This window comes from Lissotriton vulgaris, chromosome 2_1, assembly GCF_964263255.1.
Source record: "Lissotriton vulgaris chromosome 2_1, aLisVul1.2, whole genome shotgun sequence".
Taxonomy (NCBI): domain Eukaryota; kingdom Metazoa; phylum Chordata; class Amphibia; order Caudata; family Salamandridae; genus Lissotriton; species Lissotriton vulgaris.
The window spans coordinates 1,455,603,892-1,455,748,070 of record NC_141687.1 but is presented as its reverse complement, the minus strand read 5'-3'; positions in this window follow the sequence as shown (position 1 = coordinate 1,455,748,070).

Here is a 144,179-nt window from a genome sequence, read left to right as displayed (position 1 = left end):
TGGCGTAGTCTCTTTCGCCGTTTTGGCGCCATCCTTATGGTAGGCATATTTGTCCAATTTTGGGGTCTGTGCGTGCCCCCTCACCCCTCTGCCACTCATATAGCCCCCCTCCTGGGGCCGAAGCCTGGTGGTCACTTCTTTCGCCTCTGTACCCTGCCCTCTGTCCACCACTGACTGCCCGCTGAGCCTCCTGTGATTTTTCAGCGTGTCCCCACCGAGGGCTGTAGTGTTTGTCCCAAGTATGTAGTGCAGCTCACTAGAAGGCTCTTCGAGGTGATTGGTAGCAATGTTAGGATGGGGGCACCTTACTGTCTCTCAGCCCCGGTGTTAGTGTTCTCCCCGTGCCTGGATTCGGCCCTTCTTTTTTCCCCCTCTGACCTGCGCTGCTGTCAGGGGTACCTCCGTTGCATTAGCGCCGTGCCTTGGATGCCCAGAAGGTGCGGGTCCCTGTAGTGAGGCTCTCGGCCGTACCTGTATCGGGATGTGAGTCGCAGGGGTCCGTTTTCCGCCGGAGGTCCGCCTCTGGCTCTTGGAGCGGCTCCGTCTGCAGTGGCGCTGTTGCCCGGGTCCTGGGACTACTCGAGTCCCCGGCCGCAAATTTCTCCTCGACGGATCTCAGTCCGTGGTGGGTCGCTGAAGACCCACGTTAGCACATTGTGGAGCGGACGCGCTCCGGTTTCATGTTCTGCGCGGTAGGCGCCTGTGCAGGGCATGATTATTAGACGGATTTCGGCAGGAGGTTCTTAGGGTCGCGGAGCTCTCCTAAGCTGCGGCCATCTTGCCTGGTCGCTAGCCACGCCCTCCGAAAGTGCCATTATTGATTCTATCCTGACAAAGCTGTTGCAGAGCAAAAAATAACATTTTGTGCAGTGAACTTTTGCATTCATACAGAAGTTCAAGGTTCAGATATTATGCCTACGAAGATGTGTAAATGTAAGCAAAGTTATTTAATAGAACATCATCGCTACAAGCACCCAAGAAAATGTGTCAAATGTCAACGTTCACAAAAACAATGTAAAGTTTAAATGTGAACATGTAAAATGGGGGTGTTCCTGCCCAGGCCTAATTTGACCACATGACAACCACTCCTCGTATGTAAGGCAACTAAAAATCTTCCTAAAACCTATGCTAAAAATATTAATTTAATATAAAACTTAAAATCATAAAAAGCATTGTGCTTCTTTAATAATAAAGCATAGCGAAAGCCAAATCCTATAAAAAGTCAATTTAAAATCAAATTAAAAGAGACTGCATTTTAAAAGAAATTTAGGGAATAAAAACATAGCTAAATATTTTTTAAAATATATACCGCTCAAAACTGTCAGATTGTTTAAATGTTCAGAGGAGTAGACAAAACATTGCTGTTCCCAGCTTCCACAGATGGTTGCTCGGCTGGCACCCGTCTCACCAGCTCCAGGAAACAAACATGTTCAAATCCAAATCAGTCAGCAGCCGCTGAAGGAGTGACGGCCAGTAATGCATTATCAGCGGACGAGCCAGGATCCAGGTCACCAGTAGGCATCCCAGGAAGGCTTCTAATATAAAGCAACGGCAATCGCGCATGCATCTGTACAAATGAGTGTTTAGGGAACCAAAAAGCAGTGCAATGTCCGCAGATTGGACCGGTTGCATCCCTAAGCATATGTCCAGCGCACACTCGAAGGTGCACAGCTGACTGCAGAATATGGGATGCACGCATTGTACCCAGATCGGCCGAAAGGACATGAACCAGTTGTCATTCAGTTCTTGAAGCAAGGGTGAATGATCATAGTGTGCTGTAACTTTATACTGTGATAGAAGGAATCACTCCCGGCGCTTATATGAAGACTGTCTTTAAAACAGGAGGTACAGTACATGCAAACCTGGCACTGTCATTATTGTTCACTGAGTCGCAGGTAAGACATCCGAGAAATCGAAGAGACAGACAATAAATGCTATCCACAAATTTCCATTCATTTTAAAATGGCGCTATTTCTGTGTTGAGCAGTGTTCCCATTGGGTGTAATTAAATACTGCATGTGAGGTACTTGCTTTATGTGAGTAATGGTGATCATAATGGTGAAAACAACATTTCATCATAATAAGATGTACCATCATACATTTCTTCACTATTAAAACACGTGTAATGCTTGAAGTCAGCAAACATTTTTTGCATTGAGTTAATTTCCTATTAATCAGAGATAGTACCAGGAGTGATAACATCATTTAGGGATCCATGAAGCATATGAGACTTGTAGAGTTTCTGTCAGTCCAAATATATAATTGGATACCTTATCCCAAACAATTCCATCAGGAACTGGAACAGCAGAAATGCTCACCATGGAAAGGTCTCTTTGTATTTTCTGTGACAAAGAAAGGGGTTCAAAACCTCAATTACCAGTTCAACAGTAGAGCTTTCTGTGAGATAGTGTCTGTTTAGAAGCAAGAAAAGGACAGTCAAAAAATCAATCCAAATGAAGAGTAAAGGTAACAAAATTGTAATCCAAGTGTATATCCATGGAGGGAAATGGTATGTCTTTTTGAGCCAAATAAAAGGTTCATTTAGTCCCCTCAGTAGAGATGGGTCAGACGAATCCGAAGAGAATTCATCAAAGTCAACAAAATAGCCGGGTGCTGTTTGCACAAACGTGGCGGCTTGTGAAGCTGTATAGAACTGATATCTGAATCCAATGGCTAACTCTGTAAACACCATCATTGCTTGCAGAGTTGCAATCTGTGTATTTGACGATGTAAAGATGTACTGACACTTGGTTGTCAGCTGTCCTTAGCCGTGGAGAAGAAGCTTCAATGTTGGTCAAAGCTTGTAGTGGGACTTCCTGTAAGGTAGGCAGGTAACTACCCAGGAGGCTCCGGTGATACTTTGTAGAACTGGCCCCACCATGTAGTTTGATGAGATCAATTGACACAAATCGCTTTTGTTTGCTACCGGCAAGGGTCGGCAAAAGTGAAGTTCTGGTACCTTCAACAACCAGTACAAGTACAGGCTGATGGCCCAAATACCTTCTTGTCAATTATTTCCACCTGTACCTAGATCTCCGATCCATGAAATCCAATTAGCAGTTGCTGCTGCTTCCTTCACTTCACCAGTGGAGGAACATTTCTGCTGGACATTGCTAAGAGTGTCTCTGAAGTTGTGTAGGTCCTGTAAAACATTCAAACGTTCACTGATATCAAAAGGTGTTTCCGCTGCTGCTGTACTGGGGCTGTCAAGGTCTGGAACCCACATCTTTACACTAAACAGGACTTCAAAGGGAGTCCGACCACCCAAGGATTCTCTAGGCAGAGTGCTCAAGACTCTCTGGACCCCATACAGGTGGTGAACCAAACTATGACCTGAACCTAAGTCTGTAGTTGTTAAAGACTGCTTTAGGTCATTGTTTTCCTCTCCACTACCACATTTCTCTAGTCACACCAAATGTTTCCATGGTATCTCTAGTCTAACGCCTACCCTGGTCCGAATGAAATGTGGGTACGTGGGCTAATAAATACTTGCAAGTCCTTTAGGTGTCTGTGGTGGACAAACTGTGGTGGATACTTTGGCTTGTTTTTAAAGACCTGGCCACCAATAGCGTTGCTGCTGTATTTAAATTGTAGCCACTGTCCCTGTGTGAGCAGTTGTTACACCCTCTTTGGCTACTAGTATCAGTCCTAACCCGCGATCTGAATGTGGTATTACTCTATCCTCCACTCTGGGGAAAATGAGCAAATAGAATGTTCTGTGCATTTACCTTGTTGGAGTACTTTAGTGGAAAACTTTTTGGTAAGTGGGTGCCATTGTGCTCAGCATTTACAGCCAGCATGATGTCTCCATCTATCCTCATACTAGAACAAGTTATTGCAGCAACTTCAGCAGTTTGCACTGTTACTTTTGCTTCTTCGTCAGCCATTGAATTCCCTGTAAAGTGTATTCCTTCATGTTGGTGGCTCAGCATGTATATAACATGAGCCTGTGGCAAACTCGCTTTAAGTTTAGACACTTGTCCCCAAAGCATCTTATGCTTGATCGTGAACCATATGGAATCCCTTCTGGCTCCACTAGTGTAAACACTCATTGAAAAACTGGACACTATAACATGAATTGCATACTATAAGTGTGGCGAATTCAGGAGGTATCTGTATTCTCTAGTAGCAGAATTAGAGCTCTCAGTTCAGCAAGCTGTGCTGTGCAATTACCAAGTGACTTTGTGTATGTTTTAGGAGGCTGTAATTCTCCATTCCTCATTTTACCCTACTACAGGCTGGGCAGAACTATCAGTGTAGATTGTAAAATCAACAATATGAATGGTCTGGTTTCATTACTGAAAACAAGGGATTATTCATTGGTGAGGTGCAACTTTCTATTAGACACTGGTATTCAAGTTGTGTGAGTATATCTCTAACTTATTTTTAGCCTCATGTTTAATATTGATCTAGAGGCATTATTTCATTGGGCAGAGGATATATTCATGTTGGTGTTAAAGGAATGCTTGTGTTTGTAGTGTTTGGTCAACTATGTAATCTTCATGTGTTGCTGTGAGTGAGGTGACCCATAGTATCAATCTTGAATGTAAAACATTTGCGTTTGGTAGGCTGGCCTTTGTGACCGCTTTAACCCCTTCGCTACGGCGGCAATTCCGCCGCAGCGCTAGGGGGGGGGGCGAGCGGCGATCGCATGCTCGTGACGGAGCCGCTCCGTCACGAGCCGCGGTTGCGTGCTCATGACGGAGCGGTTCCGTCATGGCCCCCGCCCGCTTAATAGAATGCGCCGCGCAGGCGCGGCAGCAGGGCCATGACGGAACCGCTCCGTCATGAGCACAGCTCAGCCGATGCTCATGACGGAGCGGCTCCGTCATGAGCATGGGAGGGGTTAAGGCTGGAATGGGATCTTTCTTTCCCTAAAGCTGTCTGTACCGCCGTCAGGATCTTTTCTGTTGGTGCAAAACGTGTTTCTGCATGGATGTATAATTGTGATTTATATGCAATTGGTACCATGCCTCCTTCATTGAATGTGACATGTATCCTGATGTACCTGCAATTATACGAATCACCAAGTTTGTGGTGTTGACAAGTGTGGGCAAATGTTTTGAAGCTAACATGTCCGCTTGCACTGAACATAAAATCTGTGTGTTTAGATGTCCAATGCGTACTGGAAAATTCTAGATGAATCAAATTGCAAAATGGTTTTACCCATTGTACATAATCTGTTATGTAGGTTCTTCCAGCAATTAGAAAACCCAATATTAATTGGAGTTTTTTTCAATGTTTGGAGATAGTAGAAGTACACTTCTCTAAGAAATGTGTTGCAAGGCTTTTGCCTTCACTTGACACCTTGTATCCCAAGAGCAGGGCACTGAGATGAGCAATATTTGATTATTTTTTTTAAATGTGTTAAAATCCTCAAATTATGCGATCTATAGTGGTCAAGTGTGTTAAGTCAGGTTTTTGTCATCGACCTAGGACAATGCTTGGTCATCAACATTTTATACAAGTTCAGTTACACAAGCTGAGAACAGCCCGGGTTATTTTTATACCCTTGGGGCAATCAACAGAACAGTTTTTTAGAACCAAACGCACTGAATGCGGTCAAGTACCTGCTTTCAGGAGCTATGTTTTGGCAGTAAACCCCATTTCAAATGTCTAATGTAGTTTTGTAATTTTTGCGCACTATATTGTTCATTAATGTCGGCTATGCACGTTTTGTACAGCAAAGGGGCATGTAGCAGTTTTCAAGGCTCTGTAATGTCAGACTAAACTATATGAATGGTCTGGCTTCATTACTGGAAACAAGGGATTATTCATTGGGGAAATGCAACTATCTATTAGACCCTGGTATTACATTTGTTATGGGATATTGTCTTTGTGGTTATAGGCTGGACCTCACAGATACTATGTGGTAAGGAGATCCATCACCCATACCCATGTGGTCATGGTATAATGCCAGAGCTTGTGCTAAGGACTTCTCCTTGGTGTATATGTGTGTTTTCTATTTTTTATTTCTTTATTAACATTTCAAATGACCAACAACAGTGGACATAGTGTGACATGAGCACTGGTCTTTACATAGAGTCCAAGGATACAGCCCTCAGGCCCAAACTTTTACTTCTAGTGTGACACCCAACTTCTCCTCTTGAGGTAAGGCATCATAATCTACTAAACAGCCAGCATTTGTTACAGGTCTGTGCAGGCTCTTCTCAATAACCTGGAAGAAAATCAGCGTCCAGTCAGTGAGTCGTTTTACAGGCATTTGTGTTGGTCAGATTCTGACACAAGGCTAAAAGAAGATGGTGAAATTACTGTTTCTCCATGTGGACAATCCCTAACAAACTTTGGTGGCCAATCTTTTCCAGCCATGAGAATGTTGTATTCGAATGGCAAGTTCTCCCAAAAGGGAACATTGATAATATTTTGTATATCCCCCTCCATCTGGATTTGCAATTCATAACATTGACCAGGGACACTTAGTTTCTGGTCCTGTGTTTCCACCTGGACATAGTCACTTGTTGGTACAGCCGCTCCATAGGATCTGTGCGAACTATCAGGACTTCATCTTAAAAGGGGCTTACATCCCACCTTAACTTGTTATTTGTCCATGTGCTTGTCACTTGATGTTTCCTTTGTTTGGTTGTAGCGTTTTGTTTTCTCTTCTACCTTGTGTGTTTCTCTTATCAGTATCCCATGTCCCAGGTACAAAGTACCTCCACTTTGGTGGGTGGAACTTTTAATACATTGAGGCAGGACAGCATTTGCTGTTTATCTTTACTTTGGCTTCACGCACTTAAAGCGTCCATTTACAGCGTCTGGCTGCACATATTTCAAGCTTTATCGGCTGCATTTTTTTTTGTTTGCCCCACACTTTTTATTTGATCTCATGTTGCTTAGTTCTGATCTCATTTGCTCTGACTCTAGTACCACATACTTCTTTCTCCTCCTTCCTACTCCTCCACTCACGTTGAGCTAACAAGCAGAGGCTTTCTCTGTGACATTCCTAACAGCACAATATGTAACGCAGTGGTTCCTCATCTGTACCCTGTCAAAACTAGTCCGGATCGCCGTGTAGACAAATGTGCACACAGTTTGGAAACCCCTTATAAATAGTATATTGCAGTATGTCATCTGAATTATACACCACTCCATGTGGTCAGGCCTGCATGTTCGCCTTGTACCATAAAAGAGGAGCATAACCTCACTTCCAAGGTGTCTAGTAGCAAAACAGAAGGGAGACGAAGATGTTGCAGTGCAGTTACTTTTAGCGCAGTCCTGTGAGGTGAGCTCCACTGTCTGACCTGACCAGCAAAGACCTCGCTGGGTCTATTTGCACTCAGTAATGCTCTTTTACTTATGGTGGGAGTGTGCTGTCTTCATTGAGCTGCAGGCTAATGCATTTCACGCTCCCTTTACCAAAACAGAAAGTAGGTGTCCACAATCCAAGAGTTCTAAAGAGTCAGACCCTCCACAGCTTTGGTCCTGCTGTTAAGTGGCACTCATTAGGACTTTGTCTGTACCGCTTTCATTTCTTTTTTTTCTTTTCTTTTTTTTTTAAAGACCTTTATTTTTCCATTAAAAATTACACAGCTTCTGGCCTACAACCCCCGTGGCCGGCCGCAGCATTTTCTCATGTATGCAATAGTATCTAGATTACACAGCCCATGTGCCGACATCCCGTGGGTACGGCGGCGTTATAAACCAATGTGTGTTGTCCGTTCGCGTTTTGAGTGCAAATTCATGTAGGTCTGATTTTATGTTATATAATATTTAACAATACTAACAAGAAGTTACAACATTCGGTCATGGGTCATACAAGTAACAAGTGCATTTCCCCTATTCCGGCTAGCGATGTCCGAGCGTCTGATATATGAGAGTAGATCCGAGACCACTTAGTCTGCCGTTACCATAGTCCCTCATAGTTGGTTGCTTCCGTTTAGCGATCAGGTGTTGTAGGGTAAACCGCCCGCTTTCCCCTCCCCTTCCTACTTGTGCATCTGGTAATTCCCTGGTTCCTCACACCTTCCCCCACTATCCGGCCCCTTAGTCTTCATCCCCTTCCTCTTCTGATGTCAATGCCTCATCTTCCTCCAGAGGTTCACATATTTCCCCCCTATAAACGTTCCATGGGGTCCATAACTTGTTCCATTTGCGTGGACACGCTCTATTGGTGTATACTGTCCTCTCTATTATCATGACCCTGTATTTGTGCACCATTGTGTCAATGTGGGGGTATCTACTGCTCCCCATTTCTGTGCTATGTCACGTTTTGCTATTATCATGCCTATCATGGAACACTGCTGTCCGTGTCTGGAAAGGTCGTTAGGTCCCCATATGTTTAACAAGCATTTCCGTGGTTCAGGGACCAAGGATACCCCTAATGTTTGTGATATAGTACGCATTGTTTGTCTCCAGAACTCCTGAATGTGAGGGCATTCCCAAATAGTGTGAAACAGTGTTCCCTCCTCATCACAGCCACGAAGACAGTATGGGTGTTGTGCCCTCTGTATTGTGTGTAACATCTTCCTCGTGTAGTACGCCCTGTGTAAAACTTTAAGCTGCACAAGCCGAAATTTTGACGAAATGTCGTTCCATTCGGACTCGTCTATGTCCCCTATGTCCTCCACCCATTTGGCTCTCAGTTTTACCATCGGGTCCGCTAGATTGTTAATCAATTTACGATAGGTGAGTGACGTTGCCCTCTCCTGCATGTAATCTGTGAGTAAACGGTCCTCCAGGGGAGATGCCTCTGGGACCGTTGTGTCACGTGGGATGGCTGTTAGCAAAGCGTGCCGCACCTGTACATATCAAAACAATTCCGTGGGCCTCAGCTCATACCGCTGTTGCAGCTGGTCAAAGGGGATTACTGTGCCTTTTTCCCACAGATCTCCCACTGTGGATATACCTATTTTATCCCAGAGCGTGAATCCCTTACTGCGTCTCAAATTGCCCCGGGGCCCGTGTGTCCCACAATGGAGTGAGTTTAGTGAGTCTCCCATTCCATCCCAGTTTTGCCTGTGCCGTATGCCACAGTAATACGGTAAATTTCGTGGGTCCCATCAGTGTGTGTATTCTTCGCCGGTCATAAAGAGGCGCCATTATACTGTTAGTACCCAATTGCACCCTGTCTGCCCTGTATGCCGGGTGCTCCTGAGGTATATGCAGCCACTGGTTAATGGGCTTCAGTTGGGCGGCCCAGTAGTATAGCTGTAGATTCGGCAACGCAATCCCACCATCATACCACCCCCTGTGCAATTTCGCTTGTGCTATGCGTGCTGGGCGATTGTTCCACATGAGACCGGCAATCAACTCAGACACCCGTCTGAAATACCCCGGTGCCACAGGATATGGCGTATTCTCCAGGATATACAAAAATCGGGGCAGGGACATCATTTTATAAAGCGCTGCTCTACCCAACAATGTCAGCGGCAGCACTGCCAGGAATTTGACGTCTTGTTTCAGTCGATCCAGCGGTGGTGTTGGGTTCTTCTGAAAGAACTCAGTTGGGTCTTTAGTGACATGGACACCCAGGTATCGAAAAGAGGACCCTGCCATCTTTAGAGGGCAGTTGTCGCGTAATGTGGGAGCCGGGCCTTGTAGGACATACATTTCCGACTTTGCCCAGTTTAGAGTGTAGCCTGATACTCTTCCCTGTTCGTCGCACAGCACCAACAGTGCCGGTATACTGCGCTCCGGCTCCATCAGGTACACCAGCTTATCATCTGCGTACAGAGATAGGCGGTCTTCCCATCCCTCTGCCCAGGTGATCCCCTTAAGTAATGGGGTAGAACGTATCAGAGTCGCCAATGGTTCCAGTGCAATCGCGAAGAGCAGGGGCGACAGGGGACAGCCCTGACGGGTCACTCGCTCTAGCAGGAATGTTCGAGAAATGTGGCCGTTCGCCACCACCTGTGCTACGGGTTTGGCGTATAATAGCCAGACCCAAGCAACGAATTTAGGGCCAAATCCCATGTGCCCCAGGACCTCGAATAGATATTGCCACTCCACCATGTCGAACGCCATTTTTGCGTCAAGCGCCATTATAACCGCCGGTTCCGATAATGTGGTCGCTCTGGACAGCACACCATGCACCCTGCACAAGTTGAGAGCGGTGTTCCTATGCGGCATAAAGCCTGACTGGTTGGGGTGTATGAATTGTGGGAGGTGCGCTATCAACCGGGTTGCAAGGAGCTTAGCCAATATTTTAACCTCAACATTAAGAAGGGAGATAGGGCGACATGATTTGCACTCTTCCGGCGGCTTTCCGGGCTTGGGGATCGCGACGATAGTCGCCGTCCGTTGATCTAATGGAAGTTCGGCCCTCTCCAGACTGTCTACATACATAGCCAACAGGGGTCCACTGAGTCTCTCCGACGCGGCCTGATACAACTCTATCAGGATACCATTCGGTCCTGCTGCCTTACCAGTTTTTACTGCATGAATAGCCCTTTGTATTTCCTTCTCCATGATGTCTGTCTCCAATTCCTCGACCGCTTCCGGCATCAGTGTCTGAGTGGGGATGTGGCCTAGCGCCGCTCGGGCCATCTCTGCCGACACTTCAGTGGCCGGAGCATATACTTCCTCAAAATAATCAGCAAGGGTCTCCACTATCTCTTCAGGGCATGAGCGCTCTGTCCCCTGCCTGTCACAAATCCGCTGTATACCCCTGGCACTACCTCCTCTTTTGTCTAGCCAGGCCAACATTTTCCCTGCCTTATCACCTATGTCGTAGAATCTATGGGTCGTCTCCACTATCTGAGATACTGACTGCTGCTTAAAATGCTCCCTATATTGCTGTTGCATTAGGAGCATGTCGTGGGATGTGTCAGGCGTGGGACCCGCCTCATGTGCCATGGTTGCGTCATGCAGGGCCAGTTCCAGCTCGGACAACTCAAGCTGTCGCTCTCTTTTATGGCCCGTTATGGACGTTATTGCCTGTCCCCTTAATACCGTCTTGTTCGCCTCCCACAGGGTAGCGGGGGACTGTACTGACTCAGAATTTTCAGCAAAGTAATGCGATGTCGCCACTTTAAGTGCCTTTCGCACCTTGGGGACCTTAAGGTATGAGGCGTGTATTGGGTAAATTCTTCTACGTGATTTCTCCTGTGTGGACATTGTGAGTGTGACCGGGGAGTGGTCTGATATTCCTCTAGGGTGTATGTCAATAGTGTCTACGTGTTGCAACCCGCCTCCCAGTGCTAGGAAATAATCGATCTGTGACAGACTATTATGGACCGTGGAGTGGTACGTGTACTGCCTCGCAGAAGGGTGTGCGTGTCGCCATATGTCAACTAGGCCGATTGCGGTCAGGAATTTCTGAAATCGGTAAGGACCACCAGTCTGAGATACAGCTGGGAACCTATCCACCAGGGTATCTACCGTGGCATTGAAGTCCCCTCTGAGTATTATGTCCCCCTCGGGTAGGTCCAGTAGAAAATCACCCAGCGCTGGCATCGTGACCGAGTGTAGTGCTGGGGGAATGTATACCGACACCACATTCAGGAGCCTCCCTTCCCACCGCCCCTGGAGTGCTGCGAAGCATCCCTGTGTGTCTACCTTAGTGCTTAATGTGATGAACTGTGCCGATTTCTTAACTAATATTCCTGTGCCCTTTGAGCCCGTGGTGAACTCTGAGTGGACCGCCATCCTGTATCCCTTTCTATCAAGAGCCTTGGTTGCCTCCCCGGTAAGGTGTGTTTCCTGAAGAAGTACCAAAGCCGATCCCTGCCTCTTCACCGCATTTATCAACAACACCCTCTTTATCTTATCTCCCAACCCTCTCACATTCCACGACATGAGTCGGAGTGGCTCAACCCGTGATCTCAATAACCCCCCTTCAGGTGTGTGTGTGTGTGTGTGGTGCATGGTTGGACCTTTGCCTAAGGTAGTGGAGACCGGTTCTTACTCCCGGGGTGCACCCGGCATTTAGTATGTACCAGACAATACATTTTTGTAGCGCTGTCATTTTTTTAAACTTGTTTTTATTGCATCAATGAATGGATATTACATTACATGTCTATGGCATGATTTATGACACTGGCCTGTTTCAAGCACACATCGAAGAATGTGTTGCTTTTTGGAGGTACCATAGGGAGATGTGAAGTGAATTAGCCGGCTCCCTTGAGGGAATACCGAATTAGGTTTAGGTATAAAAACATATTTCTTCCTTGGTGACTTATCCCCAGGGAATTAAAATATGACAAAAATACAAACAAGGATCCTTTTTTGCGCACGTTTATAAATGGAGGAATGCAGAGCGATTTTTTGGTGTTCTGCCAGCCTAAGCTAGTGAATTGAGTGTATTTTGGCTTCTTGAAAATAAAACCGTCTGTTGGGCTGGTTTTTTTTGCAGTCTTTTGGAATACTATTGAGAAGCTCTTCTTGTAAATATGACTTGCAACTAGTATTACAAATGGTTTGGTTTAAGTACAGTCTGTGGGCTTTCCTTTGTTTCTGTCCTAAGTGTTGATCTGTGGGTTAATCATGTGTTTAAATGTCTATGTGGTTTTTGATTTCACATTAGTGAAACCTCTGTGAGTAAATAGCGATTGCGCTCTTTGTGTAAGGATTGCTAGCCTTAAGCGCGCTGTATTATGTGTCCTGAGTGTATGCCCCTTCTGTATATGTCTGGAATGAGCTCAATGTGTTTGTTTGTGTTTTCCTGCTGTCATCAGTCTGTTATGCAAAGTGTCATTTAATAAACATTAAATAAAAATCCAGAAATTAACCATATGATATGCTAAATAACTGTATGTTCCTATTAAATTGATAAGAGTAAGCAACTATGCACATGCACAAACTGCTAATGCTTAAAAGGTTAAATTAGAATTCACATCCAATAGGAATAAAATAGGCCAAAAAACGAAATTGTGTGTTTGTTTTGTAATAAATAAACAATTATACAACATTTTCCTTAGATACATTGTATTAGATATAAACAGGCAAACACATCATCTGATTAAATTGGATGTTGCTGAACTACACACATTTTAGAACTAGAACTGCCTCAGTTTTAAATAAACTGTCACAACAGCTGTGGTTTAACTGCTGAGCAGCAGCTGTTGTTTTGATTGTAGGCCACGGAGAGACGGGAATGTTGACTCAGCCAGGATTTTGTCACTACAGAACATGGTGTAAAATCCTGCATTTCAGAGTGCTGTTTTAAAAAGTTACAAAAATCAGGTTCATTATTTTAGATACCTGGAAAACATTTAAAGTAGGGATTTCCTTTCTTAAAGCCTTTTTACATAAGCACATTCTTGGTTCTGATGCTAAATAATGATTGTCCTTTAAAAAAAAAAAGTGGCGCAAAACTTTTCAGGTTTAAAGTTAGGCTTCTGTGCTTAGGCTTATGAATGAATGTGTCTAAATATGATGGGCAAGGAATGAAGCTTGCTTTACCTATGTGGAATTATCAAAATTATTGGTTTTATTATATCTTTTTTTATTAATTATGAAATAATCATTAAAAACAATAAGTGATTTTAAATTCATTTTTTAATATTTATAAAGCTTAATACTCATACTGTGACCTCCTAGCATTGAAATTAAATTTAAGTTGTGTTGTACCACATAATGAGCATATTTGCATATTTAATTTCACTCTGCGCAGGCGTAAAGAATATTCTGAGGATGGCTATTATGCAAATAAATGATAGGATATTCATTTTTAAGTGCCCCAAATATCAAGGTCAAAATTGGGCAAAATTCACTAATTTAAAAACTAATTTTGCATTCAAAGCAGCTTTTAACCTGCCTTAGGCTTCAGTAAATGCATACATTTAGGTATAATACAAACAGCTAACTTCTATATTGTTAAAATCAGCAGAAGTTATTAAACTGACAAACAGGGGAATGGGTCAGCTTTCTGTTTTCAGGGCGGCTTTGAATAGGGAAAGCTGCATGGAAAATTTGCACACAGATTCGGACAGCTGGGAAGAGTTAAAAGTCTGTTCTATATTTAGAAGCCTGGCTACCAGAGCAAGGTCTGCTTTGACATTTTGACATCTGAACCCTTTTAAAAGACAAGATGGCAGCTCAGGGAAAGAAGGAGGAGTTGTGCTTATATTTTGTTGGCAAAAGCAAGTTTTTATGCACTCATATGAATATACCACAATACAATTGTATATGTGAGCTTGGCCATATATACATCACTAATGCTTTTAGTTTGCTGCTTACTTGGGCTGAGCCAACGGGATTTAGTTTGAATTCATTCGCCCTCATGTTTCACTTGTACATTTGCTAAAAGGATTGGGGTGTGGGTATTCATGTTTTTTAGTTCTCTCAAATGTGCTATCTACCTCCTATAACTTTGTTTATGCCCAGTTGCTACAAATAGGGGTTGATAGTGTTGAAAAAAGGGAAACCTTTTTCAAGTTTCCTACTGTCAAAATGGGGGAAGGAGGCTAGCTCCTCTACAAATTAAGGCTAGGTAATATGTATGTTGCTCTCTCCTTTTCTCAAAATTTCTTTTATAGTCTGTCTAAATTGTCTGTGAAATAGCAATGAGACACCTAATTGGCTATTCAGTAATACTGTTTTAAACATTGTTAGCATTAATAAAATGAATAAAAATATATGTTATGTTACTGCCCATCCTGTTTGATGAAATTATGACAGGATCAGTAGTCTAGATTGTTGTTCCCTTATTTTGACCTTTAAGGGGAGCTAGATGTGGGTAGTTTTTGTTCTACAATTCTTAGGTGATAACACCATTATTGTATGTTATTCCATGCTACATAGTTTTGCAAGGGCATTGCTAGTTTTTTATTAACTAGTCTGTGTAAATAAACTGACAGTCCCTATTTGAGCTGATGTGATGTTGCATAGTTTGGATCATGAAAAGTAGAATGCAGGGAAGATGCCCATGTGATCCTTAGCAAAAATGGTTTGAAGGAAATGTTTTATAGATAAGAAACCCTGTTAAATTAGCAGTTTTAGATTTTCCTGCTGCTCCTATAACATAAGAGCATGGTCCTAAGCGTACAATGGAGGTGCTTTTATTAAGAAGAATCATTTTATAAGTGTCTGCAGTCCTGTACAAGTAATGTAAAATTTATGAGCAAAAGTGTAGAACATTTCCTTTTATTTTAGGGTTTTCAGATTAGCACACAGGAATACACCAATGTAAGGATTTAGAGTATGTCTGTGTTGTTTTTCTCTTTTTCCTCGGAGTTTAGCAAATTAATACAGACTTCCTTGGCTGCTTCGGATTGGGTGATGTATTAATCTTGTCAGTTCACCAAAGAGTTCCTTTTATACTTGCCAATAGGTCCAGGCTGTTGTTTTTTTACTCTCACATAGATAGATGGAAGTGGTTCTTGGGTGCCTTGCTAATATATGGGGCGTCCCAAGACTAGGAACTATTCTGACACTATCCTCTCTGTTGATAGACTGTTTCTGTGCCTTGTCTAAAGACTTTTTGTTCTGTCCACCAATAGATATTTGCTGCCTTACAACCATTGCCAGAGGGGCATGGACATCAGATTCAGCCTGGGGAGTCAGCGTCTGCACCAGTCCAGCCTGAAGCCAAAGTGAAGGTAACCAGCACAGGCATTGCTGGCAACTAGGACGTCCGTGAAGGCGGAAGCCCTGTGATCAAGTGTGTACCCCTGCCACTGTCTTGGGCGAAAGACGGGGTCACAAATTAGAAAGGAGAAATCGTGGATCATGCCCAGCTGAGAGTCTCAGACAGACCAGAATGGCGATGAAGCTTTGCTTGAGGTGACCCCTTTTGAAACAAGGGTTGCTTCAGAGATCCTAGCATCAGGCCTCTGAATCCTGGTCCCAAAGTGAATGCAAGTTTGCTCCTTTGTTTGTTGGTCACGAGATACCTGGGTACACTGGATGTAATGTGTGGCCCCAACGAATGAGCAGTGCGCCAGTAGAGCAATACAGGAGTTAGGGAAGGATTTGAGATTAGGGTACAGGTGCTGTGTCTCTGGTGCCTGTTAGATTGAAGTGAAGAAAACTGGTGCACTGCCTGAGACACTGAACAGGATCGCTGAGAGCATTTGCCTGGTGGGTGACTGCCCTATCCTGAAAGAAGAGACTTTTTTTCCTTGAAACTGGGCTGTGATTCTTGAGTTGCGAGTTGTGCAGCTCCACCGTGAAAACAACAAGAGCCTGCCTGTGAGGCTCAAATGGACACAGGGAGAAGACTCCCCTCTGGCTTGGTTGTACAGCGGCTTCAATTTCCCCAAGGACTTCTTCTTTTTGTCAATAATGTACCCCTTTGGATGTCCCGTTTGTAAGGAGGAGCAGCCCTTTGCAGCTGCTTCGTCCTAATTCCTATGGCCCTGTGTGGTCCTCCTGGTCCCAGATATGAATGATGTTCTAGCCCTCATAAAAGGAAAATGTAACAGTCAATTGGAAAAATGTTTTTATTAGATATGTGCTGTTGGCTATTCTGAAATTAAAATGAATATTCACTGAAATGCATAGGAGCCCTGAAAATGTTTACTAGATGATTTTAGGATTTGCTTTTGCTTAGGACTAAAAAAAGATAATTCTATTTGTAATAGTGGTCATTACTTTCTCCTGCTATCTGAATGTTAATTATGACCCAATGCTTTGTTCCCTTTGTATTCCTGCTTATACCTTATTGTACCCGCTTAATGAAATGTTTACAATGGAAAATGCCCACCTAGCAATGAATTAGGATATTGATAAATTCATGAAAATTAATGTGCAACTATTTTCTATGGTCCTACTGGATCATAGGAATGTCTTTAGCTCATGCTAAAAGGACTATCTGTTAAAGATTGGAAGGATTTGTTAGCATGAGCTGAAAGCTATTTTGTATTTCTGGCAGCAATCTTCTTTGCCATGTGCTGCCACATGCTCGCCATGTGCTCTGTCCTCCCTCAGTGTTGACTGCTCTTGTAATCTACCTAGAAACTAACTATATTTAGCATCTTCCACCTTCGCACATGCTCAGAAGGGCCTAGCTAGTAGAATGCCCCTGCTCATCTTGTAGAACTGTCAGGCTATTTTTGCTGCTGTATGGAGAAGTAACTCTCCTCCCACTTTGTTGAGCAAGCAGAACTTGCATGCCCATATTAGTTATTTTGCATGCTTACATGAGCCAGGACTGCCCCTTGGTCTTATGCTGATTATGTAACCCTAAGCATATATAAGGCCCCTGTTTTCTGTACTCCTTAGACTGCCTCATTCAGTTGCTAAGGCTTCTGTGTGACGTAGTGGTTAATAAATATGTTACTTTTATATTTCAGCTTCTGTGCCAATTTCTTCTTTGTTGGCTTAAAAGGACCAAGTATCAGTGGGACCCCTGAGAAGGTTTCTATGTTCTACAATGGTGAATTGTCGGGTGTGAGACTATCATTGATATATAATAGTAACTGCGCAAAGAATGTGAGGAGGGTCTGCCACGCTATTCCCCGATGTGCTCTATGACTATAGGTGGGGGTCAGGGGTTCCCGTCAGTCTCCTGAGTTTGTGTGGTGTTTGTAATGCTATGTGCCGGAGATGTGTTCCCCTCACTTTCACATTGACTCTCTGGTGTTTGCATTCTTTCAAGCATGTATCCCCTCTATTCCAGGTCTCTGTCTACATTTTCATCTGTGCGTACAGCTCGGAGGCGACACTCTTCAGCTACTCCCTATTCCCTCACAACTGCCTTCCATCTACTGAGCCGGGGGGAAGCACATGCATTCAATATATTGCAATGCAGCACTTGGCCTGGACTAGGCCCAAGAGGTCGAACCTGTGTGGTATGCCCGCACCCTTCTTCGGTGTCGGGAGTACCCCCCGAATGCATTGTTTGATTGACTCTTCAATTTGCACGGCCATGGCCCTCCAAAGTCCCTGTATTACTCTCTGTCAGTATGATCGCAATCTGGCGCATGTCCAGGTCATGTGTATAAATGTGGCTGTGTCTTCCCGCAGCCTGGTCATGTCACAGAGGCATTGCATGGCAGCCTGCTTGTCTCTGTGGCATTTAGTAGGTACAGTGCAGATAATAGAATTGGGTAAGCTTGAACCTCGGTTTGCTGGTCACCTTGCCTACTTGCTCAAATGCTCTCTTCCATTCACCATCAGTGAGGGGGAAGGGCAGGTCCGCCTCTTTCGGTCGTTGATTGTGGAGCCCGCAACTGTGCAGTATTCCATCAGAGCTTTGTATATCTATAAGATCAGTCCTATGGTGGACCCCAGGTCTAATTTCAACACTAATATGAGGCTTATCTTGGCAGGAAGGCCAAATCTTCCAGACTGAGCATGCTATTTTAGCATACTATAGAAAATGTCCTCCCAGTACCTGAAACCACTCCCCCAGCTTCTCTGAGAGTCCAGAAGGTCCCATTTATGAACTGGTCTCCCGCCGTCGTGCATCCCCCTTGTACCATTGGGTAATGTCCATAGCTGATTGGATTCGGTGGAATCCCTGCAACCATCAAAGTGGGTGTGCAGCGGCGTAAGGGGCCCTGCGGATAATCCATGTAACCGCCTGCTACCATACCTCTGTTACTTGTCTGATTATGTGCGGCCATTCCTTCAGAGCATGTGAGCCCATCATGAGCCATCACAGTAGTTCAGCTCCACTGCTCTGGTCCGCCAGCAGCACCTTTTCTATATTGTGGCCGTCTGCACAGCACTGCACTGCAAACTGTAGTAGCCCTGCATAGTAATAGAATCTGAAGTCTGGGAGTCCCAGTCCTCCCATCTCTGTGTCCTACTTCAGTAACTCGAGTTTTACTCTGTTTCATCCCCAGGCCCATACCAACAAAATTAGGAGACTATTCAGGGTATCAAATGTGGAGCCAAGGATCCTGCAAAAGAAGTTCTGCATGGAGTATAGGCATCAAGGGAGCATAACCATCCGGGCCATGGCTACCTGTCTGATAACCGAAAGGGGCAGGCAGTTCCAGAACTGGACCAATTACCTCTAGCTCGAAATCACCGCCCCAATGTTTAGAGTATACTGTACGTCTGGTGAGTGTGCTACCTGTATGCCATGGTCCCTGTCCCAACTGAGTTCCACGTAAGGAAGGTCTGTGTGGCTTCCCTCTGCCAACACGACCAGTGGGAATATGACCGATTTTTGATGATTTATGTGTAGGCTAGACACGGTCCCAAAAAAGCCTAATATATCGAGGAGTACCTGTATCGCCTCCTCCAGCTGATGGACATATAGGAAAGCATCGTCTGCATATAATGAAATTACATGTTATGTTATTGCTTTTGTATAGCGCTCGACTCGCCCGGGGGCATCTCGGCGCTGTCTAGCAATTTTCCTGCGACTGAAAGGGAGCAAATGAAATTAGAATAGCAAGGCTTTAAGCTGTTTCCTGAATGTGCTGTATGTGTCCATATTTCGAAGGAAATCTGGTAATTCGTTCCAGGACCTTGGAGCTAGGTATGAGAAGCATTTTCCTCCAGAACGACACAGCCTAATACGTGGAATTTGTAAGAGATCATGTGCCCCTGACCTCAGGTTTCTCTGAGGTACATATTTGTTAAGTCTCTTTTGAAGATAATTGGGGCCTCTTCCTTTGAGTGCTGTATACGTGAGACAGCAGATCTTAAAGTGTGATCTTTTTCTCACTGGAAGCCAGTGGAGTTCACGCAGTACTGGAGCCGAAGCAGTGCCTGCTGGGCGATTCAATACCATTCTAGCAGCAGTGTTTTGAATCACCTGCAGTCTGTTCAGCAGGGACTCTCCAACCCCTGCCAACAGAGCATTGCCATAGTCCAGACAGGTGATAACCATAGCCTGGACCAGGGTTTTACAATGGATATTTGGCATAAAGGGGAGGATTTTGCGCAACAAACGCAGGCTATAATAACATGCACTGGTTGTAGCGGCGATGTGGTCCTTCATAAATAAGGTCTGATCTAGTTTCAGCCCGAGGTTTTTAACACATTGGGTCGGGGCTGGGGCTGTTACCAATTGGGTAGGCCACCAGTCATCCGACCAACTAGCAGTGGCTTTGCCCAATAGCATTATCTCAGTTTTGCCAGGATTCAACTGGAGATTGCAAGCATGCCTTTTGCAAACCGTGCTTTCTCAGCCTCTATGTCCGTACCGATCGGGAACATGAGCTAAGTATCATCTGCATAAGAGATGATCTCAAAGCCCTGTTGTTCTGCAATCCTAGCTAGAGGAGACATATAAATGTTGAACAAGATAGGGCTTAGACAGGAGCCCTGAGGGACCCCTCTGTCCAAGCTACTTGGGTTTGACAGATAAGAGCCAAGCATGACTGTTTGTGTTCGGCCAGACATGAAATTTTGTAGCCATTTCAGAGCTGTTCCCTGGATTCCACAGGAGGCCTGTATCTCCGCTAGCATTTTATGTGAGATGGTATCAAATGCTGCGAAGAGATCTAGTAGCGCAGTATGGCCGATCCACCCTTGTCTGTTTCTAGTCTGAGTGAATCCGTGACTGCTGGTAAGGCAGTTTCTGTGCTAAAGCCTGGTCAGAATCCTGATTGTGAGGGGTCTTAAGATTTTGTTCTTCTCCAGGTAGTGGCTCAGTTGCTTGTAGGTCATGCTCTCCAGCATTTTAGCCAGTAGAGTTAGGAGCGAGATTATGCGATAGTTGCCCAATTCACGTGGATCTGCTGTTGGTTTTTTCAGGATAGGACGCACAAAAGCTTCCTTCCAGGTGCTTGGAATGACCCCAGTTGAGATGGAAGAAATAAATAGCTGAAGAATAGCTGGTGCACAACTGGAGGCTAAGAGAGCCATAGTGTTAGGTGGACAGAGATCAGTAGGTGAACCAGATTTAGCCACGGCCAGTGCTGTTAGGACATTTTCTAGTGTGATTGGGTCAAAACAGCCCAGGGTGTGTCCTATGCATATATCCGGCTCCCCCGACCCGCTTGTTCTATCCGATGCTTGGATGCTTTTCCCTGGGAAGTTCTCATAAATTCTGATAATTTTGTCTTGGAAGTAGCTAGCAAGCTTATTACAAACGTCTTGGGATTCTAAAGGGGATTGTCTGCACGCATGAGGAGACACAAAATCCTTTACAATGTTAAACAGGGCCTTGGGGGAATTGTCCGCACCTTCAAATAGGTTAAAAATAAATTGGCGTCTTGCCATTTTTAAGTTAGCGTGGTAGATGGTCAAAGCTTGCTTGAATTGTATCCTATCAGGTACTGCTTTACTAGTACGCCATGTTCTCTCCAGTCTTTTACATTTGGATTTTTTTGCCCTGAGTTCGCTGGTGTACCAGGGGGCCGATGGACGGTTATGTGCATGGGCCATCTTATTACTAAGGATCACTACATCCAATGCTGTTTCAAATGCCTTATTGAAGCCCTCCAGCGTTAGCTCATTGTCCCTACCTATGTTACTCAGTTCAAGTTGGAACACCTCCTCAAAGGCTTCGACTGAGAGAATGCGCTAGGGTCTGCGCATGATTCGCTTCTCACCCGAGGATGGTGGAGTGATCATGGGACAGGGCATTTTAATGGTAAAACCCACCAGCGCATGGTCAGACCAAGTCAGGGGCTCTAGGGGGTTACAGTTCAGATGGTCCATGTTGGAGAAAATAAGATCTAGCATGTGTCCCGCAGAGTGGGTAGAACCAATTACTCTTTGGGACAAGCCCAACAAATCAAGAGTGGACATGAGTTTATTCACCTCCGCACTCTTTAGATTTTCACAGTGGAAGTTAAAATCCCCCAATAGGAGGAATTTGTTGGCTGCAAGTACATGCATAGCAATTAATTCGGTCAATTTATCAGCAAAATCAGATTTCACGCCCGGTGGTCGGTATAATAGTGTACCATTCCAGCTGTCTGTGGGTGAGGTTGAAATCTTGAAAATTCCTACCTCCATGCTATCGTTTCTTAGTGTGGTGATCCAATTTATAGTGAGATAATTCTTAAAGGCATGCATGCTTCCATCAACAGTGATACCCCACCGATTCATGTCTCGCCTAAGTCAGATACCCAGTAGTTCCAATGCCAGGTCAGAGAAGCGGGGATAATGGGCCTCCTTGTCTTGTGCCCCCTTTGATGGGTGTAGTTCCCCATTCTAGTCTGCCGCTGCGGACAAGGGCACCGGGCTGGTAGTAGAGAAGCTGGACCCAGTTTATGTATTCTCTCATGAATCCCATTCTTTTTAGGACCTTCCACGGATATTCCCATCGCAGGGTGTCGAATGCCTTTTCGATATCTAGGGCAACTACAGCCACCCTGATATCTCTGCCTGCCACAGAGTGCATCAGGTGCAAGAGGCGGTGAAGATTCATCTGTGTTGCTCTTCCCGGTATAAAACCGCATTGGGCTTCATGCACTGACTGTGTTACCACCCTACTGACATGAATCGCTAGGACCATGGCTAGTATTTTTACGTCCACACCCAACATTGATAGGGGTCTCTAAGCCCCAGCGTTGCTTGTATCTTTGCCTGTTTTGGGAGCATGATAATTTGTGCCTCTCTCAATGACTGCGGTAGGACACCCAATCCCTTGGCTTCCTGCAAAGTTTCTAGTAGCCAGGGGAGCATCAAATCCATGTAGCTCTGATAGAACTCCACCTGTAGGCCCTCCGAGCTCGGGACTTATGACGAGCCATTCCCTGTACCACCTCTCGCAGTTCGTGCAGTTGTATCGTGGCTTCAAAATTCCATTGTGAGAGATGGGAGAGGTACCTTATTCAGGTACTCCGGAGTTTCGGTCCAGTCTGCCTCTGGGCCTTGCCAGTACACAGTTGATTAGTCGGCACGCAGTAAGGAATTAATCCCTTTTTGCATACTGAGAGTAGTGCCGTTGGGGTCTGGAGCGTCTATAAGCATATAGGTGGCAAGGGTCATTCCTGGTGTAGGAGCCAGAGCAGTAGCCTTCCCAATTTATCGCCCTCCCTGTGTAGGAGCTGGCGATATTCACGTCTGGTGAAGCAGTCCAGCCTATCCCACACCTCACCCTCTCTGCCTGCATAAGAGTCATTGTGCGACTCCTGCTCTTGTCCCTCTTGTTTCAGTCTGGTTAACTCTCCTTCTGCTTCGGTGAGGTCATGCTCTAACCTTGTGCCCCCTATTTTGGACAGACATTCTTCATGGGTGACCACTTTTAGCATGTCCCATTCCACCCAGCTATTTGCTGCGGATAACCAATTAGTGGCGAAAAAAACACTTATGGCCTCATTAATTTGTTTTCTGAATATCGCGTCTTGGAGAGAGATAAGAGGACTGGTGGATATGTGTATTAAAAAATATTGTGTTCACTCATCCTGGGCATTTGGCAGCACTGGTGGCTTGTCTGTGTATATTTTTATTATTATTTTTGTGGCTTTCTTATGTAAATCAATCCGATCCAACCAATATCCGTATAATGTATTTCTCATGGGCATTGATAACTTGATTTGATTCTTTTGTATATATCTTTCCAGGAAGTACAAGGGTGTAGAGAACATTGTGATAATCTGGCGGGTCCTGAGGAAGGTGGCTTTTACTGTTATCTACTACCACTGAAACGCGTCGCCCATGTCTTTATAATACCCTACATTTTGTAGTGACCCTGGTTTTGGGCCTTTATACTAGAACCAACGAAACGCGATAACTTGCACAGATAATTTGTGGTGTGAATGTGTGTGAAATATGTATGTATGGTTTGTGTGCTAGTTGTTCTCTACCTGGTCATATTGTGTTTATTACATGTATTTTTAAATCAATTCTCATGTTACATAAATTGTGTACATAGGCAATGTTTTTCTGTATTTTTTAATGTATTACAAAAAATCTAACAAAGCAAAGAGTAATTTAAATGAAAAATAAAAGAGAATGGAAATGAGTAATAGTTAATTTTGTGGTTTGTTATGCCCATAATTTTAGGTAAGAGGTCAAAACCCTTAAATAAATAGAGAGGTCATGAGGGAGTGTATGTTCTGAGTAGTTGTTACAGGTTTCCTTTTTTCCCCTCTTTTCCCTGACCTGTGAATTAGTATTTTAGATGGGGTCCCATTACTTTCATAGAGTATCGCGTCTTGGAGAGCCTTCGTTGTAGGCGCCACAGTGGTACTCTCGATCTCCTATGCTCCACCCCCATTCCAGCAATACTGGGGCTTGGTCCGATAGATAGCATCCCAGTAAACTGGTCTGTGCTGCCGCCAAGGAGGCCTCCTCAGAAAGCAGAAATCTATCAGGTCTACTAGAGACAGTTCGGGATGGTGTGTAGCAGGTATACCCTTGTGTATTTGGGTGTTGTTTGTGCCAGAGATCCACACAGTATAGACTTGCAATTACGCCGAGTAGAGCTGCTGACATTTTTAGTTCAGTGTTTAGTTTCAGGGGTGTCTATCTAGGGTACCATCTAACACACAATTAAAGTTCCCTTCCCATATTAATGAGTCTCCCCTTGTAGGGTATAAATAGTCTTTCTAGTTCCAGATCAAAATTGCCATCATCCACATTTGAAGCAAACCTCCATGCCATCCAACACACCATGCACCAATACATATCTTCCCCCTAGGTCTGCTTTGTAGCCATGGATCTGGAATGGGAATTGTGGGGCTACCCCATTGTACATAGAGTAAGTGGAGGAGAATAGCTGTCCTCTCCATTTCCTATGTAGCCATTGTGGAAAGTATTTCTGGCAGTTGCGTACTTCTAAAGGTTCACGCTTGAACAACCTACAGCCAGAGAATAGGGTTCCATACTTAGGCTTAGGAAGATTAGTCCCTAACACCACGGACGTCTCCGGTTAGTAGGTGAAGAGGAGCTTTGGCCACACAAATGAAAAACTACTCGGGAGACCCATTACATTAAATAAGTACCCAAGCTAGAACATTGGTGGCACAATGTCGTACAGTTGAAACTTCTCAGTAAAACTGCATTTGGTGATGGATAGAATCAGTTGGGTGTTGGCGTAGGAGAAAATATTGAGTCCGTAGTTCCTGACGATGGCCGCGAGTGGAGCCACGTAGACGTTAAAGAGGGTGAGGCTCAGGGAGGAGCCCTGGGGTACTGCGCAGGTGATATCTGTGGGTTCGTAGAGTAATGGACTGACTCTCTGTGTATGACTGGTGAGGAAAGCCTGGATCCAGTCCAGGGCCTTGTTGCTGATGCCGGTGTTGTGGAGTCTTGTGATTGGAGTGCGGTGGGAGATGGTGTCGAAAGCGGACAAGCTTTCCGAAAGGATGGGAGCTGCGGTTTCACCCCTGTCGAGGAGGGAGCAGATGTCAGTGGCGGCAAGTAGGTTTTGTTAGCAGAGGGTTGATCTCTGCGTGTTTCCAGTTGTCAGGGAAGCTGGCGGTCTCAATAGAGCAGTTGATGGTACAGCGAAGCTCGGGCGATAGCTACTCTATGGAAGATGTCCTGCGGGCATGGGTCTGAGGGGGCTCTGTATTGGATGTTTTTCATGGTTTTGAGGGTCGTCTATGGTGAGCGGGGTCCAGTTGAGCAGGATCTGTTAGGGTGCGGCGTGGTTGGGTGCGGTGGTGTCAGGCTTGGTTGTAGGGTCTTCGGTGTCGAAGCTGTTATAGATCTGCCTGATCTTCTGGTGGAAGAAGGCGGCAAGTTTGTTGCAGAAATCTTGGGAGGTTGGGACGTCCGTGGTCTTGCTGTTGGGCCTGGCAAACTCCTTAACAGGGGCAAAATGTTTCGTTTTATACAAAAGAAAGGGTTGAGGCAAAGAAAAGATGCACCTGCTTTAACCTGTGGCTTGAGAGTAGTGATGATGGTGCTTTTGAATCCAAGGAACACAACCCTGTCTGATCCTTCAAGGGTAAAACCCAAAACGCAATGAGAAATAAGGAATCAGCACCCATCCAAGAAGTATTTCATTCATTAATTTCAAAGGTCCATAATACGTATGAGAGTCCTGTGATAAATGAATCCGGAATTCAGTAAAATTTTTATTTTCCAAAGTTCTTTATTTTGACAATACAGGTCAGGAAAAAATCCAAGAACACAAATGGATTCCCTTCTTAGCCGACGCGTTTCGTCTCACACATTGAGACTTCTTCTGCGCTAAGGATGAAACATACAAAAGTTATACACTAATCCACATCTATATATATATAAAAGTTAAAAACATAGGATATACATTAAAATACCCAAGCATGTTATATTTACAAAAATACTCCAAGTTGGTCAATGCTTATATTAGAAAAGGATACCTGTCTGCATAATAAATTCTTGAGTGAATCAAAGAACAGAAGGAAGCACTGTTCTTCAAACACAAGGGTGGAAAAGAAAAATTTTACTGATTTCCGGATTCATTTATCACAGGACTCTCATACGTATTATGGACCTTTGAAATTAATGAATGAAATACTTCTTGGAGATGGCCGCGGACCGATCCGCTGAGTGAGAGGCTGGTTTCTCTCTCCCCTCCCTTGGAAGACATTAGGGATATGCAGATGCAGACGGAGAGTTTTTGAATTTTATATAGATGCTGATCAAGACAGGAAACAACGGAGCCACCACTGTAACCTTATTACAGTTGGGACAGACGATTTATGATCGAGTTGTCTTTGTAGAACGGTTGCTAAAGTTTATTACCATATACCTCAGGACCGAGGTGGTGGCAGAGGACATAAGGAAAACGCTATCCGGAGAACGTGAGCGTGAACAGAGTATGCCCTCGCAGATCACGACGAGAAAGCAAACTGCCAGAACCAAGAACCTGGACACAGACGCCGAGATGGACTCAGCCGCCAAGAAAAGGGAGCTGAGAAGGAGAGAAAAGGAACGTGAGGCTGAAATGAAAGCCGAGCAGAGAGCAGAGCGCCGGGCGATGGCAGCAGCAGCTAATGCAGGACGCGTGAGAAGAAAGCACTCAGAGCGGAGGCAGCGGCAAAAGAAACGGCAGCGAAGGAATCAACACCCAGAGCAGGAAGAGGGGGTCTGAGGCAGCCTACCTTGGTCGAATCTTTTGGCAGGGAGGTATCAACGTATAGAAACAGGACCCCAACCCCAGCTAAAGCGGAGGGCAACAAGACGCCATCACCACGAGATCCAGCTCCCGGGGAGGCGGTGAATGAAACGGCAGAGTCAGAACAAGTCGGGCCAGCGCAAGCACTGAGAGAAGCTGGGTTCTGCACGGACGAACAAAGGACGGAGGGCGTTACAGAGCCAGGCTCAGGAGCTCTGTTAAGTGTGCCTGGTATCCAGCCTGGAATCGAGCCTGGTAAGGACATGCCTGATTTTGCTGCCAATGCGGAGACAAGTGTGGAATTTGGAAAAGCAGGTCTGGAGGGGGGAAACCCGGCAATGGCATTGGTGAATACACTTATCAACTCAGGGCAAGAACTCAGGCGACTTAACTGGGGCGAGGGAGCCTGATGGCAACATGATTGGGCTTGATAATCAGATCAACAGCGGAATAGGAACAGGTCCTTTAGGAGAGATCACTCCTACTAATACTCCTACTAATATTAATAGTGCACCCCTGATAAACAATCTCGCTATTACCCCAGGGCTCAATCAAACCCTGGCAGCCGCAGTTAATTAAGCAGATCCCCATTCTTGTGTCATGCCCCAAGAGGACAAAGCAGATGAACAGAGGGGGGGTGTAGATAATGCTGCGGAATTCAGAAAGGGGGAGAACAAAGGACTTGAAGGAAGGGGTAAGGCACCAGAATTGACAGTGGGCACACTAGACCCAATGCCGAGTTTACTACCAGGGACTCCAGGAGATGACATTTTCTTCTCACTGAATGAGTAAACGGTTGAAATAGACAAAGTAACGGAAGCGCATAAAAATAAGGGGGATCTGCTTGACTCTGAAACAACTGATTTAGATGCAAGTATAGAAGAGACGGAAGTATCTACCTCAGAACAGGGATCCGAGACAGATACCGAGTCCGAGACAGGTCAGACAGGCCACACCCAATCCTCCACGGGCGATAGTGTTCAGAAACAAACAGTCGTAAGAAGGAAGCAAGAGAACATTAGGAGAACGCAAAGAAGGCTTAGTCCCAGACCTACCGAGAGGCCTAATCACTGATGTGGGACTACTCGGCTACCTTGAGGATGTATCAGGATGAAGGGGGAGCTAGGTCTCGGCATAATGGACCCTCAGGCTCTCAATCTCAATTTCAAGGTCAGGGCCCCACCATGGAGATGCTTTACGCCACCCTTAGGCAAATGCAGGAAGAGGTGAGGGCCGAAGCTAAGAGAGCAAAACGGACAAGTAAGAAAATTGAGGGGTCATTGTGTAAAGTAAACAAGTTATATGCAGAGATGGCTGGTAGAATGACAGAAGTGGGTGAGAGAACTGGCCAATTGGAGGATGAGGTCTCACAGTGGAAAGAGTTTAAGACGGCGCAGGAGAAATTCAATGAGGACCTACAATGGAAAGCAGAGGATGCGGAAAATAGGCAGAGGAGGAACAACATAAGACTTCTAGGGATTCCGGAGGGGGTAGAGGAACAGAATCCCAGGGCCTATGTGGTCACACTGTTAAGAGAATCATTTCCAGAGATTACTACTTGGAATTGGGACGTCGAGGTACAACGGGCGCATAGATTTCCGCTGACAATCAAGAAGTCCTACGGTGCCTCTCAGAGTGAGAGACCAAGAGCTATGTTGGTATACATAGGGAACTTTCTGGCAAGACAAGACATTATGGACAATGCTAGGCCACAAGATCGTCGGGTTTTCAAAGGAAACTCCTTCTTCGCTCGTCCGGATTTCTGTCATGCCACGGTGGAGAGGAGATGGAGATTGCGACAAATGATAGATCCATTCCAGAAAGCTGGATGTGAGGCATATCTCCTGTACCCCGCAAGGCTGAAAGTAATAATAGAGGGCCATACGAGAATGTTCTTCTCGGAAATTAAAGCACAGAGCTTCCTGACTGAGTTAAAAGAGAAAAGAAGAAAATAATTAATACAAAAAAAAGGGGGCTTACGGCTGTAACTGATATAGATTGTATACGGTCTGAATAGGTCCTGAGTAGGGTTAAAGAGAACCTAAAGAGGTGAAGGGCTAGATCACTTTGTATCACTTGGTACAGGCTCAGCAGGATTCAGCTTTGTGAGGCATACTGTTATGTTTTAAGTAAGGAGCTCTAGACAAAAACAAAACAGGAAAAGACAAAACATGCAATACAGATGGTACAAGTAGCACAGCAAGTTTATGTAGCACAGGCAGAAGGAGTAGAAGGAGTAAATACATACCAAATACAGTGGGAAGAGTTGAAACAAGTGAATATGCATAAAGACTCTAATATTCGCAAAGAAAATATAATAGGAGTAAGAGGTTGTAGGGAAAGTTTAAATAGTCCTCCATGAGCGGGAGCATTAAAACTATCACCATGAATGTGTGTGGGTTGAACGACAGATTAAAAAGGCAGCGACTGGCACAGCTGCTAAAGAATATTGGGGCTGATTTTGTCTGTCTACAAGAGACACACGTAGAAGGGAACAGGTCGTTCTTGCTGGAACAACTGGGTTTAAGGGTCTTAGCGCGTTCAAAACAAGGGGCAAGAATTAGAGGAGTGGCTGTACTAACCAAACATGCAGACATTAAAACGAGGAAGAAGTTCGAAGATGAGTGGGGGAGATGTGCCCTGATTGAGTGCTTTATAGGGGAAGAGTGGGTTACTATAGGCTCTGTTTACGGGTCAACCGAGGATGACCCAGAGTTGTTTCTTTTTTTGGATACTGAGTTGCCATCATGGGCGTCACGGGTTATCTTGGCAGGAGATTTTAATATTGACGGGGCCAAGGGGCTAGATATAGATACAACAGGGCAATACCAGGGAAGAAAGAAGAGAGTCTGCAGGGCAATACAGAGCATAGCAAGAAACAATGGAATGTACGATGTATGGGGGGCCAAGAAACCGTCAGATCCTGGATATACATTCTTCTCAGCGCCTCACCGCAAATGCGTTACGCTAGATTATTTTTTTATTTCCCGGGTATTATTAAACAATGCAGTAATTGAGAGATTACCGCGTATACTATCAGACCATAACCCTCTAAAATTAACAATAGAGGGAGAAGGGTTTAAGAAGGTAGCGGGATCATGGACGTTCGAAAGGGGCCTGTTGAAAGATGATGATTATATTACATATATGCATGCATGGATTAAACATTTCTGGGATATTAATAGAGGGAGCACCAACATCGGGAACGCTTGGGACGCATTCAAGGCCTGTGTTAGAGGGGAGACGCTTAGCTACTCAATTGCTAAACAGGAGGGAAAAAACAGAGAGAGATTGTCTGAACAACGCCCTGATTCTGGCAGAAACTCGCCTTGAACTAGCTACCATAGAACAGCAGGGACTCACTGAACGACTATTAGAAGTAGCAGCAGCTAGGGCAGCAGCTCTGGAAGAGGTGGCGATCAAAGCCGCCAGATTGTACGATGCGCAGAGAGAAAGGAGTTACGAATTCAGCGAAAGAATAGGACGCACGTTAGCTGCACGAACAAGACAAAGAGTAGCTAAAGGCGAAATCAAGGAAATTAAAGATGGAACAGGCCAGATAATCACTGATGATAAGGGAATCGCGGAGGTATTCAGAGTTTACTACAGCATGTTATATAAGGAGGAGTTAGATCGAGATAGGGGGGAAATAGAGCTTTATCTAGAGAACATCCCTGGTAAAGCACTTAGCGAAGAGGACAGAGAGTATCTGGATAACGACATAAGCGATGAGGAGATAAACGATGCTATATTGGGGTTACCAAATGGGAAAGCAGCTGGACCCGATCAGATTCCAGGAGAATTTTATAAAATATTCTTATCTTCAATATTCAAAGAAATAGCAAGAACCTTCAAAGGAGTACAGCAAGGGCAGGCAATCCCAGGCGTTGGGCGGGAGCAGACATAGTAATTTTACTAAAAAAAGGGAAGGACCCGACAGAACCCGGTTCTTACCGACCCATTACACTAATCAACGCTGATACAAAAATATTTTCAAAAATACAGGCAGTCAGATTCGCCAGGGTAATCACTCAATTGGTGAGTGTCAATCAACACGGGTTTATACCTCACAGAGATACCACAACACATGTAAGGAAAATGATAACACTGTTTGATATTCAGGAAGGGGAAGGGAACCCAATGGCCACCTTGTTACTCGACGCTGAGAAAGCATTTGACAGGGTGGCATGGGAGTACTTATGGGCTGTTTTGAGAAGAGGGGGAGTGGGTGAAACGTTTATTAAAGTAATACAAGCTCTTTATACAAACCCAACAGCATGTGTCAGGATAAATACAGGCCGCACGAAACCCTTCAACATTACCAGGGGCACAAGACAGGGGTGTCCCTGTTCACCATTGTTGCTTGCAATGTATATAGACCCATTGATACATAAGTTAGAACAAGACGCACAAATTGAACCACTAATTACTAAGAGGGGAGATATAAAGGTTCTAGCATATGCAGACGATATAGCGGTTATTACACCCAACCCAATGGATTCGATAAGGGAAATCGAATCAGAGGCAGAGCAGTTTGGGCGAATAGCGGGATATGCATTGAACAAAAATAAGACACAAATTATCAAAAATACACACACGGATTGCACAGACACACGGGTGGTTAACGAAGGGAAATATTTGGGTATTACTATTACATCAGATTTAGGAAAATTGGTGGAAATCAATATCATCCCTATTATTACAAAAACGAAAAAAGACCTGGACAGGATACACAATCTGCACATGACACTTGTCGGAAGGGTCAATTACGTGAAAATTAACCTGTTGCCCAAAATGCTATACTTGTTTAGAACAATTCCGCTGTTCTTTAGTTTGATCTGGTTTAAGAAATTAGAAAATATGGTAAATCGTTTCGTATGGGCGCAAGGGAAGACGAGAAGGGCACTGAAATATATGTCATTACCATACGACAAGGGAGGATGGACTCTACCAGACCTCAGGATGTATTATTGGGCTGCGGCTTTGCAGCAAATGACCTGCTTGCTGTGAGGGATGGAAGGAGAGGGGGAATTACATACAGGGTCTTTAGAAGTGTATGGTTTAATTTTGGGAGAAGAAACCAATAATGCTTTCCTAAGATACACGGAGCCAAGTTACTTCAATCGAACTAGGTTTAAGACATTAGAAGCCGCCGATAAAATCTGGAAGGCATGTAAGAAAAGTTTTGGTTTGGGGAGACTTCACGGACATACAAGACTAGCAGGGGACTTAACGTTACCTTCGGATATTTTCTCTGATGTAATTTTTAAAGAATGGGTCAGACAAGGTATCAGAAATATGGGAGACTTAATGGGGGAATCAGGGGTACGCCAATTCACAGAGCTTCAACAAGACTTCGGGGTCAGCAATAGGACTTTCTTTAAGTATCTACAAGTAAGAAGTTTTCTAGGTAATAAACGTGGAGGTCAGGCGGGATTTAAGGAGAACCCAATATTACAGATGATCGAAGCAGAGCGGCCATGTACAATTAAACGGCTGTACGCAGCATTGATAGAACATAGAGGGGACGATTTAGGGAATTATGAGACTAAATGGATGGAGGCATTAGGAATCTCAGAGGGGATATTTACAAAATCACTAACCTTTGGGCATGAGATCTTATGTCTGGCATCACTACAAGCACACCACTACAAAACTCTGTATAGACTTTACTATACCCCAGCTAGGATTGCTCAGTGGGGAGGAACACAGGGGGTAAGGTGCCCGAGATGTGACAGCTCGGAGGCGGACATAATTCATATGTTCGCAGGGTGCCCAATCCTTTCACCACTCCTAAATAGTATCGAAATGTTTTGTGATAAATCGCTGGCCCTCAAAGTGAAATTGACACCTGATGTAATAATACTAGGCCTAGAGGATTGTAATGCACAACAACACACTGCAGGTGGTTTCATATTTGTGGCAATGGCCGTATTACGTCTTTGCATAGCAGCTGCATGGAAAGATAAATTGGCTCCCCCTTTCCAGCAGTGGTTGGCTAGGCTATTGCATATGCATAACCTTGAGAAGGCTATCTACGCGAGAAAGGGGAAAAAAGGGAGAGCATTTGGGTTACAGCTGTGGAAGCCGATTGCCGACTGGAAAGATAGGATGTTAAATGTATAAGCGGGCAATGTAAGGTAGCAGGTCCTGAAGAAGTGCATATTGGTCCCCTTTTTTCTTCTTTTTCCTTGCTGGGCGGTCGAGGTCTTGGGTTTATGGACTGTCATACTTAATGTTAAGCCTAACGTTTCTCTTTTTTCCTTCTTCTTTAAATGCCTAATGTTTTAGTTGGTAGGTCCAGTCAGGATCCTTTTTTCGATTCTGTTATTTTATATCATATTTTGTAAGAAATGAAATTAATGCATTATGTACCATCTGTAAACGAGAAATGATAGTCTTTGTCTGGCGCGGGGTGGGGGGGTAAAATTGTTGTAAAATGTCAATAAAAATAATAATAAAAAAAAAAGGGAATCTGACATGGGGTGACCTCGACAGTGAAGGAGCGATGTTGTTTATATAATAGACTTAACCCATGTTGCCATGTCGAAGTCCCAGTCAGTCTGTCATTATTGATTCTATCCTGACAAAGCTGTAGCCGATTGAAAAATAACAAACAGCATTTTACGCAGGGAATTTTAGCTTTCTTACAGAATGTTCAATTCTCTGAGAATATGCCTATGAAGATGATTAAATGTAAGCAAAGTTATTTCATTCAACATTATCCATACAAGAAAATGTGGTCAGATGTCAACGTTGAAAAAAAGTAATCTTTAAATTTTCAAAATGTAACATGTAAAATGGTTGTGTTCCTGCCTGGACCTAATGTGACTACATGATACTTATCCTACCTCGCAATGAAAATCTGGAACATCCTCCCCCTTCATCTACAGACCTCATCCTCTTTCCTGGAATTTAGGAAAGGACTCAAGACCTGGCTGTTCAACTGAACCCAGCTGCAATAACCTCCGCACCAGGATACCCTCTGAGGTGAGTTGCTGTGCTTCAGGAATCTGACAATAAAAGCTATTTATCAGCAAACTATTAAAACAAATTGTAACATTGTGATGGTATTTCTATAATTCATTGCATCAAATGAATAAACCTGTCTTTGGTAACCAACTCCTCACTTCTAGCCCCTACCAACTTGTGACAAAAATACATTTCAGTGTTTCTTTAAATGACCTCCAGAATGCATACCATAGCAGAACCACTGACTAATTGTTTAATTGACTTCTGTTCTTGGAGAAGGGCACTCTGCCTCAGTTGCTGAGATGATAAAGACCTCCTGACTCCAAAGAGGCAGTGGCCTTCACTAGGGATATTCGCAGTTTAGCTTACACAAGTCTCCCAGGAGACTGAAGATTCTGCTCTTCCTAAATACGTGTCTGTACCAGGATTAAATGCACTTTCCTTATTACCTTGAAAAGAGCACACGTTGTCATGAATTATGTAAAATGCAGAAATTTGCATATAAATTCTATAGCACTTTCATTCAATTTACTTCGTTATAAATCACATTCATGTATATGATTAATTGAGGCACTATCAAATTAAAATAAAGCAAACATAATATGTTGTGTAAGTGCAGTCAAGAGTAAATGCAGCATGTGTCTACAAAACAAAAACTTGATGGCAAAAGTAAGAATGCACAAATATCTGGAGTTCAGTGAGGATGCATAAGTGGAAAACTTTGGAGACATATAGTATCAGTCTGTTTTTTAGGTCTTGTCTAAGCCATCCTGTAGGCGAGATTATAGTAAGGCTTTCGAAAAGTCTCCCCAAACTGCGGATTCGGTACAGTTCATGTGAGCTGGGCACGTGCACATCGCCAGCCAGCCTCGGCATCAGACTTCAAAGAAATCCGCTCCCCTGACCCCCCATCAGACTTCAAAGGATTCTGTGTTGCACTGTCTGTGCTCACCCATACACCTCCCACTCTGTTTATTCCGACCCCTCCCTGCATGCCTGCAACCCGACGCCGCAGCCAGGTGGGATATTTCAGCTCGGTTGCTGTCGCAGTGTGTTTTACATTTCGTAAACCGTGCATAATCATGGGGGTGGGTCTGCCTGGTGATTTGAGCTGGCTGTTGCACCAGTATTCCTTACGTCTCGCTCTCTGGTTAATGTGTTTAAGCTTTGGTGATGAAGAAGTTTGTAGGGCCGATGTTCTTTTTACATTTTGCCTAGTTTTTTCTTAATCTTCTGGTTACTTTTTGGCATTTTGTGTTAGTTGTGTTCCTTGGTCATTTCTGGTACTCTTAATGTTTGGCCTGGGGTTTTGCTTTATGCTCGCAGTTGTTTTTTTTAGCCTGTGCTTTGCAGTGGTACGTGCTGTTCCCAAAACCGAAATCAAAGATGAACTTGGGTTCCCCCAGGCCACTTTCTGCTGGTTGCGCAACCTTTATCCTTGTTGTTGAGGAAATCGTAGCTGCTACTTACTAGTTATCTGCTGCGATAAAACGTGTGCTTATTATAGTCCTAGTTGGCAGGCACCTGCTTTGGCATTGTAAGGGTCCTTAGGAAAACTTTAGACCTACTGCCACTGCCAGCCAGGAAAACCATGGTCCATGCCTTAATCACATCCAGGCTGGACTACGGGAATGTCCTGTATTTGGGGGCCAGTGCGAAGTGCATACAGAGGCTGCAGCACGCACAGAATGCGGCTGCCCGCCTGATCCTCATGCTGCCCAAGAGGGCCTCCTCTAAGAGAGCACTCAAAACACTGCACTGCTGCCTTTTAGGGAGCGTGTGACATTTAAAGCCCTTAGTGTAGGCCACCGTATCTTACAGGGGAAAGGACCCACATATCTCGACAAACTGTTGAATCCTTACCACCCTACCCGACAGCTGAGATCAAGCGGGACGGGGCAGGTTCAGATTCCTAAATTTAGCAGAGTGAGAATGGGAGGGCACTCCTTTCGTGTCATGGCAGCCCAACAGTGGAATAAACTCCCTCAGAAGCTCAGCATGGAAACGTCGGAATCGGTATTCCGCAAAGAGCTGAAAACCCACCTGTTTCCCAAAGACTAGGACCGGGCTCCCGCCTGACCAGCCGTGAAGAACAACACAGAATGAGTTGACTATGGCTTTTCTTTAGTGCGGGGATACACCAGCTAGTGTAACCAAGCGCTTTACACATTTATTAATAATAATAATAATAATGCACTTCAGCGGCTCTGGCCTATTCGTTTTCTCTAGCTCCATTGAGAGAGCAAGAGCTTCACCTAGCGACAGAAGCGCCAAACGGGTTCATATCGACAGTAAGTAGCTCAAGGAAGTACATACAAATGGGCATTTGCTGAGAATCATCGCACATCACCATTTGTCTGAGCCTCGGCATCAGACTTCAAAGGAATCCGATCCCCCGCCCCCCCACCCAATGCTGCTCCCCGACCCCCACCACGCAATGCTGAGAGCTTGTTAAGTAAAAGGGGGGTTTCCCTTTTGCCTCCCTCCTGATATTTTTTACATGCTTTTGATTACATCAAGTATTAAAGTGTTTCCATATACTGTCCTCCTTTGCTTACATCCATCAGACAGTGGATTCCCTATTTGAATCCTCTTGCTCTCAGATTTGGTATATTTTTGCAGTGGTATTGCCAGTTCCCAACCATCTAGAATGCACTCGGCTCGTGCGATCTGGGCACACATCTCCCCTGTTGTCAAGACTGGGTCCACAGACTGTATGCGAGACATGGTCTCGGAAAATCATGCTCTGGGCAAAATTATCTGCTCGTCCGTGCCAATAAGGTTGAGTTCACGTTCGAATTACAACGCCCTAATATAATTTCAAACCCAAATGCAGTATGTATGTATTGTTAAACTAGGATCTTGTCAATTTTTAAACGTACGCACTATTGTTATAAGTATCTTTAGGCTCAATGGTAAAAAATATTTTGGGGGCCCCAGTTTGGAACAACTTAACAATTTAGTACCCATTTTCTGCTAATTCGAGAGCCACGATGGTAGACTACATAGAATCATATGTTGAAGTTTGAGATGGACAAAGGGATAAAAGTTAATGTTCCCAGGGGCTCCTTGGGCAGTTGCCCACGCCTTAGCACGTCTCTGAACGTACGTATTTATCACAAATTGTAACATGCACACAGAAGGTAGTGGGTTTATATCTTTTGCTGCGTTTAGTGTTGACGTGTCCACATTACATTTATTTTATGTTACCTCGTTAACAGCTTCCATAGAAGGGTTAACATGTCACAGGTTTTTTACCTGCCTCCTTCCCATTTATGCAATAAAGCAAATTGTTCCTACCGCCTATACTGATATATGTATCAGTGGAACTGGTCTTCCTCTCTCAAAGATTGAACTTGTTGCTTCTATAAATATCCGTAACCTTGTCGAGCATCCATCCATGTGTAGCACATTCTTCCTGTCGGTGCTTGGCTGTTGAAGGAAGTGACTCTGCAGTGTGGTGCGGTGCACGTTTTGATTGTAAAGCAGATGTGCACGGCAGCTGCAACCTGAGGCCGTAGCCAGGTGGGAGATTTCAGCCCGGTTGCTGTTGCAGTGTGTTTTACATTTCGTAAACCGTGCATAATCATGGGGGCGGGTCTGCCTGGTGATTTGAGCTGGCTGTTGCACCAGGATTCCTTCCGTCTCGCTCTGTTCCTGCCCTCGGACATTAAACTGTGCTTCAAAGACGTGTTCATTGGCTCCATCTTAATTTATTTCCATAACCAAAAACATGGCATGCTCCGGAGCATATTTCCTTCTTGCAAATTGTAAAAATAGTTTACACTTTGCATAGTTCGGAAAAGCTGTATGCAGCTTAAATTCCTCTAGATATGTCACATTCCACCCCTGGGTGCGAGCAGGCTTGTGTGTGGATTCATAAAGCATTTCCGAGGCGTTTAACCGGGGTAAGCACTCGTAGCTGCACCTTTGTACAACGCATTTCATGACTGGGACGGCGCAAGCGCTCTGTGGTGCATGTTTCTAGCAGGAAGCGCTGTGTGCAGGAGCCAAGTTGAGTTCACGTAGGGTGCATTTCACTCGAGTGCGCACGGAGATTCCTGGCATGAAGACTGAGCCGAGCCCTGCCAAGCGTTTCCTATTCTTTCCATTCCGTGGCTTTCTGCTTTCATTCTCTCTCACCCGACAAAAACGACGCTTCCTTTTCTCTTTTTATTTATGCATATATTTAATTATGCAGCCTCATAGAGCTTTCTACCACTCCGGGTTGTGTAATTATTGCCTTCTAGTCTCCTCCTTTTTCCAGCGCACTCCTCAAAAAACTTGATTTCCGACACACTCTCGTGGTATGTCACTGTCGGTTTCTTTCCACAATTCTTTTCTCGCTCTTATATTTTCAGGTCGAGTCTACAGTCGGCGCACATGCGCTGCGAGGAACACTGTATTCAGTATAAGTTAGAAATAAGACTAGTTCCCTTGAGACATATACAGGATAAGCTAAAACTTAGCTTTAAAGTAACTAACGATAAAATCATGAACTACTACAATTCTAAACATAAAGTACACATCAATTTATTAAAGTAACAGAAATAAAAACAGTTTACATTTATACATCATACAATTGCTAAAAAACAATTAAAATTTCAACTAATAATACAATCTATTGTGACCTGCACAATGCAACAGACAGACAAAAATTTGTTGTAAAACGTAAAGAATTGTAAAATACAAGTGGTACATTCAATACTACAATTTCATCACTCCCTAGTTTTATGGCCACAAATTTGTATATCAACAGGGGAGGAGAGGACTTGAATTGTACAGAAGTTTGGCGTCGACGCGTTTCGGTGGTTCTGAAGCGAATATGTTCCACCTTTATCAAGACTAAAGTTCGATGTCTGTCTTGTTTCAGGGTCTGTACAATTCCCCGGTGTGTTTCTGTGCGATGTGATTAGCTGATGGGTCTGTTCTCTACCACGTTTTTAAGAAGTAAAATAGGATAGATTCCTGTATAATCTCTTCAGAATGTTGAATGATGTCACTTTATAGATTACGACGGTGTACAAATTACAATGGTTCCTGAAGGAGATCAACCAAGTTCCATCTCTAAAATCGAGTGGAGAATCTTCTCCAAACTGGAAAGAAGAACGTTTACGTTAGCGAGGTTTTGCTGGAAAATGATGAGCGCTTGACACGTTTTTCGCTGTCAGGTAAAGCTGATTTTTAAGGTGGAGCGCTCTAGCAGTTTCCTCGAGCGGGAATACAATCTCCCCTCCTAAAGCGGATCAATCACGCTGCTTCTGGGGGTTCTGGTTCGAACCAGAACCCCCAGAAGTGGTGGGGGTCGGGGAGCAGCAAAACCTCGCTAACGTAAACGTTCTTCTTTCCAGTTTGGAGAAGATTACCACCGAAACGCGTTGACGCCAAACTTCTGTACAATTCAAGTCCTCTCTTCCCCTGTTGATATACAAATTTGTGGCCATAAAACTAGGGAGTGATGAAATTGTAGTATTGAATGTACCACTTGTATTTTACAATTCTTTACGTTTTACAACGTCTGTTGCATTGTGCAGGTCACAATAGATTGTATTATTAGTTGAAATTTTAATTGTTTTTTAGCAATTGTATGATGTATAAATGTAAACTGTTTTTATTTCTGTTACTTTAGTAAATTGATGTGTACTTTATGTTTAGAATTGTAGTAGTTCATGATTTTATCGTTAGTTACTTTAAAGCTAAGTTTTAGCTTATCCTGTATATGTCTCAAGGGAACTAGTCTTATTTCTGGGTCCAACACCCCGCTTCCCTTGAGCAATTCAAGGGGTTCCTCTCTCTTCTTACAAAAAATTCAGTATAAGTTAGGCCACGCCCACCACTATTAATTGGTTCCTTCCTATGCTTTTCCAAATGCTTTTTTTTGTGTGGTGAAGGGTGCCATCTGTCCCTCCTTTGGGCGTTTTTGTCACGCCCATAGCAACAGACCCTCTTACTTGGGTCATTTCACCTCTGGCTAGGTCAAAGTTTACATAGGAAAATCATTTATAGTTTTCTTAATAAGTTTGGCGCCATTCAACAAAACTGCAGCAAAACTTTTTTTTAAAGTTCCTCACTTTGGGTTATTCTTGGCAAGTTTCGTGCTGAACTGGCAGTTCGGCACTGGCAGTTCGGGCTGGACTGTTCCCATGAGGCACGGGGTCAAGGCTGATTTGCATATGGCCATGTCTGAACTGGGGTGGTGTGGAGTGCAAAAAAACGATGGATTTAGGCCCAGATCTCTGTACTGGTGTAAATGTATGACATTGATCTGCATTCTTGCCATCAACTGTTGTTTTTGCATTTGTCACCCCGAGTGGGACGGGTATGCTCAGACGTGAGTCCCGTGCTCTCCACACCACTGGAGTCAAGCTATCCTGGCTGAAGATGGCTGATAGCCAGAAACCGGTCCTAGGATGCTTGATTCCGGTCCAGGGATGACATGGCTTGGCAGTTCAGGCTGGACTGTTCCCATGAGGCACAGGGTCAAGGCTGATTTGCATATGGCCATGTCTGAACTAGGGTGGTGTGGAGTGCAAAAAAACGATGGATTTAGGCCCAGATCTCTGTACTGGGGTGAATGTATGACATTGTTCTGCATTCTTTCCATCAATTGTTGTTTTTGAACTGGTAAGCAGTGGCAAAAAACATCTATCTGTCTATCTAACTATCTCCCTCACTCTATCTATCGCCCTCACTTTATCTATCGCCCTCCCTCTATCTATCTATCGCCCTCACTCTATCGTCCTCACTCTATCTCCCTCACTCTCTGTCTATCTATCACACTCACTCTATCTATCGCCATCACTCTATCAATCGATTGCCCTCACTCTATCTGTCTATCTAACTATCGCCCTCACTCTATCGCTCTATCTATCGCCCTCACTCTATCGCCCTCCCTCTATCTATCGCCCTTCCTCTATCTATCTATCGCCCTCACTCTATCTATCGTATCACCACAGCATCACTCAGCACCACCACAGAATCACTCAGGGGCACCACAACATCACTCAGGGGCTCCACAACATCACTGAATGCCACAGCATCACTTGTCACCACCACAACATCACTCAGTGCCACCACAGCATCAATCTGTGCAACCATTCAACAACAACTGGTTCAAATATGTTCTCTCAATGTTTCAAGCTTTATCACAAATGGCACAAAAATATGTTAATATTTCGCTTCTGTTCTTGGATTTTCGTCACAATAAAATACACTGAACATAATCTTCTCAAAAGTTATTTACAAAAGTTAAAGCTATTGCCATTATAACTTACAATAACTTTTATTTAAGTATTAATTATTTTAAAAAATTTAAAGCCATTGTTATGTGTAATATCAATACATCTAAGTCACGTAAATACAACACATATTGCATTACAAATGCTATAGGTGTCACATTTGCGAAAGTTAAAACTGTTGCCATTGTAAATGACAAAGCTATTAATTTCGCTATTTTCCAAACCAACACATAAATAAAATATTTGTCATTTACAATACCAATACCTCAAACTTTCCTAATGTGAGACCTATTGCATTGCAAATGCTTGTTGTATCTTTTATGAACTCGGATAAACACACTTTATAAATTATTGTCGGCTTTGCACAATAATTTCTTAGGCCAGCAATGTTTCTAATGTGATGATTTTACCCATTTCTATCATGTATGGTATTGTAGAATATTTTTATGGTTTCATATGTGAAAACCGAATAAAGTTTGTTTAATTGATGGCTTGACTATGCAACGTGGCAGAAAAACCAAAGAGGAATCCTAAAAGTTATAAAAAGAAAAAAAACTGGGTTAAGATGGCTTGAAGCAAAAAGTAGCAGCTTGTTATACTGAGTTCTTTTCATTCTGAAAAGAGATTGAAGCTTTAGTATCTACAGCAGTGTAGAGATAATCCGTAGATGGAGACGATGATCAAAAAGACTCACTTGCCTCCGAAAAGTTGGCGGTGTTAGAAGTGGTTGCAACAGTACTGGTATTCACAACTGTAAATGATGGTGAAGTCAGGATACAATCAGATTGATGGCATTTTCATCTGTGAGTTAAATAGCGTCAGAGGCGGAGTCCAAGATGCAGCAATTGGAGCACTTTGGGAAGTGACATTGAATGCATCCGAAAACAGTGAGATTGTCAGCCCCACGCAAGTCGGCACATGGTAGCATAAGTGAAGATTCATTGGTGTAGCAGCTTTGAAGATGGGCATTTTCATTTCATTGCAGACCGCCTGATGCTCTCAAGTCAATTTGCTGTAATAATCAACAGAAAGGACAGCATGATGTTCAACGGAATGTTCAAAATGACCTTTTGAAAAAGGTTCACACATTGAAGCATAGGTCTCACATGAGAAGGTTTAAATTTGCAACAACAAAGTCCAGAGTGTCTTAGTCGAAATCAAAGGCAATAGTTTTGCAACATTGATAGTCAATCAGATAGGGTGTACTACTGCTCATGTTGATCTTAATTGGGTCAGGAAAATCAAAGTGAAAATCGCTCACTTCTCGATGAGGATGTTTTTCGATATTCCATGAAACAGGCTTAAAAACAAAGAATAAGGGATGCCAGATCTGTTAGTTTTAAAAATATGTAATACTAATTGTGTTCGCTGCATAGAACACAGTTTGCAATAAATCAGACAAATGAGTACGGAACTGAATAAAATCAACTTTAAATTTGTCTGTTTTCAAAATTCATTGAATCTCAGAGGCAGAATGGACTATTTGAAAAGGGAAATGGCTCGGCTGTAGAGGTCAGTTGTTCCTCTATCTGGGCTAGAATTGCAATGTTCTTACTTAAATTATTTAAACTTGTTTTAATCATGTCCATTTTCTGCCCAAAACACTTCAAAGTTTTTCACTGAAGGAGGATAAAATGTGATTCCCTAATATTTCACCACTATTTGAACAGTTAGCAGATCCACAAACGTATGAGAATCAATTAAATTGCATAGTTACCGGTATTTAACAGTGTGATAAGAGAGAATGACAGGAGCAGGTGTCATGAAGAGTTTACAAGCAAGGCCAGGCTTTAGAGGGTTACACAAGCACCAAATAGTTATGACTTTGCAAAGGAGTGAGAGTCCTTAAGGAATAGTACAAGAGGGTGTGCTAATAAAGGCAGGTTTGCCATTCCTCAAGCAATGGAAAACTGCAAGCATGCTGTAGGGATGTATTATGCATGCATTCACACCATCCACAAGAGGTATATTTCTGAAAACGAAAAGTAGTGCTATGTAAAGAAATTACTTCATGTAACCGCCACACGATGTATGATCCTCAGCAATAGAAAATTGTGTGCTCTCTGACTGAGAAATGGCTATAGAATACCTCTTTTGACAGTCCTTTATCTGTTATGCAGTAAGAAACTGCTCTTTTGTTCATTTCTACGCGCTTTGGCTGTGTAATGCTCAGCTGTCATTGCACACATTTGAGCTTGCTCATGTTGCAAAGCATTTGACTTATTGTAATAGATTTAAGCCATAATAGTGGAGAAAGTATAGATGTGCTTAGATTGTTTGAAAACCGTTACCAATAACTTTGAAAATAATTTGCATTATTTCCCTGTCTGCTTCTCTAATTCTCTCTGTGGCTTCTCTCCGAGTATGCTAGCTCTTTATATTTTTATAGCTGTATATATTATCATATCTTCCTCATTGAGATATGTATCTTCATTCTCCAATGAAGCGTTTTATCTCGTATGAGTCATCAGTTGTTCAACAGCATTTATTTCCCATGACTTTGCCCAATGACCTGGAGTGATAATGTCATTGTTGGACCCGGCCTCGTGGCATGGTCCTCTCTGATCCCCCGCAACCCAAGGACTACCGGTGGGCCTGACCCCAGCCCGTCTAGAACTGTACACGACCCCGGACCTGAGCCGATCTCCAGACCGCGTGCCTGCAACCGTGCACGTGACCATCAGACTCCATGTTTGGCCACACCGGCCGGCCGCCTTCTTCCCTTTCGGCAGCTCGTGGCCGACCCTGGCCGCAGACAGGCGTGCGCGTCCGGCGCGCCCGGACCCGCTCGGGGGGCCCAAGGACCCCCCAAGTACCCGAAACCAAGACTTCAATCACACCTCCGGCCTCCTCCCGAGGAACTGGTTCCCCTCACACCTCTGAACTATCCCTGGCGGCTGGTTTCGATCACACCTTTGGCCTCCTAGCGAGCTGGCTCCAAACCTTGATGGGCGTCTGGGATCCCCTGGACGCACGGTCCAAAGCATCAAAGAACCAGCCGCCCAGACAATCGGCCGCCTGGCCCTCGGACCACCGGCCTCCTGCCTCTGAGGGTCCGGACATCAAAGGGCCCCTGAACTATAAGACAGCCTGCCTCCCATCCAGCCGGCAATTGTATCCTGAACAAGAAAGCCCTGCTGATCTGATCGCGGCTGACCTTGTGGAGAACAGACTCTGACCCGCCGAGCCCTGCTGACGCTGTCACGGCTCATCCTCGAAGCTACGGAACTGAACCACCGAGCCCTGCTGACGCGGCTCCCTCTCGAAGAGTAAGACTTGATCCATCGGAGCCCTGCTGACCTCGTCGCGGCCCACTCTTGAGAACGAGAGACCCTGGCTACCATCCTGAGCCCTGCTGACGCTGTCGCGGCTCCTCCTGAACTACGAGCACTATGGTGCACTCCGGATCGAGCCCTGCTGACCTCGTCGCGGCTGGAGGAGTCCCCTGGTCTGGCTGGACCATGAACGCTACCCTCACGACAACCTCGAACCGAAGTGAGTAGGACAGCAAGTACCATTGCCAGCCTCCGTACCCCCCAGTTCGAGGATTGAGAACTGTGCGCAGGGTACGCTACGTACTGGCCGGCCCTTTGAGACTGTCCCGCTTCCCCGTTCCCTTGTGTTACGAGACTTTCGCGATCCCTCGATCGCTGTATATTGCTACCCTTTTTACCTTGATAAAGTTCATACTTGATAAAGATTCATGGTGTGGTGTCCGTTCGTAAGTGTGGTGTGCCGACAGTGTGTACGATCAGTCCTCCCCGGCGGGGACCATCCCTCGATAAGACTCGGCAGGAATTGTGGGAGAGGAGGGTCTCGGGTGGTTAGGAGAGCAGTCTTGACCCCTGGGGTCACCCCCTTCCAACAGTCACCCAATGAGATTCTCAAAGCATAAGGAATTTGAATCATTTCTCTAGGGCCCAGAATGTGATAAGCACCTTTTCCCCCTTTAACAGGTTTACGGCATGGTAGTCCCTTTTAGCTCAGTGATAACAATGTGTCTGCAATTCACTAACCACAGACGGTAGCATTACACTTTCAAGAAGCTAGTGCCCATGCATCATCATACAAAAAATAATCAACATTGTAAACTACAGTAGGGAAAATGATATGCAACAAAGATCCAAATGCAGGACCATGGTGTTCAGATATTCCTGCCTGTCCCCAAAACATATAAGAATCCATCAGTAACCTGGATTGATTGCAGAAGTGGATGTATCTTGTGTTTCTTTGGGAGGCAAGGAAAAATGCTTCCGTTTTAGGAGCTAGCTTGGGCTCAATTCCAGATAGTGTAATATGACCTCCATAGCTTAAGCAACCTCTCGGTCTGATTTGATCTGCCCCTGCTGCTTATACCTAGGGGGTTCAATCTCAGCTGATGTTCTCACAAGAACCAACCCGCACAACACATCATGAGCTGACCAAGAGTTATAATCATTGGACACTATATAGCAGTCGTACTCGGGATCTAAAAAGGTCTAAAAGATACAAAATATCCCGAGCTCAGTTCTTTCTCTGTAGACATTAACATTCTGATCTAAATCCCTAAAATGTGTCACTGAGTTCCACCAGGCTCTTCATTTAGAGGATGCCGCTTGGCGCCAGAGCTTACAAATCTCCTACCTTGCCAAGAGGATCAGCTAGAACACCAATTTATTCTGCGTCCCTGAAAGCTTCATTGCCCCTTCGGGCATCAACACAGTGCCAAACAAGGTAACAGAAGGAATAACCTCCACCTCTGTGTCCTGGACTTCTGACAGAGTCTTACCCATGTTGCCCCAGAACTCTTTAATCAGGGGCAGAAGCAAACACATGGATATCATCCGCCTTCTGGGCACCACATCTCATACACTTTTGGAAAGTTTGAGTGGGGACCAGTATATCCTGTGGAGCGTAAAAAAGTGGTTTCTCCTTGGTGCAGCAGATTTAATCAATGGGTAAAGCATATCTAAAGATACTTGCAATACATTTTTCAGTTCCTTGCTCGGCAAGTACTTCTCCCAGACCAAGTACGGGTGTTCCAGCTTTCTATCAGCTGCAACAAAGAGATGATTATACCACTGTGCTACTTCCTTCCTTTTTGGGTTCTGAACTTGTTAACTATTCTTCCATAAAATTATCCTCCAAAAAATGCCAACGATGGCTCTTACACCATGATGAAATTTGATAGTACTTAAACCTAGAAAGTGCACCGCTAGTTAGATTCCTCCAAAAATCCCAGGGTAGGCATTTCTTACCGTCCACAGTGTCCTTCCAGTGTGCAACACCGCATCCTTTAACTGTTAGACTAGAGCGTCTAAAAGACACCCTGGTGTTTCTGGAGAGTCCCACACTGGGCCCCATTCACTGCATTAGGACAAACCCAAACAGACCCAACAGTCCGACCATAGCTCGGCCACTGCATGTAACACCTTCAGCCAAACTTTTTTTTTTCACAACAAGTTTTATTGATTGATCAGGGAAAAGCAGGTATACAGTTCTCCACAATCAGGAGGTCACTGTAAATCATCATCACATACGTATCATTGTATCCCAATCAATAAAAGGAAAACGTTTCGCCCTAACCCCCCCCCAACTCCCACAGCCACCCAAGAACCCCACTACCCGCCCCTTATCCCTCCCTAGCCCTGTACACGCGAACATGTCAATCTTTCTGTACGTGCAATCTGTAAGTCCGGTGCCATGCGCACTCTAGGCCCGGCCTCCATCACCCAAATCTAGATCATCGTCAGGCTCTGCCGGGGGATCAAGCGGCAAACCCTTGTAATCCGCCCACCGCTTCCAGATTTTATAATGCTTCCTGGGGCAACCTCTGGCCTCGAACACTGGGCGCTCCAACCCCATTAAATAATCCAGTCCAGCTTTCCACGCACTCAGGGGGGGGCTCGCTCATTCTTCCACGCACGAGCCAAGTCTCGCTTGGCCACCACTAGGTTCAACAGTAAGAGATGACGTTTGTAAATATTTCCACCTACCCCCTCCAACACATGAAGGAGACCTAGACGATGAGTGCGGGGGAGATCCCAGCCCAGCACCTCCGCCAAGCAACTCCAAACACCATTCCAGAACCTAGTCAAGCCAGCACACGACCACACAGTATGGATCAGGGTACCAATGTCAGCTCCACAACCCAGGCACTCCGGGGACCCGATCAGGTCCGCCCTCCACAATCGCTCTCGTGTATAGTAGGCCCTGTGCAAGTATTTAAATTGGATTAGTCGGAGTCGCACCGCGATAGCCATCCCACGTGGGGACTCCAGTGCCTCCCTCCAGTCATCCTCATCCAGGGGCCCCACGTCCTTTTCCCAAGCATCTTTCAGTGGAAGCAGGGAAGAGGAACAGTGAGTGACCAGTGTCTGATATATGCGGGACACCTATTTATCCCCCATATCGCCCATGAAAACCTTTGCTTCCACGGGGCTGAACTCCGGTAGCGACTCCAACCCAACCAGGCTAAGTGCCAGTGCGTGACGAAATTGTAGGTATCTGAAGAATTGAGTTTTAGGCATGTGGAACTCGTCCCGCAGGTCCTGAAATGACTTAAGAGTCACACCGGACATAACGTCTCCAAGCGAGGAAATCCCTATAGAGTCCCATCAGCCAAATCCCGTAAGCGAGGCCAGCGCAGGGAGTCGTCTATTCTGCCACAATGGGGTCTCTGCCGTCAACTTTCCCCACCAACCCATCCGACGCAGTGCCTGTCTCCAGACTGCAAATACCACTTGTGTGGCTGACGGCAGCCGCCTCCTAAGCCCAGCCGAGTATAGGATGGTATGCAATGTATTATTCCCCATCAGTGAGCGCTCCAGCGCATATGCTGGGTCTCCTCCATCCCCATACCACCCGTCGTTTAAGACCAACAGATGAGAGGCTTGGTAATACGAGAGGATATCCGACGTGGCTAAGCCACCACAATACATAGATAGAAAGCACGTGCGTAGCGCCACTCTAGCGGCTCCCCCTGCCCACAAGAAGCGGCCCAGGGCGGAATTGACCTGCCGGAACCACCGTGGTGCGATTGGGTGTGGATGGTTCTGTAATTGATATAGGAGGCGCGGAAGGGCAACCATTTTGAAAATCGCAGACCTGCCATAAATGGTATGGGGCATTCGAGACCAAGTTTTAATGTCCGTTTGAACCCTCTCCCATACCGGCAGCACGTTGCGCTCCCATGAGACTGTCGCGGACTCCGACAAGAACACTCCAAGGTACAATATGCCCCCGGCCGCAGCTCGCAAGGCTGATGCCCACGAGCCCGTGTCCGCCCTGTCACCCAGCACCCACAAAGTGGACTTACTCGGGTTAAGGTAGAGGCCCGATACCTCACCAAAGATACACATTATCTCCAGCACTCGGGCCCAGATCTATTCAAGTCGGTGAGGAAGAAGAGGACATCGTCTGCATAGAGGGCAACTCTATCGGTAAGGCCCCCTTCCCATACAAAGCCCCGCAGCTGCGCATCAATGCGCACCCAAGAGGCGAGAGGCTCCATTATCAAAGCAAATAAGTATGGGGACAGCAGGCAACCCCGATGGGTCCCCCGGCCGATGGCAAACCTCTCCGAGATCGCTCCAGAGACTCGCACAGACGCCGTGATGTCAGTATATAGACGTTTGATATATGATATAAACACCGGGCCCAAATTAAGATGAGGCAGAAGCGCGAATAAGTAGGTCCAACTCACCGAGTCGAAGGCTCTATCTATATCTGCCAAGAGCAGGGCCGCCTGCTCTCCCATGGCCCTCATCGCGTCTACGGCGGTCTGCGCCCTGCGAATATTGCGTCGCTCTACGTGGCATAAAGCCCGCCTGATCCGGGTGGACCAGATCGGCTACATACGGGAGGAGACGGTTCGCCAACGCCTTAGCCAACAGTTTAGCCTCGATGTTAAGCAATGATATAGGGCGGTACGAGTCATACCGATCAGGGGGCCTACCTGGTTTCTGAAACACCACCACCTCAGCATGGCGCCAGTCAGCTGGCAGTCTACCCACTTATCGCGCTGCCTCTAATGTGGTCCTATATTGGGACCCCAGTTGGAGATGGAACTTCTTATAAAATTCACACGGGAAACCGCTCGGCCCGGGCGCCTTCCCTGCGTTGAGCTGCCCCAGTGCGTCACCCAGTTTTTCCGCCATGAGGGGAAAGTCCAACGCCTTTCAAGTCTCAGTGGAGACTGCCCTCGGGGGCAGGTCGGTGATAAATTTGTCAATCGCCTCAGCCGAAAGGCAATCCTTCCGCGCATATTGCTCCACATAATAATTGGCGCCGCCAGCGCCGCCGGGTCCGTGACGGTGACCCCATCTCCATCTGTAATCCCGGGCAGGGCAAGCGGCTGCAGAGTGCGCTGGCACAGTTTGTGAAGCATAGTACAAGATTTGTCTCCACATTGATATACCCTACTCCGCGTGGCCAACCACGCCTGTCGAGCCTCGTCCAGCAACACCGACGCATAGGACTGCTGCGCCTGCAGAATCCGCCGCACCGCCTCTTCGTCCTCCTCCCCCTGGCATCGTTGCTCCAGAGTCTCCACCCGAGCCGCCGCCTCCACGATAGCTTCCCGACGCCTGCGACGGGCTGCCGCACACCACGCAATATCAATTCCCCTTAGGGTAGGTTTCATGGCTTCCCAGACGACCGTGAGTTCTGTGCCTTCCACCAGATTTTCTCGCCAGTAGGTAGCAATCGCACCACGCATGTGTTGCACATAGTCAGGTTGCTGAAGGTGCCATGAGGACATTCTCCACCGGAATGGCTGCCACCACGGCCACAGGGGAGTGGTCAGACAGTCCCCTAGGCAGGATAGCAGCCTCCCGCACTCTATCTAGGAATCCACAAGGCACAAATATATAATCCAGCCGGGAGAAGGAACCATGGACAGCAGAGACATATGTGTATTCGCGGGCCCTGACATGCATGTGGCGTCAAACATCCGCCCAGCCAAGCCCCTCCACCATGGCACATAGCCGAGTAGGGACGGCCGCAGCAAGCGTCCCCTGCATCCTCCTACGGTCCTCATGCATATCCATCACGTCATTCTAATCTCCCCCCAGTACTGCTAGGGAATCTGGAATGTCAGCCCATATCGCAAACAAACGCTCAGCCAGGGACCACTGCAGGGGGGGGGAAGCATAAACACAGCCAAACACAATCGATTCCGTGCCCACCATCCCCTGAACAAACACATAACGGCCCTGGGGGTCTATCCACTGTCTCTCATGCACGTAAGCCAGCCTCCGATGGATTAGGATAGCAACGCCCCTGAAGCCCCTGGAGAACCCTGCATGAAAGACTTGTTGGTATCCATACCTTTGTAAGCTTAGCACTTTCGTCCCCATCATGTGAGTTTCTTGTAACAACAAGACATCAGCTGCTTCCCTCTTACCCCACCGCAATATCGCCCCCCTCTTGATTTTGTCCAGCATCCCCCTAACATTCCAACTCACTATACGTAGTGACTCCCTGGGGAGCCCCGGGATGGAATCGTCAGCCATAGTCCCACGAGACCCAATACCAGAGCACCCCGCACCAGGCCCAGGCACACAGCACTTCACAGGACAAGGCATCAAAAGTCATGTGTACCCACAACCAACCCACCCCAACCCCACCCCCCACCTGCCCCCCAAACAAACCCCTCAACTCCCCATCCCCGGTTCTACACCCCCCACCCCAATACCTCATAGAACACTGAAGTATCTGTCGCGGCATGGGCAACCTCGGGCCCAAAACAGAGCGCCCAAGGCCAACCATACCAATGGATCCCAAGTACCCACTGAACTAAGAACTCCCCACTCTCTAATCAACTCCCACACACGTAGGAGGCAAGTAGCCCCTATATTGGAGCACCCCGAACGCTTTCCCACAGTCCCACCCAATGTTAGAAAAAAACAACTAATCGTGGCAATATACTCAGCGTTCAATCATCAGTACAGCAGAACACAGGTGAACAACTCCTCTCCGCTGGACCACATGGCATCTGTAGAAAGGCATAGTTTCCCACAGTCTCTCAGCTGCCCTTTCCGGAGTGGTCAGAGTCAGTAGGTGCAGCAGATTGGGTTCCACTGCGAGAGGGAGAGCGTTTCCGAGATCTAGACCTCCTGTTCCTTTTGCCTCGGGCATTCTGGTCCCCCCGGTCCTGCGATGGATCTCTCGAGTGTCCCGGGTCCAAGCCCGGTTGAGCATGGTGCCTGACTCTCACCGTTTCATCAGTCCATTTGAAAACGTCTTCCGACGTATCAAAAAAGTGAGTCCGGGATTGGACGACCACCCGTAGGCGGGCCGGGTAGAGCAAGGAGTATTGAATCTTCAGGCCTCGAAGCTTCGCCTTGGCGGCCATAAAGGAGTGCCGCTGTTGTTGTACAATTCTGGTGTAGTCGGGGAAGATCATGATCTTCTGGTTTTCAAAGAGAAGGGAGTCTTTGGCCCTCGCTTCCCGCAAGATAGTGTCCCTGTCATGAAAGTTCAGGATTCTAGCGATCACCGGCCTGGGCCGCTCTCCCACCGGCGCCTTCTGCGTCAGGGCCCGATGGTCGCGTTCAATCACAAAACAGCGGGACAGGACATCCGGGGGGAGCCAACTCTCCAGCCACTGGGACAAGAACTGTTCCATGTTGCCCTTCTCACAGCCCTCCGGAAAACCCACAAAGCGAAGGTTGTTTCTGCGCGCCCGCCCTTCAGCATCCTCCACACGAAGCGCCAGACCCTTTTGAATGTTTTCCATCGCCGCCGTTTTCTGCTTCAGGGTCCCTACATCATCCTCCACTACCGAAATCCTAGACTCGGCCTCCGTGATTCGCGCCACTGCGTTGCGTAGGTCCTGGTGCAGTAGGGTCACATCTGCTCCAAATGCCCCAATCTTGGCATCCAACATGTCTCTAGACTGGGTTATCGCCGCCATTAGTGCCGCGTTATCTGGCCCCGACCCCTGGCCACCTAGCGCTCCGGGACCCCCGCTCGGTCCCGTAAACTTGTTGATGGGCCCCTGCTTAGGCCTACTCCGGTGCCACTGCCCTCGGAGCGTTCACGGATCTTCTTGGCGGGGCAATCCGCACTTCAAACAACTGCCACGGGTATTGCACTGGCAAGATTCCCCCACCGCAGGCACACACCTCTTGTACACCGCCGCCGTCCGCTACCGGGGGGGGGGGGCACCCACAGGGTTCTTCAGGCCGAGCTTCTGCGCAACCAGGATCCACCAAGGCCACCTCTCCCTATGAGTTCCACTGCCCCAGTGTGTATGGGCCCGCCTCGTGGTCCTCCACGTCTGCCCAGGGATGCCTCAGACCTTTACTCCGCTCCAGTAGCTTGCCCAGGACCACGACCTGGGTTTAACCCGGTCGCGCCGGCCACCCTCGCCCATCGGTCAACCACACAATATGGGGGGGCCCGGGGGAGGCACTCACTGTTCGTCGTCTGCCGCTTCGAGGTCTGCCACAGGGCCGCGCCACGCACGGGCACGAGTCTCGCCGGCCCGTCCAGCCAGCCACCAGTCCACGGCCCAAGTGAGCACAGCAGTGGTATGCCCAGCTATCCGGTTGAGGCTACACACCAGGGGCCGCAGTTCCACAGGTCCCACTGTGTCTCCGGTCTGTCCGATATCAGAGTCCAGCACCGCCGGGCGGGAACCGCCAAACTAGGGGCTCCGGCTTCACCAAGTCCGGGCAGGCCGCCGTTCCTCACGGGCGTCCTCTGTGCACTGGTCTCCCCCGCCGCCTCAGCAGAGATGACCAAGGGCCCGCTCGTCGCTCCGCTGACCCCAAGAAGCTTCTGGCCCAGGCGCCAAAATTGAGGCCCCGGCTTTGCCGTCTGGGACTAGGCCGCAAGCCACTGCTGCCAGTTCAGCCGTTCTGGACGGTTTAGGAGCGCCGCTCTCAGCACTGGAGGACTCCTGACACCGTCTGCCACAATTGCCCCACAAGCGGTCTGCTGTTCGGGTCCGGGGGCCAGGATTAAAAGTCTGATAAATATCAGGCCGGCGGGAGCTCTAGAAAGCTACGTCCGCCATCAACGCCCGCTAAGCCACGCCGCCCCCAGCCAAACTTTTTTAAAGACTTTGGGAGCGCCAAATTTATACATAACACCATCCTCAGCGAAATACAACAACATAGCTTTAAACATGCTGCCAACCAGAGAACTATCTTGCCTGAGAAGTAACATCCTGGGATTATTTAATTGGTATGCCCAACAGTACAGCTGAAAATCCGGTAAGCCCATACCACCATGTGAAAGTTTACGCCTTGATTTCTTCCAGGTTAACCTGATCTCTTTACCTGCCCAAATAGAAGAAGAAATCTTGCCCTGTATGTTAAGTAAATGACCTTTGTCAAATTCCAAAGAGATGTTATTAAATAGATAGGCATATTTAGGAAGAACACACATTTTAATCAAGTTGACCCACCCAAAGTGAGATAGGGAAATGTTCTGCCACCTTTTCAGAATTACATCTACCTCCTTGGAGACTCTCTCCAAGCTTATTTTAGGAATATCTCTAAGGTCCTGGGTTATAGTTATTCCAAGATATCTTAACACCTTGGAAAGCTCCGCCCCTTGAGCTGCGATGTTCCAGGCCATGATTTTCGTCTTATCGTTATTAACTTCGTAGCCGGACAGTTTCCCAAACCCTTGAACTTCATTAAGTAGCTCGGTTAAAGTATGATTGACATTGGATGACAATAAAATCGTGTCGTCGTTGTACAAGTACAAGTCATTTACAGCAAAGGGGATGACAACTCTGGGCCACAGGCTCAATATACAAATCCAAGAGAATGGAGATAGCGGACACCCCTGTCTTGTACTGCGCTCAAATGCAACCGAAGCAGTGAGGCTACCATTGACCAGAATCTGAGCCCAGGGGGCTTTATATATTCTTCTAAGGCCCTCTCTAAAGATATCGCCAAAGCCAAATGCCTTCAAGACTCTACTCAGGTAGTGCAAGTTAACTCGATCAAAGGCTTTTGCTGCATTGATGCTGATAATTGAGAATGGTGCTTCCTGAGCTATTGCCAAATCAATCGAACCGATTAAAGTATAGTCCAGATCCAACATCTTCCTTCCGGGAAAAAAGCCCTTTTGATTTTCATGAATTATTGGGCCCACGATTTTACAAAGATGGGTATTCAGTATCCCAGCAAAGCTCTTATGATCGTAATTTAATAATGAAATTGGCCGATAGGACTGACACTGGGTTGGGTCCTTCCCGGGCTTCAGAATCAGTGAAATGACGGCCTCGCTCCACGAGTCAGGTAGAGGAGAGGAGCCTCTTAATATTTCATTAAATAATTTCAGCCAGAGAGGGATAATTTCATCTATCAGTAAGATGTAAAGCTCATTAGGAATCGCATACGGCCCTGCAGCGTTCCCTTTCTTAGCTTTATTAAGAGCAGCAAGAATTTCATTCCGTTATATCTTGAGTGAGAATTTTTTGGGCTGTCTGAGTTCAGCTTTGGAAGCTGTTTCCCTGCAAGCCATTGGTCTAAAGCTTCTTCCTCAACCAATAAATCCTCCCGATATAAATCCTGAAAAAAATTGGTAAATGCCTGCTCAATATCCCCTTTATCCTTCACAACTTGGCTACCCACTTTGATCTTACTAATGTAATTGCAAGATCTATCTATTCTGCTCTTCATGGCAAGGAGTAAACCACAATTCTCTCCCTAGTCGAAGTCCCTCATTTTACTTACTTCCCACTTCTGTAGTATGATCTCTTCAGTTTTAGGTCTAAACTTCAGCTGCAGATCTTTGACCTTACCTAGTAAACTTTTTTTCACAGCGCCAGAAGCCTGCCCAGTTTTTTAAGTTGCCCCAGCTGCCGCTAGTTGCCCCTCCAAATCAGCCATCTCCCTTTTTTCAGATCTAACCCTGCCAGCTGTGGAACCCTTTAAGATAGCTCTCTGCCAAGCCTTAAAGGCATCCTACACTATATATTGCGGGGCAGAATCCAAATTATGCTAAAAAAAAGCTGATTCCCTCTCTATCATGTCTGGGATAAGTGGTTGTAAGATAAGTCTCCTATTCAGGGTCCATCTCTTCAATGTAGCCTTTGAGGGAAGTTCTATGCTCAAGGGTATTGCCCTATGATCAGAGAGATGGATAGGTGGATATTCTATTACCCTTACTTTTTCTACTTCCAGGAGTTCTATAAAGATGTAATTAATCCTCGAGTAGTGGCCGTTTTCTTACTGTAGAACGAATAATCCCTGGAGTCACCCTTTTTCTTCCGCCAAACATCACAAAGGTTAAAACATGTTAATATTAGAGAGAGGAGCTTTAACCCATGGAGCCGCAATCTGGGTTCTAGGGGATGATCTATCTAACTTATTATTTAGAAGGACATTGAAGTCTCCACCAAGTATCAAGGGAGCTTCAAAATCAGCCAGGGAGAGGCAAAGATTATTTAAAGGGGTAGTATCTTCCTCGTTGGGGCCAAAGTAGTTGGCCGACGTGTAGGAGGCACTGTGATTCCTCACCTCTGCTATTACCCAGCGTCCTGTCTCATCCACCTGCAACTTGATAAGCGCCGTAGTTGCTCTTACTCCTTTCTTTGACGCCACTGCTGATTCCTGTAGTGGGTGTTGATCGCCGCTGACATCTGTTGTGGACCATCCACTCCACCGCTGGATCCCGCTCAATCACCCTGTGGAGGACCACAACATCCAGGGTGCAACACAAGCTTATCCAGGTGTTTCGGGTCTTGCTGATGAGGGGGAGGCTTCGGCCCATCTTCGCACATAAAGCGCAGCCTCTACCCCCACAACGTGGGTCCTGTCGTTGCTCTTACGCCTTTCTTTTCTTTACAGCCACTGCTGATTCCTGTTGTGATTCCTGTAGTGGGTGTTGATCGCCGCTGACATCTGTTGTGGACCATCCACTCCACCGCTGGATCCCGCTCAATCACCCTGTGGAGGACCACAACATCCAGGGTGCAACACAAGCTTATCCAGGTGTTTCCGGTCTTGCTGACTATGGGGAGGCGCACAGACCATCTTCGCACATAAAGCGCAGCCTCTACCCCCGCAGTTTGGGTCCTGTAGTTGCTCTTACTCCTTTCTTTGATGCCACTGCTGATTCTTGTTGTGGGTGTTGACCGCCGCTGACATCCGTTGTGGACCATCCACTCCGCCGCTGGATCCCGCTCAATCACCCTGTGGAAGACCACAACAACCAGGGTGCCCCACAAGCTTATCCAGGTGTTTCGGGTGTTTCTGACGAGGAGGAGGCACCGGACCATCTTCGCGCATAAAACGCAGGCTCTACCCCCGCAGTGCGGGACGTGCCGGCGAAGCCCGGGCCCAGGGCTGGCCCGTCTGAGCCGGTCGGAGACCGAAGGAGACTCGGCTGGGCCACCCCACTGACATTGTTCATACATCGTAAGCCAATTAACTTTCCCCGTGTAATCCTTTATTTGTACTTGTTTCCTGTTGCAAGTCCGGGGTTATGAGTAAGAACAAGCGCAAGGGGGAGGAGGGCCAGGAGTAAGGAGTACTCTGGATGCATTTCTGTCTCGGGCTGAGTCCATAATAAGACACGAGATTCAGCTCACAGAACGAAGACTTTCTTTAGAACCCAAACGACCCCCCACAGAAACGGTATCAACTCCTGTAATCAAACAACATTTATTAGCTGATTGTATTCCCCTACTAAACCACGGGGCATATTACCAAGCAATAGCGATAATTATCGCTATTGCTAGGTTAGAGACAAATATTTACCGCAGCGCTGCGGCGATTTTTACCGCAAATAAACCTTGGTATTACCAAGGTTAAACGCAAATGCGATAAAAATCACCGCAAAGCATGAATATCGCTGAAAAGTCAGCGATATTCATGCATTAGCGAGCTAATGCTCTTAGCCATGTTATCCACCTCCCATTGGATAACATGGCTAAGAACTGCTCAGGGCAGGTGTTAGCTTTTGGAGATATTCCCGCTTAGCGCGAATATCTCCAAAAGTTGGTAATAGGAGATAGCGATGTTAGCGACTGTTTTCAGTCTCTAACATCTTGGCACGCCCACTTTGCATCTCATTAGTGATAAATATCACTGACATGCAAAGTGGGGCCCAAGATGGTTGCTATCTCCTACTAGCTGTCGCTAACTGGTGTTAGCGGCAGCTAGGTAATAGGGAGATCATTTTATCTCCGCTTTCTTGCCTTTTAAAGCCAAAAAAGCAGAGATAAACCCCCTTGATAATATGCCCCCACATCTCTTCGGTGCATTTGCAAAATGGATCCTCCATGTTAGCCAGTCTAGATAATAGTACATCTACACCGCCTGCATCCCCTGCCATAGTATTAACTCGGTGGCAAAGGTCCACACTTGGTGGGGAACCCGTACAAAAAATGAGGAAAGCGCATGGCTTACCAAAAACAACACACCAGGCATCTAAAATGGTGAAACGAAAGATGGCAACACTTGATAGTGAGGGAGGCCCAAATGATGTATTTATACCTGCTAACTCGGTTACTGGTAACACTAATGATACTGTCACAAAGAAACAGCCATACAGTACCTTTGAGGCTGACCTTCTAATCTGTGTCGAAGAGAAGCTAGTAGCCGTGTTAGATCCCTTACTGTTGAAATTGTCAGAAATAGATAAGAGATTGGCCAAAATAGAGCGCCATATATTTTGTATCCCCCAACCTTCCTCTGGTACTGAAACCAGACAGGAAAGTAGCAATGACACCAGACTACCTATTAACGTAGATGCATACCTTCCCCCTACTGGGGTGAGGCTCATATGGCCAACTCTATGGTAATCACACTACCAAATGATACACCGACACACAGAGTAGGACCAGCGAGTCCACTGGTCCTGCTGCAGCTTCAGGGGGAGGTCGTGAGTACTAGCACGTCCTTCCACCTTCCACCCGAAGCAACCCCATACACAATTGTACTAGCAAATATACCAATGCTCCCAGCCGATACCCACGAACACTGGTCACATTAAATAACTAGGCATTACATTTGCTGAGCATTAGGGAAGGGGTTGGGAACCCTTTATTTTGTGAATTCAAAATGGTGCGAGGAATTCCTCGAGTTGGTAAATCCCAGAAGATTTTTGGTGAAGACTGTGTGAGTCTAAGTTTTAGGTCCCCCCGCCTGGTCCAGTTAATCCTGGATAGGGCAGGGTCTGGCCATTTAAGTTAGGATGATATCAATATACTGCCGCAGGGTTTCTTTTACCAAACATGGGATGATCACGCGAAGGGGAGTATTGAGGCAACCAGTCCCTGAAATGGGCCCCTATAACTATGCGGTCCCCACACGTAATAGATTTGAAGCCTTCACCACACTGGAGGAAATAGATTGACTTGGATTCAACACCAGGCTTGCTAGTTTTACTAGTCCACTCACATATGCAACTAAGGAGGTGTGTGTGGTTGATTTTGAAATAGACACCAATAATTAGGAGTATCACTATTAACATCACCAATCGCCCACAGGAGTGAAAGTAATATGTATGATATCACGGTGGGTGAAGATGGGGACTGCAGGCCCTTGCAAACCAGTGTCTCGCTAGTTGAGGGGGAATCTGGTCGTGACAATGCAAATCATAAACAACCCATAACGTGCAGCTTAAAAAAGTATCACCCAAAAGCAAATCTATTGCTAGTTTCCTGGAACGTAGCAGGGCTAATATCTACGACATCCTCAGCTTATTGGTCCACCTTTATTGAAGGCCATGATATTATGACTTTCCAGGAAACTTGGACCATGGATCATGTATAGCGACAGGGTTTTATAAACTTCTCTAAAAAAGCACAAAGGGGACAGAGGGGAAGACCTATGGGGGGGAGGCTTACAACATGGGTGAGGCAGTCAATGTTACAGGGTGGAGGAACTGCATTTTGCCAGCAGGGATATTTTAATAATTAAAATACAGATGGCAAATGTCCCTGATTTGCTGATTATTAATGTATACGCTATAGGGATGTCAGGTGGAAAAGCTTCTTGTACCGTAGCTCTCTTAGATATGTTTTTAAATGATTATAAAGGCGTAAGTAATTTGATAATTGCTGGAGACTTCAACTTCTCCTTCGAACCCTTAGATGATAATGATGTTAATTGTAGTTCTGAGGAGGATGCCCACTGGAATATACTGCTTTTGGACCTTCCACCAATTAACACCTTCGACGCTCATGACGAGCTGAGCTCGTCATGAGGTACACCTCTCGTACACTCATGCCGAGCTGAGCTCGTCATGATTAGTGGGAATTACAGATTTTCAGCGCAGGGGGGGAAAACCATAAGCGTTGATGGTGTTAAAAAGTGGACAGGGGCAGCATTGCAGCTAAGTGTTTGGTTTGGAACAGGGGGTTAGGGAAGTTTATGGGAGGACCATCTCCGATAGTCAGGGCTCCCAAATCTACAATAATGGGTTGCGAAGTAGTCGTGTAGACTTTTCCTTAATAAGGAACTTTGGACCTCCTTAATCGATGTGGAAGTTCGGGAGTGGACCGAAAGCTATCATAGCCCCTAGTACTTTCCATGCAGCTTAAAGGTATTCCGGTTGCCGTTAGTCAGACGCCTGGAAACACCTTTGTAGAAATTCAACTAACTAATGACACAAGGAGAGTTAAATGGACCAAAGTTATCAATAAAGCAGAACATTTAGAGCAGAAGAGTGAGTTGGTGGCTAGTACAACAGTTACCCTTCAAAACTGTGCAACCCAAAAGGAAGTCAACTTAAAGGTTTTACAGGTCCACAATGAATTGTTTTACAAGACTTTTTTATTACAACGGTTAAAAAAAACTCAGAAAAACTCTGCCCCAATGCTGCCGCTAGGTATGGCCAATCCTGTTGAGAGGCTTACAGAATCTTAGCAAGGGCAATTAGATCTAGGAACGTGGGAGACATAAGAAGGGCAAAGGCTGGATATAAGTTAGCCCAACAGAAAGCTAAAAGGGACCGGTACGAGCAACACTGAGATGAGCTGCTCAAGGCATGTACAGGGAGAAGCATGGCCAACTTCTGGCACCTTGTGAAATGGGGTAGGGGCGAAAACAGCCGAGTGCCAGTGAACCATGTAGCTCCCGAGCAGTGGGTATCTCATTACAAGGCCCAGTTCGCTACTGCGAACCACGGACTCAAACAAATTCGAATTGCCACCTCTCAATTCCACTCTTCACTTTACAAAGAAAGAGGTGGAAATAGCATTAAAATCCATTCCGAGAGGTAGAGCACCTGGGTTGGATTGTATCCCAGCTGACCTATTCTTTCATGATATACCAAACTGGGCATCTTATATCCAGCTCCTTGTTGAACGCTATTGGTAGCGGAGCTCGCCTGCCTGACACATGGTCAGGAGCAGAAATTCTCCCAATTTTTAAGAAAGTAGACCGCTCCAACCCAGGCAACTACAGGCCCATAAGCCTTATTGATTGTATACAGAAAATCACAGCTAGGATGGTATTGAGCCGAATCCAGGCCTGGATAGATGAATTTGACATTTTGTCTCCACTTCAGGTGGTTTTCCGTTTGTGTACCAGCATTATTGACCAGGTTTTTAGGTTTATTTTAATTTACTGGCGTGTGGTAATCATAGGGGGGACTACGATTTATGCAGCTTTTGTTGACCTTAAGTCTGCTTTTGATCTTGTCCCACGCACAAAAATGTGGAGCTCTTTCGTGGAACTGGGAATGCCACAGGAAATATTGACTTTTTTGGTTACTTTACATGACGCCAATTATGCGCAGGTACGTTGGGACACACAGGGGAATGTTACCCAAATGTATCCTATAGCAAAGGGAGTACGGCAGGGGTGCATTCTAGCACCAACCCTCTTTCCTTTGTATATTAACAGGGTAATGCAGTATTTTCAGAATGATCTCACGATGCTCCTACCCTAGCTGGTTTGAAGATTCCCTTGCTTATGTTTGCAGACGATACCCTGATACTTTCCAAGACACAAAAGGGATTACAGTCTGCCTTTGTGAGATTTGAGGATTTCTGTCAGGATCATGACCTGCTAGTGAATGTGGAGAAAAACAAATTCATGGTTCTACACAAACACAAGGTCATAAATGGCAGAGTTAAAATGAAGGAAGGTATTCTGGAACAGACTCAGATCTTTACTTATTTGGGGATCACTATTGGCAGCAAACTTAGCTGGAAGCCGCAGATTGACCTACTGGTCCTTAAACATGCCCAAAGGAGCAGCGTCTTTCACATACTAAACCCATTGCCCCAGCCCTAAAAATATATCATTCGAAAATTAGCACCGCAGTTTTATATGGGGCTGAATTGTGGGGCTTCGACAACCTTGTTCCTCTAGTTACAGCCCAAAATACATTTTTGAGGGCCCTAACAGGCCTTCCTCAGTCAACACCATTATTGCCCCTATTTTTTAATTTGGGTTGTTACTCTATCGAGGATACGGCGTAATTTAGACTAGTGGCGTACTGGAGAAGGCTCTAGCTTACACCAGAGCTGTTCCGGTACGCACAGGCTCTCTTGGAAGTTAGGGACGCAGACTGTATGTGTAAAATCCCTTGGTTGAGATGGGAAAAAAACTCTCTGTGCGAGATGGGGATGAGTAGACTGGGTAAATCCCATCGAAAACCCTTTTCCCGCAAAGAATGAATATAAGGCAGCATATTGGAACATGATTAAAATGAAGCGTTTCTCTGCCTTAACAAGACCATCATTACCTAGGATTATCTACAGCATAAGCATGCATTGGAGTATGAAAACTATTGGGATCTTATTACTTCTACTAAATATAGGAAACTTCAATTTAGGGTGGACTCACTCCCCATAAATTTGTTTGTTAGTAGATGGCATGCCCAGAACCACAGTAAATGCCCATTCTGCCCAACACAGAATGAATCACTGGCACATATTTTATTCGCTTGCCCTGCTCATGAAATTCCTAGGCATAGATGGCTCAAACCCATTTGCTCAAATCTGCGCACTAGGTTAAGCAGCGAAGCAATAAGGATTCTAAAAACAGCTACTAATGAAGCCATAGTAATTGGCGTTGCCAAATTTTTAAGTTGGATGTAGGTCATACGTGCAAAGGAGAGGAAGAAATGATAATTAGCTCCTCGTATTTTTGAAAGGGTGAAGCACATTTGCACTGTGTTGTTTTAGAATATAGAGCATCCAAACTGGTTACCCCTCATGTAGAATCTGTCACTATCTGTAGTGACTATAGTGGTAGTACTGCCAGAGATTTTAGTAGGTATAATTATTTATTATATATTTCATCATTGTGGATCCACTTTCTTCCTGTACACTATGATTTTAATGCTAAAATTTGTTCAAACAAATGATAATGAAATGCACTATTATGTTTTAAATGTAACTGTCTTTTATGAATTTTAATCGAAATAAAGACTTATTGACTTTGGACTTGATAAACTCTACTCCTGAATTTATTTTAAAGATTATTACCACTCCATTAGAGCAACATTGTTGCTCTTAGGCTATAATCTTATCCACCCATTGTGAGAAGTTGGCCTGGTATATGATGATCACTAAATTCTAGTGAGCACCTTGCACCAGTCCAAACGACCCTTATGATGATTGGTTGTAAGTCAACCTTATAAACCAGCTATCCTAGGGGTAGCATGGACAAAAGCAGTCTTAGGCTAAACTCAAGAGGGCATGTGAAGCCAGCTGTTTTACCATATGCAATCCTTTAAATACCAAATGAAAGGACACCACAAAAGTGATATATTACAAAATATATGTATTTATTTCTAGAATAATCCCCTATACTCTTTATGAGCACAGAAGCACAAGTGTTAAACAAAGAAATCAATATAACATACAATAAGCTGCACAATTATGGATAGGCCGGGTGGCCACTCAAACCATATATTAAAAAAGTGGTATAAGTACCACATCACGAACAATGATAAGGCCAAGGGCCTTGGGAATCGCTGGGCCTATACTGGACTAACGAAGGCTAGGACATAGGAGGCCCACAGGATGTGGGTGCAGTGTCGATAGGCAACCGAGTTTACCATACAAGTCAATGGTGCATAAAAATCTGAAAGTTATAGGTTTAGGAGACTTCTGACTGGACTAGAACTTAGCCACTTGAAACTAGGACACTAGGGATGTAAATCACTACAGGGGCACCGGAGTACCCTCGTTACCTCACCCACAGGAAGCGGGTGCATAGGTGCCAAAGTGCGTCGGGTTTCTTCGTGGAGATCTATGGAGCCTGGAGGAAAAGATGCTGCAAGCGACCAGGAGAGAAGAGTCCGGTTGGATTCAAGGGTGGATCGAAGATGTAGAGTACCTGAAAGCAGAGGGGACAGAGTCTAGGTCACTAGCCAGTGACCAGGATGGAACCAGAGCGGAACCAGGCAATGTCGGGTTGCGATCAGGTGCCGACGAGTAGTTTGTCTCTGCTGCCACGTGGACCAGGAAGGATCGAGGATGACCAGCTGGTGGACACGAGCTGTCCCACGAAGGCTCTTGCTGTCGGCGGTGTCGGTTCTCGAAGCCTTGGCAAATGCAACCCTTGAAGATGTCTTCAGGATCGGACCGTGAAGGTCAGATCGGTGGCTCCTTTTCAGGGGAGCTAGGGCCAGTCTGGAGCAACCAGACCAGCAGTGTAAATTCGAAGGATCGTCGTCACAGAGGCCACTAGCCAACGGGCAAGTGACTGGACAATGCGTCAAGCAGGAAAATGCAAAAGGGCCCCACGCAGCACTCGTGAGTGTGGAAAGGTGATCTTTGGTGCAAAAGCTGCTCGGGGCTGGGGCTTCTCAATCCCCAATGCACAGCTTCGAGGGGACCTCGGGAGCTGCACGGGAAGCACTTCTCTGGCTTTCCAAGATGGCCGGTCCCACGTCTCTCGTCGCCTTCACGGGTCTCAGCTTTGCTGAAACTGTGGATCGGGCTGTTGGAAGTCTGGGAGTCCAGGTCTTGTCGGTCTCTATTGTTCGAACTCCGGCGGGAGCAACAGCAAAGAAAACCTTTGAGCACTGATGGTGCCTGCTTGCACAGGGTGGCTCTCCTTGACCACAAGGGAGATTCTTCAGTCTTCTACGAGGTGTAGGATGTCGAAGGGTCCAGAGTTTTGTATCAAAGTTTCAGTCAGGATGATCTGATGTGCATTGGCACAGTTCCTACCTTTATTTCAAATCAAGGGGCTGGATCACCTGCTAGGTCCCTCCTATGGGTGGGACCCAGGAAGGGGGTGGTTACACCCCTTTCCCTTTGTCCAGTTTCGCGCCAGGGGCTGGAGTGCCCCAGCACTGGTTTGAACTGGGCTTTGCCTGGGTGCCCTTGTGCGCCCCAGGCAGTGTCTAGTTTCATTCAGCCCTCCCTGCCCCAATCCACTACCTCCTGTCTGGGGTTGTGTAACACCTCCCTGTGACAGGAAACCTTTTTTGTCCAGGCCTCCCCTGCCGGAGTTTGTCAGCAGCAGGAGGCCAGACTTGTGTCTGTGGCAGCAGCATCTATTTTGTGATGCTGAGGCTCTGGTTAGATTTAACCGCGTTTAAGGAAAGTAACATGTCTTCTCCCTCTAGAAGGGTGGAATGCTACCCCCGTCACCAGGACTGGCGAGGGGTTAGTATTCCAAAGCGTATGACACCTTACACAACATGTTTCAATAAAGCCAAACCAAAGTTAGCAAGTAACCGCAAGGATTATAATGCATTTAAGAGTATATGGTATGGCAATATCCCAGAACAGCTATAAGGACTTGGTTCCGAAAGCTGCAGAAAGGCTCAGCTCATGCTAGAGCACCATCTCACATAAAACCAAGCACTCTGCCTCCAGGATTGTTAAGGCCTGCCATAGGAGTTACTTATAGGTATATGTGTGTCCAGATATAGGTTTAGATATAGGTATACTATATCATAGCAAGGGGTGATTACACCACCTTGCCCCAGCTGAGTGATCAGCCAGTTGTGTCAATTTGGATGGCCAGCCAGGGGTGGCAAAAGATATGCTGCAGCCCCTGGTAGGCCTTGGATGCACCTTTGCCCTGGGTACCTATAGTACACACTACAGGGGCTCATAAGGTGACCCAATATCCAATTGGAGATGTACCGAAGGTACATGGAGTCCATTTTACAGAGAAAGCAGATAGCCTGGGGCCCTGATTAGCGGATCCCAGGTCAACTAAGTCAAAAACCAGCTAAACACTAGGCAAAAAATCTGGGGTAACCATAGTCCGGTATCCACCTTCCTACACCCATCTTTGCTGATCAAACAGTGCCTAACATTCTGATATTAACAGGTGGGCCTCTTGGAGCATGAGAATCCTGGCGGACTATCCTTCAGGTATTGCAGGACCAGACGCTGTCTTTTTTTTACTTTCAGGCCATTCACATTCCAACATAGAATTTCGATGCCAACACCTCCCCTAGGGGCGGATCTACCCCCCATCATCATCATGTTTCCATACCAGACTACATCTACAGGAAATAGTTGAGTCAAATGAGGACCCTATTACAGTTTTAGTTTTATTTTTGTCAATGCTTCCGACCCACACTTGTGCAACCCCCCCTCCCACCTCACCCATGAGAATCATCCCTGACTACCTATTGGCAATTGAGAATTGCCAATTCGAGCCGCAACCTGCTAACCCCAAGAAAACAAAATACTTTTCACACCACAAAAGCTGAACTCCCTACAAAACATTAAATACATGCCTCAACTAGCTGAAGGTTTATTATGTGCCTGAACACTGTCACTTCCTCAGGGAATCAGAGATTGTACATCTTGTTAGCCCACATCACTTTGAAGAAGGCAGGAAACCTTAACTGCACTTGCAATTCTTTCAGGTTGTCCATCAGCTTACCCAGCTCCCACCTCCTATCCTATGTTACACAAGAGATGCCTGACCTTATTCTGAAAGATGCATCTTGTACCTGAATACTCTTATGTTTAAGTGCTGCCCCAAGTAGTTATTACTTGAGAAGAAATTATTGAATATATACCAGGATTTTCCTGGGCTTCTTTCGGCCGGGTTAGGTTTGAATAGGTAGCTATGATCTCAGTTTCCCAAACAGACGCAGAAGCAACACGTGGGAAGGCTTTAGACAGAATATCTATGAGAGAGGTTTTAATATTGTCCCCTTCCAGTCCTTCTCTCAGATCGGGAATCCTGATATTATTTCTTCTAGAATTATTTTCAAGCCTCTCAAGTCTATCCGATAGGTCCCTTTCCTTCAGCCTGGCCACTTCCTGGGTATTACCTCTCACATCTAACCTCAACTCCCCCACTATGTTCACCAGTTCCTCCATGCAGTGTGCTAGTACTGACAGATTTTCCTCTAAACTAGTGCATGTATGTTGAATTTAAATTTCTGAAGTTGGAAAGCGTTCCTTAATCTCCAGTGACAACTGGCTCAACATCCCTTGTATTGGGTCCAAGCCTGGAGCAACCACGGGGCAATCCTACAGATGTGTTTCCTATCAGATCTCCTTCTTTCAATCCACTTCCTCCGGGTGACGGAGCCGGGTCCCTTAAGGCTAAGAATCTATTTGAAGTAGGAATGGGAGGGTTTAATGATGAAGAATCTGCTGGCAAATGGACTACCTGCTTTGTGGATTCCATACCACCCTGCGGGTTTAGTTTAAAATAAGATCTGAGAGAGTGGTTGACTGGGCTGGATATCTCGTTTGGGGGTAGGCTCTCTCCTGAGGAATGTACTAGATCTCAATTTGTACCTCTTACCTAATAGTGGTTCACTGTCAGGAGTGGAGATAGTGGGAAAGGAAGAGTGTGTTTTATGTTGTGCTGGATGTTAACTCCCCTTAAAGATCTGGTTTTACCCCCACAATGCTGAAATGCTAGCTCCATAAACCTGGAAACTTTAACATGCATTAAATCGTCCCCCTTTACCTAATTTGAGTCCGTAGCAGGGCAGGCTACTGAGAAGCATCCTTCCAGAACCACCAGAGGCAGAGGAGACAACTCCATTAGCGTCCAACCAGCACCCTGGGATGTCACCAGGAAGCAACGTGTCCTGGCTCTGCCCGAGCCAACCCAATGACAAGGGGTCAGCTCAGGGGATCGAGACAGGGTTTGGCAGGACTCACAGAGCGCGCCGGCAGCCCTGAGATCTGACCACATCCAGGTGAGCAGGAGACAAATGAGCAGTCCAGAAAGAGCGTAAGCGCCTGTGCGCTGCCTAAGATTAATACATTTCTCCTCCCTCCACCACAATGACGACTTCTCAACTGCGCCGTGTCGTTCCACTACAAACCCACAGCACTCAGGTGAACTGGAAACCCTAGGCTCGCAGGGCTGAGACGCGCTCGCAACGTGCCCCTCACAGCCTTGCCTCCCAGGAACAGAACCGGAAAGAAACAGAGGGACGCCACCGGCCGGGATCACAAACCAGATTAGGTCAGTCAAGATGCACGGAGCAATGCGCGCAGAAAGTGCACACCGCAGTGAAGAGGCGACCACAGTCACACTTAAACTGGCAGAAAAGACCTGGTATCAGCAGCACTTCAAAATCAGCGAGAGTCCATAACAGAAGAGGTTAGCAAAGCACAGCTTGCTACCGGCTTCCTAGCTGGCCCACACGTTCCCTCGTAATTTCTTGCTTTGGCATCATTTCAACTGATGTAGATCTTTTTGATAGTACACATAAGATTGCAGTTGTAGAAATCATAGCTGAAGTTGCCCCAGGTTCACTTGTTTAAAATCATGCTTGTACCAGTTAAGTACTTGGTAATGGGTGTAAACCTAGAGACAAAGCAGGCTCATCCGGATCAATGATTTCAAGTCAGTTGAACTCTTCTTGAGGTAACTCCATAAAAGGGAGAGATGTAGTGGCCTATTATGGAGACACGTTGGTGTCAGCAGTGGGCAACTAAACAGAATTGGCCACATAGTGCTTTTTGATGTTCTTGACCTTCCTTTCTTTACACCACAAAAAAGTGGCAGGATTACAATGTGTGCCTTCTATCTTGAAAACGGGAACAGGTGGTCTGTAGGTTGATCTGAAGACTTGCTTTCCAGGAATGCTTTCCTGAACTATCACGTCCACTTTGGAAGCCATCTGTTTACAACTTTATCCTCCGTGTAGCCTATTCCATTCCGTAAGGAACGAATATGCGAGTCTAATGCAGCTAAACCACTTCTTAAACCAAAGGCTCACCAAAGTCTCTCCCAAAGCGGATTTTCGACAGTTCACGAGAATCACGTGACCACAAGCTACTCGTGCACGAGCTCGCATTCCATCATCAAAGGCAGCCCAGCTAGCCCAGCCTCCCTCACACAAGCTTCTCCCAGCCATACGGTCGCTTGAGTTGCCCACCCCCTCCCTCTCCAGCGCCTGCCTTCTGTGACTCGCATTCGATCATCAGAGGCAGCCCAGCCCAGCAGGCAGCCCACCCCCTCCCTCTCCATATGGGGAGCCCACCCCCTCCCTCTCCAGCGCCTGTCTTCTCTCTCGCATCGCCTCACTGGCCCGTTTGTTACTTGGTGTGCCTTTGTTTGCTTGTTGTATATCTCAGCCTCCCACGCTATCAGGGTGTCTGAATCAGTTTCTTCTCTTCGCACATTGGTCTGTCTCTCTGTATTTTCTCTTTTTAAATGTATATGCCTCTCCTGCACCTCTCTCACTGTCATTGTTTGTCTGTGACTTCCTTCTCCATCTACTGTCTCGCTTTCTCTCTGCTCTTGCCCCCCCGGCCCCTCTTTCACTACCTCTTATTCTGTTTGCATCTCCGCATTCTCTTTCTTATCTAGTTCCCACCCTTATCTGAGTTCCGGTCTTCCTCTAATGTTTTCCTCGTTGTTCAGCTCTCCTGCTTGTTCATCAGCTGCCCAGATTTCTCTCCTCAGCTCTCGTTTACACGTCACACGTCTCCAGCCCAAAGATATGGCACGCATAATGGCTAATTAGTCATAATGGATCCGCAATGCAGAACAGAACTCTTGCAAAACTTGAAGCAACCACAAATGATATTCCCTCTCTCCTTTGAAACTCTGCCTTCCACCCCAGACATGTTTGTTTATTCATCTGCCGCTGGACGTTTTATTGTGCTCAAATTCTTCTGTTACCCAGGCCTTTGAATGAAGCTGAACACCATAGAAGTGGTAGCAGCTGCGAATTATCGGAATGTCCGTCAGGGCCACAGACTGGAGAGAGGTGCCCGGCCACATTTTTGTGGATAAAAACTGCGTAATATCACATGCCACAACACCTCATCCTTCACAGAGCTCTTAGTGTCGGGCCTGCCGGTGATGGCGAATACTTTCGTCCTTTCCTGTTATTTTGTACCCATCACCAGCCCAAGAGTCTAACTTCCTCTTCCTCCACAGACAGAGATTTATACATTTAGCAATGTTTCACTCTGTAGGAATGTCTGCAAACCCTGAAAATGATTGCCTTGGCCAAGGTTTCTTACTTTGGGAACTTCACCTTTTCTTCCCTCTAAATAAGACACATCACCCACCTTTTCAAGGCAAATCCAAGTTTATTACGAACGTCACCATATTCCTGGTGTCCCTCTTCCTTGTAAGACAATACTACACTAGTCCCGGCTAAACATGTACCTTTTCATTTCGTGAAACTCCCCAGGCTGCATTTCTCTACATTTCACTTCTCTCCGAGCTTCATTACAACGTTAGCCACTTGTTTAAAATTCTGGCTCACGTAAATCATTTTCATTTCGTGCACCAGCTCCCTTTAAGAAACATGATTTCCCCTATTCAAGCATGTTCCGTCCCTTATCGCCTTCCTTCACCAGCTGCTTCTAATCTTGCCGGTCTTTTCTCTTTTCTAGCTTCTATATTTCCCATCCCCTCTTGTTTTAATTGTTATCAATTCACGTCATTCAAACACACCCCACGGAGTGTTGACTAGGACTGAAGTTGGAAAACAATATGTGCCTTTTAAAAATAAAATGTACATTAGGGCCCAAACCCAAGGCAAGCATGGCAGAGTGCAACAACACAGATTGAGAAAGAGAAACAGTACAGCCGTGTATTAAACACCCAGTAATCCGTTTACTCCAAGGCATCAGGCAGGCGCATCAAAGGCATCAGCCTCCCTCCCTCCCTCCCTCCTAATTGCATTTTTTCACGGCCGCCAGGCCGTGACACCACATCAAAGGGCTTCTCCCAGCGTGCGCTCTGCGGCGTCTCCTCCCCTAATTATTCATGGCCGGCCGGCCGTGCTCTGCGGCTTCTCCTCCCAAAATTATTCATGGCCGGCCGGCCAGCCGTACTTTCAGTTTCCCGGCCGCCCACCACTTCCCATGCATGTCTTGTTGTGTGCGTGTTTAATTGAGGCTCATTTAATTAAGGCTCGGCGTGGAAACGGTGCCAGGAACCCTGTAACATTGCTCAGCCAAGGGTCGCCCTGCATACAAGAGTGAAAGGGAGCCGACACACACCGCTTCTGCAATCCATTGGCATGCGCGGCCCGAGGCTTTGGTTCTTTGACACCACGCTTGTCACCTTGGAGCCATGCCATGTGTGATCTCTGCTTCTTCAATGTTGTGGTGTCCGCTACTTGCTTTACGTCCGCATACTGATTTATGCAGCAGGAACATTGATTAACCCACTTAGGTATGTATGGAGAAATGCACGAGTGAGCGACACGCCTCTTGCAAATGAGTGCACACCACTGGTCTACATTAGTGACGTTTATTGTCCATATGAGTAACATGACATCATGGTCTAAAAACACTGTTCGAAATGAGTGGCGTTGGCGTCCAGATGAGTGACATCAGCTGAGTAGCTATGATCAAAATAACGGGCTTCCTATATTCAATGAGTGACATCTGTCCAGAGGAATCTGGTATCAGAGGCCTACATTACGAGATTGCTATTCAGAGAGTTACAGTCCATGTGACAAACTTACGTCATGATAACAGACCAACACAAAGCAAGTAACATTAGAAATGTCGAGGTAGCTGGGTGGGTTTATCTTAGCTTCTCAAAAAGCTGGAACTGTTGCAGGTGTACGTGTATCCAGTCCTGGACGGTCATTTAATGACCCGGTGAATTATGTGAGGTGCAGTCTTATTTTACATCAGTGGAAAGGAAAATCCAGGTCTGAGAGCGAAGTGTATGAGGCAATGCTGCTAAATATGCTTTCAAAGACCAATATTGGGAGCAAAAAGGTGGCAGGGTGGTTAGTGAGTTATACACTCGTTGCAGCTGCTGACGTTTGCGCGTGATCTGCCGGTTGCATGCTAAAGTTTAGGCGGGGCCAACAAAACCTTTCATTCTTCTAATGTTAGTTTAATGAATGCCATGAACTTAGTTTGTTTAGATTCTAATAACGAAGAAAAAACACATACAATTATATCATTATCTCTATATTCAGTCGTTATCTAGAAGTTTCCAGCAGTCGGGGCATGGTCACGGGCACATACTAATTGGAAGATATTAAGTTGTATTCATTAGTTGGTTGTCAAAGTTCACGAACATAACTTAGATTAGTTTATCAATCACATTGTGAAATGACCATTTAATTTTCAGCAGGCTCCATGCAGCAGCGCTGCTTTCCACATCAGATTCCTTCAAATGAATTAAAGGGGACGCCTGAATATCAATTACTTAAGGCAGCGGGAAATGTCTGGACGGTTCACTTGGTGGGCGTGTGGCTACTGGGGGTATTTTTTTGCCTGCAGATGGAGTCTGTTGCTGTGTTTGTGAAAGGCTTGTTTTTCACGGCCGCCAGGCCGTGTCTCCCTTCTCAACAGTTTGCCCGCTCGAGTTGCAGGCAGCCCACCCCTTCCCTCTCCAGCGCCCTCACTGCCTCACAGCCTCCTCTCTATACCTCTCTCTCCAGTCCCCTTAGAGCCTGCCAACCTTGCTGTTTATAGCTTTTTTTTAAATAAACAATAACTATACTGGGAGAGACAATGCCAAGACCCCGACCACAGCCCGTTGCCATTGCCCAATGTCCTGGCACAGCAACCAGTACAGCCCGAGCAGTAGGAGAAGGAAAAGCAGCACCAGCACTACTGAGCGCCACGGCATAGTGCAAACCTAGGTTTGATGGTTGGGTTAAAAACAGACTTCTTCCTGGGAACTTTAGGACAAACCTATAAGTGCTGTGCCATTACATGAACCCGCCTAAGTGCCCTGCAGATGAGTGAAAGAGGGCAATAGAGGCGTGTGCAGTGAAGAAACAGCGTTGCTGGTATAACTGCCTGCTCTGCGTACGAGGCAGTGGGGTACAGCTGACTGTGAGGCAGAATAGAGCAGCCCCTATTGGTGCTTGCCCATCTTCACAACCATCTCCCACAACATTGCTTCTGCCCTCTGTTAGACTCGTTTTTTGTGCCTTTCTGCCCCATGTTAGACTCGTTTTTTGTGCCTTTCTGCCCCCTGTTAGACTCGTTTTTTGGGCCCTTCTGCCCTCTGTTAGACTCGTTTTCCCCTTGTTTGTCTGCCCTCTTAGACTCGTTTTTTGTGCCTTTCTGCCCTTTGCATCACCACATCACTCAGGACCACCAAATTATCACTCAGCACAACCACATTATCAGTCAGCACAACCACATTATCAGTCAGCACCACCACATTATCACTCAGCACCACCACATTATCACTCAGCACCACCACATTATCATTCAGCAGCACCACCCAGCACCACCACAGCACTACTCAGCACCACCACAACAACACTCAGCAGCACCACTCAGCACCACCACATTGTCACTCAGCACCACCACATTATCACTGAGCACCACCACATTATCACTCACCACCACCACAGCACCACTCTGCACCACCACAGCATCATTCAGCAGCACCACTCAGCACCACCACATTGTCACTCAGCACCACCACATTATCACTCAGCACCACCACATTATCACTCAGCGCCACCACATTATCACTCAGCACCACCACATTATCACTCAGCACCACCACATTATCACTCAGCACCACCACATCATCACTCAGCACCACTCAGTACCACCATAGCACCACTCAGCACCACTCCAGCACCACTCCAGCACCACCACAGCATCATTCAGCACCACCACAGCACCAACCAGCACCACCACTGCACCAGCCAGCACCACCACAGCATCACTTAGCACTACCACAGCATCACTGGTTCAAATATGTTCTCTCAATGTTTCAAGCTTTATTACAAATTTCACAAAAAGATGTTAATATTTCACTTGTGTTCTTGGATTTTCGTCACAATAAAATACAGCATCACTCAGCGCAACCACAGCACCACTCAGCGCAACTACAGCACCACTCAGCGTAACCACAGCATCACTCAGCCTAACCACAGCATCACTCAGCGATTCCACAGCATCACTCAGTGCGATACCACAGCATCACTCAGTGCAACCACAGCATCACTCAGCATCACCACCACCACAGCACCACCACAGCACCACCATAGCATCACTCAGCACCACCACAGCATCACTGGTTCAAATATGTTCTCTCAATGTTTCAAGCTTTATTACAAATTTCACAAAAAGATGTTAATATTTCACTTATGTTCTTGGATTTTCATCACAATAAAATGCAGCACCACTCAGCGCAACCACAGCACCACTCAGGGTAACCACAGCACCACTCAGCGCAACCACAGCATCACTCAGCGCAACAACAGCATCACTCAGCGCAACCACAGCATCCCTCAGGGCAACCACAGCTTCACTCAGGGCAACCACAGCATCACTCAGCACAACCACAGCATCACTCAGCACAACCACAGCATCACTCAGCGCAACCACAGCATCACTCAGCGCCACCACAGCATCAAACAGCGCCACCACAGCATCAAACAGCGCCACCACAGCATCACTCAGCGCCACCACAGCATCACTCAGGGCAACCACAGCATCACTCAGGGCAACCACAGCATCACTCAGCACAACCACAGCATCACTCAGCGCAACCACAGCATCACTCAGCGCCACCACAGCATCACTCAGCAGCACCACCACATGATCACTCAGCACCACCACATTATCACTCAGCGCCACCACATTATCACTCAGCGCCACCACATTATCACTCAGCGCCACCACATTATCACTCAGCACCACCACATTATCAGTCAGCACCACCACATTATCACTCAGCACCACCACAATATCACTCAGCACCACCACATTATCACTCAACACCACCACATTATCACTCAGCACCACCACATTATCACTCAGCACCACCACATTATCACTCAGCACCACCACATTATCACTCAGCACCACCACATTATCACTCAGCACCACCACATTATCACTCAGCACCACCACATTATCACTCAGCACCACCACATTATCACTCAGCACCACCACATTATCACTCCACACCACCACATTATCACTCAGCACCACCACAGCACCATTCAGCACCACCACATTATCACTCAGCACCACCACATTATCACTCAGCACCACCATATTATCATTCAGCACCACCATATTATCATTCAGCACCACCACAGCACTACTCAGCACCACAACAACACTCAGCAGCACCACTCAGCACCACCACAGCACCACCACATTATCACTGAGCACCACCATATTATCACTCACCACCACCACAGCACCACTCTGCACCATCACAGCATCATTCAGCACCACCCCAGCACCACTCAGCACCCCCACATTGTCACTCAGCACCACCACATTATCACCCAGCACCACCACATTATCACTCAGCACCACCACAGCGCCACTCAGCATCACCACAGCGCACCACTCAGCACCACCACAGCACCCCTCAGCACCACCACAGCATCAATCAGCACCACCACAACACCACCACAACACCACCACCACAGCACCACCACAGCACCACCCCAGCACCACCCAGCACCACCACAGCACCACCACAGCATCACTTAGCACCACCACAGCATCACTGGTTCAAATATGTTCTCTCAATGTTTCAAGCTTTATTACAAATTTCACAAAAATATGTTAATATTTCACTTATGTTCTTGGATTTTCATCACAATAAAATACAGCATCACTCAGCGCAACCACAGCACCACTCAGCGCAACCACAGCACCACTCAGCGCAACCACAGCTTCACTCAGCGTAACCACAGCATCACTCCGCGCAACCACAGCATCACCCAGCGCAACCACAGCGTCACTCAGCACCACCACAGCACCACCACATGATCATCACCACAGCATCACTCAGCACCACCACAGCATCACTGGTTCAAATATGTTCTTTCAATGTTTCAAGCTTTATTACAAATTTCACAAAAAGATGTTAATATTTCACTTATGTTCTTGGATTTTCGTTACAATAAAATACAGCATCACTCAGCGCAACCACAGCACCACTCAGCGCAACCACATCACCACTCAGCGCAACCACATCACCACTCAGCGCAACCACAGCATCACTCAGCGCAACCACAGCATCACTCAGCGCAACCACAGCATCACTCAGCGCAACCACAGCATCACTCAGCGCAACCACAGCATCACTCAGCACCACCACAGCACCACCACAGCACCACTCAGCACCACCACATTATCACTCAGCAACACTACAATATCAAGCACCACCACAGCACCACTCAGCACCACTCCAGCACCACCACAGCATTACTCAGCACCACCACAGCATCACTCATCACCACCACAGCACCACTCAACACAACCACAGCATCACGCAGCGCAACCACAGCATCACGCAGCGCAACCACAGCATCACTCAGCACCACCACATGATCACTCAGCACCACCACATGATCACTCAGCACCACCACATGATCACTCAGCACCACCACATGATCACTCAGCACCACCACATGATCACTCAGCACCACCACATGATCACTCAGCACCACCACATGATCACTCAGCACCACCACATGATCACTCAGCACCACCACATTATCACTCAGCACCACCACATTATCACTCAGCACCACCACAGCACCACTCTGCACCACCACAGCACCACTCTGCACCACCACAGCACCACTCTGCACCACCACCGCACCACTCTGCACCACCACAGCACCACTCTGCACCACCACAGCACCACTCAACACCACTACAGCATCACTTAGGGGCACCACAACATCACTATGCGCTACAACAGCATCACTATGCGCTACAACAGCATCACTGAACGCCACAGCATCACTTGTCGCCAAAACAACATCACTCAGCGCCACCACAGCATCAATCTGTGCAACCATTTAACAACAACTGGTTTAAATATTTTCTGTCAATGTTTCAAACTTTATTACAAATGTCATAAAAAGATGTTAAATGTTTTCACTTCTGTTCTTAAAACATTGTGATTTGTCAGATCAATACATGTAAGACAGGTGAAAACTAAACATGTACCTTTACTAATGCTATAGATGTAACATTTGCTAACTTTATAACTATTGGCATTTCTAATAACAAAATTAATACTTTCATATCTTGAAAAACAAACAAAAATTAAAAATTATTTACATTTTACACACCAAAAGCTCAAACTTTTCTATTGCGAGACCTATTTCATTGCAAATGCTTGTTAGTAGACAGAGTCTCGCTTAACTCCTTGAATATTATGCAACAAATTCATCTTGAAGCCGTCAATAAATCAGCTTTAGACTCTGCCATTCTTCTGGGGTGGTTGAAATCAGGTGCATACTTTGGAATGCCAAAGAAACTTGTTAAGGGTTTTGGCCTCTTAATATTCGCCTAGGCACCAGTGCGGGTTCATACTAACATGCAACACTGGTATGAATATCAGACGTTTGACTCACATTTTACACTAAGTGTGGCGCAGTGACCAGGAGTTGGCCTTGATCTCCATAGATTAGAAAAAGCATATGATTTGGTGGACTGGGGGTGCATACAGGAAGTGTTAAGAGTTGCCGGTTTTGCCCGCTGTTCCGTCGATGAGTGCAGATACTATACACTGTGCCCACCGCTAGAGTCCACGTAGGACATGGCAGATTGAATGAGTGGAGATTGGGGAAGGGGACACGTCAGGGGTACCCGCTCTCTCCCTTATTGTTTACCCTGGCAATAGAGCCATTGACAATCTGGGCCCGCAGAGATCTGTGGCATTGGGGCATCAATGTGGGTGGCACCCTGCACACTATATCATTATATGCACACAACGCACTATTTTACATTTCTTGAATCTCCTTCAAATTCTGGAGGAGTTTGGTGGTTGCTCTGGATTACAACTACGGTACAAAAGGGGGTGGTGATGGACGGAGCATCTGAACCAATCAAACACTCACACCCAGTCAACAGATCTGGATTTAATCCATCACCATTCTTAAGCCCGCTCTGCCACCCCAGTTCAGACATGGGAACAGTCCAGCCCGAACTGCCAAGCTATGCCTTCCCTGGACCGGAAACAAGCTTCCTAGGACCAGTTTCTGGCATTCCAGCCGTCTTCAGCCAGGCTTGCTTGAATCCAGTGGCAAAGTGAGCAAGGGACTCACGACTGAGCATACCCTGCCAACTTATGGCGAACAAAGCGGTACAAAAGGGGGTGGTGATGGACAGAGCATCTGAACCAATCAAACACTCACACCCAGTCAACAGATCTGGGTTTAATCCATCACCGTTCTTTAGTCCACTCTGCACCCCAGTTCAGACATGGCCATATGCAAATCAGTCTGACCCTGTGCCTCATGAGAACAGTCCAGCCCGAACTGCCAAGCCATGCCTTCCCTGGACCGGAAACAAGCTTCCTAGGACCGGTTTCTGCCATTCCAGCCGTCTTCAGTCAGGCTTGCTTGAATCCAGTGGCAAAGTGAGCAAGGGACTCACGTCTGAGCATACCCTGCCAACTTATGGCGAACAAAGCGGTACAAAAGGGAGTGGTGATGGACGGAGCATCTGAACCAATCAAACACTCACACCCAGTCAACAGATCTGGGTTTAATCCATCACCGTTCTTAAGCCCACTATGCCACCCCAGTTCAGACATGGCCATATGCAAATCAGTCTGACCCTGTGCCTCATGGGAACAGTCCAGCCCGAACTGCCAAGTCATGCCTTCCTTGGACGGAAACAAGCTTCCTAGGACCGGTTTCTGGCATTCCAGCCATTTTCAGCCAGGCTTGCTTGAATCCAGTGGCAAAGTAAGCAAGGGACTGTTGACTGGGTGTGAGTCTCCTATTGGTTCTAGATTTTAGGGCTGGTGTTGTGATTGGATAGTGTTAGGGCTAGGGTTCCATTGGCTGAAGGGGCCACCTGAATAATAGGGCTATAAAAGGCCAGGGTTAGGGTGTCTCAGCCCGGGCGTCGAGGCTAAGGGCAGAGAGGACAAGGGCAGTTGCCTGTTTGAGCCTGTTAAGGGCAGAGAGGACAAGGGCAGTTGCCTGTTTGAGCCTGTTAAGGGGGGAGAGGACAAGGGCAGTTGCCTGTTTGAGCCTGTTCGAGACTGGCCAGGACTAGGGCAAGAAATGCTGCCCTTTTTCTCAATTAGTAATACCCAGCCCACACCATCCACATCCACAAACAGAGCAACACACTCACACCAAATGTACACCACGCACAACACTATGGGCAGATTTATGCACCAGCATGCACTACAAACCCAATCAAACCACACTATCCCAACTACCACACATATCCACCATCACTTACAAACAGTACACAACTCTATCCTATACCACTAACCAATACACTCATCACTAACACAACGCCAATAAACACCATACATGACTACATCCCATTCGGACTCAATCTCCCTGCTGTAATTACACCTAACAGACCACCTTTTATCACTAACAAACATATAATCATCCTTCCATCATTTATCCAACAAACACCCTCCTCTCCCTTCTACCATAATAACACTAACGCACAACACACACACTGCACACCACCACACTTTGTAACTCTTGCAACAAACCAGTCTAAGATAAACTCTCACCTCTACTTCATTCTCTCCTACACACAACATACACTCTACTCATAAACACCTCACCACCCCCTCTACGTCACAACCTCCTCTCACAAACAATACTACACAACCAAATCCATTGCATGAAACATATACATCAGCGCCCTTTTTCACTACTCCTCAAAAGCAAAACATATCACACACACCAATACACCAAGATCTTCAAAGCGCAACACCTCATGATACTTACCATCACAAAATACTAACATATACCCACCTTTCAAATCACACAAAGGAGCAAACTCCAATGCCAAGCTTTCACTCTTCCACCACACCTAACACAGATACAGCAATACAGCACCTCTCTTCTAACCGCCTCTCATCCATTGGACAATTTAGAACATTACTACATGACCCACATGCTGCACCACCTCCCCTGACTCATACACCTTCCGCCTTAAACAAACAGCAACATGCCACACCTCACAACTTTGCTTCCCCATGTCTACTTCACAACAATGTTACACCAGAAAAGCAACACAGCACTCCAACTCACTCTCAAACACCATCTCCAACACATACACACGCAGACCCATCAAAATGCCTTCTTGGCAAGCTGGATGCTCTTTTCTTTGCCTTTCTTATGATGATTTTTTTTAAATTTAATTATTTATTTATTTTTAAACCATTTTTATTATTTTCTCAAAATAACCATAGGGCATACAGTAATCTTACAATGTATAGGCAGTGATCAGCAATAGAGACATTTTTTTAAGAACAGATTTTATTTTGGCAAATAATAAATATAACCCAGAAACTCCTGCATACGAAATGTACATTGAATTGACTTTGACAGTTTCAATAATCAAAATTGGACAATTGAAAAGCAATACATATGAAATATTAACAAAAGGAAAAACAAAACAAAACCCCCCATAAACCAACCCCCATCGCACCCGTACCTACTCCGGAACAGCACCACAAGAGAACAGTCTTGTTTACTTAAGCATGATCTATCAGTACCCAAGGGGCGATACCGCATGCCGACTAAGGTGGGAAGGAAGTCAGGTCGGGGGACCTTGCTAGGGAGACAGGTTCCAGCTCTAAGCCACGATACTCCACCCACCGCTTCCAGATTTTATAATGTTTAAGCGGGCACCCCCAGCCACAAAGATGGGGATCTCCAGACCCATACAGAAATCCATGCCATTTTTCCATGCAGACACCGAGGGTGCCCTCGTAGTCTTCCAGGCACTAGCGATCTCTTTTGGCCAAGGTGAACCCTAGTATCATAAGATGGCGATTGTATATGTTACTTCCTATGTCGTCCATAACATGTAGTAGGACCAGCTTCGGGGAGCTGGTGAGATCCCAACCCAGCACCTCGGAGAGTCACGCCATAACCTCCCTCCAGAATCGTGCTAACGCAGAGCAGTGCCAAACAGTATGTAGTAAAGTACCTTCTTCATGTTCACACCGGGGAGGCCACCAGTCCCGCCCTCCAGAGTCTGACCCTGGTGAAATAGACCCGGTGGAGGTACTTGAACTGGATAAGGCGCAGGCTTACCGCTATGGCTGACCCCGCGGGGAGGACTAGGCCTCTGTCCAATCCTCCTCCTCCAGTAGGCCTATGTCTCCCTCCCATGCCTCCCTAAGGCGCTGCAGTGTGGGGGAGCTATGGCTGACCAGGGACTGATAGATTTTGGAGATCTTGTGATCATGGAGGTCCCCCATAAATACCTTTGCCTTTATGGGACTAAAATCAGCCAGGGTCCTTAAACCCTCAATGTGTGGAGAGGTGGCATGTCGGAACTGTAGATATCAGTAAAATTGGGTTTTAGGCATTTTAAAGTACTTCTGTAGATCCGGAAAAGATTTCAGAATCGACCCCGCATCACGTCCCCAAGAGTAGATACAGTCCCAGCCCCGAAAGCCAGACAATGGAGCCAGATGCGGCAGTCGCCCATTATGCCAAAGAGGGGTCTCTTGGGTCAACTTATTCCCCCACCCGGTCCTCCGCAATGCCTGTTACCGAATTTGGAAGATAAGTTTCGTATCAGGTGGCAAGGAGCTGCGTAGCGGTGCGGAGTAGAGTATAGTGTGCAAAGTGTGATCTCCCATACACTGCCTCGTGACAGCATAGGCCGGGTCGGCTCTGTCCCCATACCACCACTCATTGAGAACCAGCAGATGTGAGGCCATATAGTATGACAGAATATCAGAGGTTGCCTGCCCCCGCAATATGTGGACTGGAAGCAGGTCCGCAGGGCCACCCTCACCACTCCACCAGCTCACAGAAACTATCCCAGGGCCGCGTTAACTTGCCGGAACCATCTGGGAGAAATAGGATAGGGATGGTTTTGTAGCTGATAAAGTAGGTGGGGGAGCGATACCATCTTAAAGATGGCCGATCGGCCATAAATAGACAGTGGCATATGAGACCTGGTTTTAAGATCTTCCTGCACGCGATCCCATACAGGGGCCAAATTCCTATCCCAAGATGTAACAGGAGAATCCGATATAAATACTCCCAGATATGTCAACCCCCCAGAGGCCACCTGAATGGAGGAGGCCCAGGAACCGAGACCCGCCCCTCCCCCAAGGACCCAAAGAGTAGATTTGCGAGGGTTCGTCTATAGGCCCGAGGTCTCCCCGAAGATCTGCATCAATCGCGGTCACGTCTTGTCTATATTCGTAAGAAAATATAGATCATCATCAGTGTATAGGGCAATACGATCTGACAGACCAGGTGACCACTCAAGACCAGACACTGGGGCGTCTATCCCCACCCAGGATGCTAAGGGTTCCATTGCTAATGCAAACAGGTAGGGGGACAGTGGGCAACCCTGCCTGGTGCCCCATCCAATAGAGAACGTAGAGGAGATGGAGCCCGCCACCCGCACAAACATGTGAGCTTGAATATTGTGGCAGGTCGCCCGCTGGGGCATAAACCCGGCCTGATCGGAATGGACCAATGATGTAATATTGGAATGGAGGCAGTTGGCCAGAGCCTTAGCCAGAATCTTGGCCTCCACATTAAGAAGAGCTATAGGGCAGTATGACGCATGCTGATCTGGAGGTCTACCAGGCTTGTGGAACACCACAATCTCTGTGTCTTCAATCGCGAGGCAAACAACCCTGATCCCTGGCCTCCTCCACCACTCTGAAAAAGTGGGGCCCCAGCTGTAGAAAATATTGTTGAATAAATTCACATGGGAAGCCATTCGTCCCGGGTTGCATCTCACTCAGTGCAGCGCCCAATTCTTCCTCCGTGAGTGGGAAAGTCAGCTCCGCACTCACTGCATCAGAGAGGGCCTTAGGCGGCAGATCATCGAGGAAGCGATCAACCACAGCTGCAGGAAGATATTCCCTGGGGGCAAAGAGGTCTGCATAGTACATGGCAAAACTTTCAGCAATAGCGGAGGAGTCTGTGAGAAAGGACCCATGAGGGCCTGGAATGCCCTGTAGGGCATGGGAGTATAGCCACCTCTGACACAATCTATGCAGCAACTTGCTGGACTTATCTCCCCACTGGTAGAGCCTACTGTGGGTTGCCAGCCACGCCTGCTGGGCTTCATCTAAGAGAAGATGTGCATAGTCTTGCTGTGTTAATAGGAGTTGGCAGCGAGCCTGCTGGTCCTCACTATCGCTACTGCAAGATTCCAATTCAAATAGTTTCGCCTCCGCCTGGACAAGGAACTCCCTAGGCAATCTTCAAGCAGCTGCACAAAAGGAAAGGTCTACACCCCGGAGCGTGGGCTTCATCGCCTCCCAAAGGCATTCAGCTCCCTCAACCGACCCCACATTAGATGTCAGGTAGTGGTCAATGGCACCTCCCATATGTTCTCTATAATCCTCCCTCTGGAGGTTCCACGCCGAAAGACACCACCAAAATGGCTGGTGTGCCCATCCTTCTTGTAGGGTGAGGGCGACCGGCGAGTGGTCTGAGAGTCCATGCGGAAGAATATCAACAGCAAACCCTCTGCTATCCACTGCTCGGGGGACAAATATATAGTCAAGGTGAGAGAAGGAGTCATGGACAGCCGACAGGTATGTGGAGAACTGTGTCGTCCCGTGTAGGCAAGCCAGGGGTCCACCTAATCCAGGTCCGCCACCAGGGAATGTAGGTAGGTTGTCCTGCATTCAATGAGCCTCCAGGTCCCCAGCTAGGTCCAGCAAGTCATTCCAATCCCCCCCCACAGCAGCTAATCCATCTGGCATGTCTGTCCACAGAGTCATGATTTTTCCACCATGCCCCAAGAGAGGGGCGGGGGACATTCACACATCCCAGTACTATGGATTCAGTCCTATCGTCCCTTGGAGAAACAGATATCCACCTTGTGTGTCACCCCATGTCTTCAAATGTGTGTAGGGAACCTACCTATAGATCAGGATTGCAATTCCCCAGGACCCCCTCACAAACCCTGAGTGGAATACATGAATGTAGCCAAAGCGTTGAAAGCATAACGCCTTAGTTCCCATAAGATGTGTTTCCTGCAACATGAGAACGTCTGCATGTGCTTCTTTTGCCTGTTTGATTATAGCTCCTCGTTTGATCTTGTCCAGCTCACCCCTGACATTCAAATCATTATCCGAAGGGTCCCAAGGGGATCCCACTGATCACCAGAAAACCCCGCCATGTGAGGGCTCGGAGCACGATAGTGGCATAGACAAGTGTATGTGTATGTGGAGAAGTGTGGCTCAATGGTTAGAGCAGGCAGACCTTGATGCAGAGCTCTGGCCAGGGACCAGGGTTCGATTCCTGCCCCGGCGGGTCTGGGGCTCATTAATTCCCCTGACCGGATATTCTCGCCTCAGTGCCTATTCTGATCATGGGTCCCACGCTGCAACTCTGGGCAATAGCTTGCTTAGTATCCACAACGGCCCCCACAATGCGAGGGATGCCTGGTCTGCACCATGGGGGCGCCCAGGAGTGGACACTTCACAGGGAAAGCCAGGAAGGGTTCCCTTGCGGTATTCGTACAAGCGCCGGGAAGCCCACTGCGGGTAGCTGTGCGCTATACATGTACAAAAACATTTACATGTGGGGGGGAGCTAGCCGGCGTCGATGGCGGACGCGTGAGCCTTCGGCTCCTCGCATAGCCCCGGAATAATCCTGCTAAATTATCCTTAATTGTGCCGAAACAAGCCATAGCGGGCTCTCGACCATCTGCTGGCACCCCCAGCTGCCTTTGAGGAACTTTTGGCCCGATTGCGGGCGAGCCTTCCCAGCCATTCGAGGGTGTTGTCCCCGGCGGCACGGCAGTGGAGAACTAGGCCGGCAGCAGCGCACTATCCTGGAGAGGAGGCCGGGCGACGTCATCGGACGTGCGGCCTCAGCGCTGGCAGTGGTCGGGCTGGGCGCGGACCGTCTCGCAGTTGAGATCTGGCACTGACCGAGGCGTCCTCTACTCATTAGTCGGCGGCGACCCCATGAGCAAGGGCCTGGAGGCTTGGTGGAGTAAAAGAAGCGAACAGCGCCGGAGCCCTGTGTCACGAGGTGGAGTGCACATAGCTCGGTGCCTTATCCTGTCTGACTCCCGGCAGCGGCGTACCGCTCTACCGACCTCTCCTAGCCAAGAAGGGGCGAGATTGACCGGGGCTGGAACTGTGGATTTGACTGCCTCCTGAGCTAGGAAGTTTCGAGACCTGCTGAAGTGAAAGGAAGGGTTCCGTCCGCCATTGCAGACGCCATCTTGGACGCATCGGTCATGTCGAAGCTGGCAGCAGTACTTCAATACCCTGCGGAGATCCGGGAGTTGCATGAACGATTTGCTCCCTTGCTCTGAACTGTCACACGTTGGTGGCTGCGATGGGGAAGAACGACACAACTCAGGGGAAGATCTCCTTTGAAAGGCGCCGGCCAAAAGGGTCGGAGGCGGCGACGCCGGACACATCGCCGAAGGGAGCTGCGGCGACGGCCCCGGCAACCACGGAGCTCCGAGACATGTTAGCTGCAATGGAGAAGGGCATTCAGGATAGCATTGCCTCTGTGGGCACCAAGATAGACGCTCTATCCTACCGCATGGATCGAATGGCGGAGCGCGTGGACAAGCACGCGGAGCACCTAGACATGGCGGAGCGCCGTCTCGCTGAGGAAGCCCAAACGGAGTGGGACAAAGAAAGAAAGCAGTTAGATAGACTCCTACATGTTATCAGGGACAAGACAGAGGACTTGGAGGCGCGCTCACGCAGATCCAACCTCCGTATCACAGGAGTAGCGGAAACCACACAAACGGGGAAAATGGAGTTATACGTAGAGAAGCTGCTGAAACTGCTGCTGGGGGAGGAGGTTTTTTCCCCCATGTTCATTGTGGAACGCGCGCACCGCACGTTGGGCCCACAACCTCAGCCTGGCGCACCTCCTCGCCCCATAATTGCGAAGCTACTTAACTATCGCGACAGAGACACAGCTTTGCGAGTGGCGAGGGAGAAGGGCAAACTGCAACATGAGGGGATGGATATTTCCATCTACCCGGACTTCACAGCCAGGGTGCAGGAAGAAAGGCGACAGTTTGCGCCATACAAGAAACAACTCCGAACTTTGGGCCTAGACTATGCGATGTTGTATCCCGCAAAGCTTCGTATTAATAACGGCGGGAGGTCGTATTATTTCACAGATCCTAAGGAACTTCATAAGTCCCTGAAGACTTGGACGAAGGAGCGGAAAGAGGCTCGGCGAGGCCAGGAAGACGAAGCCGGCTCGACTTCAAATCTGGAAGACCAGGACTAGAGGCTGCGATGGCGTGGCAAGACACTTTTCACCGAAGGCAGTCACCTGACTCTGGCACCACGAGGTCTCCAGGCTTGCAGAGGCGCAGGGGGCCTACGTTTGCCCCACTAGGGCTTATTTGTTGGGGGTGAATTCACTGATCGGACACTGGCCTCGCGCGCTGCTGGTAAGGTAGTAGTTGTATCGGGGGAGAGTGACTTGGACAACTGCGGTAGAAATGGGGGGGCCAGTCTGGGTGGGAGAGGGCTATGACTCTTGATATACGAAGGGCACTGATATACAAGTGGGGCCGGAATGGGGCGCTGATCAGACACTCCTTCGGAACAGATCGTGGTGTACTACTTTGGCGCGCTCTGCCCTGGTGCCTTTGGTTGTGTTGCTTTCTGAGGGGTTAGAGTTGGACTATTGAACTCTACACTTCTTGGGGGTAGATGGGGGGGTTCTTGGGGCCTGTCTGACCAGGTTGGGGGAGGTCGGCTGTGGGTGGGTTGGAGTTCTAGGGGTGGGGGCTAGGCTTTGGTTTGTTGGGGAGAGTTGTTGCCTGGGGTTGTTTGTGGGGTTTGATTGCGCGGAGTGTGAACTGCAGTGTGGTACTGTACCTGTTCGGAAACGCCGGCTGGCGATTTTGAAATTATGTGAAATGCTGTGTCCTGATTTGCTTATCCTAGATAATTATGCACAAGTGAATCCTGGTAATGTCTAATGCTGCATCGAATTTGCCCACGAGTGCCCCGGATAAGTTGAAACTGATGACATGGAATGTGAAGGGCCTGAACGACTTCCGTAAATTAAGAAAGGTCCTTAGCTATCTCAGTAGACATCATGTAGACCTCGCCCTGCTGCAGGAAACGCACTTGCCACTCTCCAGTAGAATGCTAAAAGCTAGGGGTCTTGCTGGGAACATAGCTGCCGCAGGCTTCACAACACATGCCCGAGGGGTGTTAATCTGGGCCAATCCTTCGTCACGGCTGAAGCTCATTCCTTTGCACTCTGACCCGGAAGGCAGATACGTCCTGGCACGATGTGTGGGTAAGGGCCTGGACCTGTTGGTAGTGAATGTTTATGGCCCTAACTATGACCACCCTGAATTCTACGCGAGTCTGTCCGCTCTTGCTAGATCATATGCACAGCCTTGGACGTTGTGGGGCGGGGATTTTAACTTTGTGCTCAACCCAGCTATAGACCGTTCTGCGGGCACTATTCGGCGCCCTGTGGCTTCGGCCTCCTATATGGCGGCTGAAATGACCAAATCTGACTTGGTGGATGTTTGGAGGGAGAAGCATCCAACGAAGGGTGGTTTTACACATTACTCTGCATTCCACGATGTCCACACTAGGATAGATTACTGGTTGGCTTCACCCCTGGTACTTGGTAACATTGGCGCATGCGAGGTCCTCCCACGCACACTTTCGGACCACTCCCCTATTCTCAAACACCTCTTAACGGTCAGGAGGGGGATCCCGGCCTTCACTTGGAGGTTCCCGCCCTTTGCGCTGCTGGATGACGCATTCAGGGGGGAGCTCGCAGAAGAAATAGACCACTACTTTGTGACGAACATAGGCACAGTAGACGACTTCTTTACGATCTGGGAAGCTTTTAAGGTATACATCAGGGGGGTGGCAATGTCGAAGCACTCGAGTGTGTTACGCGCCATCAGGCGGGACCTCACCACTCTGGAGAATAGGATAGCGGAGCTTGAGGCTAGGCGACTGCAGTCAGGCGGCGATACTGAGGGACCGGCGATCACCCAACTTCTGTCCGAGTTTCAGGCACTGGCGGACAGGGAGGTCCTATACATGGGCAAATATGCCACAGCCAGACAGTACGGGGAGGGGGAACGGCCTGGCGCGCTACTAGCGCGCATGGTTCGAAACACTAGACGCCCACTGGTCGTTGAGGAACTGAAGACTCCGGAGGGAGACACAGTTGCAGACGAAGAGCAGATACTAGAGACCTTCAGGAGATACTACGCAGAGTTATATCAGTCCAAGACGCAGGGAGTGGAGGACGAGATGGAGGACTACTTAGGTCATATTGCTATGCCGTTCCTCAAGAACTCGGATAGAGAATTCTTGATGGCCCCCTTCCACCAGGACGAAATATTAGAGGCTCTAGCGAGTATGAGATCGGGAAGTGCGCCGGGCTCGGATGGCCTCACGGTTGGTTTTTATAAATCCTTTAAGGACTTACTGCTGCCACACTTAGTCGCCCTCTTTGATACCATCTGTGAGAATGGCGAAATGCCGACTACTATGCGTGAAGCGCTACTCATCACCATACCCAAACCGGGAAAACCCCCTGATCTTTGCGGCTCGTACAGACCACTCAGCCTGCTAAATGTCGATGCTAAGATTTATGCAAAGGTCATTGCCACTCGACTGGCCTTACTGGTCCCTGGACTGGTCGCCCCGGAGCAATCCGGATTTGTCCCGTGCAGAAATTTAACTTATAATATACGCACGGTGCTCGGCACAATGCAGCATGTCAAGCAGGAGAACAGCGCGCTAGCTATCTTTCTTGACATGGAGAAGGCGTTCGACTCGGTTGAGTGGCCCTTCATGGTACGTGTGCTGCGGAAGCTCGGTCTGGGCGAGCCGTTCCTGCAGCAGATTGGGGCGCTGTACCATCGGCCCTCTGCCAGGCTGCGTCTGGGCGATAGGGTGTCGGAGCCGATATACATTCGGAGGGGCATGCGACAGGGCTGCCCCCTGTCGCCGTTGCTTTATGCACTGGTGGCGGAGCCCCTGGCGTGTGCCATACGGGAGTACCACAGCCTGGAGGGTATTAGCTTCCCCACCTATAAAATAGGGATATCGACTTATGCAGACGATACGTTACTGTATGTTAGAGACCCGGAAGCCAACCTGGCTGCGGTGCTACGAGAGGTGGTCCACTTCGGCTCACTGTCGGGCCTGAAAGTGAACTGGGATAAGTCGATTGCTTTCCCGCTCACCCCGGTGACACGACCGTTCGCTATGGAATACCCACTGCAGTGGTCCTCCGACTCGGTCCGCTACCTGGGCATTCGCCTCCATACGGATCCGGAGATCCTCATTCGGGACAATTACGGGATGGCATATAGCAAATTGGTTGACGACGTGGATAACTGGATCAGGCTCCCGCTCTCCCTTTCGGGCAGAATCGCTTTAATGAAAATGGTGGTGCTTCCCCGTTTCCTGTTTCTCTTCCTGAATTTGCCTGTGGTATTATCGAAGGTCTTCTTTAGGCAACTCACCAAAGTAATGGTGCGGCTGGCTTGGGGTGGCAAACAGCCTAGAGTCCGTTGGACGACTCTGATTCTCCCCTGCGAGATGGGGGGACTGGGGGCACCGGACCTAGAACGCTACTATAGGGTCGCACAGGCATCGCATCTACACTCGTGGATACATGGTGATGCTCGGACCCCGCACCTCATATTGGAGCGGTTGTTTGCGGACCCGCTTCCTCTGCCCGCCACTGTTTGCCTGCCTAAGGACCGCACGGTTGGCCAGATGGACTCACTGAAGGCGACCAACCATGCTTGGAACTACTTGGTGAGCTCTCGGGGCTGTACGTTACTATATTCCCCACTGTTACCTGTTGATTGGGCCCTTTGGCTTGACCCTCTGGGGGAAAAAGGAGTGATTAAAGCCCTGCGGTCTCTTGGCGTGATGAGAATGGAAGACCTGTTCATGAATGGCATACTCAAAACCTGGGATCAGCTGGCTGCCACCGAGGCTGGCCACACCCTGCTACAAAAGTTCCAATACCACAGACTCCGCTCTGCGTTCCGTGAGATATTGGGCCCAGATCTGGAGGAACCGGAGGAGGTCCTGGAACTGACCTATGTACTTAAATCCACCTCGCCGGCGAAGCTCATTTCGCAGGTTAACAAGTTGGGGGTAGCACAGCAGCGCCTGCAGCCTTCTAAGGCCAGGGAGGCCTGGCAGGTTGATTTTCAAGCCCCCATAGATGATGCGATGTGGCGATACTGCTGCTCCAGCACGCGTAAGATTTCCTTGAACAGTAGGCACCGCCTGGTGCATTTCAAATATTTACAGCGGGTGTACTATACTCCTGAGCGTCTACACCGCTATGGCCTCCGTCCCACGGCTGAATGCGAGCGCTGTCGGACAATGGTAGCGGACTTCTTCCATTTGGCGTGGCTATGTCCTGGGGTGCAGGCATTCTGGGGGGAAGTATTTGCCGAGCTTGACCAGATTCTGGGGGAACCTCTGCCCCGCACTCCCGCGCTCGCGCTCATAGGTTATTCTAAGCCTCTAGCCCCAGGGTTGCGTCGCCTGGTGGACATGGCGCTGCTGTTGGCGAGGAGGGTGGTGGCGGCCTGCTGGATGCGAGGGCCCCTTCTCACCAAAACAAGATGGATGCAGGACTTACAATACTGCTGCACCCAGACGGAACTGTACAGCGACCTGCTTCCGCCCAGAAGTAGGCCCAAGAATTTCTGGGATCTTTACAAAGAACACTTACAGAAAGGGGAGGAGGACTGCTCTGACACCTCCGAGGCGGTGGAACTACAGGATAGGATGGAGGAGTAGGGTTCTGAAGGTGTTCACTACGATACAGGGGAAAGAAAGGCAGGGGATGCTCCGAGTTAAGTGGGGGCTGCTGTGAGGACTTAGGGTTGGGATAGTGGAGGGCAGCTGAGGGAGTATGGTTATATGCGGGGGGATGGGCACTGGACACAGAGTAGGTACACGTGGGGACATGTTAGTTTGGGCAGGGTAGGCAGACACACAGACACACTCTAGAGGGTGGGGTGGGAGTTCAGAGGGGGTTGTTTTTCTTGACCTAGTCTCGATATTAGATCGGTTAACCGCGATTGCAGAAGTAGATAGCCAGTTGACACACCGCACCTACAAGTAGCTTGCGATATAACACCTTACACGACACAGGTCTGCTATTGATGTATAACCACGCCGCCGGGCCTCCGGGATGCCGGCTAAAAGGTTGTGTACGACCTAATGCTTTGCTTCACGTGCTTTTAGTAATGTATGCGGGGGTACATTATGCTTGTGTGTTACATTTGGTGATGTCAATGGCTTTGCTATCAATAAAGGTCTTTTTAAAAAAAAAAAAACATTTACATTTACATGTGGTCTGGATAAGATGAATCTGAAGCAATGTAGGTCAGAGCGATCAAACAACAAAACCCGCCTCCCCCCAAACAACTCAGCAACTAATCCCCCCCCCACCCTATACCTCAAGAACGATGAAGTACCTGTCCCGGCGGGAGTGATCGGCAGACCCCAACAGGAGGTCCGTCCCCGGCCCGCCAATGGATCCCCAGCTTACATCCCATTGTCTGCTTGCCTTCTCCCTGTCAGCTGATGTTCTACAAGGATATCGGCCCTCATTTGTGCTTCCACAGTCAAGACAAGCGTATCAACGATCTATAGAGCTAAAGCGCCCCAAACGTTAGTCTGATGATGTAGGCAGTCGCTGGGCTGATGCAGCTCGGGATGAGGTGCCACAGGACTGGGATCGGCGTCTGGACCTGGAGCGTCTGTTCCCTTTCCCCTTCTGTGTATGTTGTTTCCGCACCATCTCGCTTGATGAGGAATCCGAGTCCCTCCGGGGCAGCGTATGGGACGAAGACACACCGTCTCATCTGTCCATTGGAAGACCTCTTTCGGTGAGTCGAAGAAATGGGTGGGGGATCGATAGACCACCCGTAGCCTGGCTGGGTAGAGTAGGGCATAAGGAAGCTTGAGGTCACGGAGACGGGCTTTCGCCGCCATGAAAGACTGCCGTCGTTGCTGGACCTGTTTAGTATAGTCGAGAAATATGAGGATACGGGCATTGTCAAACAGCAGCGATTCCTTGGACCGAGCCTACTTCAGGATAATGTCTTGGTCATGGTAATTAAGTAGTTTCGCAATAACAGGTCTCGGGCAGGCACCAGGCGAGGGTTTCTTAATCCGTGCCCTGTGGGCGCGCTCCACCACAAAACATTAGGCAGTGACCCCGGAGGGATCCAACTCTCAAGCCACTGATTGAAGAACCGTTCCATGCCACCCTCCTCACACCCCTCCGGGAATCCAACAAAGCAAAGGTTGTTGCGCTGGGCCCTCCCCTCAGCGTCCTCCACCCAGGATGCCAGCCCACATTGGATCGTCTCCAAGGAGGCTACTCGCTTCTACAAGGTGTCGATCACGTCTTCCACCGCAGAGACCCTCGTTTCGGTCTCCGTAATCCGTGCTACTACGTTGCATAGGTCCAGGCATAGCAGCATGACGTCGGAGCCAACCGCCCCAATCTTGGCATCCAGGGCATCCCTCGACTAAGTGATGGCGGCCATGAGGGCGGTATTATCAGGCACATCACCAGGTGTCCCCCCCCCACGCCACCGCAGAGGCCCCCGGGCCCGTAAACATTTCCATTGTACTTTGCCTGGCCGATCCTCCACCCAGCCTGTCTCTTGTCATGGCCAGTCTGAGACCCCTCCCCGCCCCGGAAAGTGTCACGTCTGCCCTCAGTGCAGTGTATTCCAGATACTGTGAGACCCAAAGCACCAACAAGGGATCAAATGCTACGTATCCCTACTGTGGCAACAATTTACCCCAACGCAAAAGGCTAGTGTCCATCAGAGCGTTTCACCCCAGCCGGCCCGGCCGCCAATCACGGACTTGTCAATAGGATAAGGAGGAAGGGGCCCTAGGAACCCTGCACAGCCAGGGGCCACATATAATAAACGGTCCCTAAACGGTCATCCTCAACTGATGCCCTAAAAACCCTCCACTGGCTACCAATTCATAAAAGGATCTTATTCAAGATCCTAACCATTACCTATAAAGCCACCATTGGCAGTGGGCCACACTATCTGAGAAATCATCTGAGACCCTACAAAACTAAACGAACTCTGCGGTCTTCCAATGAGAACTTGCTCACCAACCCCCACTTCAAACTGAAAACCCGAGGAGGAAAAACTCTGGCCACACTAGGAGCTAAAGCTTGGAATCACCTGCCCACCCAACTAAGACACACCAACAACGAGCCCATGTTCAGAAAGCTATTAAAAACTTGGATTTTCAGCACCTCAGATCAGGAAATCTTAGCACTAATCTGATCCTTCTGCAATCATCCTTTCTGCACTTTCCCCTCCTATCTTCCCCTCAGTCTCTGTCATATAGTGCCAAGATGCTCCTTGGAGTGAACGCTGCGCTCTATAAATACCTATTTCATTCATTCATTCATTCAATAGAGACCCCACTCACCAGGCCCGCCCACGGCCCCAATATTCTTCTCCGACCGCTGCTCAAAGCTGGGAGTGCGAGGAGTCCCCAGAACAGCCCCACTTCAGTCCCTCAAGGGCCTCCACTCAGTGCGCAGATGGCGTCGCTGCAGCCTCGAGGGGGCACGCGGAGGCCTCACAACAAGCTAGTGCGACCCGACCGACCGCCGAAGTGAGCAGGCCTCTCCACAGGGGATGAGGGAGGTAGGGGGTCACTCAGTCCCTCGTCAGGGCCCCCAAGACATCACAGGAGGTGCTCCTGCCAAGATCCTGAAACAGAGGCCCCGAATACGGCCCCACAAGTCAGCAGGCCACCAGCACAGTTCCCTCGCATAGCGAGAGGGAGACAGGCCCGAGGAAGGCCTCCCACCAGGCTCCGGAAAGGCCACAATCTCCCACCAACACATTGGCCACCACTCCCTCAATCAAATTGCCTCTGCAGATGACACTCCCCGCGGCTCGATACAGCTGCTGATTGCCGATGTGCTGCTCCTAAGAGAGAAGGGCAGCAGGATGATGTACCCCGGTCACCAGGTAATGCCACCAAGGGGGGCTTTCACCCCTGAGATCTTCCACCAGGGCTCACGTGGCCCAGTGAAAACTGTCATTAAGTAAGAGACAGTTCTTCGCAGTTGGTTTGAAGTGTGGTGTGGTTTTGAGTGACCCTTCTGCTGTGTAGATAGTAAGATCTAGAAAAACCTATTCTTTTCTACTCATTGTGTGTGTAAATTTTAAGAAAGTATCTTGTTGGTTGAGCCACTCTATGAAAGTGTTAGCCTCAGACTCATTACCATTCCATAATATTGGGACATCATCAATGTACCTTTTCCATTCCATGATTTTCTGTCGGTGGGGATTATTGTCTGACAGAATCTTTTGTTCTTCCAGATGATAAACGTACAGACCCGCCACACTCGGCGCAAAGGTACTGTCCATGCTAGTCCTGTGCTGTTGTTGGAATAGGTTATCTTCAAAGCAGAAATAGATCTCTGTCAAAGCCCATTTGCAACATTCAAGGACTAGGTGTTGTGGTATATGGTAGGGTCATATTGTTTCATAAAGAATCTCTTCAAGGAATTCCAAAGTTTCTTTGTGTGGTAAGCTTGTGTAGAGGCTCTCCACATCTAAGCCAATCAGGACACTGCATGTTGGATCAAAATTAATTTCTTTTAGAAGGCAAAGCACTGCTTTGGTGTCCTTCAGGTAGGTGCTTGTTTTCTGTATTATTGGGCGTAAGAATGCATCCGCAAACTTGGAAAGTGGTTCCAGGATGGAACCAATCCCGAAAACGATGGGGTGTCCTGGGGGATTCTCAAGTGACTTATGTATTTTTGGGATTGTGTAGAAGTAGGAAACTCCCGAATTGTTGTTTATCATAAATTCTCGATTCTCCTTCCTTCTTGGTGACCCAATCATGCTGGTGATCCCAATCCTCCTCCATTCAGTGGGGTCATCTATGATGCGTCTGTAGTTTCTTTCGTCCGATTGAAGTCTGAGGCATTCCTTACGATATGCCTCTGTACTTTGTGAGACAATGCCACCACCTTTGTCTGCCGGTTTTATGGTTGTATCTGTGTTGTTGGCCAGTCCTTTGATGGCTTCTTGTTCCATTCTGATGGTATTGTGGAATGTTTTCAGGGTTGTTGGATCTATTTAGCTTACTTCTTTTAGAACCGCCTTCTCAAAGGCCAGGAGTTCTACTGGTAAGGTAGCTGATGGAGGTGTAAATGTTGATTTCAAGTGGTTTTCTATTGTAGTCTTGTTCTCAAAGTAAACCTGTAATTTGATTTTCCTTATACATTCGTTCAGCTCACAGCTGAGAAGGAACTTGTCCAGGGTTGGAGTGAGCACAAAACCAAATCCTGTCTCCAAAACCACTAGTTGTGTTGTGGATAGTGTAGTACCTGACAGATTTACAACTAGACTAGGTTGTTGCTGGTTGTTGACAGGTTCGGTGGGCACATGCTCTTCGTATTCATCCGTGTTGACTCCAGGGGTTGTGCCCATTGTACCTGGTGTCCTCTTTTTGTTTTGCATCCCTTTGCCTCATCCTAAAAAAGGAACTGTTGGATCAGAATAATCCACTTGGGGTCCTGACTCCCAGTACGGGTATGGTTGTGGTTGGTATTGTGGGGGGCTGCAGTAGAATGGTGGGGCTGGGAACGGTCGTGGTTGGAACGGGGGCCATCTGAAACCTAGACGTCCTCTGTTACTCATCCTGCCACTGTGGTTGCGGCTGCATCTTGTATTGTTCCTACGTCCAAAGCTGTTGTCTGAGCTGTCGGAGCCTGTCTCATATCCGCCCATGTCTGTTATGTATCCCAGATTCCTCCCAGTCTGGTAGTAGTTGTCCTTGGTGTAAGGGTATACCTTCTCATGGCGGAAGTTCTTCTCATCTTTTTTGAATTTTTGGTATTTGGTTTCTTTGAGTGTTAATTCAAAGTCTGTCATGGTTTTATTTAGTTCTTCCAATCTCTTTTTAAGTTCTGCTGGTGTTTGGAGTTTTTAATTTGACCTCCAAAGTGTGAATCTCTTCTTTCATTTGCTGTGACAGGCGTGCTGCAGTATTTATAATGAGCACCAACCAATCTCTTGTACAATGCCAAGAGATTAGTGAATGATATGAACTGCTCCGATTGATCCTAAGCACTGAAAGTCTTTTGTGGCCCCACCCAAATGAATTAAGAGCAATAATTGAGTGCAACTGGATTATCTTGATTGAGTGGTGGCAGCAGGCCAACATGAATGAGGAATATCACATCCAAGTGTTCATCAGATATCATGTGTCAGGGAGTTTGATAGTAGAATGTAGCACCTGAAATTCCAAATAATTCTTCCCAACTGAACATTAGTAACAATCGTAGCCCGCTATTAGTTGGTTGTGCATTAACAATAGAGTTGAGCTACTGACTATCTATAATGATTTTTTAGATGCCCTTCTTCCTTATAGTGACACCTGCCCATCTGAAATACCAATAGTGCAAATCCACTACTCCCTGGTCGAGGAGATGAAATTCTTCTTGACCAAACCCAAAAAAATGGGCTTGAATACAGGAGATTCTATGAGTCCATCTAACACTCCTTGGTACAATGGCGATTGTTCATTGACCAAGAGAAGACTTTTAGTGGCGCTCAAGGCTAACAATGTGGCACAAGTAAAGTTCCTTAGGAAAGAATATAAGAAGGTGCTAAACATGGCAACAAATGGGTGGGACGAAGCAAATTGGAATGACTCAATGTTGTGGCCAGAATAAAAGATCATGCTACTTTCTGGAGAATAATAGCACATGGCTGTAAAAATGGTAACACCAGTACGGACCATTATTTGAACCTAGGTACTTAGACTCAACACTCTCCAAACGATATTCTGGGGAATTAGAGTTCTCTCCACCTGCTACTGATCATTCCTGTCCTGTCTTCCATCCAAAATGCAGCTGCTATTCTACATTTTAGCATAGAAGAGACTAAAATAGCTAAAGACACAATTAAAGCAGACAAGGCTCTGGCCAGATGAAATAGCAGGGGATCTTTTGAAGTATGACCAAGAAGTATGGGTGCCATTCGTAAATTTGTTATGTAATGCTGTGGCTTCTGGTGCTCCAGTGCCCAACTCATGGAAGGGGAACGAAATTGTGCCTATTTACAAAAAAAGGTAGCAAGCAAGACCCCGCCAATTATAGGTCTATTAGTCTAATCAATATATTACAAAAAGTTTATGCTAAGCAAATATTAAACAAACGTAATTGTTGGATAGATAAGAATTACATCCTCTCTCAATTCCAGGCTGGTTTTAGACCCAAGATAAGCACGATCAACTAGGTGTTCAGGCTCTTATGTATAGCCTGGAAATACATTAAATTAAAGTCAGTGCATTTATATATAACCTTCATTGATTTGAAGGCAACCTTCGATCTAGTGCCAAGAAATCTTTTATGGGAATCATTAAGACAACAAGGAGTACCCAATGAAACCCTGACATAGATTATCAGGCTCTACGAAGATAATTAAGCAAAATATGTTGGGGCCCGGTTGGTGAACTAACAAGGCTATTCCCATTATAAGGGGTGTGAGATAGAGGTGCGTACTGGCATCCACCCTCTTCTCACTATATGTTAATGATATCGTTCAACGTTTACAGAACTGTAACCGCGATTCACACAAATTAGGAGGGGTCCCCCTTTCATCATTATTGTGTGCTTATGATTTGATCTTATTATCACTAACTGCGAGGGGGGTACAAAGTTTGCTTGATAGCTTCAGCAATTTCTGTAGATTGAAGGGTCTTGAAATAAATTCTAGCAAGACAAAATAAATGACTATTAGGCCACACAAGAGTTTTAAGAAAGATATCTCTATTGGCCAAAACCCATTAGTTCATGAACTGAATTTTAGATATCTTCGTATTATAATCGACTCAAAACTCCTATGGAAACCCCACATAGATAAGGCAAAGACAGTTCTGCTGAAGAACTCTATTCAACCCCGCAAGAGTCCCTGTCGGAGGTCACAGTCCGCCATTTTATAGTGGACCTTACGCCCTGGACACTCTGATGAGTCTCGGGCGGAACTGGATCTCCCGCTCACGAAGGAGGAACTGGGCTCAACTCTGGGAAGGCCCCGGATCCCAACGGATTTCCTTGTGAGTTCTTTAAGAGATATTTCTTGAAACTGGGACCTCATTTCCTTCGGGCGGTGGAGGAGGCGTGGAAATGCAGGTGCCTTCCACTGGACTGGAGGCACGCTGAGGTGGTCGTGTTCCCAAAGCCTGGCCATCCTCCAGACCAACACTCAACATATCGCCCCATTTCACTGCTAAATATTGATGCCAAGATTTTGGCCAAGGCCTTGTCCACTCGCCTTCACTCCCATATCACCTCATTGGTCCACTCAGACCAGGCAGGTTTAATGCCTCAATGGGCAACGCAACACAATATTCGGCAGGCACACATTGCTATAGACATGATTCGGAGGCTGGATGTGCCAGCGGCTCTCCTTTTGGCAGATATGGATAGGTCTTTTGATTCCCTTAGTTGCACTTATTTATTCATGCTTTTGAATAATTTGAATATGGGCCCTCGCTTTTTGGCCTATTTAAAACTACTCTATACACACATCACGGCATCGGTCCGGGTTGCAGGAGCTGCCTCCTTCACTTTCCCTATTGGGCAGGGCACCCGTCAGGAATGCCCACTGTCGCCATTTCTTTTCACCCTTGCGATGGAGCCCTTGGCGGCTTCGGTGTGGATAGATGCACAGGTAGCGGGCTTCGAATGGGCACAGGGACGGATCGTATTGCGCTATATGCAGACGACGTCCTCCTCTTCTTGACTGACATCAGTATAACGGGCCCCAGATTGCTGCGTATTATGGAAATCTTCAGGGAAACGTCTGGTCTATTTATGAACACAAGTAAATGCATTCTGTGGACACTGGGGCGTCAGGTGGAATTGGGTGCCCGGGCCTCTGCGGTGCAGGTTACAGCAGTAGGTGAAGTATCTGGAGTTTTTTCTGTCTCATTCGTCTGGAGTGTCCTGGGACCATAATGTTGTACCAGTTTGGGCTCGTGTTTGTGACGATATGAGGACCTGGTCTCATATGCACCTTTCTCTTCCAGGTCGGTCGGCCATCTTTAAAATGGTCTTGTTGACGCATCTGTTCTACCAGCTACAGAATTATCCCTTCCCCGTTAATTCCTCCTGGTTTCGCCAGGTTAACTCGGTACTGGGACAGTTTCTTTGGGCAGGAAAGGAACCTAGAGTAGCGCTATGGACGTGTTTTAAGTCCACGTACTGTGGTGGGCTGGCCGATTTGGATTTCCACTCCTACTATGTGGCCTCGCAACTCCTGATATTGAACGAATGGTGGTATGGGGATCGATCTGACCTCGCTTATGCGGTGGAGCGGAGCTGTATGGGAGCCCATTCCCAACACACGGTCTTGTACTCTGCTCTCATATGCAGGACACTCCCATCCGCCACAAGGGTGGTTTTCCAGGTGTGGAGGCAGTCTCTGCGAGGGATGGGGTGGTGGGCAGGCTGACAAGGGAGACTCCCCTCTGGTCCAATGGTAGGTTGCCACAACTTGCTGGCTTGAAGGGTTTCCGGGACTGGGATAATATTGGGATCTCTAACTTAGGGGACGTAATGCACAGCACGGTTCTAAAATATTTCCAGGATCTCCAGCATGAATTTCAGATGCCGAAAACACAATTTTACAAATACTTGCAGTTTAGGCATGCCATCCTTTCCAGCGTTGCAGATTTGGAGTCTCTCTCCGAGTTCAGTCCTGCTGAAGCTAAACTGATTATGGGCGACCTGTAGGACCATAACATGTTCAAAATATACCAATCCCTTGTGATAAACTGCCCTACTACATTAGAAAAACTTAGGGAAATGTGGGAGGCAGACTTTTGTCCCCTGGATGGAGATGACTGGACGGAAGCACTTGCTTCCCCTCGAGGGGCGGCAATAGTCATGCGCGTTCGGCTGATCCAATTTAATTACCTACATCGCGTATATTATACTCACATCAGGCTGTGGAGGGCGGGTTTGATAGCGACCCCGCAGTGCCTGCGATGTGGCCATGCGAATGGTACCCTGTTCCACATGATTTGTCAGTGTGCAGTGCTCAAAAGGTTCTGGCCAAGGTTTTGGCCTGTCTTGCTGAGGTTTTGGGGTGGGGGCTCCCCTATTCCCAAAATTTGTTGCTGTTACATATGGAGGGGGTGGGGGGAAATATTTATAAGCGCCATCTGATGCTACTGGGATTTACGCTGGCTAAACAAGACATTGCTCGAAAGTGGAAGGCTGGACCCCGCCATTGCTCTCAGCATGGAAAAATGGTCTGGATTTCAATATGGGTTTGGAGGTTCCTATCTTTAAAGCTCGAGGTTGCCAAGGATGAGTTAAAAAGTACTTGCTGGGAATTTATATTAAACAAAGTGCACATTGATTTTAGGTTTGGAAGACTTTCGCTACAGTTTTTACGTTTTGAGCCAATGCCAAGTTTTGAATTTTACCTTGATGAAATCCAACCTCAATTGGCAAAGCTATTTTTAGGTCGAGCTCTCTCGACCTATTGTGACCGAGTTGCTCCTCAAGGGACGTAGATTGGTGCACGAGCGCCGATTGCACATCGTGGATGCGCATCATGCCCCGCCCCCCCCCAGCCGTGCACATCTTTTGCTCCACATTCCACATTCACAGCGGCAGCCTCTCACAATCACGCACACAGCCACACTCACGGAAGCGCTCGCACACACACACACACACACGCACACACCATACGCACACACCATACACACCTCACACACAGGTGCCAAGCCCCACTTACCGCCTCAGCCGCCTCTCCTGACTTCTGCTGCCATCCACTCTGAGGGCGCGGGCTTCTCGCAAAGTCGGAAGTCCCGCCCCACGACTGCCGTGAGCGTGCACATCCCGAGACCGGAAGTTCGGGAGAGTGCACGCTCACGGCTTTTTTTTTAATGTGCAGATGATCCTTTCACGGCCGTGCAGCTTTACTGCTGCGCGGCCAATGCTTGTTTGGAAAAGTGTTGCACCTGATCCTGGAGTTAGTGCTGAAGGTAATGTATATGCATTTGAGATAAGGCCTCCTAGCTTTGTTTTTATTAGTAGCGTCTAACTATAATTGGCGCAAAAGCGGCTTCAAGAGGGAAATATTTGATTGAGGTACCCGTCCACATACAAGGTAAGATTACAGTATTTAATTGCAAGATGCAGACAGGCCTGGATAATTGGGTCACCCCGTAATGTCCAGGCCCATTCATGGGAGCGTGGCAGTTGTCACCCGATTCCTAGTGGGAGTAGGGACGTCCTTCAAAGTCATCACATCCTTGGACACAGTTGATGGATGTGACATTGCGACCCATGAAAGAAATAGCATTGGCATGAGCCGGGAAGGCCAGAGTCGAGTTGCGTGTGTTCAGCTGTGCATGAAAGACGGCAGAGTAGTACTTGTGCTTGTGTTTGGTGTTATTTTAAGAAGTCGTTACTTGAGTGCCACCCCTCCCCCACCTGCCCCTCTCCCCCCCTAGTAGAGCTGCACTGAAGTGAATTAGGCTTGCACCAGGTTCATTCGGTTACGATTGATCGGTTTCCTTGCGTGTAATAAAATGACTTCCCGCACTTCGTTTGTCCTAGCTTTAGCTGACAAAGTGAGTTGTGTACCTCTGAGTGAGAGTTGTGTGGATCTGAGTGGACATTTTGTCGTTTGAGCTTCCTGATTTCTGTGCTGCATGTTAGCCCTACTTTGTGGCCAGAGTTTGCTTGTGTTTACAGTATTTATTCAGGAAAGGGAAGGGGGCGCAGAAACCATAAACAACATAGAATTGTACATGGTTAAGTCTTATGGTGATGTTATGCACCTCCGGGTTCTCAGTGACATCATTGACAGCTTGAGCTCTTTTCTTGTTTGTTATGCGTTTGGTTATCTAGCCTTAACTATTTGTTACCTCGTGCGTTATTTTTATATAGCGCACCTATGTAATATGGCACTTATGTAAAATAGCGCCTCAGTAAAAATCAGTACCACCCAGGCAGTGCATGTAATTCGGGCCCATAAAATCAAAGGAAGCGTTTATGCATTGAAACAAAAAAGTCTACTTTTGAGTTCTGTTTGTTTCAGAAGGTATGCGCAAAATGAAAAAGCGCTATACATTTTTTTTGCATATTTTATATAGCGCGAACTCGACCCGAAGGTATTGGAGCGCTTTACACATGCACCGTATTTACATTACACAATCAAGCACGGGGAGATTAAGTGATTTGCACTGAATAACAGGATGTGGACGCGACCCGAGGCTCGAACGCTGGTTTCCAGCACCTAAGTCGGCCGTTTAGCCGACGAACCACATCCTCTCCCCTTAAATATAAATTTATAAAATATAAATATAGTACAAAAGGTGCACTTGGGCGCAGCGAGAGAATTGGAATCGGAAAAAAGTAGTACAGGATTGTTCTTACTGCATAGGACTTGACTTTCACAGAACATAAACAATCCTGGCCATCAGAGGAAACGGTGTTTAGTATTGGGAGCTAACTTGTTAATTCTCTGCAGTTACTGGATGTCACGAGGTTTGTAAAATGGCAGAGTTGCTTTAAATGGTAAACGTGGGCTAGTGTCTTGAGCCCGAGCTGGGAACTTGGAGAGCTGTGGTACAATCGTGGCTTTGCCACTTAGCCGGGCACATCGTGTGATTCTGGGCAGATCACTTCATATCCATGTGCTTGAAACAGTAAAAATTGTGTAAACCAGCGGTGCGATTTGATGTATTCCAAACACACCCTCCTGACCTCCTGGAAGGCAGAAATGGGCCTCCTCTAGTGAATCCCCTTAATGTGACAAAGAGAGGATGTGGCTAAACGGTCAGAGCTACCGACTTTACAGCTTGGGAACCAGGTTAGAGCTTGTTTTTGTATGATCTCGTCAGTAGACAATAAATGAAATATATTACTCTTGCAGACGTGCTCGGTTTTTATAGCCTCAGAGGTTTTCTGACCATCTGATTGCACATCAGGCTGGGTAATTACTACTGTGCACGGCTTGGAAATGTATGTGGAATCAGGCCGCGCGCGATGACTCGGACTTTCATCCTCCTGGGGGCGATACAAGTGAGTAAGTAGCATTTGAGGAGGATGATTCTGAAGCACCTGTTGCTTTAAATGTAGTCACGCCGTTTCCGATCAAACTGGATACAATTGTATATTGACTGTTTGCAAGTTCTTCACTTGAGGAAATAAAAGGGTATATGCACGAACGTACGTTTGCGTGTGTGTCTGCATGTGTGTAAGAAGAATCTCTAACATACCGACAAATGCATAACTATCTCCAAACCTAATGTACTGGTACTGAATGTATAGTTAGTTTATTAATTGTCAGTTGTGGTTCCAAAACAAGTGAACCGTGACCCCGGCTACCTTTCTTGACCAAACTGTGTGATACTTGGAAAATCGCGGTAGCAGTTACTTGCAATTGGAATAAAATGACTCTGCGACTCTTTGAGTAAGACAATTCCTTGTAAGAGCAACAGAGCTCAGTGGTTCATATTTAATGTATCCACCTTTTAGTAGGATGGGGGTATAACACACAGAAGGAGAGAAATAGGAGCATGCAAGCTGTGTTTTTGTAATGAATTCTTGAAAGGATATACATAGGTCAAGTGTACGTTTCATTTCAGCAAGCTGACTCACTGTAACGTTGGTGCGCATTTAGATACACTCGTGCTAATAACTCTGCTTAAAGCAAATATAGTGCCAACATTATTAATGGAGGATGTGGCGTAAGGGCCAGAGTTGCTGACTTTGGAGTTGGAGAAACCAAGGTTCGAGTGTCGTTCGCTCACCATCCTGTGATTCTGGGCAAATCACCTAATCTCCCCGAGCCTACAAACAATGAACGTGTCCTTGTGTAAGCAACTAGTGCTTGTTTATTTTAGAAAATAACATTTAAAGCTAAACCAAAACAGTCCCTTGCACAGGCCAATAGAGTATATTTTGTATCATTGACAATAATAAACAAGCATTTTCAATGCAATAGGTCTCGCATTTTCGAGAGTTTAACCTATTGGCATTGTAAATGGCAATGCCTTTTATTTACGTTTTAAAAACCAACACGTAAATAAAAGGCATTGCCATTTACAATGCCAATGGCTCAAACTCGAACAACTGCGAGACCTATTGCATTGCAAATGCTTGTTTTTAAAGTTTCTGTTTGAAACTCTTCAGATAAATTTGATAACAGCCAAATGGTCTCAGCGTCGAACAATTGAGGGGGAAACTAATTGCATTCTATGCACTTTGAATGCCGTAGAAGACATATTGCATACCCTATTATTCTGTCTGGCATATGCTGCTCCAAGAAGGAAATGAGTTAAACTGTAATGTCTAGACTGATGACTAGGAAATTCTCAGAGGCTTTAAGAATACTAAAAACAGGGGGCGTGGCTTCGAGGGCGAAGATGGCGGACGCGGCTCTGTAGAGCTCCTGCCAGCCCGTTCTTTATCCGCTAACTTATCCTGGCCCTACCTCCTCTTCCCCCATCTCTGCTAGTGCAGGAGTTTGCTGGAGTCCGGGGGATCCCGGTGGTGTGCTTCTTTGCGCTCCAGACGCCCGCCTGCACGACCATCGAGGGCCGTCCATTCTGGGCCTGCTTGCCGCGTGGCGAGCCGGGGCCTCGATTTTTCATCCGCCCGCTGGTGGCGCCACGAGGTCGGCTGGGCCTCAGTCATCTTAGCCCGCGCTGTCGGGGTGGAGTCACTGGAGCCGGAGTCAGGGGCTCGTGACCGTGCCCTGCAGAGAGAGGACCCGACACGTCGTTTGGGGGAACCTACAGCATATCCTGATCGCCCCGTCCTGTCTCTAGCGGGCTGAGGCGTGCCCGGAGACGGAGGATCCAGAGTAGGGCCCTGGCTTGGTGGCCCCGGCGCCTCGGTGGGAGGAGGAGCACCCCATCGCTCCAGGGTCGGCATTCTCTCCCGACGACGTGGGACGGCCTGCACCTGTATTCGTTCCTCCTGCTGTTTGTTTCTGCGAGGTGACCCGTAGCGGATACTTTCCACCGGTCCGCCCCATTGGCGGCCATGACGAGGGGCAAAGGCGGCCCCAACCCGGCCACAGCGGAACCCATCGACAAATTCACCGGCCCGGGGAATGGTGCTGGGGCGGCCGGGGGGAGTCAGACGGCCGGCCCGGACAATGCAGCGTTGCTCACGGCCATCACGCAATCCCGGGACATGTTGGACGCGAAGATCGGCGCGGTGGGCGCCGACGTGATGTTACTGCGCCAAGACCTCCGCAACGCGGTGGCCCGCATCACGGAGACAGAAACCCGGGTCACGACGGTGGAGGGTGATGTCGATGCCCTGAAGAAGAGGGTCGCCGATCTGGAACAGACGCAGCGGGGCCTAGCGCTCCGGGTGGAGGACGCCGAAGGGCGGGCACGGCGAAATAACCTCCGTTTTGTGGGCTTTCCGGAGGGCTGCGAGAAGGGGCCTATGGACGTCTTCCTTTCCCGATGGCTGGAGAGTTGGCTGCCCCCGGACGTCCTATCAAGCTGTTTTGTGGTGGAACGAGCCCACCGGGCCCTGACACAGAAGCTTCCGGCTGGGGAGCGGCCTCGCCCGATCATTGCCCGGATCCTGAACTACCACGACAGAGATGTCATCCTCCGAGAGGCGAGGCTCAAGGACACCCTGCTGTTTGATAATTGCAAAATCATGATTTTCCCTGACTATACAAAGTTAGTTCAACAGCAGCGGCACTCCTTTCTGGCGGCCAAGGCCAAGCTCTGGGGCCTAAAACTCCAATACTCCCTGCTGTATCCGGCCCGCCTTCGGGTCATCTATAACTCGAGGACACACTTCTTTGATACCCCGGAGGCCGTCTTTGCTTGGACTGACGAGGCGGTCCGGCTTCGCCCACATGTTCAGCCGGGGCTCCACTCCGGCTCTTCCCACAGTTCTTCTCAGGAGCGTGGCGATCAGCGGGCCAAAGGGAAGCGGCACCGCAAGTCCCGGTCGAGGCGGAGATCCCTGTCTCGGGACCCTCTGTTGGGCGACACACAGCCGGAGACGGATCATTCTGGCGGGGGGTCGTGACTCCTGACGGCTGACCCTTGATCTCTACATCTCTCTTGGGGCCACCTGCGGCGACGGCGGATTGCTGTTCAACGGTCCGGGCCGGATCTGGTGCAGTATTACTTGGCCTTTACGGGCCTCAGCGGGACTCTTGTGGACCAATGCACTGTATTCGTGATGTTATCACTGCTGCTTATTGATCGGGGGGGGGGGAAGGGCATGTTTGGTGGGCTGCCTCCTGCTGTTGGGGTTGGGGAGGTTCTTGTTTTGGGGTGTGTGCTTGGTTAGTATTTGAGGGTTAAGTGGGATCCATTGGCGTGCCTAACTTTTGGTGCTCTGTTTAGTGCCTAAACTACCGCATGCTGCGACAGGTACTTCATTGTTTCTTGAGGTATTGGGGTGGGGGTGGGGGGTCTGGGATGGGTTGGTGGTGTGTTGGGGGGGTTGGCAGTATGAGGGGTGAGGGTATTGGGGTACTGTTCGTTGGGGTGCACGTGATCTTTCTGACCTATGCTACTGTGGGGGTTGGGGCCAGGGCCGGGGGCCGGGGTGAGTGGGGTTTGATGTATTGAGATGATGGCTGACGTCCCTCGCTTGGCGCCTACTGGCGCCGCCATGCATATTCTTGTATAGGGGGGTCCCCGTGAGGAGGAATTATTTATAAACAACCAATAAAAATTTCAAAGAGACTAAGATGGTATTCAAAGGGGAAAAGAAGTTGTCATTTATTCAACAACACAAGATGACAATTTTAAAGCAATGTTGCAATCATTTTGAAGTGAAACGAGAAATCGAAAAATGAAATGGCCCCAAGAAGGGGAAGAGGGAGGGGAGTGTGCTCAAAGGCTGTGTGAAAGATTATAAAGATAGTACACAGACTTAAACATAATGTACATACATCCAAAAATCAACAAGGAAATAAGAATTATTCCAAAAAACCAAAACGGCCTACATCAATTAAGGCAAGCATTGGGCAAGTATTTCAAAAAAAGGGGGCATTCCACGGTCACATGTATAAATCAATCAAATACAGGAAATGTGCCGGATGTCCCAAAGCGAAGAAGTGTCGACGTTTCGACCCCTGTTTGTAGGATAAATTCAGTCCTTTGCCGGGGTCTTCATCAGGACCGTTGTAGTGGGGGAAGGGACGAAGAGGGGCCGTCCTATCTGAAGTGAAATGAAACACACTCCGTAAAATTCAACTGGCAGAGCTGCCGGTATGGAATAAGTATACAGCTGGGCAAGTCTCAGTCTGTTTTAATCAACTTGCATACGGAGGAACATCAACAGACGTTATAATTTTGCAGGCAGGAATAAGCGCTGTGCTGATTCAATTAGCTTTATGGGGTCCGTACAATACTTTACGAACTGGAGAGTTGAGTGCAAACGGCGGTCGTCAAGAAGGACCGGTCGACTCCGTGTCGTCACAATCAGGTCTCGGAATTCAGGGCGCGAGGCAGCAGAGCTTCTTGCTGCAGACGGTACTACGCGGTTGACAGAGGTTGGAGTACCGTCTGCAGCAAGAAGCTCTGCTGCCTCGCGCCCTGAATTCCGAGACCTGATTGTGACGACACGGAGTCCAGCTGGACATCAAAACGTGGACGCATATGCCTCTTAACATCTACGGCCGGTCGGCCATTTTCAAAATGGTGGCCTTGCCCCGTCTTCTTTACCAGCTGCAGAATCATCCCTACCCGATTGACCCGCAGTGGTTTCGCAGTGTTGACTCTGTGTTAGGCAGGTTCTTATGGGCTGGAGGTGCCTCTAGAGTGGCGCTCCGTACGTGCTTCCTCTCTACCTACTGCGGTGGCTTGGCTACCGCGGATATGCTGTCCTACTATCAGGCTTCCCATCTCCTGGTGCTCAATGAGTGGTGGTATGGGGACCGCAGTGACCCGGCCTACGCCCTGGAGCACGCTCTGATGGGCGACGCCTCCCTGCACACTCTGCTGTACTCGGCCAGGAGGCGACGGTCGCTCCCACGTGTTACCCAGGTAGTGTTTGCCGTTTGGCGGAGGGCCCTACACCGCATGGGGTGGTGGGGCAAACTGACGGCGGAGACTCCGCTGTGGCGTAATGGCCTGCTGCCGGCGCTGGCGTCGCTGCAGGGCTTTGACGGCTGGGACGCAATTGGGGTTTCGTCCTTGGGGCATGTCCTCTCCGGCACCGCTCTTAAATCCTTTCAGGAGCTCAGCACCGAATTCAACATGCCCAGGTCCCGGTTCTTTCGCTACCTCCAACTTCGCCACGCCCTTACTCCTAGCCTAGTAGGGCTGGAGCAGCTCCCAGATTTCAGTCCCATAGAAGCAAAGCTGTTTATGGGTGACTTGGGTGACAAAAAAGTCTCCCAGATCTACCGATCCCTGGTCACACACTGCTCCCCCTCACTCTCGACACTGAAAGCCCTATGGGAAGCCGATGTCGGCCCCTTGGACGAAGACGATTGGCGCGAAGCCCTTGAATCCCCCCGGGGGGCTGCCATTGCAGTCCGCCTCCGCTTTATTCAATTCAAATATCTGCATCGAGCCTATTTTACGAGGGAGCGGCTGTGGTGGGCGGGCCTAATTGCAAACCCGGAATGTCTGCGGTGTGGTTCAGAGAGGGGCACCCTCCTACATACTGTGTGGTCTTGTGAGCGGTTGACTCGGTTTTGGGCCGGGGTTTGGGATTGCCTATCTGAGGTGCTGGGATGGGATCTGCCCCGTACGCCCCGGTTGGGCCTTCTGCATGTGTTAGAAAATATCGGGGGCAACATCTACAAGCGCCACCTACTGCTGCTGGGACTGGTGGTGGCAAAGAGGGACCTGGCACAGGCCTGGAAAAGCGAGCGAGCCCCTCCCCTTAGTGCCTGGAAGGCGGGCCTGGACTTTATCATGGGACTGGAACAGCCTGTTTTTGAGGCTCGGGGGTGTCCCCGCAAACATTTCAAGATATGGAAACGGTGGGCGGACTATAGGGGCCTCCCCCTCGACCCTCCTATGGACATGGACGATGCCTTGCCTCAAGATGTGGACCCTGCACATTAGGCCGTTGGCCTGCCCCACCTATGTACATCTTCTATTCTGGTTGACTAATGATCACGTGCACGGGGTTAGGGTGGGATAAGGGGTGGGCAGTAGTCGGGATTGGGGGGGGGTTTGGGGGGTTGGTGGGTGGTTATGTATCTTTTGTTTAGAAAATTGCTATACCCGAGGGGTTCGATGCTATGCCGTAAATGTGCCTTTTCATGCTTACTGTTGACAGTCTCCTCCTGATTGTGGAGGACTGTGCCTGCACTTGATTGAACCTCTAATAAAAATGGTTTTGAAAAAAAAAAGAATACTAAAAACAGACACCTCTCAACTGATAGTGTTTGGCATTAGTAGATTTTTATTTGCAGTGAGTATTATACAAAAAAACAAAGGCCTGAACTTTTAACGTTGTAGACTTATAATGGTTTTTAGTTGCGTGTTCACCACGTTGTTGATTGTAAACATCTGAGATTGAACTTTTATTGCTGTATTTTATGGTGGTGTGTTTTATATGGTTGTAGCACCGAAATAAAAGCTGTGTTGATGATGATTATGCAAAGTAGTGATATATTGAATGCTTGAATTAATCTCAGCCACTAATGATCACTCAGGTCAAATCTCTCTCCATTATTTTGCACTCAATGCCACCTCACTTTGGACCTAGCTAAATGCAAATCGGTGTTACGCCTGCCCCAATGGGAAAAGGCTTGCCTGAACTGCCATGCCAGGTCCTCACTTAACAGAAACATAAGCAACCCAGGACCAGTTTCGCCCTAATTATGGGCTCATCAGCGGGGTACAGCTTGGTTCCAGTGACACAGTGTGCATGGGACTGGGCATATTCAAACCAATTAGGGCAACAAACTTAGTATACAAAACAGTGAGGGGTGAAATCTTTGCAAATAATATAAACCACTGGTGACCACTCAGGGCTGCATTCCAATCATCAATATTTTTCACACCATGCCAACTCAGTCTCGTTGTGCCTTTTTGTCTATTTGTCTCATTGTTCCTTTTTTCACTCTTCTTCCCTGTTTACCATTTTTCTCTCCCTCTCCAGCCGCTGCTGCCCTCGCAGCCCCTCTCCCGGCTGTTCCCACCTTCCTGCTGCTCTCCCTCCACCGACCCCTACTTAATGGCTGCCGCTGCTCGGCCGCATCACTGGCGTGCCAAAGGTGCACCAAGGGCAAGTTTGACTGTGCCCGTCTGCGACCTGTACCAGGGAACTTGGTTCTCCAACCCCCCACTGCTACAATTCAAAAACCCTCCACGCACTCAACCCTGGAAGAAACAACAACTGCCCATGTCAATGCCGAACACCACCCAATGCCATTACTCCTACCTACACTGCAGCCGCACCTTCACCCACCTCCGGACCCCTCGAGCTACTGCATCCTCCTGAACTCCCTACACAGACACGCAGTAGAAATCAGGGAACTCCTCAACACCCTCTCGCCAAATGTCGCCTTCCTCACAGAGACCTGGGCCAACGCCAGCTCCGCACCTGACATCGCAACTGCCAAGATCCAAAGAAAAGGCCGCTTACCACCCTGGAGGTGGCCTCGCCATCATACACAAAAACTTTATCTGACTCACAACTGCTATCCCAAACGACTCCGCGCCCCCATGTGACACCCCCACTTCCAGATCCAGATCAACCTCAGAATGACACTATACGGAACTCTCGCCTACAGATCTCCCTGTCCCCGTGGCCCATTTACCAACACCATCGCAGACCTCATCGCGCCACACGCCTTCCCGTCCATGGACTACGCACTACTCGGAGACCTGAATTTCCACCTCGACGACCCCAGCTACCTCAACTCTACTGCCCTCCTGGGCAACCTCACCAACATCGGACTGAATCAGCTCATCACCACCCCAACCCACTATGCAGGACACTCCCCCGACACTATCTTTGCAGGAGGGAACAACATCCCCTTCAGTCACACCATGCAGCCCCTCTGGACGGACAACCACTGCGTCCACTTCTCTTTCTCAAAACCCACCGCACCCAAGCCTACACCCTGCCCTGTGCAGAAACTGGAGGAAGATCAATGAAGAGCACCTCCACTCCACCCGCAGACGCACCCCTCCAGCCACTACGACTGACACCAACTCTGCTGCCAACGAACTCCACAGATGGATCACCGACTGCGCAAACACGGTCACCCCCCTACAGAACTCCAACAAACAATGCACCCCAAAAGATATCTGGTTCATCACTGACCTTCCGAGAATCCAAGCGTATGTGCAGATGACTCGAGAAAGCTTGGAGGAACAGCAAAACCTCAGAAGCATGCACCGTGTATAGGACCGCCATGACAGAACACCATCAACTCATCAGATCTACATAGAGGAGCTTCATCCAGGAAAGAATCCTCTCCAACTCCTGCAACTCAAAGGAACTCTTCAACATCATACAATAATTCACCAAGCCCCCCCAGCGAAAAATCTGATGTCCCACCTTCCCAGGACCTCTGAAACAAACTCGGCTCATTCTTCCATCACAAGATCAGGACTCTTCGACAACTTCAACGAACAAAACCAAGGCACGGACCACCAGCAATGCCCCCCAGCTGACCATCACCGCCTGGACCCCTGTCACCATGGAAGACACCTCAAAGACCATGAAGCGCATACACTCCGGAGCTCCCAACGACCCCTGATTTCCGCACATCCTTCACTGGGTCGTCTCCGCCATAGGACCTGCACTACGATGCACAATCAACTACACCCTCGAAACAGGCTTATTCCCCCACGACTGGAAACGTGCAGAAGTCAAAACCCTCCTCAAGAAGCCCTCTGCAGACCCGACAGCCCTCAAGAACTACAGACCCATCTCTCTCCTACCCTTCCCCGACAAAGTCACTGAGAAGATTGTCAACATTCAGCTCACAAACTTCATAAAATCCAACTCGATCCTTGACACTTCTCAATTCGGATTCTGCAGCAACTACAGCAGAGAGCTCGCCCGCTTAGCCGCCACAGATGACATCCGCACCATCATCAACCAAGGCCACACAGGCAGCCCTCATTCTACCAGACCTCTCAGCAGCCTTCGACACAGTCTCCCACCGTACACTTGCCGCCAGACTCCTTGACGCCATCGTACAGGGAACTTCCCTGGACTGGATCCGCACCTTCCTTGCCGGCCAAACTCAAAGAATCAGACTCCCACCCTTTCTCTGTGAACCCACAGAGATCAGATGCAGAGTACCCCAAGGATCCTCCCTTAGCCCCATGCTATTCAAAATCTACACGGCCCCACTCACTACCATCGTCAGAAAACAAGGATTTAGCATAGTATCCACGCCAACGACACCCAGCTCATCCTTTCCCTCACCAAGGAAGCAGACATCACCAGACACAGTTTCCAGGAAGGAATGAAGGATGTTGCATCCTGGATGAGAAGCAGCTGCCTGAAGCTCAACTCGGAGAAAATGGAAATCCTCATCCTCTGATCCACCTCTTCTGCTTGGGAAATACCTGACAGCCACCCGTCCTCAGCAACCCTCCCACTCCCACAGACCACGCCCGCAACCTCAGTATCCTACTCGACTCCTCCTTCACCATGAACCGACAGATCAGAGCTGTATCTTCCATGTGCTTCAACACCCTCTGCATAGTCCTCAAGACCTTCAAATGGATCCCCCCTGAATCCAGTAAGACAGTCAACTATGCACTCCTAACCAGCAGACTGGACTACGGGAGCACCCATTATGCCGTAATCAGCATATCTCGACTCCGCAAACTCCAGACTGCCTCAGCCAGACTCGTCCTCAGCATCCCATGACAAGACCACATCACACAGCACCTACAAGACCTCTACTGGCTCCCCGTAGAAAAAGCGTGACCTTCAAGCTGCTCACACATGCCTACAAAGCCCTCCTCAACACCGGACCCCAATACCTCGATGAAAAAATCTCTTTCTACGCCCCCAAGGGGAAACTCAGCTCTGCTGACCTTGCCCTGGCCGAATTCCCACACATCTGCAGAACCAGAACAGTAGGAACATCCTTAACCTACATCGCGGCCAAGTCCTGGAGCAAACCCCCCCCTCAGCATCAAGCAAACCCCCACACTGCAAGCATTCAGGAAGAGCCTCAAGACCTACTCTTCGGATGAACCGGAGCTGCCCGAAATCCCCCCTCCCCCAGCGCCGTAAGTCCCTCACAGGTGAGTAGTGCGCTTTACACACCCCTGATTGATTGATTGATTGGATGGAATGCATGAAATAATCTCAGCCACTGGTAGTCACTCAAGGCGGCATCCCAATCCATAGTTATTTTACACACCATGCCACCTCAGTTTGGATCCAGCTAAATGCAAATCAGCAAACAAATCAAATATAAAACATGCTGCTTGGAAAAATTCCCAGCTGAGGCAAAATTCCTGTGGGAGGAAAACAAGTTGCCGAACAAGGACGTCTGAAAATGCTGGACAAAATTTACTGAAAGTCTCGGGCGGCTCACTCAAAAGAAGGGACAAGCAAATCTGCAGGATTAAACGTCTGTTGCAAAGTCATCCTGTGCCCTGGGCACCCCCCAACTTTTTGCTGACTGGAACTGGTGGTAACTGACTGACTGGCCCTGGGCTCTGTTTAACCAGGCCCAGGGCCAGTGCCAAGCTAAAAGGAACACATTAGAATACAGTTAAGACACCCAACATACACTAGGAAACACTATGGTATGGTGGGGTACCCCTGTAATTGGCATGACCTTCTCCAAAAGCCCCTAGTATGTAATAGGGCAGGGGATTGAAACTACCTAGAAGTCTCCAGTATCCTGGGGCATGGCAGTTTAGAGACCAGCAGATTTTCTGCACCAGCATGTGTGCAGTGCTGAAGCCCGAGGTCAGTTTAAAAGCAGCACTGCTTGCCAGGACTGCCTTTAAACCTTAAATTGTGCCCAAACTCGACTTTGGGTTTAGGGGCCCTTAAAAATGAAAAACCTACCATGTTTTTGCATATTAGGGACCCCCAGGGTCACCCCTAGGTATCCCAGGGGTGGGGGTCAGTTATCTATAAGGTACACCCTTATAAAATTAGTTTTTATATGCCTGGGTAAAGTGAAATTTTACATTTCACTCCCCACATTGTATTAAAGAGCTGCTCAAATTCGACTTCGATGCTAGAAGAGCTGGGTAAGGAGGATCTGCAATATTTCTGCAGATTGAGAACCCCTAAAGTCTCCCCTAGTTGCACAGGGGGGGGGGGTCCTGTAGAGATTAGGGAAATACTTATAAAATGTTTTTATAAGCCCTGGTGCTAGAAAACTGGCCCAAGTCATTTTCCCCATTATAAACCCCATGGCCCATAGGTTAATATGGTAGAAAGTTATTGATTAATAAATATTGATAGGAGAGGACTAGCCCGACCATTCAAAGACTTCCCAGAATGGTAGTAGTAAATCCAACAATATTATATTGTTGAATTTCTCCTAAAGTGTACATACAAGAAGTTATAAGACGTTCTTGTTTGTAAGTCCAAATTCAGCCTTTCAGTGGGTGCCCTCATTGGTCAGAGTTAAGTTGATTAGCCAGGCTGCTTTGAAGAGGTGATCAAGAACCCCTCTGCTGGGAGGGCAGTGTGTTGGTCTATAGGAATGCCAGGCCAGGAGGTGGATTCGTAAACTATGCTCTTCAAAGGCAGAGGGGAGGCCTGGGTTTCAGTTTCACTCTGACACTCTTGACCCAGAGTCTTGGCTAGGCTTATGGAAGGTATGTGCAGATGGTAGGCGGAGAGTCCATGGAAATGAGCCATCCCAGGGGGTCTGTTTAGCCAGCTCTTACCTCCTTGCTAGAAAATCAGCCATTATGGATTTTGTAAGAATGATGCACTCTGGGACAAAATAATGCCACACTCTACAGGATGTGGTCATAACTATGAGGATTTGCCCTGCTCTCATTGGTCAGAAGTGACCTGGTGCTTGACCCAGAGAATTTTGAATAAGTATCTGAGAGAAACGGAGCCCTCCAGATCTGCTGCTTGAAACTGAATGAAGCAAGAAGTGCCCCGCTAAAAATAGATTTTGATGTGCAAGGAACTCTGAGGCCTGACCTATGAAGACTGTACCATCTGAAATTACAGCCCTGTAGATTACCTTGCTGCCAAAGGACTCAAGAGTGGAACTCCCTGCAAGCTACACGTTAACGGAGCTCACCTGGACAGCCCCACAAAGAATTCAAAGCCTGGAGTACCAGTGGATGTGTAAGGGTTTTGTTCAAGTGGATTGCGGGATTGAAGTTTCACACTTTCAAGGACCCTCTTGGAGATTCCAGAACTTTTGATTGTGTGTTGGATACTTTGGGACTCGCAAGCAGAACTCCAGGAAGATGTTCTGACTGGACCCCACTTGCTGAAGAAGGCGGCCCACCACAATGGTGAGAAAATTCTTCAAAATAATTTATAAAGGTGTGTCCCTGACAGAGAAAACAAAATGACTAAAAGGGGCACTGTTGGTTTCTAAGCACTAGAAACTTTAAAAATTCATATCTCTGGTTCCCTACAGTGGATTTTTTTCGTTTTGGTGTCATTTAAAAGATAAAAGTATTACCTATTTTTATAAATTGGTGTCGGATTTTTATTTTGTGTTGTGTCTTAATTATTTACTGAAATTGTGTTTTTAAATGCTTTACATACCTGTCTTTGAAGTTAAGTCCGTCTGCTCGCAGCCACGTTACCAAGGGTTGAGCATAGGAATAATTTTCTAAGACCTATGTTGGTTCCGATCATGTGTTAGTGGCCTTATTGCCAGTGGGAGCCCTACATTTGCCCCTACCAATAACCCCCTTTCCAACAACGTCAAACAGAGGACACATACCACGCCATCAATGCAGAGAAACCATCTCTCAATATCACAAAGGACACTACTAAGGCAAATAAATAAATAAATAAATAGATAGAACAGTTTGAATACTTTTTCAAACCTGGCCAGATGTTAACATTCAAAGAGAACTATGATTGTTAAAAGTGAGCAAGAAGGAACTAATTTGGTCAGCACATAGTGAGATTGCAGGAACTACGTGGGCCAAACTTCTACATGACGCGAAAGCCGAAAACAGCGCCAGGTTCTAACGCACAGTGAATAGCCTACAGAACCCAAGGGCACTCAGAATCAACTCTCGCCTTACCGAAGAAGACTGGGCTAAATATATATAGCACCATTTCAATTGCGGACAATACACCACCACATAAGAAGCACAGGGGAGCAGAAGATCCTGGCTAGGTCAAGAAAAGCAAGCTGGGGAGACCAATTATTCCTTCTCCATTAAACAGATTATGAACAGAGTCTCAAAAGGCAGCGCAGACGGCGCGCCAGGACCCAATGTTATACAAGCAAAGCAGGGTTACTGGGCAGCTGCATTGCTGCCACTTTTCACTTACATAATGGAAGCAGGAACAATACCAGACTTCTGGAAGGGCACAATACACAAGAAAGGCTGCAAAAATGAGATGGAAAATTATAGGTGGGAGAAGTTAGCCTGGCATATGATGTCCACTATTCTAGTGGGCACCTTGCACCTGTCTAAACTACCCTTATTGATGGTGGTTGTAAAGTCAACCTTATAGACAAGCTATCCTAGTTGTAGCATGGACCAGCAGTCATAGGCTAAGACTTCAGAGAGAATGTGAAGCAAGCTGTTTTACCAATTATAATCCCTTGAATACCAAATGAAAGGACACCACACAAGGTATATATCAAATATATATGTATTGATTTCTAACACAACCCCTCTGCACTCTTTATGAGGTCAGAGATCGAAGTACATCACAAGTTACTCAATTAGCATACAATAAGTTGCACAAATACAGTTATGCCCTAGGGGCCTCACAAACCATATACCAAGTAAGTGGTATAAGAACCACGATAGAAACAGTGAGTAGGCCTAGGGCCTAGGGAATCGCTGGGGCTACACTAAACAACCAAAGGTTAGGAAGTAGGAGGCCCACGGGAGACGCGTGCAGTGTCTAAACACAGTTGCGAGTTACATTGACTTATAATGGAGAACGAAGAAGTTACAAAGTTACTGTTTAAAGGCACTTCCAGATGGACTACGACAAAACCCCTTTAGACTAGGACACTTCGAGAGTCAAGACCCACGGGAGCACCGGAGTACTCGTGTTACCTCACCCAGGGAAGCCAGGTGCATAGGTGCCTTTTGGTGTCGGGTTTCGTCATCGTTTTCTATGGAGATCTGCAAAGAAGTGCTGCAGGGGACCAGAGGAAAAGTGTCCGGGTGGATCCAAGGGTGGATCGAAGATGTGAAGAACCTGAAAGCAGAGGGGACAGAGTCTGGGTCACTAGCCAGTGACCTGGTAGGTGGATGTATGTCTAAACAACTACTGCCTAAACCACGACTTCCAGAACCACGTAAGCTAAACAACGAGCTATTCTAAACCACTAAATTTTTTTACTACAACTTCCTAAACCACGAAATGAAACACATCCTGATTGGCAAATAGACAGCACTATTGTAATAACAATACTTCATCAAAATATTTTTTACATTTTTCATTACCCATTTCTTTGAAAATGTATTCTTGGATGGTGCCTGCTGTTCCTCTCATGTTTACTACAAATAACATGTTGGTTTCAACATTTCAACCTCCGTCCATTAAACTGAACAAATTAATTCATTGACAATCTTTTTTCTCAACCATCTTCATCATATGACTGACACGGCACATACGAGATCTGCGTCTGCATGTAGAAAAGAATGTTCTATTTTTAAATTTATGATGCTGTCTACTCGGGCATCAGTAAAGCTTTTCATTTTCCTTTACACATAAGTCTGGTATTTGGATTTTTTTGGCCTTGTGTTCAGTACTGACCAGGTGAGATGTTGTATATATTTTTGGGAAATGTGCTCCAAACGTCTGAACATTAGGTGACAGGTCCTTGTTTCTGGGTTGGTTTTGCAGTTCAGAAATTTGAGGGAACAGAGATGAGTGACGTAACACTCCAACACTGCCTAAGTGTAGATGAGGGTTCCTCACATACTGCCTGGATACAAGCAAGACGTAAGCTTGTCTAATTCTTCATTGAAAAGTCGTTGTTCAGGACTTCGTGCTTCAGGACTTCGTTGTATGCAAGTCTTTGTTGTTAATGTAAGTTGTTGTTTGAACTTCGTTGTTTAGGATGTTTCCCCAGGTAACCACCAGGAAGGAACCAGGCGATGTCTCGATGATCTCAGGTGAAGAGGTGAAGCTTGTCTCCGCAGCCACGAGGACCAGGAGGCATCGACGATGACCAGGAGCACGATTCGAGCTGTCCCATGAAGGATCTGGTTGACTGCGGTGTCAGTATCTCGACTGGACCCAACAAGCCTTGGCAAACGCAATCCATGCAGGAAGTGAAGATGGGTTTCGGGTCAGACCAGCAAGGTCTGAGGAGCTTTTCTTTTGCAGGGAAGCTGGTGCAAGCCTGGAGAAACCAGTAAAGCAATTTGGTTTCAAAGGTTTGTCTTCAGGGGGCTCACTAGCCAATGGGCTAGCAACCGGGAAGACGCGGCAAGCTGAAATGCTAGAGCGGGCCCCACGGGGCACTCGTGGAGTGTGAAGGGCTGATCTTCAGTGCAAATAGTGCTCGGGTCTGGGGCTTCTCATACCCCATTGCAAAACTGCGAGGGTACCTCGGTAGTCGAGCTGTTGGCAAAATGCAGGATGTCCAGGGTGTCTGGTCCCACGTCTCTTGTGTCCGCCACAGGTCTCAGCTTTGCTGTGGATGTGGGTCTGAGTCAGAGGTATGGAAGTCCAGTTCCTGAGTCACTGAGTCTTCAAGTTCCGGCGGGACCGTTGACAAAGCAGACTGGCAAGTTACTGGTGGTGCCTGTTTGCACAGGGTGGTCACTCCTTGACCACAAGGGAGATGTCTTCCGTCTTCTAGTCAGAATAGAATGTCGAAGGTCCAAGAGTTCTGTATCAAAGTTCAGTTCCAGGATAATCTAAAGTCCTGGGGACACAGCTCCTATACTTATACTAAGAAAATGGGCTGGATTACCTGCTAGGTCCCTCCTATGGGTGGACCTAGGAAGGGGGTGGTTACACCCCTTTCCCTTCGTCCAGTTTCGCACCAGAGCAGGGCTGGAGTGCCCCAGCAACTGGTTTGAACCAGGCTATGCATGGAGCACCTTGTGTGCCCCAGGCAGTGTCTCAAAAAGCATCTGCTGATGCAGCCCTCCCTGTCCCAATACACATCTGCCTGTCTTGGGAGGCGCTGGCACCTTCCTGGACAGTAAACCTATTGTCCAGGCCTCCCCTGCCAGAGTTTCGTCCAGCAGGAGTAGGTCAGACTTGTGTCTGTGGCAGCAGCATCCATTTTTGTGATGCTGGGGCTCTGTCTAACTTTAACCGGGTAAAGCAGTAACATACATGTCTTTTCCCTCTAGAAGGGTGGGATGCTACCCCGGCTGCCAGAACTGGCGGGGGGTAGTATTCCAAAGTGTTTGACACCTTACACGACATGTTTTGATAAAGCCAAACCAAAGTTAGCATTAACCGCGAGGATTATAATGCACTTAAGAGTATATGGTATGGCTATATCAAAGAACAGCTATAAGGAGATGGTTCCAAAAGCTACAGAGGGACTCAGCTCATGCTAGGGCACCCTCTAACACAAAACCAAGCACTCTGTCTCCAGGATCCATAAGGCCTGCCATAGGAGTGACTTATAGGTTACTATGTGTCTATACATAAGGCAGATATAGATATACTATATCTAAGTAAGGGGTGACTACACCACCTTACCCAAGCTGAGTGATCAGCCTGTGGTGTCAGTTTAGATGGCCAGCCAGGGGTGGCATAATACATGCTGCAGCCCCTGGTAGTCCGTGGATGCACCTATGCCCTGGGTACCTATGGTACACTATACAGGGGCTCACAGAGGTGACCCAATACCCAATCAGGTATGTGCCTAAAGTACATGGTATCAATTTAGCGAGAGACCAGCTGGGCTGTGGGTCTGATTAGTAGGACCACAGCCACACTAAAGTCGAAAAACCAGAAAATCAGAGCAACAAGTGGGGGAGACCATAGGAAGCAGACCCTACTCTCCTACACAACCCCCCCAAACGTAGGGACAGTAAACTAACTTTGACCAGTTGAGTCTTCATGTTCTAAGTGTAAATATCTGTAGAGTCCATCTGCATTGGCATGGTCAGTCCCAGGTCTATGTTCCACTGTAAAGTCCATCCCCTGTAGGGAAATGGACCACCTAAGCAGTTAGGGATTTTCACCCTTCATCTGATTTAGCCACAAGAGGGGCTTATGGTCTGTCTGATTCTTGAAGTGAGTGCCAAACAAGTATGGCCTCAGCTTCTTCAGGGCCCAAACCACAGCAAAGGCCTCCTTCTCAATAGCTGACCAACGTTTCTCTCTAAGGGTCAGCCTTCTGCTAATAAAAGCTATTGGCTGGTCTTGACCATCTTTATTCACTTGTGAAAGAACATCACCCACACCCAATTCAGAAGCATCTGTTTGAACAATGAATTCTTTGGAGCAGTCTGGACTTTACAGAATAGGTGCAGTGCACATGGCCTGCTTCAAGTTATCAAATGCCTTTTGACAGCTTACTGTCCACTGAAATTTCTTTGGCATTTTCTTTGAAGTTAAGTCATTGAGAGGTGTCACAATGGACCCATAACTTTTGACAAACTTCCTGTAGTACCCAGTCAGGCCCAAGAAAGCTCTGACCTGTGTCTGGGTGGTGGGAGCAGTCCAGTCCTTTATGGTGTGGATCTTGCTCTCCAAGAGTTGAACCTGACCTCCACTTACCAGGTGGCCTAGGTAGACAACCTTGCTCTGCCCTATCTGGCACTTGGTAGCCTTGATAGTTAGGCCTGCCTTTTGCAGGGCCTCCAAAACATTCTTTAGGTGGATCAGGTGATCTTCCCAAGAGGAGCTAAAGACAGCAATATCATCAAGATAAGCTGCACAATAGTCATCCAGGCCTGAGAGGACTTGCTTCCCTAACCTTTGGAATATGGCAGGTGCAATTTCAGATCGAAGGGCATTACCACAAATTGATAATGACCTCCTGGGGTTGAAAATGCTGTTTTGGCTTTTGCATCATCAGCTAGTCTGATCTGCCAGTAGCCAGCTGTCAAGTCAAATGTACTCAAAAACTTGGCAGAAACAAATCTGTCAATCAGCTCATCTGCTCTTGGTATTGGGTGGGCATCTGTCCTAGTGACAGCGTTGAGGCCTCTGTAATCCACGCAAAACCTCATCTCTCTCTTACCATCGTGGGTGTGAGGTTTAGGCTCTAGGACTACTGGACTGGCCCAAGGGCTCTCTGAGGGCTCAATGACTCCCAACTCCTGTGGTTCCTTGAATTCTGAACCTGTGTTTTAAATATCATGATTCTGTTATGAATTTGGTAACAGCAGACCGTAAACAGTGAGTTCAGCAAGTGCGAGTGTTTTCGTCATGTTACACCAATGGATTCACTGTGTATTTGAAGGTTTTGTTCTGAACCCTCGGGTTCCATCTTTTGCATAGCAGCCATTTTGTGGATTGCCCTTACAGTAGGCCCTCACAGTGGCAGAACAAGTATTTAAGGACATAACCTTAGCATGGGTTTGTGCTGACTCCTGCATGACCTGGCGAAAGCTGACCCTGTTGCTTGAGGCTAACCTTGCCAAGCCAGTTCCTGCCTTTAGCTGATCAAGATTATAGATCAGAGCACAGGACATTGTAAAGGTTTATTACACACAAACGTGCCTATCTTACTTCCATCTGTTCCTGTTCCTGCCTCCACGAGCTATTTATGACATGGGCTGTGATCTTACTGTTTTGGGTTTATCCGGCCTTGTCAGCTAGAGAATGTACGCATTATGTGGACATTGTTTATGGCCTGGACTTATCTTGAAAGTGGGTTTGTCAACATACAGTGCTTTGTGTGCACGTCCTGGGAGTGACCAACAATAATGTACTTCAAAGAGAAAATGTGTGCCTAGGGCATAATAAATGGTATAAAAGGTCTGTGCTGAGACCATTCAGCAGGCTGCCTCATTCAGTTGCTTTAGGTGTGACTGGGCGACGTAGCCTCACAATTAATTGTAATAAAGATGTCTTTTCATATTTCAGATTCTCTGTTGATTTCTTTGCTGCTTTTGAATGGACTACTTATTGGTAAGACCCCTGAGAAGGAGTTTGAGGATTTTTAGTACATCAGATGGCGCCCAACGTGGGGCCTTATCAAGAAGTGACTATCTGGAGGAGTAATCTTGTCAGAGGACAGAAATCTACTGGGGAAGGCAAGACAGAAATCTACTAAAAGAGGTACTCTGTGCACAGAGGTTCTGGGGGATTCTTTGTCTCTGCGGCCCAGTATATTTTTGATTTTTCTGACTTAAACTCTCGAAAAGATGTCACTCCTGACTGAGGAACCTTTTTGGCGTAAGAGTTTTTTTAAAAAAGAGACTGTTAGTGCAGTTAGAACTTGGCAGTTAGAATTTGGACAACTATTTGTTTGGTATAGCTTTGATAGGTTTGTATATGCGAATTGCAATTTGTGTAGGCAGGTAATGAAGAGACTTTTCTCCATCTGCTTTAGTTGAAGTATAAGTGGGTCGCTCCCAGTCCTTAGTTCTTAGTTCTTTGGTCCTTCGGTTCTTTGAGTCCTTAGTTATTGGTTGTCCTTAGTTTGATGGGTTCTTAGTATTTGGTCCTTAGTTTATTTGAACATTGCAATATTCAAAAACCGAGGGTCTCGTACATTTGCGAGTGTATTGATAGAGATTGCCCCTTGAAGTTTGAAGCTTGGTTAGTGAGCGCAGATGCCTAATCATAGTAAATTTGGTATTTGGTTTTATTTAAGTTGCAACAGGGATTCCCGATTGGAGGGTTCATGTCTGATACCTCCGGTTGGAACTCCAACTTATGAGCTCTATTTAGCTAAAGCGCGCTGTATTGTGTGTCCAGAGTGTTTGACCCCCTTTCTGTTTGTTTATGGAGTGGGCCCAATGTGTGTTTGTTGGTTTTCTTGATGTTTTCAGTCTGTTAAGTAAAATGTTGGTTGGTTAATGTTGAGTAGAAACTTGAGTAAAGATACAGAAATGAAACATGTAATGTGCAAAGATGGGTATGTGTTGCTCTTTAGTTTGTAGAATGAGCAATTGTGCACATATACAAAACTGCCATTACACGCTTCAAGGATAAAATTAGGAAACACATTCAATAGATATAAATAAGGCCCCCCCCCCCAAAAAAAACGAAATTATCTATTTTTGCAAAAATAAATACATTTACAGCATTTTCCTTAGATGCACTGTATTAGATGTTCACAGGCAAACATTTCAGCTGCAGTATATTTGATAGGAATGTTCATTCAGCCAGCACTTTTCCAGTTAAACACGGGTGGAATTTTGCATAACCGTCCTTTTAAATAAATGTGGCACAAAAATGTGATGCAGGAATGTGACGCGTTTTAAGTTAGGCATATGCGCCTAGGTTTGTGAGTTAATCATCTAAATGATAGGCAAGAGATGCAGTGGGCTCTTATATGTAGAACAATCACAAAAAGGAATAATTAGTTTTATTAGAAGAAAAAAATTATTAATTATGAAAAATAATTATTAAAAATAAGTGCTACAAAAATCGTTTTTTAATATGTATAAAGCTTAACACTCATACTATGACCTCCTAGCATTAAAATTTGATTTAAGTTATGTTGCATCACTAATATGACAAGCATTCATGTATAATTTCCCCTAGGCATAGGCGCAAGCAAGCTCATTTTTATAAAGTATAAGTTATTATTTTCAAATGCCTGACTCATGGGTTATGTAATAGACATTCTAGTAATGCATATTATGCAAGAAAATTGTAGGATATTCATTTTTTAATGCCCAAAATATGAAAGTCGATTTTGAGTAAAAGCACTGTTTAAACTGCATTTTGCTTTCATTCAGGGTACTTTTTTGTTCAAATCTGTTTTTATTGTGAACACAGCGATAAGCCTACAACCCCATGTCGGGGCCGGCCGCGCAAAAGAGAGTATGTAGACTTCTGTAACCAGGGGAGGGTGAGGCATTAACACAGCGCCCTGCCTACAACCCCCGGAAGGGGCCGGCCGCATGGCTTAGGGGCAATGATGGCAAGAGGCGGCCATATGCTGGCGATGCATCGCTGTGCGGGGGAGGCGCGTATGGGAGGGAGAGCAGTGGTGTCACATTTTCAAAAGACCCAACGGGGCCCAAACTGCCCCATAGAGGGGTGGAAGCCAGAGAGGCAAGTAGGAAAGAAGAAAAAGTCGGAAGAGGAGTAAGCAGTAGCGAGATGGAGAGGGGCCTGTGGGAAGAAGCTGCAGTCGCCGGTCGGGGATAGGAGGCGCAAACCCTCACTGGGGGAAGCGACTAAGAGCCTAGCCTGCTCGGATCAGCAGGGATGAGGGCGTCCTCAAATAGCTGCAGGGCGCGAAGTCTGGGAGGCATATGGCGGGCATAGCTGATGGAGCACAGGTGGCGCACAAGAGGTTCCCACACTGCCTTGAAGCGCACCCCCCTCGATTGTATCCGCGCCGCAAGCAGCTCCATAGTCAGGACCTGCCAGAGGCGCACAAACCAGGAGGCTATCGGCGGTGCCTCGGCCCGCTTCCAGTACAGAGCAATGAGTTGCTTGGCAGCGCCTAACATGTGAAGGGTGAGGATCCAGTCGCTGCGCGTGAGGGCCCTAAGTGTGGGGGGTCGAATGCCCAGCAGGAGTGTGCAAACCTCTTCAGGGAGGGGGAAACCCAACACCTTCTTGATGTGACTAAGGACCTCCTTCCAGAAGACAGCTAGGGTAGGGCACGACCACCAGATGTGTACGAAGTCGCCAGTCGCAGTGCCACACCTCCAGCACAGTGGCGAGGAAGTGGGGAACATTTTGCTGAGTCTCAGGGGGGTGTAGTACCATTGCGTAAGCATCTTGTATGCGTTTTCCCTCTGCGGGTGTCAGGCCTATCGTTGTACTTCCTCAGGATTGGATTGATGCTCAATAGGGGCCCACCTCTATATCGTCCCAAGTCTGGCTTTGTGTATCACAGACTATTAAGGAGATCAAGCGGGGGAAAAAAGAAGGTAGTCCGGAGGGGAACAGCTGGGCAACTGGAGATGGACACCTGAAATTATATAAAGCAGGGGATCAATGGAAACTTCACTTTCTGCCTCAACTTTCTACTACAAAGCGTTATGGTTGACACCCACCTGCTGAGTTATACAGGTGATACGGAAGAACGAGTAACAGACCAAGCGTTTTCTTAATCCCCAGGCGTTCCTGCTTAAAGATATAAAGAAGACCATGAACATGCCCCTTCCTTCCCTCCCCTGTAAGACAGAAATAAGGTATTCAATGAAAGCAGGACATTCATAACCTACCCAACAACCACGGGAAGGGAACCTAGATGCCAGTGGAGATTAACCTTGACCGTCACTATGTAATGAAATGAAAATCTTTCCCCTCCGTTATTTACAGTGTAAGATAGTACCAGCCGGTACTCAGAACGCCCTAAAAGTATCTCAACCAGCACGGGAGTCAATTAGGGAGTCTTCCAGAAATGAATGTCAAGAACATAAATGTTGCCCAGCCCAAAAACAATCAATGAGGAGAGTGGCGTACTCCCAGGCAGATACGTCTCTGCAGAGAAGTTCTCAGTGCCACTCCTCCTCTAAGTACAAAGACACTTAACTTCAGTGTCCGACCAAACCTCCTGACTCAGCCGAGTGAGAGATAATGCGCCTTTCCAAGTACAGTCCCAGAAACAAAAGAAGCCCACTGACTCCGTGAGAAAAACCTGTATCCGGGTTTGATGACCAGCGCTGTGGGCGCTTCCAAAGCCCCTCCGTGTAATCCACACCAGGCGATGCGGTGCCGAGTAAAATACCCGGTGAATCAGCAAGACGGGACGGGCGCTTCCTAAGCCCCACCTGATAATCCAGCAAAAGGAAAAACCTTCCAGAGAGAGCTTACTGCCACTCCTCTGGACCAACGAACTCCAAGAATCAGAAACACGAACCTCCTGTGAGACCGCCAAGAACGAATAATCGGCAATGTCTCTACTGTGAACGCTGGGATATCCTGGTTCCTGGTCGCGCATCGTCATTCAGACGCGCCGCGCTAGGAACCATGGGAAATGTAGTTTTTGGTTCGTTCTGGATCGATGTGTACTGCAGGCAGTGATTTACCGGAGGTCGGGAATTCCTGACAGCGGGATGCTGCGATAGGTTTTGGGGATGTCAGTCCACAGCCGAGCCCCTTGAGAAGGCGTGATATCAGCGCCAGTTGCCGACTGCCACTGCCTTTGGTAGGGATGTGCGGATGGAGTGGTGGGGTGTTGCAGGATGTTGTAGATCTTGGAGATGAGCCACTTCAGTCCCCCTAGGGAGCGTGCCAACTTCTCGAATGGAGTGTATGCCCTGGTAGCAGCCCGATACATATCGTCTCCCGAAGTCCAGTGGCGCAGTTGCGCATACTGTAAGCTGGCGGTTAGAGGGAGGTTAAATTCTTCCCTGCAGTCTGGCCATGATTTAGGCGACTCTCCAAGAAAGAGGTCTCCTGCAACCCTGCAGTCTCCTTGTGTCCAGCTCTCAAAAGCCCGGGTCCGGGCAGCAGGAGGGAAGTGCGGATTACCTGCAATGGGGGTGTGAGGAGAGGGGAACGTGGTTAGACCCTTGGACACTGCCACTCTGTCCCACACGTCAAGAACCGTCTTCGTGGGGACCGCCATGTACGCACTTCTGGAGCGCGCCACACGCGGCAGCCAAGGTAGATCCCATATGGTGCGCCCCGTGACTACTCGGTCCATGTGGAACCAGTGCTTGTCGCTTTCGCATGCACCCCATTCTATCACGAACCGAAGATGCGCCGCCCAGTAGTAGTGGAGGAGATTTGGGCAGGCGAGGCCGCCCCTGTCTCTCGGTTCCATGAGGACCTTCTGCGAAAACCGGGGTCGCCTGCCACCCCATATGAAAGACGTGAGGTCGCGTTGGAGATTGCTGATGCAGTGGAGCGGGATCGGGGTGGGTAGGCACTGGAAAACATATAGGATCCGGGGGAGGATTGACATCTTGACCGCGTTGAGCCGCCCCAGCCAAGAAATCATCAAGGGCTTCCATTTCCGCAGGTCCGCCAGGACTTCCTTGCGGCAAGAAGCCCAGTTCCTCGAGGACCACGAGTCAAGGCGGGGTGTGAGGTCCAGACCCAGGTATTTAATGTGGTCCTCCGCCCAACGGTAGGGCGTGACCCCCTTCAGGAAGGAGACCTCCTCCTCGGGGATGGTGAGATTAAGTGCCCAAGATTTGGTGTGGTTAACCTTAAGGCCGGACGCTTGCTCAAACAGTGTGAGGGCTTTATGCACCGCTGGGAGAGAGTCCCGAGGGCGCGTAAGGGTAAGGATCAGATCGTCCGCGAACAGTGCCACCTTGTTGGTGCGCCCCCCGTGGGGGATCCCGTGAATGTCAGGGGTGCGCTAGGGCGAACAGGAGCGGTGAAAGCGGGCATCCCTGCCTCGTGCCCCTGTGAATCGAGAGCGGCGATGTCAGGTGGCCGTTGACCCGAATTCTGGCTAGCGGCCCGAGGTACGGGGCCATGCACCTGGAGATCATGTTAGGGCCTAGACCTAGTTTCCGGAGGACTGCCCGCAGGAAGGTCCAATCGACCCAGTCGAAGGCCTTTTACGCGTCCAGTGAGAGGAGGCAGGCCGGGATATCCCAATGCTGCACCTTCCCCACTAAGTGTGCCAGCCTGCGGACATTGTCGGCCCCCTGGCGATCCCGTATAAAACCCACCTGGTCCGGGTTTACTAGTCCCGGCATGTACGGGTCCAGCCGTTTGGCCAGGATCTTAGTGTAAATCTTAAGATCAGTGTTCAGGAGGGCGATGGGGCGATAGGAGGCACATAGGGTGGGGTCCTTCCCAGGCTTGGGGATCAGGGCAATTTCCGCCAGGCCCATGTCAGGGGACGGGCCGGTGGTGTCAGAGAAGGAACCGTAGAGCCGCAGTAGGTACGGGCGGAGCTGGGTCAGGAACAGGCGATAGAAGGCCAACGGCAGGCCGTCCGGCCCCAGGGTTTTCCCAGTGGGAAGGTCTTTAACAGCTTCCGTTACTTCCTCCTCCTGCAGGGGGCCCTCTAGTGTAGCTGCACACGCCGGGGACAGTGGAGACCCCTCGAAATCCGCAAGAACGGCCTCCCGTGCCTCCGCAGAGGTAGGCTCCTCAGCATATAGAGAAGTGTAGTAAGCGACAAATGCGGCCTGCTTGGCTTTCTCAGAGGTGGCGCAGGTGCCGTCATGCCGCTTGACATTGGCGATGTGGGCCCTAGCGGCACGTGCCCGCAGCTTACCGGCCAGCAGGCGGCCAACTTTGTCCCCGCCCTCGTAGTAGCGTTGCTTGAGCGCCAGCAGGGAGTGTTCCGCCTTGTTGGTGCGCAGAGTGCGGAGTTGCCCCCTAAGGTTGGCGAGAGTTCTCTTTGACGCCCGTGAAGGGGAGTCCCGGTCCCAGGCCTCCGCTTGTTTGATCTCGCTAGCCAGGTCGGTTTCCATCTTGAACGCCTCCTTCCTCCGCGCCACCGCCAGGGAGGTGATGTGACCCCGAATGGTGGCCTTGAAGGCATCCCAGATCGTATGGAAGGGCAAGTCAGGGGTGTGGTTAACAGCGAAATACGAGTCTATGGCGTCACGGATGCTGGCGACGTCCTCCGGGTCCCGAAGGACTCTCGGCGGGAGCACCCATCGGCGTTCACGAGTGGCATGGGCCTGGGGGTCCTGCAGCAAAAGTTCCACGTGGGCGTGGTCCGACAGGGAAATGTCGGATATAGCGGCAGCTAAGGAGTCTCGGGCCAATTCAAGGGATGTGAAGAGATAATCGATTCGGGAGTATGTCCGATGGGAGTGTGAATAAAAGGAGTAGTCCCGGGTCCCTGGGTTGTGGTAGCGCCACACATCCACGAGTCCCAGGTCCGTAAGCTGCGTTCTAAGGGTAGAGGACATTGCTCCCGTGCCATTGAAGGAGGCCCCCGCACGATCTAGCTCAGGGTCCCAGACAAGATTGAAGTCTCCGCCCAGGATCACGTTAGGGTCACCCGATGGGAGCTGATCCCGCAGGAGTGTCTGGAGGTATTTGTCCTGCGACTGGTTGGGCGCATATACACATCCGAGGGTGAGCTGTACACGACCCACCTGCACCGTGGCTCGGAGGAAACGCCCGTCAGCGCTCTTGAAGGGTTTCGCGGGTCCCCGTCTAATGCCAGCCCTGCAGAGGATTGCCACCCCCGCTGTCTTGGTGTCAGAGGATGCCCAGAACTGTGTGGGGTATCTAGGGTGCGCCATGCGTTTGGTGTCGCCCTTGAGTAGGTGCGTCTCCTGGAGGAGGATAATGTCGGGGGAGTGGTGTAGGAGGTAGCGCCATATCTGATTCCGCTTGTTGGGGGAGTTAAGCCCTTTGACATTGAGGGATAGGACCTTCAAGGGTGTAGGGATGTTCGCTGTCATAGTACTAAAGGGGAGTGGAGCCGCACAAGACCCAGCGTGGCAAATCCCCCCGCAGCCAGAGCAGCGGCAGTCTCACCTCGCCTCCAGCGTGCCAACCACCGTAGGGCCCACCATGCCACCCCTCCGCAGGCGCGGGGAGAGAACAGTAAGAGAGGGCAGAGCAAGAGAGAAGTAGGAAGAGAAGAGGGAGGCAGAAGAGAAAGGGCGCAAAGAAGAGATATAACCAAAACAGGCCAACAGGGCCAGTGTACATTGTCCCAGGTACCGGACATCCTCTACCCGAGGGTTTGGATGAACTCAGGAATGTCACTTCCTACAGGACAAAGGGAGGGAGCAGAGATCTGGGTAGATGAAATGAAATCCAGTCGTCTCGCAGCTCGCCCACCCCGCTGCCGCCAGGTAGTCCGGGGGTGAGTCAAGCCATGGGGTCCGCATGTGCAGACCTGGCGCCGAGAGGGCGCCGAAGCTCAGTGGTGTGATGCAGGACCCAGGAGAGGTGTAGTCCATCGTCAGGTTTTCCTGACCCCCACAGGGGGGGGGGGAGCCACAGGAGCGGCCCGCTAGAGAGAAGGGGGGGTCCCCTCTCAAGAGCAGTAGGAGCAGGCCGCCGTGGCGCGATAGGGCAAGTCCGTGTGCCCGGGGGGCGAGTGTAGGCTCAAGGCAGCTCGGGTCTCAGTGGACATGGTCAGTGGCCTTCTGATGTTGTAGGATGGTCCCCACCCTCAGTGCCAGAAGCGAGAAGCTGTGAGTCCTGTTCCTCGCGGTCGCCCTCGAGAGAGCGAATGTGAGCGATGATGTCCTGTTTGGTCTGCGAGGCAGAGAGGGCGTCCACAGGGGGGGACCGGCGACGTTTACGCACAGTTAATGTTAATGTTAATGTTAATTGAAATGTGTTGAGCGCTTGTACGCCCAAAGGCTTCATGGCGCTATAGGAAGGAACCAGGCAAGGCAGTCAATAAGTGGAACCGTACTATCAATAGTGAGCTTGAGAAAAAAGCCAAGTTTTCAGGGATTGTCTAAAGCTGAGGATGTTATCATTCAGCTTTATGTGGAGGGGGAAAGAATTCCAAAGAGCAGCAGCAAGGTGGTCGAAACAGCTACCTCCAAGGCGCTTCCTTTTGAATGGAGGTACAATCAGGAGTGATTTATAGGTGGATCGGAGGTGACGGGAAGGGCAATATTTTTTGAATAAATCTCTGATAAATAAAGGGCCAGAATCGTTCAGAGACCTGAACAGAATACACCCGGCCTTAAAGGCAACACGTTGCTCGACTGGCAACCAGTGTAGCTGTTTAAGGCCAGATCTGATGGATTGCCTCCTGGGAATATTCAGAAGGAGCCTGGCGGCTTGGTTCTGAACAAGCTGGAGACGTTTAAGCTCTCCAATTTGGAGGCCAAGATAGAGACTGTTAGAAAAGTCCAGCCTGGACAGAACCAAGGAGATGACAATCTGTGTGAGGGCTGTCGAGGAAAAGAAGCGAGCGATTTTTTTTATTTTCTTCAATTGGAAGATACTGGAGGATACCACCGCTCCAACCTGTCTTTTTAGCGAGAGATCCTCGCTGATGAAGATACCTAGGCTTTTGACCACGGATGACTTAGATGGGGGGGCTCCCATAATAGTAGGCCAGAAGTTGGAATTCCAACTAAGTGAGCTCTGTCCGGGCAGGACCAACTCGGTCTTGCCCGGGTTGAGCTTCAGGTGATTGCAGCTCATCCAACTCAGTATATGGGACATAGTTCTTTGGAATTCAACCGCTGAGTCCATGGTGTTAAGAGGAAAGATGAGCTGCAAATCATCCGCATAGTTAAAAATAGTTACGTTTGCATTCCGGAGGGAGTGCAAAAGAGGGCGTAGGTATACATTAAAAAGCAGCGGAGATAACGTGGAACCTTGTGGTACCCCGCAGGTGGTAGATATAGTGGGAGCAGAGAAGGAGCCCAATCTGACCGATTGTGTACGGCCCGTAATGAAAGAACGAATCCAGCTCAATGCAGGGCCCCTGAGACCTGCCTGCTCGACACGGTCGACCAAGATGGTGTGGACCAGTCGGGGCGCGGAGGAGCCTTCTCTGGGTGGTGAGAGCGGGCTGGGCTGTGATCCGGGGACTCCGGCATTTCAAGCAATTGCGCCGCTTCCTGGTAGGACCGGAGGGCCCTTCGCTTGCCCTCCCACTTGAAGATGAGAGCAAAGGGATGGCCCCATTGATAGGAAATGTTGAGGGCCCGGAGTCTCTCCGTGATCGGGCGGAAGACCTTCCTCCTGTGGAGCGTGGTGGGGGCCAGGTCCTGGAAGATCTGGATCTTGTGGCCTTCGTACCGCAGGTCCGGGGTGTCCCTAGCCGCCTTGAGTATGGCCTCCTTCTCCGTAAAGTAATGAAGTCTGGCGACAATGTCAGGGAGGAGGCCGGCTTTGCCCCCGCTCCAAAGACTCGGTGTGCGCGGTCAAGACGCGGCGGGGGAGCGTCCTCCTCACCCCACACCGCTTGCAGGAGTAGGGCCACGTAGGCCATGGTGTTAGTCCCCTCTTCTCCGAGTGGCACGCCCCGTATGCGGAGGTTGTTGCGGTGCCCCCTGTTTTCCAAGTCCTCCTGCTTGATCTGGAGCTGGATATGCTGCTCTTCGAGGGTCGCCACTCTCTGCCAGATCTGCTCTAGGTCTTCGGTGCGGGAATCGACCGTCTTCTCCAGGCCATCAACCCGGTCGCCGAGGTCGGTGACCTCCTTGCGCAGTTCCTTGACGCATGAGTGGACCTCCGTCCTGAGGGACCCAATTTCGGACTTAAGATCCGCCATGAAGGAGGACATGAAGGCCTGAGTCACCGGAGGGGAGTCGGCCGGCGGCGGAGGCTTCCCCCCTGATGGTGGGGGACCCCCGGAAGATGGCGACGAACCCGCCTTACCCCACATGGAAGCCACTGATGTACCTCTGGTCGTCGCTGGGGGGGGGGGTCCGGCTTGGTCCCTTTGCCCCGGGTCATGGTCCACTCGGAGTGTCCAGGGATAGTGAGAGGTAGGGCAGGCTGCTGCGTGGAGCCTCCGGACCGTGATGAAGGAAAGTCCGAGGGAGGTCGCACCAGCGCCCCGGTGGTCAAGCAGCCCAGGTCCTATGATCAGGGGTCCAAGGCCGGAAGCCAGAAGATGGCGGGGCAAGGGACGACCTCCACAAGCCCGAGGCAGGGCAGGGCCGGCTCGTTGGTGGTAGGTTAGGCTCGCCCGAGCAGCAGGGGTCCAGGACGCTGGGGGGTCGCTTGTGTAGCCGAGGTGGCCCAGCCGGGGAGGCGGGGAAGTGCGCTGGCAGGGGGGGCGGCGGAGGGCCGCCGCCGGCGGATGTCCCACAGCGAGCTGAGTCCAGGTCCCACAGGCAGAGAGCCTCCGAAGGCTTGCGGCGAGGCCCAACCTCCTGGTCCCGCCCGAGTCAGGGCCGCTCCCAGTACGGGGCCCGCGTGGTCCCACAGCCGTGACTGGAGAGTGCGACCAAGAGGGTCCCCCAAACGCGCCACCGACCCAGCAACAGGTGGTCTACGGTGGGGGACGTCAGGCTGCTAGGCAGAAGATGGCTGGGGCCCCCAGGCAATGATCCGCCGGGCCCGGCAGGGCTGCGTGGGATGAACGGCCAGGAGCAGAGTCTTACAGCGCTGGGGCCCTCCAAGGCCCGGGCCTCACCCACACTTCATCGCCAATCAGCCCCCCAGCCTGCCGCCGATGTGTCCAGGGTAGTAAGGAGCGCAGGCAGGGATCGCGTGCTCAGGGGAGCCAGTTCACTATCCCCAGATGCGATGCAGCCGAGAGCTCACCGAGGGGTGAAGGCAGCGGGCAGATCCGCGATTGGGCCCCCCTATCGCCGGGCCCCTCCAGGGAAAGACAGGGGGAGGGGGGGCGGCGCGCTGCAGCTCACCGGATAAATCCCTCGACGGGTGTGGAAGCTGTGGTCGGCTCTCGCGGGAGGGGGGCCTCCGGCGATCCCTCCGGGACAGGCCTGGTGTTCCCGCCAAAGCCGGGGCCTCCCGTAGCCGTGGCGTCCGGGCGGTCGCTGCGTCTGTCATTGGAGGTAGTTCGGCACCAGCAGCCTCAGAGTAGCTGTGCAGGCAGCCGGTGGGGTCCGCTGGAGGGACACAGCCGCTGGAGGGGTTCGGGGGCCTCCGGCGTCTCCCGCAGATCGTCTCTCCGGTCCACTCCGTGGGGATCAGGACAGGAGTCCCGCCGGCAAGCCCCACGACAAGATGGCAGCCAGGGGCCGATTGCGGAGGTCCCCGGGCTCCGATCGCCGATAGCATGGACCTCAGCGGCTGCAGTCTGTCACCGGAGGGGATCGCTAGCAGGGCGGCAGTGGGCAGGTGATCCCCGAGGGTAGATACCCCCGGAACTTCGCTTAATCAAGCTTAATAGAGCAGCGGGGCGACGGAGCTCACACGAGACGCGTCTGGTCACATCGCTGTCTCGGCCACGCCCCCCAGGGTACTTTTTTAAGTGTCTGAGGCTTCAGTAAATGCATACATTTAGGTTTTGATATATATTTGCAGGTTGTGCCTTCTTATGATTCAGTGGGTTAATGTGCCAGTACAAAGGCTTGTTTTAGCGCTGCTGAGATGTTATCTTTTTTGAGTTCAAAATAAGCTTTATTGAAAGTTTTGAAAAAGTCATATAAACAATTTAAATACATGAGTGCATGAAATTGATACAAAAAGAATAAATGAAACACATGAGAACGAGAATCAAAAATCCAAAATAGATAAGAAAAAACAGTTCATATGAGATAAATACAAAAAGATATCTTTTAGTTTCCCTGTAAACAATGGAGAAGGCTGTCATGTTGACATTTGTGACCTTTTAATTAGGACTTTACCTCAGAGGAATGCAGAATGACCTTGCTGAACGAGCCTCTAAAGGTGGGGTTTCTGGTTTCTCCGTGAGTACATCAATAAAATAAAAGAACTTAATTTAATTGGGAAAATAAAAAAGGGGTTCCTTTGAAAATCCCAAACATCGTGTTAAATGCTCTGCAGAACTGATACATTTGTGTCTCCACGCTAAGAAAAATAATGTTTGCTAGTTGCGTTTATTTAACAGAAAACGAAGTGTTGCATTAAGTCTTAGATAGAAAATAAGATGCAGCCCTTTTCCAAAATTTTGAAGGTTACAGGCTACAGGCCTAAGTGAAAACGATTTGTTAATTAGGAATTATTTTTCACAGTGGAAATTATAGGTGCCAAATTAATATGGAGTGTCAGTGTAACCATTTCTTTTAGAACGGTAAAAATAAGTTGGCTTGATGTTGCGAGGTGAACTGACAAGAGAGTAACAGTTAAGTAATGAAAATGTATTTTTGTATATGTTAAAATGTGTCTTTTTTTTGTGTTGTGTATTTTTCTGCTTCTGCCTACAGATTAATCATGGATTGTTCTAAGGCTGACAAGACACGTGAGTTTGGTTAGTTGAAAGGAGATGTGTTTTTGCGTAATTTCTTTGGAAAGAAATGTTCATGTTTTCGTTTGTGTATTTGGCCCTATCGTGAAATATTTTAGCTGGTCCTGTATATTAGAAGAGAGACAGCAAAGTTATATTTGACAGCAGACTCCCACTGCCTGTAAGGATTGTAGACCTGATAAATTTAGACAGGCCCAAATATTGGGTTTTGGGCTGCAGGTTTACAGTGCATAAAGTACATGTGCCATGGTGCTGTGTGTCACCGCTTATTCACATATGCTATTGTTTTGTCTGTGCTGCTTTTTTTGTGCTTGATGTACAGCAAGTATATCTGATGGCTTGACATGTGCATTTTTTTGTGTATGTTTGGTTTTATGTTGTTACTGTTACAAGCTCCCCTATGTTGTGAAGGGATCCGTATGACCATACGTATCGTTGCACAACAGGTGGATGGATTTGGTATAATGATAAATTTCACAGATATGGTTTTCATACTGTGAGGAAGACGGGCAGCACTTTTACCAGTGCATGCCTAAATTTGGCTATAATGATATTGAAGAAAACTAAAAAGATATACAGGATCAAAGTGTGTCACCTGCTGTTAGTCACTTACTGTACATTCCCTTAAAGGAACAGGCAGCCCAACATTTCTGTATCCTTGATTGGACCTAAGGATGGAATTATAGATCTGTGACTCAAGGTGGCCTAATTTCTATATTGCATTACTTAATCATGTTCTGTTTCCCAAATAGCATATGGCTTTGTCCCTTGAAAGGAAACCAGGTTTCATTTTTCTCTCCCGGAAGAGAGAACAGGAACATTAGTTAGGATTACCGTATATGGTGTAGTTGCCAGCGGTAGAGTTAAAATGTGTGCAAACTCTTGTTCTTTCTATAGATTTTTCTTTTGTTGCTTCTCCCCTGACCGATGTCGCATCATGCTTCGTTATTGGGGATTTTAGTTGTGTCCTAGTTCCATTTCCCTTTTCCATATTCCTTTCACCAGTCAACCCATTTATTATTATGGGTGTATTGTTTATGTTCACACTTCTAGACTGCATTGATGTATCAGGGACCCCCCCCCCATGTTATGTATAATTCCCTTTTGTATGACCAGACTGGTTTTCAAGAATTTTCCTTAGGCCTACTTCAATGTTTTTTCAGACTGACTGTCGGGGTAGTGATAGACTGGTTAACTGACCCAATATTATAGTAAGACAAGTTGTCCATCTCAATAGGAGATATCTTAAGTTTACCTTTTGAACATGACACATTTTCAATGTCTATTTTAATTTTTCAGTTCTCTTCTGTTCCTGCTGCTATAATTTTTGGTGGGATCAGATGTGTTCTAATCATGCAAATACCAGGACTCTCTAGTTCTGGTCTTTTTGTCTGCACATTTGATCATTAGCCTTTGTATTGCATAGTGCACTTGATGCACATTTTTTTAAAGGGACTTTTCTTCATGTCCTTGATAATCTGTATTATGTCATTTCTCTATTTGAGATGTTCTAGATAAGGAATTTAGGAACAACTAGGCTTAATAATTGAGGAAAATATGTATTTACCCCATTAGACAATGCCACTGTGTGAGGACATCCATTTAGATTCCCATGGTGTATTGCCACTCCCTTGCAGATTGCAGGCCACCTGCTTGCAGTCCACTTGTTAAAACCCATGAACTATTTTTTGTGCTTGATTTGAAGGAAACTAACAATTGTGTTACATTTCCTATATCACTAGGTTCTGCGGGATCTTCCAGAGTCAAAGGAAGAGTGATACCCTGCAGACCTGTGATCGAGACTAAGCCCACTCCCCATCAGTGACGGCTACAGATGAATGACAGACTTCTTGGCGCTACAATTCCTGCAACCAGAAAGTCGCGAGGCTGGACAGCGATCATCAGCGTGCCGTCAATGGTACCTCCCAAGCAAGGCATTTGCTTCATCGGAAGGCATTGCAGAAAAAAAGAGGAGCTGGTTCCTTGTTTGCCACAGAATGAGAGTTTCTGTTTGTTTGAGCTTTCTACCTGTTATGTGCTGGAAACCTCTGACAGTGTACAGTCCCTTGAGCCCTTGGCCCGAGTTTTGGCTACACACACACCCTCTTTTCCTTTTGCTCCGACGGAAAGGCACTACATTCTGGTGCCCATGAGAGAGCAGCTTGAGCGTCCTCTGACACTAAATAATGAGTGATGGAGTCTGAAAGTGCTGCTGATCTTGAAAGGTTGTTTCTCAGTAGTGCTTGGATCTGCACAAGATGTTTTGTGCCCATGATCAATGAAGAGCACATCATTTGTAGTGTCTGCCACAAAGAAGAGACACTGGTGCATTGTTTTGAGACATTGAGACTTTCGAGTGAGCTGTGGGTTTTTGCCAGGAGGGCACGCTAACTAAGCAGTACTTTTTCTCATGAAAAGGCCTGAATCGAGAGGCCCAACGCGGAAGAAGACAATGGAAGCGGATTTGATGGACAATAGAAGCCTTCCAAAGAGGCTTATAACGGACTTTGGGCACAGTTGCAAATATAGACTGAGTGATTCCCAATGTAAGGGCAAAAGGATGGTCTGTGGTTCCTTGAATTCTGAACCTGTGTTTTAAATATCATGATTCTGTTATGAATTTGGTAACAGCAGACCGTAAACAGTGAGTTCAGCAAGTGCGAGTGTTTTCGTCATGTTACACCAATGATCAGCCTGTGGTGTCAGTTTAGATGGCCAGCCAGGGGTGGCATAATACATGCTGCAGCCCCTGGTAGGCCATGGATGCACCTATGCCCTGGGTACCTATGGTACACTATACAGGGGCTCACAGAGGTGACCCAATACCCAATCAGGTATGTGCCTAAAGTACATGGTATCAATTTAGCGAGAGACCAGCTGGGCTGTGGGTCTGATTAGTAGGACCAGAGCCACACTAAAGTCGAAAAAACAGAAAATCACAGCAAAAAGTGGGGGGGGGGGGGGCATAGGAAGCAGACCCTACTCTCCTACACAACCCCCCCCCCCCAAACGTAGGGACAGTAAACTAACTTTGACCAGTTGAGTCTTCATGTTCTAAGTGTAAATATCTGTAGAGTCCATCTGCATTGGCATGGTCAGTCCCAGGTCTATGTTCCACTGTAAAGTCCATCCCCTGTAGGGAAATGGACCACCTAAGCAGTTTGGGATTGTCACCCTTCGTCTGATTTAGCCACATGAGGGGCTTATGGTCTGTCTGAATCTTGAAGTGAGTGCCAAACAAGTATGGCCATAGGAGTGACTTATAGGTTACTATGTGTCTATATAGATATACTATACCTAAGTAAGGGGTGATTACACCACCTTACCCAAGCTGAGTGATAATCCTGTGGTGTCAGTTTAGATGGCCAGCCAGGGGTCGCATAATACATGCTGCAGCCCCTGGTAGGCCTTGGATGGACCTATGCCCTGGGTACCTATGGTACACTGTACAGGGGCTCACAGAGGTGACCCAATACCCAATCAGGTATGTACCTAAAGTACATGGTATCAATTTAGAGAGAGAACAGCTAGGCTGTGGGTCTGATTAGCAGGCCCACAACCACACTAAAGTCGAAAAACCAGAAAATAACAGCAAAAAGTGGGGGTGACCATAGGAAGCAGACCCTACTCTCCTACAATAGACTTGTTGCATTCATAGATTACAATGCCAAATACTACGTGGGACTTTTGCTGGAAGAACTTACAGACTGGGCATCGGAAAAGGCATCAATTCCAATTAACCAAACGGGCTAGTCAAAAACATATGGGGACTTCAACAAACATACTGGCCCTATAGCTTCGAATTGATACCATCAAAAACATCAATAAACCGCTTTACATTTGCTTCATAGACTATACATCGGCCTTCAACAACATCGACAGGAATAAACTCTGGTCAAAATTATCTGAAATGAAAATCAATACAAGACTCCTGTCTCAGCTGGCTAGAAATAAAGCTGCGTGCCGGCGATTGCTTATTGAAGAGCAACTGTATTAGCGGTTTCTTTAAAAAAATATCAAGCATAAAATAACTGGCCCTAGCATCACCCCCTTATTACAGGTGATTCAAGCAAGACTCCTCCCCACTATCACCTACAGAAGTGAGTGCCTGAGAGAAAGGAATGCCGGCATTTTGGACAGGACAGTGTCAAGGCCAATGAGAATAATATTCAATCTCCCGCAGTACACTTCGCTGGCACAAATAAGATTAGAATTCGGCCTACAAAAGCAACAAATAGCATGCAAGGGTGCTTACGTCAAATGCTGGCACAAAATAAAGGGAGCGGACCCTGGGACATTGAACACATACCTTTGGAATGAGCTAAACCAGAAAAAAGAAAGCACAGCCAAGACCTTCTTACAAGGTGCAATAGACTGTTTGGACCTAGAGCTCCCTTGGGCTATCATTGGGTCCCACAAAAGTTTTAAAGAGCTGGTAAATAAAACAGTAAAATGCTGTACCTCGTGGAGGACAAAGCTGCATTAAAAGAAAGGGCACACGGATGGTTTGTTATCCAGAGCTATTCTAGATGTTTTCCCAACCATACTTAGGTGCTGGTTTTACTAGAGTAAAAAAGGAAAAATACCTGCATCTGTGGCTGTACATTTTGCCATCAATGCTGCATCTTCCCCCATGGAAAGGGACACAATCATCTACATTGTGCAGATTATGCGGGGAGGCAAAAGAGGACGTTCTACACCGATTATGCATCTGTAAGGACTTAGATATGTAATGAAGAATCATACTAAAACCTGCCTTGAAATTATAACAGATAAGAACATGCAGGCATGCAGTGAAAGCTTGCTTTGAAGGAGGGAATATCCAGCTAGCTTGCTACCTGGTTCGATTCATGGTCGCAGCAGTAACAAAGCTAACAGTCCGCACGTAGCCACCCTAATGGACAAAAATCCCCGGCCTTTGCCCCAGACAAAATGAATTACCTTTGCAAGCTTGATTTAACGCATATAATGAACTGCAACCCATGGCGATAGGCCTCAATACAGTCAACTTTTATTTGGTCGGTTATATACACAACAGCCTCAAACTATTGCTTTACGACTTTGAAGACAAAGCAATAAGGCTTCTTGACTGAGGTGCAGCAGCAGGAAGAAAGCTAAACACCAGCACCAAGCAGCTTTTTGGACATAAGCCCTTGTTCTCAGCTCTTCTCAAAATGAACTATATAACAGTTTTTAATGGATAATTTGGTCATTGCAGGTCCAACAAACAACAAACAACTAACACAGTGATCTGTAATCTCTGGCTCACGTCTCAGGGTTTTAGCTAATTTTATATGCTGCTGTTTTGATACAACAGGGCTTCAGCTAAAGTCAATTTATGGTTTTATGAATTTGGAGAGGTTTTAATATGGTTGTTCTACTGTGCATTAAGCAATCATGCAAATGAGTAAAGATTTTCTGACTACCAAATCATCCAGATGAACTAAAAATCACTATCAACGGAGTGCTTCCTGGATGAATTTGCAAAAGCTATAGTGCAATCATGATCCCTGCGTCTCATTTGCTTGTTACATCAAGAATATGTATGATGACTTTTTATCATTTCTCACATTTTAATACTTTGTATTAGTGTATTTTATGCAATGGCTTTTCTTAACTGAGCATATAATAAATTACTTACTTAAATGCAAATCAGTCTTTCAAAGGAAACAGTACAGCCCGAACTGCCAAGGCAGGTCCACGCTCATCTGGAACTCAAGCAATCCAGGATTAGTAGTTATGGACTTCTCAGCCAGGTACACCTTGGTTCCAGTTAGACAGTGTTACATAAAGAACGCTAGAACCTCTGGTGCTCAAGGCCCAGATGGTATACCGATCATGCTAATTAAACGGGATCCAGTAGCATGGGGAGCCTTCCTGGTGCCACTGTTTAACTTTTGTTTTCAATCGATTAGCATTCCCTCATCTTGGAAGGGGAGTATCATAGTCCCGCTGTATAAAAAGGGCTCAAAAGGTCACCTACTAGCTTCAGACAGATCACGCTGCTGGACGCTGCGGGCAAATTATTTGCAAAAAGTATACTTCAGCATCTGCAGCAGTGGGCCCAAGGCCAGAACATCTTACTGGCAGAACAGGCAGGTTTCAGAAAGAACCACGGAACGCTGGATAACATCGCGGTCGTTCAGACTATTGTGGAGAAATATGTTTTTTCAAAAGGCATGTTAGTCTACACAGCTTTTATTGATTTCTCCACGGCGCTTGACAAAGTGGATCGTCAGACGCTGTGGAGAAAGCTCTCTCACCTTGGTATGCCACACCATTTCCTGGGCCTCATAATAGAATTACACACAGACACTTGGTGTCAAGTGATGATGGGTGGCTCGCAGGGGCTTTCCTGCAGGATTAATACACATAATGGCTTCAAGCAGGGTTGCCTGTTGGCCCCTCTTTTGTTTTCTTTTTATATTTATGACCTCCCCGACAAAGTAAACTCAGCGAAGGGGGATGCCCCTAGAATTGGTACAATGTCCATTGGCTCTCTACTATATGCAGATGACGTTGCAATTTTTGATCTAACCCCCTTTGGTTTGCAGCGTCGTCTGGATGCCTTGACTAATTATGCGGAGGAGCATTGCTTGAAAATCAATTTTGCCAAAAGTAAAAATTTTAGTCTTTCGCAAGAAAGGTCTTAGAATAAATAAAGGGTATAAGTGGCTGTTGGGGCAGGAAGAACTTGAATTGGTCAATGCGTACCTGTATTTGGGGAAGGTTTTCTCAAAAAATGGGCGCGACTCAGAGCACATCAACCAGTGTGTTGGTAAGGCCGCCTCCCAGGCTGGAGCTCTAAATAGATTTTATAAGACCTGTGGGAGACGTCATTTTAATCATGTTTTGTCAGTGTTTAAGGTTAAAATTCCCCAGACTTTAACCTATGCTGCAGAAGTTTTGGATAGGAATTACTGGCTCTCTTTTGATAAGGCTGAAGGCCGGTTTTTCCGTCAAATTTGTAATTTAAATTCCATGGCAGCCCCACATGTTCTTCGTTTGGAATTCCATTTAGTTTCTTCTTACACTTCTTCTCTTGCAGCGGTTCTGAGGTGGGGGAACTCTCTCTGTTGGGGGGATGTGGGCACATTAAGGGCCGCTTTGAATCTGGAAATTTTTGTAAAATTAAAAGAGAAATCAGCTTTTTTTAGATCATTTGCCCATGCAAACCATTTATTTGGGCTCAATTTAAATTGGGACTCACCCATGCCAAAGCCTGTACTGAAGTCTTTTTTAAAGAAGTCTGTAAGCACGATTAGTACAGCAAGAGATATAGCTTTAAGTCATCCTAAAGTTCGTAACGAGGTGATCCGTGTGAGTGCGACTGGGAGCGTACCCGAGCCCTATCTCTCATGGAATGTTCCACATGGCATCAGAAGGTTAATACTACAAATCTGTCGGACCACATTGTTTTTGCAGTGGCCAAATATTTGGGTGCCATTTGGTTTCTGAGAAGAAAATGCCTCAAGGCTGGCCACTGATCCTAACGTACCAAGGACAGATATTGTACCAAGAAACTCTGTTTTTATTGACAATGGATGATTTTATAAAGCATATATTCTTACCTATTATTAATTTTATGAATGTTATAAATGTCTTTTATGGTGAAAAATGTTACCGAAATAAAGATTTATGAAATGAAATGAAATGAATACTACTTTTAAGAACTAACCTGTTGCCCTTGAGAGACGTAACGGGCATTTGGGAAAAAACGCCTAGAGAGGAGAGAATTTGTGAACTGTGCCGCTCCCAAATACAGGATCTCAATCATGTGCTATTTGTGTGTCCAGAACTTTTAAGGGCAAGGCGTATGTTTTTGAGACCCTCTTTTATTAAATTTAATATTCGTTCCGCTGAGGAGGCCCGATCTTTTGTGTTGTCCCCTCCTAATGAAATGATCTGCCATAGAATATTTCAATTTTTTAAAACATTTCTGGCTATTTATTAGAATTTCTGATTTTTAGTTCAGTTGGTAGGTGTAATGTTTTGCTGATTGCTTAAGGTAGATTTTTGTATTTGTTATAAAGCATGTTTCTTTTATTGTATTGGTGTATTTTTGTGGACCTCCATTGGAGTTCTGTAACAAATAAATTAATTGACTCGTGCCACATCCCAATTTATTGTTACTTTACATACCATGCCCCCGCAATTTGGACCCCGCTAAATTGCAAATCAGTCTTGACACTGCTCCAATGAGAACAGTCCAGTCTGAACTGCCAAGCTAGCTCCTCCCTGAACTGAATAAAAGCAACCCGGGACCGTTTTAGCCCTAGTTATGGGCTCATCAACCCTGTACCGCTTGATTCCAGTGACCCAGGGTGCATAGGACCCATGACTGGGCATACCAGTTCTACTTAGGGTGACAAAATTAGCATACAAAACCGTGATGGATAGAATGCTTGAATTAATCCCAGCCATTGAAAATCACTCTGGCTGCATCCCAATCCATCAATATTTGGCACACCATACCACCTCAGTTTAGACCCAGCTAAATGCAGGTCAGTCGTGACCCTTCTCCAATAGGAACAGTCAAGCCCAAACTGCCTAGCCAGGTCGTCCCTGAACTGGAACACTAGAAACCCAGGACTGTTTTCGACCTACTTATGGGCTCATCAGCCAGGTACAGCTAGGTTCCAGTGACACAGTGCTCAGTGGACCCATGTCTCCGCATACCCATACCACTTATGGTGACAAAATGAGTATACAAAACAGTGATGCATGGAATGCTTGAAATAATCTCACTCGGGCCACATTCCAATCCATTCATTTTTACACACCTTGCCACCTCAGTTTGGAATCAGCTAAATACAAATCAGTCTTACCCTGTTCTAGTGGAAATAGTCCAGCCTGAACTGTCAAGCCTGGTTCTACCTGAACCGGAACACAAGCAACTCACAGCCAGTTTTGCCCTAGTTATGGGCTCATCAGAGGGTTACAGCTTGGTTCCAGTGACACAGTGTGCACAGGAACACCTTCTAGGCATACCTGAGCAACTTATGGCAACAAAATTAGTATACAAAACAGTGATGGACGAAATGCTTGAAATCATCCCAGGCACTGATGATCCCTCCGGGCCGCGTATCCCAATCCATCACTTTTTTGCTCACCATGCCACTGTTGTTTGGACCCAGCTAAATAGAAATCCGTCTGTACCCTGCTCCAATGGGAACAAGCAAGGTGTCCCCTGAAAAGGAACACAAGCAATGCAGGACCTGTTTAGCCCTAGTTACGGGCTCATCACCCAGGTACAGCTTGGTTCCAGTGACAGTGTGCATGGGGCTCACCTCTGGGCAAACCTGTATCACTTAGGGCAACCAAATTAGTATAGAAAATAGTGATGGATGAAATGCTTGAAATGACCTCAGCTACTAGTAATCACTGGAGCCGCATCCCAATCCATTGTTCTGGGTTCATCAACCGGGTACAGATTTGTTCCAGTGACACAGTGTGCATGGGACCCACGTCTGAACATACCCGTCCCACTTAGGGCTACAAAATCAGTATACAAAACAGTGAAGGATGGAATGCTTAAATTAATCTCAGCTACTGATAATGACTCAGTGCCGCATTCCAATCCATCATTATTTTGCACACCATGCCATCTCAGATTGGACCCCGGCTAAATACAAATCAGTCTTGACCCAGCTCCCTTGGGAGCAGACCACTTTGAAATGCCAAGTCAGGTCCATTCTGAGCAGGTAAACAAGCAACCCAGTAACGGTTTCGCCCTTGTTATGGGCTTCTCAGCAGAGTGCAGCTTGGTACCAGGGCTGTAGTCTGCACAAGACCCACCTCTGGGCATACCCATCCCACATAGGGTGACAAAATTAGTATACAAACCAGTGAGGGATGAAATACTTGAAATAATCTCAGCCACTGGTAATCCCTCAGGGCCACATTCCAATCCATCGATATATTGCAC